The 144,179-nt window shown below is 33.6% G+C and overlaps 6 protein-coding genes and 1 long non-coding RNA gene across 7 annotated transcripts; 2 read left to right on the top strand and 5 right to left on the bottom strand.

Moving 5' to 3' along the window:
- Positions 1 to 25,395: 25,395 nt before the first annotated feature.
- LOC146746033 (uncharacterized) lies at positions 25,396 to 25,862 on the bottom strand. The gene is made up of 2 exons (XR_014929559.1): positions 25,774 to 25,862; positions 25,396 to 25,626 (listed from the first exon to the last, which is right to left on the bottom strand). It is a non-coding gene; the product is annotated as an uncharacterized LOC146746033 (long non-coding RNA).
- A 67,269-nt stretch (positions 25,863 to 93,131) lies between these two features.
- On the bottom strand, positions 93,132 to 95,168 carry LOC146746032 (uncharacterized). Its single transcript, XM_085498907.1, has one exon. The coding sequence runs from the start codon at positions 95,166 to 95,168 to the stop codon at positions 93,132 to 93,134; it is 2,037 nt and encodes a 678-aa protein (XP_085355033.1).
- Positions 95,169 to 95,656: 488 nt separating this feature from the next.
- LOC102804841 (uncharacterized) lies at positions 95,657 to 105,853 on the bottom strand. Its single transcript, XM_085498906.1, has 8 exons — positions 105,790 to 105,853; positions 104,347 to 104,688; positions 103,018 to 103,197; positions 102,425 to 102,742; positions 101,279 to 101,434; positions 100,381 to 100,707; positions 96,211 to 96,528; positions 95,657 to 95,973 (listed from the first exon to the last, which is right to left on the bottom strand). Exons 1-8 carry the CDS (start codon positions 105,851 to 105,853, stop codon positions 95,657 to 95,659), a joined length of 2,022 nt encoding a protein of 673 aa, XP_085355032.1.
- A 5,972-nt stretch (positions 105,854 to 111,825) lies between these two features.
- On the bottom strand, positions 111,826 to 114,549 carry LOC146746031 (uncharacterized). The gene is made up of 6 exons (XM_085499664.1): positions 114,292 to 114,549; positions 113,768 to 114,031; positions 113,045 to 113,175; positions 112,817 to 112,909; positions 112,611 to 112,709; positions 111,826 to 112,413 (listed from the first exon to the last, which is right to left on the bottom strand). Exons 2-6 carry the CDS (start codon positions 113,967 to 113,969, stop codon positions 112,399 to 112,401), a joined length of 540 nt encoding a protein of 179 aa, XP_085355790.1. The 5' UTR covers positions 113,970 to 114,031; positions 114,292 to 114,549; the 3' UTR covers positions 111,826 to 112,398.
- Positions 114,550 to 115,489: 940 nt separating this feature from the next.
- Positions 115,490 to 121,770, bottom strand: LOC146746030 (cell adhesion molecule 2-like). Its single transcript, XM_085498905.1, has 6 exons — positions 121,689 to 121,770; positions 121,232 to 121,582; positions 120,243 to 120,554; positions 116,193 to 116,519; positions 115,785 to 116,054; positions 115,490 to 115,620 (listed from the first exon to the last, which is right to left on the bottom strand). The coding sequence occupies exons 1-6, from the start codon at positions 121,768 to 121,770 to the stop codon at positions 115,490 to 115,492; spliced, it is 1,473 nt and encodes a 490-aa protein (XP_085355031.1).
- Positions 121,771 to 129,147: 7,377 nt separating this feature from the next.
- Positions 129,148 to 130,313, top strand: LOC146746029 (uncharacterized). Its single transcript, XM_085498904.1, has 2 exons — positions 129,148 to 129,178; positions 129,628 to 130,313. Exons 1-2 carry the CDS (start codon positions 129,148 to 129,150, stop codon positions 130,311 to 130,313), a joined length of 717 nt encoding a protein of 238 aa, XP_085355030.1.
- A 117-nt stretch (positions 130,314 to 130,430) lies between these two features.
- On the top strand, positions 130,431 to 131,195 carry LOC146746028 (uncharacterized). Its single transcript, XM_085498903.1, has one exon. The coding sequence runs from the start codon at positions 130,431 to 130,433 to the stop codon at positions 131,193 to 131,195; it is 765 nt and encodes a 254-aa protein (XP_085355029.1).
- Positions 131,196 to 144,179: the final 12,984 nt, after the last annotated feature.

Below are 144,179 nucleotides of genomic sequence, written 5' to 3'. Positions count from 1 at the left end.
TTATTTTACACCATTACAAGTTGTTAAATTGAGAGAATAAGTGTGCCGACAAATATTTTAGACTTATTTTGGTGTAGACAGCTCTCGTTTGATTAATTCCCACAATTACAAGTTGTTAAATTGAGAGAATAAATGTGCGGACAAATATTTTAGACTTATTTTTGTGTAGACATCTCTCATTTGATTAATTCCCACAATTACATGTTGTTAAATTGAGAGAATAAATGTATGGACAAATATTTTAGACTTATTTTGTTGTAGACGGCTCTCGTTTAATTATTTTACACCATTACAAGTTGTTAAATTGAGAGAATAAGTGTGCGGACAAATATTTTAGACTTATTTTGGTGTAGACAGCTCTCGTTTGATTAATTCTCACAATTACAAGTTGTTAAATTGAGAGAATAAATGTGCGGACAAATATTTTAGACTTATTTTGGTGTAGACAGCTCTTGTTTTATTATTTTACAATATTACAAGTTGTTAAATTGAGAGAATAAATGTCTTAACAAATATTTAATACTTAGTTTGATGTAAACAACTCACGTTTGATTAATTCCCACAATTACAGGTTGTTAAATTGAAAGAATAAATGTGCGGACAAATATTTTAGACTTATTTTGGTGTAGACAGCTCTCGTTTAATTATTTTACACCATTACAAGTTGTTAAATTGAAAGAATAAATGTATGGACAAATATTTTAGACTTATTTTGGTGTAGACAGCTCTCGTTTGATTAATTCCCACAATTACAAGTTGTTAAATTGAGAGAATAAATGTGCGGACAAATATTTTAGACTTATTTTTGTGTAGACATCTCTCATTTGATTAATTCCCACAATTACATGTTGTTAAATTGAGAGAATAAATGTATGGACAAATATTTTAGACTTATTTTGTTGTAGACGGCTCTCGTTTAATTATTTTACACCATTACAAGTTGTTAAATTGAGAGAATAAGTGTGCGGACAAATATTTTAGACTTATTTTGGTGTAGACAGCTCTCGTTTGATTAATTCTCACAATTACAAGTTGTTAAATTGAGAGAATAAATGTGCGGACAAATATTTTAGACTTATTTTGGTGTAGACAGCTCTTGTTTTATTATTTTACAATATTACAAGTTGTTAAATTGAGAGAATAAGTGTGCGGACAAGAATTTTAGACTTATTTTGGTGTAGACAGCTCTCGTTTGATTAATTCCCACAATTACAAGTTGTTAAATTGAGAGAATAAATGTCTCAACAAATATTTAATACTTAGTTTGATGTAAACAACTCATGTTTTATTAATTCCCACAATTACAGGTTGTTAAATTGAAAGAATAAATGTGCGGACAAATATTTTAGACTTATTTTGGTGTAGACAGTTCCCGTTTAATTATTTTACAGCATTACAAGTTGTTAAATTGAGAGAATAAATGTATGGACAAATATTTTAGACTTATTTTGGTGTAGACAGCTCTCGTTTGATTAATTCCCACAATTACAAGTTGTTAAATCGAGAGAATAAATGTATGGACAAATATTTTAGACTTATTTTGGTGTAGACAGCTCTCGTTTGATTAATTCTCACAATTACAAGTTGTTAAATTGAGAGAATAAATGTGCGGACAAATATTTTAGACTTATTTTGGTGTAGACAGCTCTCGTTTAATTATTTTACAATATTACAAGTTGTTAAATTGAGAGAATAAGTGTGCGGACAAGAATTTTAGACTTATTTTGGTGTAGACAGCTCTTGTTTGATTAATTCCCACAATTACAAGTTGTTAAATTGAGAGAATAAATGTCTCAACAAATATTTAATACTTAGTTTGATGTAAACAACTCATGTTTTATTAATTCCCACAATTACAGGTTGTTAAATTTAAAGAATAAATGTGCGGACAAATATTTTAGACTTATTTTGGTGTAGACAGCTCTCGTTTGATTATTTCCCACAATTACAAGTTGTTAAATTGAGAGAATAAATGTGCGGACAAATATTTTAGACTTATTTTTGTGTAGACATCTCTCATTTGATTAATTCCCACAATTACATGTTGTTAAATTGAGAGAATAAATGTGCGGACAAATATTTTAGACTTATTTTGGTGTAGACAGCTCTCGTTTAATTATTTTACACCATTAGAAGTTGTTAAATTGAGAAAATAAATGTATGGACAAATATTTTAGACTTATTTTGGTGTAGACAGCTCTCGTTTAATTATTTTACACCATTACAGGTTGTTAAATTGAAAGAATAAATGAATGTACGGACAAATATTTTAGACTTATTTTGGTGTAGGCAGCTCTCGTTTAATTATTTTACACCATTACAAGTTGTTAAATTGAGAGAATAAATGTATGGACAAATATTTTAGACTTATTTTGGTGTAGACAGCTCTCGTTTAATTATTTTACACCATTACAAGTTGTTAAATTGAGAGAATAAGTGTGCCGACAAATATTTTAGACTTATTTTGGTGTAGACAGCTCTCGTTTGATTAATTCCCACAATTACAAGTTGTTAAATTGAGAGAATAAATGTCTTAACAAATATTTTAGACTTATTTTTGTGTAGACATCTCTCATTTGATTAATTCCCACAATTACATGTTGTTAAATTGAGAGAATAAATGTATGGACAAATATTTTAGACTTATTTTGTTGTAGACGGCTCTCGTTTAATTATTTTACACCATTACAAGTTGTTAAATTGAGAGAATAAGTGTGCGGACAAATATTTTAGACTTATTTTGGTGTAGACAGCTCTCGTTTGATTAATTCTCACAATTACAAGTTGTTAAATTGAGAGAATAAATGTGCGGACAAATATTTTAGACTTATTTTGGTGTAGACAGCTCTCGTTATATTATTTTACAATATTACAAGTTGTTAAATTGAGAGAATAAGTGTGCGGACAAGAATTTTAGACTTATTTTGGTGTAGACAGCTCTCGTTTGATTAATTCCCACAATTACAAGTTGTTAAATTGAGAGAATAAATGTCTCAACAAATATTTAATACTTAGTTTGATGTAAACAACTCATGTTTTATTAATTCCCACAATTACAGGTTGTTAAATTGAAAGAATAAATGTGCGGACAAATATTTTAGACTTATTTTGGTGTAGACAGTTCCCGTTTAATTATTTTACACCATTACAAGTTGTTAAATTGAGAGAATAAATGTATGGACAAATATTTTAGACTTATTTTGGTGTAGACAGCTATCGTTTGATTAATTCCCACAATTACAAGTTGTTAAATTGAGAGAATAAATGTGCGGACAAATATTTTAGACTTATTTTTGTGTAGACATCTATCATTTGATTAATTCCCACAATTACATGTTGTTAAATTGAGAGAATAAATGTGCGGACAAATATTTTAGACTTATTTTGGTGTAGACAGCTCTCGTTTAATTATTTTACAATATTACAAGTTGTTAAATTGAGAGAATAAGTGTGCGGACAAGAATTTTAGACTTATTTTGGTGTAGACAGCTCTCGTTTGATTAATTCCCACAATTACTAGTTGTTAAATAGAGAGAATAAATGTCTCAACAAATATTTTAGACTTATTTTTGTGTAGACATCTCTCATTTGATTAATTCCCACAATTACAAGTTGTTAAATTGAGAGAATAAATGTATGGACAAATATTTTAGACTTATTTTGGTGTAGACAGCTCTCGTTTCATTAATTCTCACAATTACAAGTTGTTAAATTGAGAGAATAAATGTGCGGACAAATATTTTAGACTTATTTTGGTGTAGACAGCTCTCGTTTGATTAATTCCCACAATTACAAGTTGTTAAATTGAGAGAATAAATGTGCGGACAAATATTTTAGACTTATTTTTGTGTAGACATCTCTCATTTGATTAATTCCCACAATTACATGTTGTTAAATTGAGAGAATAAATGTGCGGACAAATATTTTAGACTTATTTTGGTGTAGGCAGCTCTCGTTTAATTATTTTACACCATTACAAGTTGTTAAATTGAGAGAATAAATGTATGGACAAATTTTTTAGACTTATTTTGGTGTAGACAGCTCTCGTTTAATTATTTTACACCATTACAAGTTGTTAAATTGAGAGAATAAGTGTGCCGACAAATATTTTAGACTTATTTTGGTGTAGACAGCTCTCGTTTGATTAATTCCCACAATTACAAGTTGTTAAATTGAGAGAATAAATGTCTTAACAAATATTTAATACTTAGTTTGATGTAAACAACTCACGTTTGATTAATTCCCACAATTACAGGTTGTTAAATTGAAAGAATAAATGTGCGGACAAATATTTTAGACTTATTTTGGTGTAGACAGCTCTCGTTTAATTATTTTACACCATTACAAGTTGTTAAATTGAGAGAATAAATGTATGGACAAATATTTTAGACTTATTTTGGTGTAGACAGCTCTCGTTTAATTATTTTACACCATTACAAGTTGTTAAATTGAGAAGATAAGTGTGCGGACAAATATTTTAGACTTATTTTGGTGTAGACAGCTCTCCTTTGATTAATTCCCACAATTACAAGTTGTTAAATTGAGAGAATAAATGTGCGGACAAATATTTTAGACTTATTTTTGTGTAGACATCTCTCATTTGATTAATTCCCACAATTACATGTTGTTAAATTGAGAGAATAAATGTATGGACAAATATTTTAGACTTATTTTGTTGTAGACGGCTCTCGTTTAATTATTTTACACCATTACAAGTTGTTTAATTGAGAGAATAAGTGTGCGGACAAATATTTTAGACTTATTTTGGTGTAGACAGCTCTCGTTTGATTAATTCTCACAATTACAAGTTGTTAAATTGAGAGAATAAATGTGCGGACAAATATTTTAGACTTATTTTGGTGTAGACAGCTCTCGTTTTATTATTTTACAATATTACAAGTTGTTAAATTGAGAGAATAAGTGTGCGGACAAGAATTTTAGACTTATTTTGGTGTAGACAGCTCTCGTTTGATTAATTCCCACAATTACAAGTTGTTAAATTGAGAGAATAAGTGTGCGGACAAGAATTTTAGACTTATTTTGGTGTAGACAGCTCTCGTTTGATTAATTCCCACAATTACTAGTTGTTAAATAGAGAGAATAAATGTCTCAACAAATATTTTAGACTTATTTTTGTGTAGACATCTCTCATTTGATTAATTCCCACAATTACAAGTTGTTAAATTGAGAGAATAAATGTATGGACAAATATTTTAGACTTATTTTGGTGTAGACAGCTCTCGTTTCATTAATTCTCACAATTACAAGTTGTTAAATTGAGAGAATAAATGTGCGGACAAATATTTTAGACTTATTTTGGTGTAGACAGCTCTCGTTTGATTAATTCCCACAATTACAAGTTGTTAAATTGAGAGAATAAATGTGCGGACAAATATTTTAGACTTATTTTTGTGTAGACATCTCTCATTTGATTAATTCCCACAATTACATGTTGTTAAACTGAGAGAATAAATGTGCGGACAAATATTTTAGACTTATTTTGGTGTAGACAGCTCTCGTTTAATTATTTTACACCATTACAAGTTGTTAAATTGAGAAAATAAATGTATGGACAAATATTTTAGACTTATTTTGGTGTAGACAGCTCTCGTTTAATTATTTTACACCATTACAAGTTGTTAAATTGAGAGAATAAGTGTGCGGACAAGTATTTTAGACTTATTTTGGTGTAGACAGCTCTCGTTTGATTAATTCCCACAATTACAAGTTGTTAAATTGAGAGAATAAATGTGCGGACAAATATTTTAGACTTATTTTTGTGTAGACATCTCTCATTTGATTAATTCCCACATTTACATGTTGTTAAATTGAGAGAATAAATGTGCGGACAAATATTTTAGACTTATTTTGGTGTAGACAGCTCTTGTTTAATTATTTTACACCATTACAAGTTGTTAAATTGAGAGAATAAATGTGCGGACAAATATTTTAGACTTATATTGGTGTAGACAGTTCTCATTTAATTATTTTACACCATTACAAGTTGTTAAATTGAGAGAATAAATGTAAGGACAAATATTTTAGACTTATTTTAGTGTAGACAACTCTCGTTTAATTATTTTACAATAATACAAGTTGTTAAATTGAGAGAATAAGTGTGCGGACAAGAATTTTAGACTTATTTTGGTGTAGACAGCTCTCGTTTGATTAATTCCCACAATTACAAGTTGTTAAATTGAGAGAATAAATGTCTCAACAAATATTTAATACTTAGTTTGATGTAAACAACTCATGTTTTATTAATTCCCACAATTACAGGTTGTTGAATTGAAAGAATAAATGTGCGGACAAATATTTTAGACTTATTTTTGTGTAGACATCTCTCATTTGATTAATTCCCACAATTACATGTTGTTAAATTGAGAGAATAAATGTGTGGACAAATATTTTAGACTTATTTTGGTGTAGACAGCTCTCGTTTAATTATTTTACACCATTACAAGTTGTTAAATTGAGAGAATAAATGTATGGACAAATATTTTAGACTTATTTTGGTGTAGACAGCTCTCGTTTAATTATTTTACATCATTACAAGTTGTTAAATTGAGAGAATAAGTGTGCGGACAAGTATTTTAGACTTATTTTGGTGTAGACAGCTCTCGTTTGATTAATTCCCACAATTACAAGTTGTTAAATTGAGAGAATAAATGTGCGGACAAATATTTAGGCTTTCGATGGTTTTCCGCATCGAAAGCCTTTTGTAATTGTAAAGTTTATTATTATTATTCTTATTCTTATTCTGCCGTTTTTTAAAACTCTTCTGCTCGAAGACAGGTTATCCACTTGACCTGATACTTTACAGAAATAGTCTATATGCAATTCTCTAAAACGTCAAAGTTTCCGATTTTCGATATGTGACGTCATTCGGCCGCCATCTTGGATTAAAGGCGAAATTTACAATGCCGTATTGCGCACCTTTCTGAGGGTCTGAGTGCTCCCAGTTTTTTATGGTAGCGGCAGTGGAAAAAGGACTACAAATATCATCAAAAAAAACTTTAGCGGTCACGTGACTTTTTTTACTAGAATTTTCAAAATTTTTGTTTTGCATCTCATTTGCATATTTTTTGACTAATTCACTAACCCATCATATATTTTGAAAGATCAAGTGCCATAGTATTTATTTTTCCAAACGGCTTCTCCAGGCGATGAGCCGTTTTTTAGAAAATGATTTTAGAATGTTTTTTCACATTTTTTTATTGTACCATGCAAAGCATCATGGGAAAGGGGGGAGGGCCCTGTACATTCTATTTGAAATATCTCAAGTACTATCACAGATAGGCCCATGCACTCAGTGCAATATAGAAGCTATGGGATAAGAGATGTGACTAACACATTAAATGAACATATATGGTCATATGACCTCATTAAATATGCAAGTCTCTAATATCTCAAGTACTATTCCATGCACAAACATGGAACTAAAGTTATATTGAAGACAATGGACAAGAGAATTGACCAAAATATTTGTTGACCATATATGGTAATAGAACTCATTAAATATGCATATCCCGAATATGTTAGGCGCTATTGCAAGTACAAACATAGAACCATTGCTATATTGAAGGCATTGGACAAGAGAAATAGCTAAAATGTTCAATGACCATATATGGTCATATAACTCATTAAATATGCATATCCCTAATATCTTAGGCACTATTGCAAGTACAAACATGGAACCAATGCTATATTAATGGCATTGGACAATAGAAATGGGTAAAATGTTCACTGACCATATATGGTCATAGAACTCATTAAATATGCATATCCCTAATATCTTAGGCACTATTGCAAGTACAAACATGGAACCAATGCTATATTGAAGGCATTGGAAATAAGAAATGGCTAAAATGTTCGATGACTATATATGGTCATAGAACTCATTAAATATGCATATCTATAATATCTCGATCACTATTGAAGTTAGAGATATGAAAATAACGCCACATTGAAGGCATTGTACACACGAAATGGCTAAAATGTTCAATGACCATATATGGTCATAGAACTCATTAAATATGCATATTACTAATATCTCATGCAGTATTGCAAGTACAAACATGGAGACAATGCTATATTGAAGGCATTGAGCAAGATAAATTGCTAACATGTTCAATGACCATATATGGTCATATAATTCATATAGTGTAATCAGTTCACCATGCTGTGACTAAATCAACATACATTGTGATCAATATGCCTACAGTATATAGTAAAATAATCACCGTACATGTCTCCATTACCCTAGATATTACAGAAGTGTAATGTCATAACACTGTTGCATGAATGCAATTCAGCGCTAACTCAGGCATAGCATCGAAAGCCGGTAATCGCTGCTTGCAGCTATATTTCAGACTTATTTTTGTGTAGACATCTCTCATTTGATTAATTCCCACAATTACATGTTGTTAAATTGAGAGAATAAATGTGCGGACAAATATTTTAGACTTATTTTTGTGTAGACAGCTCTTGTTTAATTATTTTACACCATTACAAGTTGTTAAATTGAGAGAATAAATGTGCGGACAAATATTTTAGACTTATTTTGGTGTAGACAGCTCTCGTTTAATTATTTTACACCATTACAGGTTGTTAAATTGAAAGAATAAATGAATGTACGGACAAATATTTTAGACTTATTTTGGTGTAGACAGCTCTCGTTTAATTATTTTACACCATTACAAGTTGTTAAATTGAGAGAATAAATGTATGGACAAATATTTTAGACTTATTTTGGTGTAGACAGCTCTCGTTTAATTATTTTACACCATTACAAGTTGTTAAATTGAGAGAATAAGTGTGCCGACAAATATTTTAGACTTATTTTGGTGTAGACAGCTCTTGTTTGATTAATTCCCACAATTACAAGTTGTTAAATTGAGAGAATAAATGTCTTAACAAATATTTAATACTTAGTTTGATGTAAACAACTCACGTTTGATTAATTCCCACAATTACAGGTTGTTAAATTGAAAGAATAAATGTGCGGACAAATATTTTAGACTTATTTTGGTGTAGACAGCTCTCGTTTAATTATTTTACACCATTACAAGTTGTTAAATTGAGAGAATAAATGTATGGACAAATATTTTAGACTTATTTTGGTGTAGACAGCTCTCGTTTAATTATTTTACACCATTACAAGTTGTTAAATTGAGAAGATAAGTGTGCGGACAAATATTTTAGACTTATTTTGGTGTAGACAGCTCTCGTTTGATTAATTCCCACAATTACATGTTGTTAAATTGAGAGAATAAATGTATGGACAAATATTTTAGACTTATTTTGTTGTAGACGGCTCTCGTTTAATTATTTTACACCATTACAAGTTGTTAAATTGAGAGAATAAGTGTGCGGACAAATATTTTAGACTCATTTTGGTGTAGACAGCTCTCGTTTGATTAATTCTCACAATTACAAGTTGTTAAATTGAGAGAATAAATGTGCGGACAAATATTTTAGACTTATTTTGGTGTAGACAGCTCTCGTTTTATTATTTTACAATATTACAAGTTGTTAAATTGAGAGAATAAGTGTGCGGACAAGAATTTTAGACTTATTTTGGTGTAGACAGCTCTCGTTTGATTAATTCCCACAATTACAAGTTGTTAAATTGAGAGAATAAATGTCTCAACAAATATTTAATACTTAGTTTGATGTAAACAACTCATGTTTTATTAATTCCCACAATTACAGGTTGTTAAATTGAAAGAATAAATGTGCGGACAAATATTTTAGACTTATTTTGGTGTAGACAGTTCCCGTTTAATTATTTTACACAATTACAAGTTGTTAAATTGAGAGAATAAATGTATGGACAAATATTTTAGACTTATTTTGGTGTAGACAGCTATCGTTTGATTAATTCCCACAATTACAAGTTGTTAAATTGAGAGAATAAATGTGCGGACAAATATTTTAGACTTATTTTTGTGTAGACATCTCTCATTTGATTAATTCCCACAATTACATGTTGTTAAATTGAGAGAATAAATGTGCGGACAAATATTTTAGACTTATTTTGGTGTAGACAGCTCTCGTTTAATTATTTTACAATATTACAAGTTGTTAAATTGAGAGAATAAGTGTGCGGACAAGAATTTTAGACTTATTTTGGTGTAGACAGCTCTCGTTTGATTAACTCCCACAATTACTAGTTGTTAAATAGAGAGAATAAATGTCTCAACAAATATTTTAGACTTATTTTTGTGTAGACATCTCTCATTTGATTAATTCCCACAATTACAAGTTGTTAAATTGAGAGAATAAATGTATGGACAAATATTTTAGACTTATTTTGGTGTAGACAGCTCTCGTTTGATTAATTCTCACAATTACAAGTTGTTAAATTGAGAGAATAAATGTGCGGACAAATATTTTAGACTTATTTTGGTGTAGACAGCTCTCGTTTGATTAATTCCCACAATTACAAGTTGTTAAATTGAGAGAATAAGTGTGCGGACAAGAATTTTAGACTTATTTTGGTGTAGACAGCTCTCGTTTGATTAATTCCCACAATTACTAGTTGTTAAATAGAGAGAATAAATGTCTCAACAAATATTTTAGACTTATTTTTGTGTAGACATCTCTCATTTGATTAATTCCCACAATTACAAGTTGTTAAATTGAGAGAATAAATGTATGGACAAATATTTTAGACTTATTTTGGTGTAGACAGCTCTCGTTTGATTAATTCTCACAATTACAAGTTGTTAAATTGAGAGAATAAATGTGCGGACAAATATTTTAGACTTATTTTGGTGTAGACAGCTCTCGTTTGATTAATTCCCACAATTACAAGTTGTTAAATTGAGAGAATAAATGTGCGGACAAATATTTTAGACTTATTTTTGTGTAGACATCTCTCATTTGATTAATTCCCACAATTACATGTTGTTAAATTGAGAGAATAAATGTGCGGACAAATATTTTAGACTTATTTTGGTGTAGACAGCTCTCGTTTAATTATTTTACACCATTACAAGTTGTTAAATTGAGAAAATAAATGTATGGACAAATATTTTAGACTTATTTTGGTGTAGACAGCTCTCGTTTAATTATTTTACACCATTACAAGTTGTTAAATTGAGAGAATAAGTGTGCGGACAAGTATTTTAGACTTATTTTGGTGTAGACAGCTCTCGTTTGATTAATTCCCACAATTACAAGTTGTTAAATTGAGAGAATAAATGTGCGGACAAATATTTTAGACTTATTTTTGTGTAGACATCTCTCGTTTGATTAATTCCCACAATTACATGTTGTTAAATTGAGAGAATAAATGTGCGGACAAATATTTTAGACTTATTTTGGTGTAGACAGCTCTCGTTTAATTATTTTACACCATTACAAGTTGTTAAATAGAGAGAATAAATGTGTGGACAAATATTTCAGACTTATTTTGGTGTAGACAGCTCTCGTTTAATTATTTTACACCATTACAAGTTGTTAAATTGAGAGAATAAATGTACGGGCAAATATTTTAGACTTATTTTGGTGTAGACAGCTCTTGTTTAATTATTTTACACCATTACAAGTTGTTAAACTGAGAGAATAAATGTGCAGACAAATATTTTAGACTTATTTTGGTGTAGACAACTCTCGTTTAATTATTTTACACCATTGCAAGTTGTTAAATTGAGAGAATAAATGTATGGACTAATATTTGAGACTTATTTTGGTGTAAACAACTCACGTTTGATTAATTCCCACAATTACAAGTTGTTAGATTGAGAGACTAAATGTGTGGATAAATATTTTAGACTTATTTTGGTGTAGACAACTCTCATTTAATAATTTTACACCATTACAAGTTGTTTTAATTGAGAGAATAAATGTATGGACAAGTATTTGAAACTTATTTTGGTGTAGACAACTCTCATTTGATTAATTCCAACAATTAGAAGTTCTTAAATTGACAGAATGAATGTATGGACAAATATTGACCATTATATTTGTGAATAAATACCTGTTGTTTAATTAATTTCCACCTCTACAAGGTTGAGAGAGTAAATGTGTCGACAAATATTTGATACTTATTTAGGTGTAAGAACTCGTGTTTGACCAACTTCCACCATTGCAAGTTGTTAAAATAATGAAATAAATATACTGGTATCATTGGATATTTGATTTAATTGTGAAACTTTCTAACAAAATGTTAACTGTTGGCTTCGAACCCTCAATCAACAATTCCGCAGACACAGTATACATTCAACAACACCACAGAAGATATTCGTCTGTTGCCTGAATTGTTTTCGTAATATAGGGAACGCCATCGACACTTTAACAAAACTTACCTTGACTTGGGTCTTGTTTATCTCTTGTCACAATCTGGAAACTGTTGAACAAATTGCGCGTCGTCCAGTTTAAGAAGTTAGTTATTTTATTATTTATTCATTCACTGCCTTTTCAAGCTAATTTTGTTTTATTTTGATGGCACGCTTGTGTACCACGCCACGACGTTGGTCGTTAAGTGGTGTTCATTTTTCTAACTACTCCAGTGTTCCGATGAGTTGAACGGAAAAGCCAATACGACTGCTGGTTTCTGATTGCTTCGGTTCTGGTGAGTGTGTATCTAGTGTGATTCGAACCCATGTCGTTTGTATTGGGCGTTTTTTTATTTCCCATGTTAGCTACGCCGTAATATGCAACCACTTCCCCGTTTTATTGTAATTTTGAGTGTTTAATGGTGTCTTCTCAACCGTCACGCCATGACCCAGTTTCAACCACACGGCCATTTTGCAACACAGTTTGTGACCCTCGGCGTCACCCGACTGACTATATGAGCGTTCTGTTCAACTGTTAAGCTAGGATTTATTACCGTTATTATCATTATATTGTCACGTGATTTTTTTTACCTTATGTGTAATGTCTCAAGTATCTTTATTGTAATTTGTATATACCAATTCGTATATACCGAGGAAACGACCCCGATTGAAGGTCATGTATTTTATGACGTCACCAATTCGTGTGTAGGTACTGCTTCTAGATCTGTGCCAATATGCCTTTGAACATATTTTGGGAGTTGGGACATCGTCAAAACAATTTAGTGTCGAACAGACATGTTTTGTGAGCCTGGTTAAGTGTGTCACGAATCTAGGTTATTGTGCTCTGTTAACTGTCAACTACTTGCATATTTATGAGCACACGATGACGTCGACCAGTAACCAGATTGTCGACAACTATGCTGCAGCACAATTTATAAACATGTTCACGTGATTCCTAATCATGCTGGATAATTTCACCTTGGCTTGTACTTCCGGTAGACAATGTCAGCACTTCGTACAGACTCCGACATAAATATTATTTCTGTCAGTCAGCATGCGATATTTATTTTAAACCTATTAAAATATTCATATGGTAAGCTTTTGGACACATTTTGTGAGTTATTGTTAAAAATACGTGTGACGAATAGACGAGTTTTGTACACCTGGTTGGATGTTTCACTAGGTCACTATGCTCCATAAACTGGCAACTTTCTCTGGGGATCGAGCAGTGCTTTGCGAACAGCGAGCTTTCGGAGTCAAGTTATTTTGTCAATCACTTGGTAATCCTCAAATGACGATAGTTTGGAAGGTATTGAATTCATGGTTGGAAGTGATGACAAAAAATTGCAAATCATTGCCAACAATTTAGTAGATTTTTTTAGAGATCGCTATCCTGTGCACCCGGTGTCATGAAAACATGCTTAGAAGCTTCCGTACACTATCAAACACACCTCTATCAAATTAGCATGCTAAGTTTTACGCAGATAAATTAATACAAAAATCTACATTAAAAATGTTCGCATTATATTATATACTAGTATATTATATTCTCTCGTTAACTGTGCAAAAACTTCAAAATAACGAGTGGCTAAGCCTTCCATCGACCATTCAGCATGAACTTTTACTATGTTATATTTTGGGTGTATTTGAGAAAGAATTTTATTTTTCTATCACTATTAAAATTTCACATTTTGCTCTGTTTGGGAGTAACTGTTTTATGTGAAATTTTTGCCTGCTACATATCCATGAACATATCATCTTGCCCGTACGTGTATACAATTTTGTGTTCTTTAGTGTAAAGTCAGTTGATGAGCGAGATGGATGGGGGATGTGCTCCAAATTATCAGCTGCTGACAACTATGCTGCAGCGCTAGTCCTAATCTAGACTGGCAAAGTCGGTCAGGTTAGTTTTCGCGATCACGTTAAAAAGGAATAAAAGAACAATTAATTATTTCTTTTTGTAAAACAAAAAAGATGTCCTGACTTTGCCAGTCTAGTCATAATAATACTCAGCGCGATTCATTATCAAGCTGGAATTCCCCCATGATATGCAAATGTACCCTTGGTTTATACTTCAGCACTGAGTACAGACTCCGACTTTTTTTGTCATTCGACATGGTATGCTTTTTTCAACCTTTTAAGGTAGAGATGCAATTTACCTGACAGGTATTTTAATTAGTTAATTAGGAAACCAAGATGACCTCCCTTGTCCACAAAACTATATATTTTCGGAAAGCTTATTGTATGAATTTAAAAATTTTGTTAGTAATTTTTTATGGACACTGTAGTTTGAAATATGCACAAAAATGTGCTTTTTTTGTCAAAAGTGATTTAAAAAAAATTAGCTCCTAAACAATGCTTCTGTTTCCTGTCAAAATTGGTTTGTGGGCACATATGTTTACTATGGAGAAAGCGCCGTCTTGAAAACTGTCTACAGTTGTCAATTTTGCAGGGCAGCAGCCCAAATTTCACTACTTCAAGTTTATGCATAAATTAACACCCAGGCTAGTTGTCTGTACGATTGTCGTAACATTGTTCAACCAAAAACAATGCTCTGACGGCGTTTTGAAGATAAACACATTGTCAGTCATTTGTGAAAATTTCAAAACAAAAGGTCAAAGCGTCTAGGAGCTATTTTTTTACCTTACCCGTACCATCAAAGATGGAAGGAAAAGGTATATTAAGGGAAAAATTTTGTCCGGCGTCGTCGTCGTCGTCGTCGTCGTTGTTGTTGTTGTTGTTGTCGTCGTTAATAATTGTTATTGTGTGCATAATAACTTTACTAATTCTATTCCAAACTTTATCAAACTTGGTCACCTTATTCATCAGTATAAAGTCTTCCCTGAGTTTGAACAACAGATGTCCTGTATAAAAATATCATGCAAAAATTGAGAAAATCTGATAAAATATTTTGACTGTTTCTACTTGACTGATCACTGGTGATACACATCAAAGGTCACTGATCTCAGTGGAAATATGCATTGTTGTATGTGTTCAATGAAGCAAATGATTTATCTTGTAATAATATCCTTGGTAATGTATCTCAGAATCCCATACTGGGTTTCAAAACCAACTCATGGAGAGATTGCACAGTCTGATACACATTTGCAAATCTACCAATAAAATCTTTACAGAAAACAAGATGTCAAAAAATCAATATAAGCACTCCTATGAACTGGGTGCCTAACTTTGATCAAGATCTGAAACTAATAAAAAATCTGTTTAGTTCAAAGTTATCAAATCAAAAACAATACATAAAAAATACATTAAAAGCAAAACATTTCATCCACATTTTAAAAAGAAAATTATTCTAAAATATATGTATTCTGTATTTGACAAACAGTTCATTCGACAAATGAAAACTCACAGGAATATGTTTTAGCTATTAGAACAGAATGATAGAGTTTTTATAATACTAGTTTAAAAACGCACTTCAAAGACTGCAGTGTTTGAAGATGTAGATTCTCAGGAGGCACCAGTACTGTTGACTTCTCCCTCCACTGGACACCAACTAACTATTTAAGTTGATTTGCATACAACTCAGAGCTTGCAACATGATAGCTATTCATAAAGGGTGTTTTTTTTTTACTTTTCATATAATACAGTAGTCACACAATGAGGCAGTTCATATTTGTCTCAGTGAATCATTCATTTTTGACAGAAACCTGTACAAAATACTTGGACTAAAGCCAGCTAAAATTTTCTGTTATCTTGCATGTTTTATGAATCTATTCACATCTAAATGCAGCACTTTTTTTTCAATGAGACATTTGTTTTTTTATACTAAAATATCTGAATTACTTTGAAGAAAGCTGGAAATTATGTCCCTTAAAATAATTAAACAAATAAGGCACCAATGTTTTTGTAAGATATTTACATCTTTTAAGGATTTTCGGTAGACTAATTCCTCACTGTTGGTTCAACCCCAAAACTTGTTTGTATTCAAAATTAATTATGACAATGCATATTTATATTGAAACAAACTATGATAAAGGGAATTATATTATATAACAAAGGGCAAGGTCACCAGAGTTCAACTATGTTTAAAGTTCTGGGATGTGTACTAAAAAGAAGCTGAGATAATTGCTAATTTGCATAACAATTCACTCATTAAGAAGTTTGCTAATGCTCATAATTAATATGGCTGAAACAGTTCCAAATTTAAATGCATTATCGTTGTGTTAAAAATAAAATATAGTGCATAATATGGAGATCCCGTCATTTCTTTTTTTCACCATGTTTCTTTTGTATTATTTATGTACAGCCTTGCTAAATCTTGCTAAGCATTCAAAAGATAGAATGTTTGCACCTGTTATCTATATTTTAAAATCGTTTTTTTGAGTATGTTTCACTATTCACAATTCCACGAATTGTTAGCAGTATATAGCCAAGACTGTTTGGATAATAAAAAGCAAAAAAAAAAATGTCACTCCCAAGTGCCCACAAACATGCATCTCTACCTTAAAATATTAAAATATTTTGAGTGTTGTGACATCGTTAAGATACATATTTAGTATCGAACGGACGTGTTTTGTACACCTGGTTGGGCGTTTTACGAATCTAGGATATTGTACTCCGTAATCAGTCAACAACTTGCATATTCATGAATACGATGACGTCACACAGTAAGCACAACGCATAGTATTTCTATAGACTACTTACAGTGTACACTAACATTGAGCAAATATGAACTCATATAAACACGTTCTCGTAATATATTAGTTTGGCTATGAAACATATCTCGTACAACCATTACATAGCGACGTGCTGAGTGGCTGCGGCACGGGGCGGTAGAGGTGGCGGTTGCAGCCTCGAAAAGAATGCTTAGAGGGCGTCGCCCCTCCAAAATCAAGCTGAAACCCTTTGTGTCAGAAAAATTGGTCCCTCAAAATACTGGAAATACCGTTTCAGAGGGTCCAGATTTCAACATTTCAAGGTCGAACCAAAAACAGAAACAGTTTATTACTTCTATGATACTTTGCTGTACATACATGAGATTCTAAACTTTTAGAGTACATGCAATTATTTTAAATGTTTATTAATTAAACCGGAATGTTATTCGTCGAAAAAATTAGGTGATTTTGCGGATGTCGATGACTAAGACATAATACCTAATTCAGGAAAGCACTGTCGTTTTAAATAACATAAAAAACAAACAACAACAACAACTGAAGTCAGTTGCCAGCCCAACTTTCTAGACCAGAGTTTTAGAATATTTCAACGTCAAAAACCTACAAGTAGCGTATGACACGGTGGGAGTGTGTACCAATTTCCTGCTGAGTAGTCGCTGGGTTGGTAGCGTCGCTTATGTTTGGGGATTGAGGTCACATAAAAAGTAAGTTGCAATTTACCTCACTGTGTAGATGCATGCCTTGTGGAATACGGAAACAGTCCCAATATGCTAATAACGAGGTTATGACGTAGACATATGTTGGACACAATGAAAGAAGATGTTAATATTATTTTTGTTGTATAATTTCAGAATAAAATAGAAACATCTGGTCATTATAATATTAAATAGTAAATTCTGTCCGCATTAATTATACAGACATAGCCTGAATGGAGATACATAACGCACTTAATTATTAAAGTGTCAGTGAAAATACATATACAAGTGAAAAAGTGAAATGATATCTTTTTCTGATACGCATAATATCTCACACTCGACTGACAGGTTAGAGCACTAGTTTTTCTGAGACATATAGAAATAAGAAAACTATCAGTTTTTAATTCCAGTCAATCATAATAAAATTAATACTCATTATAACCTTGATTTAATAGTTTTATAGAATTCAAACTTTGTATGAAATATTACAAAAACATTTCTCTCATCAAAATAATCATTCTTAAAACATAGGATATGGACAATACAATTATTTCTGATGAAATTCAGATGTGTCATAGCAAAATATGACATGGTAACCATGATTGTTACAAACACAGACATGAAACACAGTCTCTCCACACCAGACTGTGCACAAAACCACTTGACTGCGTTCATACAAATACAACGAAATACGAAATATCATGTCACTGTTTGCTTTCTTATACAGGCGGGGCGAGGTTCAGGTATTGTACCTGGTTATCTGAGGTCATCACTGAGGTCAAATTTCCCATTCAATGTATTCATATTTAAATTATGTAGACAGATCATATTAAATACCTTGGTAAATAGCATTCTATGTACAGTTCGAAACGCTCCGAATACAGACAGGTCGTTAATTTTACTCTGTCACCCACACACTCACGCTCTAGTACTATTGATACACACATGAATTGTGTCTTTGTTGTTTGGTATCTGACACTCATTACCATAGCCACAATGTGTTCAGTATGGATGATTTATAAGACTGAACCAGTTTATTTATAGCATCACCTGAAAAGAGGCAAATGGAAAAGATGTGTGTGAGGGCGCACTCACTTACGTTCTCCAACAAATTAGCTTTTGCTATAGATAGCAATTTCGGTAAATGTCTTATGATTTAAAGACAAAGTGCAAAAATATTTTGCTGCAGGAAATGAATCCGATAATTCACCGTGTTTGACGTTAAATTCCTTTCTAAACTTCCACCGAATAATTTAGATCATGTCAATCTCACATTTTGGCCATTTTGGCCATTTTCAAACTACACGAAGAGTCATTCAGAATATTAAGAGTGAAATCTGCATCTCAGTCAGTAATGACTGGGATACACTGGGATTTATTGTCACAATGATTTAAATTCAAATTATACTTGTCCGACATTAGTCTCTAGTTACGTGTGCTTAAAGTCAAAATTGGTGCACAGGAAATAAAGATACATTTATGTCAAGTGCGGTACAAGATGTGGACATGGAGGATTTCAAACCATACCATAATCGTCATCAACGCAACATGCAAAGTAATTATTCGAATCTGATACCAACATAAACGTACACATATTTTAAGTAACCAATATGTCAATGAACATAATTTATACAATACGATCAAAATGAAACTGACGAATTTTCGTATTGACATTTTCCAACCACGTTCCCTTTTGAAATACATTTAATTACTAAATTTAACTGTTTAAAACTTGGGATACCATTAGCTGAAATCTATTGTTTTGTTTTCACTATCCCAATGGTAAATGTGTTCTATCTCTTTGCACACATTTAGTCGGTATATGCTCCTGCCGTCGATTTAGTTCCGTCTGGTTGCATTAGTGCCTCGTAGTTTCACGGGTGACTATCTGACGAAACCGGTTTAATGTCAATGCTTCCTATTTGTATTCTGGCCGAGACTGAACCTACTTGCGGTAACGCGTGGTGAGTACGTACTTTTGTAACGTTGCTGTGCGTTTTATTTCCATTTGGCACTAATTGGTGAATCAAAACCCTTGCGGCGATAACCACTGCGACTAGTTTACTTGTGGGGTCCAAAAGTTTAAATTTATCGTTTCAGTGATTTAATTTTTACGTTATTTGTTCAAATAAAATATGCTCTTATGGTTAGTGTCTCCCATGTAACTGTCTCTTAGATAAATATGCATTCATCTGTTCACCTATGTATTCTGTAAATGTAGCAGTGACAACTCAAAATACAATTACACATTACATGATTCTCATATCATTCATCTTTCACTTGCCTATGTGATACGTCACCTTTTATGTTAAATGAATGAATGATAATCATAGTATTCAAAATATATCCATACAGTACAATGTTGATTTTTTCTCATGATTCTAGACGTAATGTCTAATATTTGTGTTGCAAAACTTCAGATTATCTTGTTTAATTTAATCACAGTAAATCTACTTATTTATTTGTTGAATCGGTCACTTTGAATGCGATACAATACCAACAATACAATACAATACAATACAATACAATACCATACAATACCAACAATACGTACATCAAGGTTCTATTGTGTTCAAAGTTTGAACAAAATCCATTCATACATGATCAACATATAGTCCCGGAAGAAGCAGAAATTAATTAATGTTTTTTAGCTCTAATATCGCCACCAGTGATGTTTTTGGTGTTCAAAGAACTGTGTTACTATGACGGGAACTATCGTTAGAAACATTTAATGGTATTACACTGTGTAAAATATAATGCAATACATTAAAATATGACACCTGTTTCAACAAATGCAGGTAAAGACTGTGCCGATGCCCCGGAGTCCTGGAATCAGGATTACTGTTTGTAACGGGACTAATAAACCTGAATTTTGTTAGTATATAAACATTTTCATGACCCGTTTTTTAGATATCCTTTAATTCTCCATACCTTCACGTCACAGTTATGTCACTATAAAGTGTAGTTTCCAGTGTAGTGTCCATACAAAGTTATATTGATAGAAATGTACGAGCTGCTGTTTAAAGGAAATATCATCAACACAAAACAGTATCAATAAGCGGACTTCCTCTCAAAACATTTGCAAGCAATAAGAGAGCATACCTTTTAGCACTTCAATGACGTAATCTTGGATTTACACGAAGAATTGACATTGTTTTCATCTGTGACTGTACATAAATAAAGATTATATATTTAAGAGATTTTACAATATTTTAGATGACGACACAACCACAACATTCCGAACGAAATTGCTTTAACACTATGCCGCTTTCATCATACGGAAGCACTCTGTCACTAGAGGGCGCGTTTTCTAGGAATACTGTAATACAGTAGTTTACTATATTTCACGACATTTGAACCTAAGTTTCTGAACCAGCTCGTTACAGACTGATCCCTGAACCAACACATGGAAACCCCAAAGTTTTTCCTTTCCGATGCTCCACGAATCACTTCAGTCCTGCCTACACTATGTCAAAAACAAACGTTAATATAAACATAATTAATACATTATGAATTAGTTGTTGTTTTATTTGTGAACACTTCTTAGACTAATTAAATGCAAATATTTGTATCAGTAATTCATCGGTTCAAATCATATGGTTCACAGATAACAGACATACCCCAGCGTATTTGATAATGACATATGTCGTGTCGTCGTTAATAGTCTATAATGTTATTGTTATCACCCGAGTTATAAATATAAGCTTAATTTGTGAAGATTGATGAATTATTGTCACGACTACAATGAATATCTCAACAATTATTCTAAATATACGATGAAAAAATGTTGTGTAGACTTTATAACGCCTTTCACAACCCTATATTTTAGGATAACAGTGAATGCACTTCTTAACATCATTAACTCCCTAGACACAACTTGCATACATTAGCAACAATATAATTGTTACAGTCATAATGTGGACAAGATTTGAATATGAATGAATGTTTACTGTACCCGTAATTATTGCTTCAACACTATTACTATCATATAGTTATAACTTGTCCATTGTTTGACTTTGTGAAGCTACCCAGTGCATACGATCATCGAACCAAAATTATATCAATCATTAACAATTAACAATTCCAAGTTGTAAATTGAACAACACATATGAATGATGAGTGTTCTGGGGTCAAACTGCGTCTATTATACCCATACTAGTGTCAACCATGCTCAAATAATCATCCCTCCAGTGCGTCGGTTTAGGTCAGATTTATTTAAAACACGGTGGTTGAAATGTTCGGTAGACGCTGCGTAGAAATGTGCTCGTAGCTTTTCATCATGGCTGCCTATCATAAACAAGCGTTTTAGCGCGATTCGAACATGCCCTGTGATGGCGCACTCCACATGCGTAGGTGGTGCTATTAGCAGCCTTTCTGATTCGACGAATCACGAAATAACGATAACAATTGAAATTCTAAATAAACTTGTGTACAGCACAATGAGTGTGACTTCTAAACATTCCATTAGTGAGAAGTAGCAAATATCGCACACAAATTTAACGACCGCTCGTTAAGCTGGTATGTATTTTGTGAAACAATGCGTAGTTGAATACAGGTTACTGTCAAACACAAAACACGTGTTGTAAGATAACATCATAGTTTAAGTTTGTCAGATTTCCAGTTAAATAAATTTTGTAATATATGCATACATACATTGTGAAGAATACAAATGCGCGCACGGTGTTAGACACAATGTCTGAATTAAGCTACTTTGATCTGATCGTATGTTTTGAGTGCTATTTCACCCGCTTAAACTTACGTATGTGAAAAATATCACCTTTACGGTTTTACAAAATCACATGTCGAATGAGAGCACGTGTTATGTGTTTGGTTCTGTTTATCCAGTCACGCAGAAATGATAATTAAAACAATCGTGGGTCCTGGATAAAATGTGAACACTGTTTTTCCCACACTTCGCAATATGTCATGTACCCCATACATAGCGCCACCATGAGAATACAACTCGACATACATCCACTTCCCTTCGACTGATACCACTGCAGTGTAGTATGTACATGTCAATTCACCAATTCATTACTGTCAACTGATAGGACCCTGGTGGACCTACGCTCAATATAGCAAGTCATATTGATAGAATCTGAATAGGGGAACTCCTTGTATGTGGGGAGAATGTATAGTTAATGGTAAGACATTAAAATCACATTGCATAAAGATATTTCGTTTGATACCTCACAAGTTTATCTTAATCACCTAATGTGAAGCTTTCCGTAATGTAGAGAGCATTATGGGAGATGTATTTAATAGCAATGCATTCTAGGTAAGTGAAGTGCGTGTCGTCATTCTAAAGTTGTATTTCTTCATTACTTATATGTCGGTAAGCTATCATGAGTGTAATGTTATGGATGAAACGTTTTGAAATTGTCCCTTGATTACTGATATCAAAGCCTTAAACGCTACAATATTACACTGGAAGCCATCGCAACTTAATCACAGCATTCACACATTCTCGCCCACAGAATTAAGCCTCAGCACTTGGTTAGCACTCAGTGAGCGACGAATGAGCATGTGTTGACACACGTATTTATGATTCTAGTTTCGCATATTTAATTTAAAATTGTGCACAATTGCAAGAGTTAATGTTGTTGTAAAATTAAAATGGCACAATATATATTGTTCACATATGCATTGAATTAAGTATTAGAAACACGACGTAAATGTGTGGTTTCACGGATATAACGGCATTGTTTTGGTAAGAATTGGCGACAAGACTCGTTGGATTTTTAAAAACGATAAAATTGAAAGATTCAGGAATCTATTACATTGCCAGTGCCCAACCAGTGGCGGATCCAGCAAAATGTGTTTTTTTTTTTGTTTTTTTTTTGGGGGGGGGGTCCAAGCTTTGCTTAATATTAACGTAGCGTAAATAGCAGAGAAGCTATGCGTAATCCAGACGACATGAATCATCGTTTGGGGGGGGGGCATGGCCCCATGCCCCCCTCTGGATTCGCCATGTGCCCAGCGCTGAACGCATTTAGAAACTACGTGAACAAAATTGTCAATACTGCCACCACAGTGTGTTTGATTTGTGTATAGGTTTTTTTTCACGTTGACCTCAATTCATGTCGTCAGCTGCTGGTATTTATTACTGTTTAACTTTTTCCTTTATTCGTATCGCTGAAAGTGTATGTATCCAACATATCAGCACCTCATGTTTACTTCTCATAAATAATTTCACGCGTAAGTGTAATTTTCCGTAAATTAAAAACCGATATTATGACATCAACAAGTAACTTTCACAGAGCACAAGATTAAAAGACGGTTGATCCGGTTGTCTGTAGATAGCGCAGCTCATTAACATTAACCAATCAAAATCGATTCCCGAGCCGTTGCAGATATAAATATAACAGGATATAAATGTGTAAATATTTATTTTATTTTATTGTATCTGTGTGTCATTTATTTTAATGAGAACGCTTGTGTGAAGTTTATACCAACCGCACAGCAACCATTAAATACCATGGAATGCACTATACAATACCGGTCAACACGGGGGTCAATTGTGTTTGAAGTAAAGACTGGCAACTTAGGTTCATGTCCTCAATACATTTGATATGCAGATTAGGTTTCCACAATTCAGACACGGTGTGAGCAAAATTGTCAATACTGCCACCGCAATGTGCTTGAGTTGTGTATAGGTTTCATTGCACTTTGACCTCAATTCATAATTTATATAATTATAATTTGAAAACAATCATTGGAGAATAAATCTAGAAAAAAAAATAAAACTAACAAGTATTTGCCAAGGAAAAAAATAGTTCAGCAATATTATCTTGAGAAAATTAAAAAGAATCAGCTGAAAACTGAAGGAAACAATAAAAAACACCGTTTATATCATCTCAGAATTGATAATGGCACCGCCAATTCACAAGTAAATAGTATCAGTCACAGCGTCATTAAATGTGAATCACATCAGCGTGCATATGTGGTGTGCATCCAGTATCCATGTAGTGAGTGATATTATTTATTTCTGCATTGCAATCATTCTTTGTACTGCCTAATCTTGTTTCACGGTGTTTGCTTTTGCAAATGTGGGTTTTGTGACTATGAAATATACTACGTTGTCTCTTCAAAATCGAAAGTCCAACAACACTCGGCAATTTATATTTACTACACGATTTCTCTATTACAATTTTCACTATTTCATTTTATATTCTCTTGTTTTATTATTATACTAGAATGAGCGGCGACCTTTGAAAAAACGCATTTACTAACACGTCACCGTTATTACAATGAATAAGTGGGAGGAAGAAGAAAGTAGACGTGTCCTAACGAGTCAATCTCACCTATAGTACTAATAGCAACATTTTAATTCGTTTACGTTTAACAATTTAACTTCCCTACAATATTCACTAATTGATCATCACAAGTTTCTCTGATGCGATGACAATAAATGCAGGACAAAGAAAGTATGTGGTAGAACTGTCAAAAACTATTGAGTCGTGTCTCGTGAAAGAAATATCGTGTTATTGCTGTTTTCCTACTAATCTGTGCTATACAGTGTTATATAACAGTTTTAAATTTGTCCATTTACTCTATGTATGTGGTAATGCACAGTGATTATTTATTCCGATCAGATCACAGGAGAATGAATATGTAAATTTTCCACATGGTTTATACCAAGAGATTCAAATGCAACACGGATCATGGCTTCTATATAAAATTAGCATAATGTGGACTGGAAATCGTCAGATTTGCATAATGATTGGAAATCAGTGAAGTATGGGAATATATCTTTATATTAGTCAAGCACGATTCAATACAAAATATGATTGCTGTCGTTTATCATATTATTATATTTGTTATATAACACGACCATTTTTTTATCACTGTAGTCCGACCCGCTGATCAATCAATAACATGTCAAAGTCCTTCAGATGAAACAATATAGCAGATATATAGGCTGAATTGAAACTCTATTTACATGAATATTGTTGAATTTATCTCAGGTGTGTCACTGGTTCATGTGATTTTCTATCAGTCGTTTCCAGAAGTTCCCTGTAAATTAACAATTTGATTGGTCAATCGTTGAAATTATATGCATAGTGTATAGGGGGTAATGTGTCTCTACTTGAAAATACAGCTTCAGTATGGAACATTGTACTTAATACGTTTCTTTACAAATCTGTATTCTGATACTAATACCTTATTTAGTCTTGGTAGTGGAATCTCATATTCCGATTCTTTTTCTCTGGTAGCAGGATTGAGTGATGTATAACCGTCATCTTTGTCAAAATCCTGTCAATATACAAGTGCATAAACGACGATATAAGATTAACAATAATTTAATGCAATAAGGTAATACAATATAATATCTTGGCAATATAAGGTGTTCAACACGTCATGGTAGCGGCGGTAATCTAATTTTTTTGCCTCGTTTCCCGGTATTTCGTAGGTGTGGTCCTTTTCCATTTTGATGGCTGAGAGTCCTATATACTGGCGATCATCCTTGGCAGCCTGATTAAAATAGTATAATTTTATATATTGACATCATATTGCTTAGTATTAAAGATCATGTTTTATAATGCACATGTTACTCACTGACTATGTTGTTTCTTGGCTCCATCGACGTCTCTGTAATACATAACTAATCACGACAGTAGTTGAAGTAGTTACCGGAAACGTTGTGAGTATACCAACTATAATACCTACACTAGATGAGGCGCAGATACTATCTGAAATATCATAATTATTGTAATTACATCAGTGTTTTATGTAATTACATCAATGTTTTTCAGAGCGAATGCACAGCTGGAAAATGCGTTTTTTAACATTTGTGTTGATATTCGTTATTTTTTGCTTTTAGCTTTTCCAGAATTACCTCAAACAGTCTGTCAAATAATCAAGTCACGCCTTACATCAATGATTGACTTATAGTAGTAAAACAATTTCAAGACAGGTAACAGATCCATTAAAATAATTGGCATTATTGTGTATACACCCACTACACTTAAAACGGTATTTACAACATTTATTAACGTGCGCTGAATGCCACAATGCAAATCGGTTATAGTATATTACCATTGTTTGTACTCTTTGTTAATGCAATGAATTCATAATTTTCGCAGCTCCCATTTTTAGTGCAATATGTTATTCTATAATCACTAGTTGTATAATTTACTTTGTATTCGAGTACATCTGGGTTGACACAGTTTGTTACAACGTCCCACGTGACATCTATGCCACGTGTTTCTATTTTCACACATGAATATTCCTTGTTCTCGTGACGTGTCCAGCTCAATTTACCAGTAACATGATCCATTTTGACGACTGGTTCATCTAAAAATAGATATATTAAATTAAAATTAAATTATAAAAAAAAACATTATGTACATGACTCTTGATTATATCTTGCTTGTATGCTTTAATATTGACACAATAGTAATATCGATGAAATATTTACTGGGTAAAAACAATAATCAAAGTGGAGTTGTTAGTTGGTATACGTTGTTCTTTAACACAACAACAATATTTTCATTTACGGTTTCAACTTACCCAATGTTCTGATTATAATACTATTACTGTATGGTCCTATACCAATTGCGTTGGCAGCATATGCTCTACATTCATAAGAAGTTGACGGTTCTAATTTAAGTATTTCTGTTGTGGTATTTTTTGCCACTGAGCTACCAGCGATCAATTATATGAACGTTTCGTTTATCCATGAACGATATTGTATAAAATATGTTGTATTCGTATCCCCACCATTGTATCCCGGAATTATAGCGACAACCATACTGTCATAGAATCGTGTGATTGGTACAATGGACTTTGGTGCATCTGGAACACCTATATGTAAATTGTTTCGTGTATTTGTCAGTTCAAGTGGTAGACAAGACATGCTCCATGTGTTAATATTAACACCGTGATATTTACACTGTTTTTATTTAATTAATCATTCAATTATAACGATTGCTGTTTTATATTTGCATAAGATAGCAGTTACTCTTGATCAAAATAAAAAATGACAGTAATTACTTTTATCGTTGAACGTGACAATAAATGTTATGTTGCCAATATCGTTTTCTGCAAAACAGGAATAACTACCATAGTCACTTAGCATTGTGTTATGTATTGTCAATATGCTTTCATGCAAGGTTCCACGTGACACTGTTTTGATACTGACTCTACTGTCAATATGTATAGGTTGATTATTCGGACCATACCATATTATCCAGGAAAGTGGGTTGCTTTTAATCTCACATCGTAGTTCTGATACAGTTCCTCGACTGGCAACCGACCGCTGATTGTTTGATACATTCACAACAAATGGTTTATCTGAAAAATAGTATAGTGTATGGCTGGTAATCAATTAAGCTGTCAATCATGTATAAACATATCAAAAGTCAGTAAGGGTATCATCATATTGTTCAGTACAATATTTGCAGAATTCAATGTTTACAAAGTAATACTTAATAAGGAGGTATATACAATGTTACCCTTAGTTGCTGTGGTAAGTATTCAAGCAAAAGTTGGTTTATAGATCTTCCGAAAAAGTGGCAGAAGTTTTCCTTTTTGAAAGCGAACTCAGTTAATTCAATTATACTTTTGATTAACACCACTTGAATATTCATTACTGGCTACTGATACCTGTTAATATTTTTATTATGTAAAACTTTTGATAGATAGTCCAATTCAGAGAACCGTCATTATTCCGTCTTTACCGTTCAACTGTGATATTGTATACTAGTACACTCAACACACGCACTGATTATTATTAATACAGTTTTTGCTTCCACAGTGATAAACAAAATAAACCATTCATGTTTCACTGAAAATGTCAAATATTGCTCGCGGGATCAGATTTTACTGTAGAATAATGGGAGAGTGTGAATATTTTTGTGATCCTTATTTGTGTTAATAAAAGCTATCAAATTGTTCTAAAATAACATGTCAAATTACTTACAATACACAGTAAGATGAATGGTATTAGAGGTCACGTGACCAGTAATATCTGTATGACTTGATTGACATTGATATGATTTACTGTTATGTTCTGCTTGTATGAATATTGTCATCTGTTGTTCACTTATTTTACCATTATACTCTCCATCTCTTGTAACATTAGATGTAATAGATTCATATGTATTAGCAGTCCATACATTGTTATCTTTTAACCATGATATCTGAGATGCTGGATTACTGGTTGATGTGGTACAAGTCAGTATTTTAGTTTCACCTTCTTTCACAGGATTGGTTATGCCAGATAATGTCACACTCTCTGCTGGAACTGCAAAAGAAATGCGATCTTAATGATTGCGCACATCTACCGATCTTGAACAGAATCATCATACACGATTTACTTATAGTAGACATTGAATGGTTGAAGTTGACATGTCAATGATGTAGTTTGTACCACATTAGTAGCTTTACCTGTATACATTACTTGATTATCATTTCTATTTAGATTCCATATATAAGATATACTTACAGTAGACATTAAATGGACCAAGTTGACATGTTAATGGTGTAGTTTGTACATTAGTAGCTTTACATGTATATATTACTTTTTTATCATTTCTATTTAGATTCCATATATAATATGTACTTGTAGTAGACATTGAATGGTACAAGTTGACATGTCAATGATGTAGTTTGTACAACATTAGTAGCTTTACCTGTATACATTACTTGATTATCATTTCTATTTAGATTCCATATATAAGATATACTTACAGTAGACATTGAATGGTCCAAGTTGACATGTTAATGGTGTAGTTTGTACAACATTAGTAGCTTTACATGTATACATTACTTTTTTATCATTTCTATTTAGATTCCATATATAATATATACTTACAGTAGACATTAAATGGACCAAGTTGACATGTTAATGGTGTAGTTTGTACAACATTAGTAGCTTTACATGTATACATTACTTGATTATCATTTCTATTTAGATTCCATATATAAGATATACTTACAGTAGACATTAAATGGACCAAGTTGACAAGTTAATGGTGTAGTTTGTACAACATTAGTAGCTTTACATGTATATATTACTTTTTTATCATTTCTATTTAGATTCCATATATAATATATACTTACAGTAGACGTTAAATGGACCAAGTTGACATGTTAATGGTGTAGTTTGTACAACATTAGTAGCTTTACATGTATACATTACTTGATTATCATTTCTATTTAGATTCCATATATAAGATATACTTACAGTAGACATTGAATGGTTCAAGTTGACATGTTATTGATGTAGTTTGTACAACATTAGTAGCTTTACATGTATACATTAATTTTTTATCATTTCTATTTAGATTCCGTATATAATATATACTTACAGTAGACATTAAATGGGCCAAGTTGACATGTTAATGGTGTAGTTTGTACAACATTAGTAGCTTTACATATATATATATGTTCTCATTATCATTCCTATTTCCATATATAAGATATACTTACAGTAGACATTAAATGGACCAAGTTGACAAGTTAATGGTGTAGTTTGTACAACATTAGTAGCTTTACATGTATATATTACTTTTTTATCATTTCTATTTAGATTCCATATATAATATATACTTACAGTAGACGTTAAATGGACCAAGTTGACATGTTAATGGTGTAGTTTGTACAACATTAGTAGCTTTACATGTATACATTACTTGATTATCATTTCTATTTAGATTCCATATATAAGATATACTTACAGTAGACATTGAATGGTTCAAGTTGACATGTTATTGATGTAGTTTGTACAACATTAGTAGCTTTACATGTATACATTAATTTTTTATCATTTCTATTTAGATTCCGTATATAATATATACTTACAGTAGACATTAAATGGGCCAAGTTGACATGTTAATGGTGTAGTTTGTACAACATTAGTAGCTTTACATATATATATATGTTCTCATTATCATTCCTATCCAGATCCCATGTGTAATCCTTAGTCACTGTGTTGACATTTGTAGATAGTGATAGATCTTGAATCTGCTTGTTGCCAAGATACCAGTGTAATGTCGCTAATGGGTTTCCATCAGTAGATTGACATGTTATTTTCATTTCGTCATTGAGTAGGTAAGATATTGATGTTATAATCTGGTACGTGCAGGATGGCTGCTCCGGGGCATCTAAATGTTAATAATGACACGGTGAATTAATACAATAATTATACCAAGCAATATTTACTTTCTAATAGTCTGATTATTTGAGGTAGGGATGTAGGTTGCGAGAGCTAAATTGTCGTTTTTCATATTTTTATTATTTACAAATTTACATATTCTAGTACTACTACAAGAGGAACATATCAAAAATGGGTAGACATTATTCAAAACAAACGCACATGCGTGTCTTATTGTTATTATTTTATGGGTTAATTTGCATACAGCGCTATTTACGTCAACGTTGATTGACAGTTCAACGTTCACCCGTAAATAAGTCCTAGAACTATTCCCCGACACAAACATTTCCAGCATTTCCTGAAAAACTATTATATCAGACCTGTCAAAAATTGTCAATAAAGAACGCATGTTAAAAAACGTGTACATGATTTTTCTTATTATTATCCTCTTTATCGTATTTGCAAGTACATCGAATCAAATCACAGTAGTGTGTTAATGTGGATGTAACAGTCACTCTCACCAATACATGGTAATCATATATAAAGTCATGAAACATTGCGTCAATACTTCTTGAAATTAAGAATATATTTTAATGTGTATACTGTCATTATATGTTACATGATATGTATTTCGAAGCGGTGAACGTGCAATCACTAAACATATATAAACAATATATTTTTGCGGATATTTTAGGATTATACGTAGCAGAAATTACAATTGACGTCAAGGATGGCGACACAGGTATTGAGAGCTCCCCTCTAACTGCGTAATAGCATGATTCGAGCAATAATAATTAGTTCTAATAATTGTTCTATCCCAAAAACCTGGTGTAGATTTTATAAGTAAACACTGAACGGGATTAGTCCTGGCATATCTCCCTGACCCCGGACAGCATTATTTAATACAAAATGACGGCCGAAGTTAAATGTAATATCTGTCCAGGCATGTCTGAGATAAAAGTATGAATATACGCACAGAAATGACTTTGTCCAAATAGAACAGTGTAAATATTCACACCTTTTCAGTTAGCACTCGTTTGTGGAGAAAATATATATTGAGAAATTAGAATGTTGTTTACTAAATCACTTACATTGTATAATAAGTATTATGTCTTCATCTTTACTTCCTTTACCGTTAGTCACTTGACATGTAAATGTCATCTTTGTCAGTAGGGTCAATATTTAATATACTGTTGTCACTATTGAGTTGATATATATCTAATCAGAGCTGGTAGGGGCAGGTTGTCTCTCAGCCAGGTGTAAATCGGTGTGGGAGTACCATTTGATGTACATTTCAATCTGACTAAACTTCCCACATTGGATGGATTACCACCTGTGACAGCTATTGTAGGCTCAGATGGTGGTGTTGCAGCTGTTTAGAAAGTACACAAACAACATACACGCAGTTCAATTATATTTTACCGACTACATTTTAATTCCTATACATTGATAAAGAAAGATCATTCCCGTAAATTGACAAGTTCAAGGACACAATACAGATGACTGACAACTGACGCTGGTTTTCCCGTATATCACAGGGAATACTGTTGCTGTTTGAGCATACAAACAATTTCAATTAATTTTCTATACAATTCACGTGAAAACTGACAAGTCAAAAATGCCAAATTTAGCTCCCTGAAACATATGGCAAGGTTATAGAATGACGATCGAAAAGTAAAATTATTCGCTTGATTGTGCTCCTTACATTTGTAATAATTTGGAGTCTGAAATATTTGTGATGACATATTTATCCGCCCAAACAGCATATTCAAATCTAGATGTATTACATCGTTCTATTTACGTCGTTATCTTTAAAATAATCGAGACAAATAACCGCATAAATGGACTGCCATTTAATATTATGTCGATTAGTATATAAATGTGGGAAAATTTGGGTAACCGTTCAAGTTACTCGACGTGATTTTGTCACACATCTATATCGCTATATAACGTACATGACGTGAATTGTAGACTTAGACAGCCCGCACCAGTGTTTTAAGGGGTTAGCATACGTTTAATGTGTTTTTTTTTCAATATTCTTTTTTATTTTAAATTATTGATGGTTATGACAGTATCTATGACTGTGCTTTTAGTCTAAAAAAAACTCCATTTTATAAGGCATATTTCGACGTTTTTTCTATTTCAAAACATTGCCACGTGTGATTGTTTATAAACACCACCAACATAAGCACTACACTCGCATGAAAGTAATGCTAATTGACACTTGATGAAAAATCCGATTTGCATATCAATACTACAAAGTTTATGTAATTACGGTACTAATTTCGCCCAGCCTTCCGCTTTTACACCCACAGCTTATTGCTTGATTTTCGACCGCGCGGTCTTGTCCGACCGGAAACCCACAGCATTTTAATCGCTCTTTTTTTCGCTCGCTCATTGAAAACATTGACTGCTCGCCAAAACACTGATCACACATGAGTAGTCGAAATGGTGGTTTTTCAAATCTAATAGTTGCATGACACTCAATCGTCAAAGCATAGACGTACTAGTTACGTCCCTGGTCAAAGCAACTTAACTGGGACCTCTTGTTACGTGTTTTCGATGCTTGTTCTAAATGTAATATTTTATTTTAATGAGACAGTTACGTGAAAAGGGCACAGGTAACTTCTTTCGACAGAGCAGAGAAACGAGGAAAATGTTAATGATTAATTCCAAAAATAACGATACCAAAACCACTTCGGTCCACAGCGGTCGGTCTGGTATAATTTTACATTAAATTTTCAAAATTAAGTCACGATCAGTGAATGAGCTCGATTTATACGTGTACCGTAAAAGTGTTCTCACAAAAAATATTTTGACTAAAACGGCCACATGCTCTGAAAAAATAGAACAGAGCTTGACATAAATGAATAATTCAGAAAAAAAAAAAACGTGTCAAATTTAGTTATAGCCATAAATATTTGGTGGCCAGACGATGAACAATTCGAAAATCAGGATTCACGCGGAAGTCCTTCAGGGCTGAAAATCATCGACCCTACTCTGGGTTACCTTATTTCACGACTAGCAAAGAAAACTGATTCGCCGTGGACTCAGCTTAGTTTTTCTTCTTTCTGAACTGAGGTCAAATCCCCTCCGTTAATAAAAATATACCAATGTTTTTCAGTGAATAATTTTGAAGCCTGTCACAGAACAAAAAAAACTATGTGAATCGAAGCCGGAGATTGGACGGTACGACGACCCTTCAATTAGCGTCAAATATGCTTTGTTACAACATCATTGATTTGCTGAAAGTCACCTGATCGGAGCACGACCTGGGTCACAGAACCATATTTGTCCGTATTATCAACAGGATTTTGCGAGAGAACCACACCCACATTTTCAACCATTTTCAGCGCGGAAGTTGCCAATAAATGTCGAAAATCTCGTGCATTTCATGTATTCGGATAAAATAAATCTAGCGATTGCTACAAATGGTTATTAATATATTCCCTGATGCTCTTGGAATCTTTATTTTTTTGATTTCAAGGTAAGAAATGGCTAGTTGAAGTTATATCGACTTCAAGACGGCTGTTTCACCGCGAACAACCAAGCTCTGTTGTAGTTTCGCGATGTAAAATGAAATATATATAATAATACTTGTTTAATTATTTGGGTTTTCAGCCCACAAAATACGGGGCATGATCCCCATGAATTACGGTCAATGTTTTGTCTCGGCTGCTTGTGATGAATGCCGGATGTCGGGACCGACGCCCGTCCTAAACTCAGTATGGAGAAACCAACGGGGATCGATTTCCCGAACAAATTATTGGGGCACGGTCGACAGACATTCCAAACAATGGAAATTATCAACGAAAGAGGAGATTTTTCTAGATATACTGTCATAACAAACATGTAAAATTAACAAATACACAAAGAAGTGTAATATTAGGTTTTATTTTAGGCTTAGATTAAATAGTTTCTTTCACTCAGCCCATGCATGGAACTGCCATTTAGCTTCATGGTCCTTCAGCTTGTCTTCGCCTTGAGGAAAACAACAATAATTATACAAACCGTAAACACATTGCGAAGACTCAATGGTCGGGCAAGAAAACCCAGACAACCATGTCGTACTTGTGTTGAAATACATTTTGTATTTCACGTCAGAATAATGTTTAAAATTAAATATTCAATCCAAGCCAAATCAAAGTCAAAGGGTCAGATTGCGTGCATATAATTATAGGTAGTTAAAACGAAAAGTATTTGAATTTGTGTCGGCTGTTCAACATTTATAAAAAACAGTAAGACAATTATAAGACCATGTGAACCTCGGAAATTTTCTGCGAGCGAGCGGGCGGTGTTATTTCGGGGTTTTCGCGATCGAAAATAAAGCGGAAATTGTCCAGTCGATTTCAAAAGCGGTCAAAAAAACGAACGAAAAAAGGCGAAGTCATTGCTCTTGTTCGCACAACGGTTACTAAAAAAGAAACCGTGTTCACACGCTTGCTACTACGTGCCACCGGCTATCAGTTTTATAGTGAACAGTAATCAAAACAAACTTGAAAATATCTTGTGCACACGGCTGAAACCATTTTCTTTATTTGGAATAACTCCGCCTCCACACCATATTAGTAATATGCAAATCATTACGTCACTTTCGCGGGAAGTCATCACGTTGTCGGTTGACACACGGTAGGGCCGTTCTGAGATTTCAAAATATATTTCATCCTGTCTTTAACGCATATAACATTTAGCCCCGACATTAAAAGGCATTATTTAGTAGCTGGTCGCTAGGCAGACATGTTTCAATAATTATAACTCCATATTTTTCAAAATTTTTAGGCCTAGTTTGAGATTCATTGACCTTGGACGTTTTTTGCGTTTATCTTGAAATTGATTTCTACGTAGTTCTACAGATTCAGTACGCAATTTCTAACAAACGAAAGGTCAGATCGTCGCCATTTTTGGTCAACTTTACCGCTATATAGAGTACTGGAGGAATGTTCCTGGATTTTTTTCTGTCTGCCTTCGTTTTGATTTTTTGCTTATTTTTATATAGAGACATGTTGTTTTTACTCAGGTATTAACGTCCAAACATTTGAAATAAGGCTACATAAAAACAAATTATAGTTGCCAAAAAACGAAGAACATTGTACATGAAGCACCCTTCTATAATATTTACATAAAAAAATATATTCAGTCGTGCTGCAAATTAATTATTAATTGCGTCATTAACCGTTTTACTCCATTTTCGCGTATTCTTGTGATCACGTGACTTGGTATTTGCATAATTTAAAAAAAATGCCATATTTTCAAAGTTTGAAACAAGATCTTTATTATGGTATATAACATGTATGGGTAAAATGTATGTTTCAGTCTGTAAATTGAGGCCAAAAAATTGAACCAGCGAACGTATGCTAACCCCTTAAAAAGCAATTTTAAAATTGTCCACTGTCAACATCGGGTCAGTAAATAACAAAAAAAACCTTCATATTTGTATATTTTACATTTTGATAGAAACATTTACAGCGAGAATAACAACATACATAGTAGACACATTTTTTGCCGACAAAGCTTCATGACTAATAGTTACTATATACATTCATACCTAATAACTCATTAAAACGAAGTAGTATCTCATTATTGCGACTTGTCTCGTTATTACTGCTTAGCAAGTACGTTGTCATAACGAAGTAGTGTATCTTTGCTTTAGCTTTAGTGCACAGCGATCAAACACCAATTATCGTTTTCGTGAGACAAGAACATGACACGAAATACACTGCAAAGTCAGTTTGAACACGTATCAACGATGACTTTGTCTTGTATTGCTTCTACAATGTTCAATTTAACATTTATAAACTCACCTGTTACTGTCAGTGTAATTGATTCCTCTTCACTGCCACCTATTGCAGTTATCCGACACCAATACTTGTCAGCATCACTCAACTGTGTATTATTTATAACTAGACTAGCTTGGTCTTGAATACCATGTCTTGTGAATCTAGGCTGATAGTAAACTATTCCACTCTCTTTTAGTATAACTGCAACACTATCACTTATAGTACTTCCTTTAAACCATGTAGTAGATATATACATACCAGTTGTAGTATATGTACATTCCAATATTGTTGTTGTGGTCTCGATATAAGTGATAGGTGAACCAGGTACAGTAATAGCAGTTTCAGCTAGAGTTGCTGTAAGTTTGTTATAGACAAAAACAGTACATTTCCATATAATTCAACATTGGTACACAATTGGGCTTTCCAACACGTGATTTTGTTTGTTTAGATCAGAAAAAAAATAACATATATACAGTATCCTGGAAGTATGCACTAGTATTATAGTTATTTATCAGTCACTTATTCATAGTTATCGCGAAATTCGGTGTGATATTGATATTTAATAATAAAACCGCGGAAACAGGAATTTGAACTCACGAAGTTATCATGATTTATATTTCAGTCAGTTTGACAGTGGTTGCCATGACATATGCTGATAAAGGTTAATGACAAGACCAGATGGCGAGCTGGTCGAAATCAACCAAAAATATCTTATGACTCTGCAGTGTTTAAGATACAAGACAGTAGCTGTAATTCTAAACCAATGTTGTTTGCGATTTTAACTAAGGTGGTATCTTTGTGGAATGTTAGTGCGAGATTATTACCCCATCAATATTAGTTGGCGTTGACAATGTATAGAAATGTTTTCTCTAGACAGCTTGACGAGTAATTAATTGATTATGATGTGTAAAACTTTCATTTGATTGGTTGTTTGTTGGAAGGCAAGGCCTTGGAGTCTCTTATACTGATTGTAATTGGTAAAGGGGTGACAAGAAATAAAGATTGATTTAATGCTGTCTCGGGTGGAAACCAGGGACTTGGCAGAGAATCGTTTTGGGAACATGAACGAAGCTTGTGTGTGTCTTTTGTCAGCCTGGCGTGGAAACGACCGAATCCCGGTTACCTAAGTGAAAGGTTTTTAACCATCAAAAATACCTATCACAAAGTCGTCGGTGTTTGCGCAGTAAAAACCGTTGCCTTTCAAAGCAAATATTTCAAGGAGTAATTGCTCCACAGGCTGTGCTCTGGTATTGCACAAATGGGAATCAAACTGCAAAGCAGAAAATCCCTGGTGAAATACTAAATATTCTGATTATGTTATTAGCGTTTAGTTAGCCAGTATGTATCTCATACTATCATTTCTTGTAATCAGGAGCAGGGCGCATTTACAGAATAAGAAATAGGGGATTACACAACTCAAACACACAAACATTCGCTACTCATTGCGACATGAACAACTGGATCCCTCACGTGAACTGGAAAGAGGAACAGTGCACATACCGACAATTTTACGTCCCAGTCCGAAATACGATCCTGGCACATTGCCGAATGTGAAACCAATCAATGGTTATGTGAATATATTTACTCCTTTATTGTGGACTTGCTTGTTATTAGTTCAATATAATATTTAACACAATTATATTAAAGCTACGAATTCAATAAATGTATACTTACTTGTAAGGACAGCTAGTAGAATAACACATGTAATAAACATGGTGGTTTGTCTGCTGTTATTACAATTTCCGGGTTCATGAACTTTGACATTTACACGATGGTAGTATAGCTCACTTGACTTTCTATAGTTTCGGACAAAGATATTCGAAATTGTCCATTACAATTTACAATCTAGTTTATGCCAAATAGTATATTTATAGGTATATCCGAAAACAATGAGGGCACTCACCGAATTGTATTGTTACAGTAGATTCATCTGTCAGATGGTAAAACGGATATTTGCCAACAATCGTTCGAATTATTCTCAGAGGCACATGCACAAAATGCTGATTTTCATTACCAATTATGCGCTTCGTCAAGTGGCTTTCCCAAGATAATGCATCTAAGCAAAAACTTACACTGTCTGAGCAAAATTCTCAATATTGCAACTGCAGTGTGCTAGAGTTGTCTGTGCCATTTTTTGCCCATTCAATTATTTTTATTTTTTTCGCCGAATAGGTCGATGAATCCAACATGTCGGTATTTTATACATACAAAACTATGTGTAGGTTTCACTCGTAAGTATACATTTTTGTACATTTTTAAACGTAGAATTATCCGCTTTAATTAATACGTCAATTAAATTTGTACTTTATTGTTATTTAAGATTTAAAAGTTAAAAACTTAAAAGTTTATCAATTTACTCATATGTATGGGATGCGATGAGAAACACGACAATGTGAATCCTTAGGCAGTACTCATCGGTTATTTCTCCCCAGATTTGATTATTTAATCGCATTGCCCAGCTTCGTGCTTGTCAGATTGTCGTATTGAATCTTGAAGTTACTTTACCGGCATATTATATATATATATAATAATTATTGAAAAGTGTAATATATATATATATATATATATATATATATATATATATATATATATATATATATATACTTTTCAGTAATTATTGTTACTACCTTGAAACATTTCAAATTTAGTTGGCCACAAATCCTGAAATAGAACACAAGAGCTGGCCGAAACCTAAGGTCGCTACTGTAGTCAGTTATGGTCACTTCATTTTATGTTATTTTAAGAGTGATTTTCAAACTCATTTTCAGGAACATGTTTAATAAGAACCGTACACATCCATTATGATGCGAACAGGTGTCAGTGAGATGTTTTCTGCAGATCATATAAAGTGGGAATGCAACTTAAACTTACATGAGAAATCCAATGATATAGATATAAGGCGATGCTGATAACAACAATTCCACTTCAACAAAAATTGTACGATTATGACTCAAACTGCCTAATTTTTGGGTATCTCAGTGTGTTATCTAGCTTCTTGAACTGACGTCATACCAACGTCAATTACGTACTCCACGAATAAATTCTGAACCGACTAGACATTATAAAACTATATAAATAGATTGTTAAAGCAATATGCCAGACTATTAGTTTGTTGTACACATATTCACATAATTGTTTACATTAACACTAAACCATAGCCCTGAAATGTGTACAAAATATTTTTTGCAGAAATATTTTAGGTATTTTTCTTAATGTTATAAACATTTTCTGAACGTCTTTATTTTGAAAATAAGTGCTACTATACCAAGTGCGTTAACAATTGAACAAACACTACGGAATGTGATATACAATACAGGTCACAAAGGTCATTTATGCATGGAGTAGAGACTGGTTGCAACCATTGTCAACGTCCTCAATACCTTTGATATGCAAATTGTTGCAACAAATGGGACTGTGTGAGCAAAATCGTTAATAGCGCCCCCATTGTGTGATTTGTGTAAACAATTGTTTCGAATTTGCATACAGGGATAATTCCCTTACTCTCCCCAGACTTATTTATATTCAGACGCATTGTTAGCATGGAATCTACTTTCAATGGTTCTAACTTGACCTCAATTCCCGACAACTCTTTAGCTGCAGTTACTTATGGTTGTAATGGATCTTAAGGTTGTTGTTTTCCACAATTCGTACTCTGCAAAGACAGTATGAATTCAAAATGGTGGCATACATTTGTCACTTTGACAATTCGGTGTGTTAATGTCATTTCTGTTCTGAATCCCACAATATGTACACGTGTTATTTCGTTGTTTAACCTATTGTAAATGTGTTATTTGTTGATTTAACTGCATTGATTTACCGTGATTATGATTGGTGTATATCGTGCAATTATCCCTTTGGTCTATCTCTACTGCGTTGGCCATGTAGCTAATGAACCTGTTGAAATTCAATTGCCATGGCGCCTGGCTCAGGTATTTTTAGCTCATCACGTATAAATGGTTCCTCACCTATTCCATAAAATCGTAGATTTTCACGCCTAATATAGTTATCAAGTTCGTCATTACGATAATTGACTTTTCTTTACTCGTGTGTTGTTTCGTCGAGTTTATTTTGTAACACCTGGATATCATTCTGACTAAATTCCAACGAAGCCGCCACGTCATCCATTCATTTGTCAAGTTTTACTAAAGCGTTGGCAATACGTTTTACCTCAATGCTATATTGTCCAGTTTATCAAGCTTGTGCACTTTAGTCAATATTGTATCCAATTTAGGTTCTTGTTGAGTTCAGTCTGAGTTGCTTCAGTCTGAGTAGTTACGTAATCATTGTCTTCTCCTTTACCAGCACGGCCATTGTCTGCACGTGGTCGAAGACCATCGCCTTAGCTTTGCTTGCCTTGTCCTGGCATGGTCATAACGAATGGTTTCCAGTCAAATTTTGTCAAAATAACTGCATTACTTATAGAATAAGAATATTACTTATAGGCGGTAAATAAGTGATGTTCAATATCACGTATATATTATTGAAACGTTTCTCTGTACTTTGTTAAGCGAAATTAATCATTTATTATATGTTATAGAAACATGACGCTATTAGCTCGACAACTGTTAAAAAATATGGAATACAATACAAAAATAGACAACTCTAAGGTCACTCGATGGCAGACAACAAATCGTGATATTGAACAGACTAATCGTGATATCGAGCAGACATTCACCATGCACAGTTGCACCTAACATACATCTCTCATATCCGCTCTCCCATAAAATAAAAACACTATATTTATGCAGTATTTTATATTATAACAAGTGACGTAAAAGCATACATTCATACATACATTGTTTACTGAAAAATGCACAGCAAATGTTACTTTCATTCATTCATATATACGTAATTCAGTAACCATGTTTCAGTAGTGTGAATTTGTTAGGCATAACATCAAAAATACAAATATCAGATAGCCGTGAAAGTGAATGCAATGACTTTCTTATGAACGTACCACACCTTCTATTCACACGTCACTCCGCTCAGAGCGTTCTCGGTGAACATGGACGCGGCACTTGTAGAAATGCTCGCAGACTGGAATGGCGCTGCCATGATCTTCATTTTAAATTATTGAAAAAAGAAAGGACGCCAAGCAAAAAAGGGTGTCTGTGTGATATGGAACGCGTATCTGGGCCTTACAACAGAGACAGCTCAACAACCGCTGAGTCCACGGAATGCGGTACACAGAACAGGTCAACACAGGGGTTAATCGTGTTTGAAGTAAAGATTGGCAACTTAGGGACATGTCCTCAATACCTTTGATATGCAAATTAGATTTCTACAATTAAGACATTGTGAGAGCAAATTGTTGACTACTGCCACCATAGTGTGCTTAAACTTAAATGTGTACACTTTTTTGACCATTCACTTCAATTTTGTCCACAATTTGTCATCACTAAAGGTCTATGATTCCAACATAGCGGTACCTCATGGGTACACAATTATGTGTAGGTTTCATTAGATAGTATAAATTTGTTTCTTTCCAAATGCGAAATTATCCACTATAATTTATTTGAGTTTAGAAATGTACTCAGTCTAAGATTATTATTTTAGTATTTAACATGTGAGTCGGCGGTATAATGTGTCGCCAATATAAGAAAATGTTGCATTTGTAGTTATCTATCTGGTACTTGGAAAACATTGAATATGGTCAGCTGATTTTTCGAATATACGTTCCTGGTGACATGAAGGTGTATAATTTATAGTGAACTGCGAGGCAATAAGTCAATGTCAAAGTGAGGTGTGGTATCTCATTGTTCCGTTTTATTATTTAAAGTATTGACATGATAGAATCAGAGCTAATAGACCAACACTGGTGTCACGAATGTTTGCAATGATAAAAATAAATGACATTATAATTGAAATTAGAAATATGATTTAATAAGTTATCACATCCAGCATATCAAATTTATACACTTTGTGTAATGTTTTGTCAGTAATTGCGTTGTATTTGAACCAATTTCCGACGGGGAAACACGACAATGTAATCATTAGGCAGTAGTGATACATGTATGTCTGGTTATTTCTTCACAGATTTGACTATCTAATCATATTGTCCAGCTTCATACTCATCTATGATCAACTAAGGAAACTGTGTCATTGAATCTCGAAGTTGCTTTTTCACATTGTATTCCATTTCAATGATTATTGTTATTACCATGTTACTAACATTTAAAAATCAGTTAAACACGAATCCTGAAATAGTGCAGAAATAGAGCTGTCCGGCACTAAAAATCCTAGTGTCTAATCACCAAATCAAACATAATTGTCGTTGCTGTAATCACTCTTGATCACTTTATTTTATTTTAGGAGAGATGAGATGCGAACAGGTGTCAGTGAGATATTTCTTGCAGTTTGAATGCAACTTAAACCCACAGACGACGAGAGCTACTTAGTAAAATCCATCAACTTACTAGCATGGTTATAGAAACAAGACGATCCTAATAACTACAAGACCACTTCAAACACAAAAGTATACTATTATGACTATTACGACTTGACAAGGGTCAATGTCCTCAATACCTTTGATATGCAAATTCTATAACAGCAACTCAAACTGTGTGAACATAATCATTAATACAAGTGTCCTTAGCTTCTGGTCGTGATAATCTGAAGTGCTGCTGAAAGTGAAAACGTATCACAACGTCATAATACAACTCCATCATATAGTAACCTCCTGACAGACCACCTCGTGTCTGCATTCAGAGAACAAACTTGTATTCGAATACAACATCAGGTACATGGTTATTGAAGGATGATTCTATCATTTGATGTCGACAGCCATTTTCTTAAACAGACATATTGCCACTAAGAATTGTATGTGTCTGTAAGCGCATTTATTATTCTTTATCAATACATGGCGCTATTCAAATGCCCCTTTATTAACACACTTAATATTTTAAGTAACGCATATATTTGATAGGTGTTATCCGTATAATTATATCTGAATAAAACTACTGAACATTTGCCAAGAATTACGCTAAGTTTAACGGATTTTAAAGAATGTAGAAACAAACACCATTCAGCATGAGGATACAACGCTTGCTCTACCAGCTCAATAACTGTTAAAATACATAGAATACGATACAAAAAAGGGCAATACGAAGGTCACCCAATATTGAATTAGCGACTGGCAACCAAGGTACTTGTTGTGACACCTTTTATTTGTAAATTAGGTGTATAAAACTCGGACCCTATGTGAGTATAATCAATACCGCCACCAAGTTAATATAATGCAATTTTAGGAATACTCGTAGAAAAAACTTGCATGTTTAAATTGTCAAAAAAAAAACTGTTTGAGTCGCGTGTTACCAGCCTTGGATACACTCGAATGATCTCAAACCATATATTAAGCTACCGTGAAGTTCCGGTCTCGTTTATTTTGAAAAGGTTACCAAGCGTTACCTAACATTCAATTGTCTTGATGTTTTATTACTTTGGTATTGATTGTGAGTTGTTCCAATAATAAACGTTCAATACAACTACTATACTCACAGTACGCCAAGTAGTTATATTTACATATCGGCGAGTCTGTTTGCCCAGTGTAACTACATTACGAATACCACGTGGCCCATGAATCCTTCCCCATAAAAAGACGGGAGTGATTTCATTCTCGATCGTCGCCGTCGGTCTTCGTCGTCGGTCGATCATCTTAGTCAGTCGTGGTTTACCAACAACATGTATCTTCAGGCGTAGCCGTGAGACTGTCGCGTAGCAAACAACTTATGTCAACATAAGTACTGTATCTACCTGATTGAATTCTTCATAATAAATGACGTGTGTTATAACTACAACTATACCGTGTATCCTGAATGATTCCGACAACAAGCACAAACAGGAAAAAGGCTTACAACAATTGAATTGTAGGCTGGTCATTCACGGGATTTATATTCACAGTTGATGAAGATTAAGTATAGCACTACTTGATATAATATTTAGATATATATTTAAACCTTATTTGGTCTTGGTAGTGGCATTTCATACTCGGATTCTTTTTCTCTGGTAGCAGGGTTGAGTGATGTATAACTGCCATCTTTGTCAGCAACCTGGCAATATATAATTAAATGACATTACAAGGATACAATATAAGTAATAAAGTAGTACAGTATAATGTTATTCTGAATAGCCAATCAGATTCGAGCATTTGATGGACGATATATTTTCATATTTGTCAGACGTCAAAAACATCAAATTAGGCTACTGCGCATGCATAGACGTAATGATTGAACTACAAAATGCTGATTCACCGTTATGGTTTGTCGGCGTATTCTCGGAACACGAAATTTGTCAACAGGTCGAACAACTGTAACCAGATATATTGCATTACTTAAGTTATGGTTATGCGAATATGTGTCACCGGTAGATAGTTATCGAATAACGTATATTGGTCGTTCGTTTCGACCGTAGTCGTCACACAGTGTACGCAGCTAGCGCAGATTACCAATTTTGTCCAGCATTTCAGGATTTGTTGACATCGTGTACCGATGTGTAGTGCTCATTTCATAAAGGTGAATCATTTGGTTTTGTATCGTACATACACGTGGGTTTCATTGAACTGAACTGTTCATTAAAAGGGAAATGTGCTATATTGCGTTTTATTTAGGTATGAATGGCCCCAGAGCAGTGTGCTATTGTTGTGTGCGCGCATGTCATGTGTAAATATCGCGATCTCTGAAATGAAACAGTCGCCCGTAGCTAGTTGATGCCTTCACAAATGTAATTTATGGAGGAATTATGCAATAAAATTATATAAATACATACAAACAATTGCAAGTGTGATGAAACAGATAAATGGGAATGGAGAAAATTAATACAGTGTTAAAATATGTGTCTTATATTCACTATAATATAGATATTGACACCATCCTCGGTAAATATTCATATTTGCCACGGCTTCGCCTTGGTCGACAATGCTTTATTTGGGTCGACAAATATGTATCAACAATGGCCGGATCAATATTTCTATATCTCAGCATTATAAAGTAATAAGGTGTTCAACTCGTCATGACAGTAATTTAATTTACTTTACCTTTTTCTCTGGTATTTCATAGGTGTGGTCTTTGTCCCTCGTGATTTCGGAAAGTCCAGTGTAATCGCGATCATCTACGACATCCTGTTGAAAATAAAAATTAAAAATTATATCAATCAGGAATAATGCCGAGAAGAATGATTTTCAACGTTCCATATTGAAAACGAAATATTTATATTACTCACAGATCGTCTTTTTTCTTCGTTCAATCGACGTTTATGTAATACATAACTAATCACAACAGATATTATAGTAGTAACCAGCAAAGTTGTGAGTATCCCAACAATAATACCTACACTACATGAACCACAGACAGAACCTGAAATGTCATACAATGTTTATACTGTTCAAATGCGTTTTTGTCAAAGAATTCTCGATGTCGCTTATACAGAGACAGTAAATAATATTTTCAATGGTATTTCACACGTGTGTGACGTCATCGCGGACGGCGGATTTCGGAATAGCGGCCGTGCTGCTCGGGAAGATACTGCGGAACGGGCAGTCACGAGACCACGATGACGTCATAAGAGTGAGGAATACCGCAGATTAAATTATCATTATGTTCGTAGACACATTTTCTCAGTAGGAAATATACTTTTTCTATCGTATTATTCTATGCCAGTTAGATACAAGGAGAGAACAAATAAAGAAGCAAACAAGATCTTTCGCAATACGATGGATTTAACCGGTACATGCATCTTTTATGTTGTATACCAAACATTTTGTGAATATTAAACAAATGTCTAACTTGTGTACAGGAGCGGAAAATTTGACAGTGTAAACACTGAGTATACTTGTGTAACAAATATCACACATATCCTAATAAGTAATGAAAAGTACATCGCCATAGTGTGACGTCACACGTGAGTGATAATGTATCTATGCATTCTTTAATAGTCTGCAATCTATGCAGATTATAACAATAGTAAATCATTTCTTAAGGTAAGTCAGGCCCACGTTACATTTTAATTAATAATTACCATGAAGTCAAATGACTCGAAAAATAAGGACGAGCTCACACTATCTCCGTTTATAGTGATGACAGGGTACATAATATCACTCATACTTCTGTGTGTCGCATATTCGGTCTCGTGTTACCAACACTCACTGCACTGAAAAGGGTTATTAATTTAGTGAATGAAAGCCATCATTAAATAATTTTGCTGAACGTTGGGTTATGTGGGTGCAATTCGATAGATTATATTGATGCATATATAATTTAGCTGAATTGGAAAATATTACCATTACTGGTTCTTCTTGTTAACGCAAAGAAATCTCGACTTTCACAAAAACCGTCTGCAGTGCAATATGTAATTCTGTATTCCCTATTTGTATCATTTACTTGGTATTCGAGTATATTTCTATCGATGCATTTCACTATAACATCCCATGTGACATCCACGTGACGTGTTTCTATTTTCACACATGTGTATGTCTCGTTCTCGTGACGTGTCCAGCTCAATGTAGTAGTATCATGATCCAGTTCTACGATTGGCTCATCTAAAAATAATAACAGTTGCGATATTATTTTGATGTAAATACAAGGCTTGTACATACAATGTTAATACGTAACAATCATTTTATTATTTCTGTAGTTATTATGGTTTACGTCATTCAAAGCAAAGGTTTAAATCGTTGCCGCTCAGTGTATCTCAATGGAATAATGCGAGTTACATGGTCTGTTTTATGATACCCTTACGCTCTCTGAACGTAACGTTGCAGTTTTTCATATTGATACAATCCCTAAAAACTGCATATATAGAAGATAATATTTGGTAATCGTAGTCCTAAATAACTATTAAAAATAGCTAAAACTGCATAGGATAATGATAGCGTTAAATAATATTAATATTACCCATCCAAACCTTGCCCAATACATTAAGATTCTCAACTGTTTTAAGATTATATGTCGATCATTTTCTACGCCGATTTCCACAATTCAGGGTTAGCATTACACTGTTTACGTCAAACTTACCCAATGTTCTTATTATAATAGCATTACTGTATGGTCCTAAACCAATTGCGTTCGCAGCATATGCTCTACATTCATATAGTGTTGACGGATATAATTCAAGTATTTCTATCGTGATATTTGTTGTCTCTGAGTTATCAGCGTTCAATTCGATGAAGGTTGCATTTCTCCGGGTACGATATTGAATAAAATATGTTGTATCTGCATCTCCACCGTCATATCCGGGAATTATAGTGACAACCAGACTGTCATAGAATCGTGTTATTGGTACAACGGACTTTGGTGCATCTGGAACACCTATATGTAAATTGCCAGTTTTATTTGTGAGTTCAAATTATAAACACAAAGGAATTAGCGAATAGTAAATATGGAGTTATCTACATAGATTAATCCAGTAATATTATCATTAATGTGAACAAACCCAAACGGTAAATAACACATGCTGCATAGTTTAATATTAACACTGTAACATTTACATTGTTTTTATTTGATTAGCAATTATAACGATTGCTGTTTCCACATAGGTTGGCAGGTATTTTTAGTCTAAATGTAAATGACAATACTTACTTTTATCTTTGAACGTGACAATAAATGTTGTGTTGCCAATATCGTTTTCTGCAAAACAGGAATAATTACCATAGTCACTTAGCATTGTATTCTGTATTGTCAATATGCTTTCATATAAGGTTCCACGTGACACTGTGTTGATGCTGATTCTATTGTCAATATTTATTGGTTGATTATTCGGACCATACCATATTACCGAAGAAAGTGGGTTGCTTTCAATCTCACATCGTAGTTCTGCTACGCTCCCTTTGCTTGCATAGGATCGCTGATTCTTTGATGCGTTCACAAAGTATGGTTTATCTGGAAAATAGCATTCAACTATTGCTATCAATTTCAACTTCATTTTGACGACATCACGAACAATTAAGTAAGATAACATATGTTAAAAACGTATTACCAAACTCCTATGATATAATGTATAAATATCCAATAACCAGCAAGTAATTCTTTTTAACGAAAAAAAACGCATTACTTGTGATTGTATAAAATTGTGATCTTATTTCAGCACAATTACAGTGCAATTATACTAAGCCGTAGTTGATTTATAATTAATAATCGCGATAGTTTGTTTGCTTAGAAACCACACTCAGTTTAATCTATTTTCCACTAACTAGCATAACGTAACATATAATGGCTTTGATAACTGTTATTTGTGGCTAGCATATATACATTCAAGTATATAAACACGTGTAACATAAAACTTGGTCCCAAAGGCCGTTCGTATATACATCTTCTGAATTCGTAAATGCGAGTACAAATGCGTCTTTAAATAACTATGTAATAAACATTTAACATTTTCATCCAATATATTTCCAAAATTACATTTGTATTATTTGTAGGTTCTGCAACACAATATTCGTAACGATGAAAATATAGTTCCACAATTGTACATAAAAAGGCAATATTGTAAATGTAACCATTATGAGTAAATTACTTACAATACACAGTAAGATGAATGACAGTAGAAATCACGTGACCAGTAAAGTCTATATGACTTGATTGACATTGATATGATTTACTGTTATGTTCTGCTTGTATGGATATTGTCATCTGTTGTTCACTTATTTTACCATTATAATCTCCATCTCTTGTAACATCAGATGTAATAGATTCATATGTATTAGCAGTCCATACATTGTTATCTTTTAACCATGATATCTGAGATGCTGGATTACTGGTTGATGTGATACAATTCAGTATTTTAGTTTCACCTTCCTTCACAGGATTGGTTATGCCAGATAATGTCACAGACTCAGCTGGAACTGTAAAATAAAATTTGGATTTAATTGTGCACGTCTATCAAAGTTAAAATTTGCAAAGCTTCCTTGTGAATATAGAATATATGCCATCATTTTTGTTTCATAAAAATACTTTGGAAATGAAATTAGTTCTGAAATTATGCGAAATAATCATATACTTAATATGTATATGTAAAAATATGTATTATAATATGCATACATTACTTGACTATCATTATTATTTTGATTTCATATATATATAATATACTTACAGTAGACATTGAATTGTCCAAGTTGACATGTTAATGGTGTAGTTTGTACAACATTAGTAGCTTTACATGTATACATTACCTAATTATCATTTCTATTTAGATTCCATATATAAGATATACTAACAGTAGACATTGAATTGTCCAAATTGACATGTTAATGGTGTAGTTTGTACAATATTAGTAGCTTTTCATGTATACATTACTTGATTATCATTTCTATTTAGATTATATATATAAGATATACTTACAGTAGACATTGAATGGTCCAAGTTGACATGTTAATGGTGTAGTTTGTACAATATTAGTAGCTTTACATGTATACATTACCTAATTATCATTTCTATTTAGATACTATATGTAAAATATACTTACATTATACATTAAATGGTCCAAGTTGACATGTTAATGGTGTAGTTTGTACAACATTAGTAGCTTTACATGCATACGTTATTTGATTATCATTTCTATTTAGATTCCATATATAAGATATACTTACAGTAGACATTGAACGGTTCAAGTTGACATGTCAATGGAGTAGTTTGTACAACATTAGTAGCTTTACATGTATACATTACTTGATTATCATTTCTATTTAGATTCCATATATAAGATATACATACAGTAGACATTGAATGGTCCAAGTTGACATGTTAATGGTGTAGTTTGTACAACATTAGTAGCTTTACATGTATACACAGCACCATTATCATTTCTATTCAGATTCCATGTGTAATCCTTCGTAACTGTGTCATCAGTTGTGGATGATGATAAACCGTTTATCTTACTGTTACCACGATACCAATTTAATGTTGCTAACGGATTGCCATCAGATGATTGACATCTTATTTTCATTTCGTCATCAAGTAGATAAGATGGTAATGGTGCACCAGTGGATTGGTAAGTGCAGACTGGGTCATCGGGGGGATCTACAGTTGAAAATAAATTTAAAACATCCACAGTTAATTATGAATAGGAAACATGTTCGTGGCGAAGTGAAAGATTCGAACAAATGCTACTACTGTAAACATTTTGTTATTATTTAGGTATCCAGTGTCAAATTTTGACAATAACAGTGAAGGTTCAATTTTTTTCGAAATGGTAGTTGGGTGTGTGTAAATGTTGATAGGTGCTTGCAATTTTGTACGTTAGACATTTTTTTCTAAATGGCGCCATTTATCAAGTCCTTTTCCTGTATTAAAGAACAAAAGGAACCAGAAAAGTTTTATTTCAAATGTGACAAATTACCTCGCATATTATTTTTTTTTCATATCGTTAAATGAATCCTAAGTTTAATTTATAGCACTAATCACGTTGTAAATGCCGCCATTTGTTGTGCCCATTTTATAATTGTTTGAATAAAACTATATAAACTGCTGTTGCAGTAAAAACATATTTTCGATATATCAAAAAATACAAATCTATATGTTGATTGATATTTAAAACATAGCACAACTATCAACCCTTTGTCCGATATATACTGAGTAATGTGTAATAGTAATAATTTATCTGAATAATAGATATCCTAAGTGACACAATCACAAGTGTGGCCCCTTCAATGTATGAAGAAAACATTATGCATTACACATTGCTTATTTTTATTTATGACTGAACGAACAAATGTTAGGGTTTTATAGACTTTATAAATAAAAAGTGGCCACAAGCTTGTTTTTATCTTAAAGGGGAACCGATATTATAAATAGAGCCAAGATTGCCATCGCAATTAGTATGCCAATTCAAACCAATCCGTTCACATCGTGGTGGGAGCTCCGGGCAATTTTCCATTTACGATGTTTGTAGGTTTGTGATTCCAAATACATTTCTTCCGGCATGAACATGTACGCTAGCAATTACACTAATCTGATTGGTTTTTGATATATAAATGTTGTTTTCGGTCGAAACGTGCTGCGACAAGCAAAAATCACGAGTTTAAAATGACGACTGAGATATGCATAAGGCCTGTCAATCAATCAAAAGTAGTAAACGGAAATGTAAATCTAGATGTTTATTGAATCTACAAAGCTTGTTGGTTTACAAATAGAATTATCGTTACGTAGTTTGTCTTATCATCAGTAACATTGGCACATGACGATGTAAGACAGCGATGTTTGAAACCAAAGACCTGTCATTGGAAAGATGGGGTTTGGGCCAGACTCGTATCTCATCTATATGCTACTTAAAATTACAATGCATATGAATAAGCTTTACATACATGTAATATCTATAGTCCGAGAAACATTTTCAAGTTTCCGAAAAATGCGCATTTTGCTTTATTTTATTTATGACAAATTAGCAACTCTTAATTCCTAGCACTCTATATACAAAAAGCTGGATCACGTCAACCACTTCTGTTTCCTGTATGAGCACAGTCCAATCAAGAAAACTTCATGTGCTTTAAACAGTGGCACAAATGCACATAATCATTCAATTTTCTGAGGTTGTCTTGCATTCTAATCATGTATGCATTATTTGCATAACATGTTTCCAAAATATTTGTTAAAAGGAAGAACTGCCACTACAAAAAAAAACATTAATTGCTTTGAAATTTGGAGAAAAAAAAAACGTTTTTAAGAGTAAATCAGAATGCTTTCAGTTTTCCTACTACATTGTATTATGTTCGTAAAACATGTAAATATCAAGAAATTTAAAGCAAGTGTTTTTGAATGACCTATTACAAAGCTTAAGCATGTTTAGCCAGCTTCAATATTACTAATATTCTATAAGAAAAGATTTTTCTGATATTATGGAAATATGACAGGAAGTTTGACAGTAGTGACAATGGCTAATGTGTGTTAAAATATACCCACAACTAATAGCAAGTCAAAATGCTGGTATACCAGAGTTTCAAACTTTAACTGAATACCACTCTGTGTGATCTAAATTGAAAACACACACTTGTTGTATTGTAGTAAATGTTTAAATCTTCATTTGATGTGGCCCACTTTTATACAGTGTCACGACTGCCGACTGTAATGTTCTTGCTAATGACAAATTTCATTATCATTTTCTGTACGTTGGGTAGAGATATAAGATTTTATTTTAAGTTGCTACAAGTAGAAAGCATGTATTTGTCCCCGGTAATTGAACGAACTAATGTTTCATTGCATCTTGTGTTTAATTGACCGTAAATGGGCTGGAGGAGACAACTTAACAATTACTGTCTGTCAAATACTGAGATACGAAGGGTGACAGCCGCGTGACTCAAAGTGTTGACGGGGTGTCAAATCGCGACTTTACGTACTTCTTGGCTGGTCTGCTTTTGATATAGATTATAAAATTCACTACAATAAGTTGAATGCATGTGGGCATGGAAGATGTGATGTTTTTCAATAAAGAAAACTTACTACGAACACATGTTTGTATAAGTGCCATTTGTCCATTTTTGTTTTTTGTTTGGATCCCGACACCCACGATTTAGCGAGGGTCACCTTATCACTAATGTGTTGCAATACAACAAAATAAAATTAAGAAATTTCAATATAAAAGTTTCCATCAGTGACAATGATGGGTGTATTTGACGGTTAGTGTTTGTTACGAAAACTATTTATAAAATGGCTTGTTAATTCCCACCAACAATTATATTTAATGTCACACCATGTTGGCAACATTTTAACTAACAGTAATCTAAAATCACTCTGAATAATTGTGTTTACTCTGTATGTGTACTACGGTTGCATTTGAAGTTTTTATTATTTTAATGGTGTGCATGTTTTACCGGTAATACATAAAGGTACACTTTACAAAAATACCCATGATATATTACTCATAGAATCCATTATAAAACCTGGACAAAAGAAATTCTTATTTTTTTCTGCTCAATCTTTGCTCAAACTATTAGAAACATCTGTTACCTCCTTTTGTTAATTTAAAATGTGTTTGAACGAAATATACCTATATTGGGCTTCACACCTAATTATTAAAGCGGGGGAGTCGTCACCTAAGCATGCGTCAGGTTGCCATAGCGTGTCATTGTCTACAAACAAGCGTCTACCCATGGGCATTTGAGTTCGTGGGGTGTGTTGTTTGATTTTTTCAACAATAAAATAATAAAACTATTGTTTTCTTTTAAGATGTTCATCGGCAAAATAAATGGTTGTGGAGTTTAACATATACTAAATTATGCATGGTATATGTTGGGCAAATTTTCAAACTCGTATTTCACAATTGGAGTGTGTGTTATGAACTTCGATTGACTATGTAATTGTGTGGTCGACTTTAAAAAGAAAACTTTGTTCAGATGTGATGAATAAAGCTGCTCAAACAAACCCATTCAAGAAATGTCTGATTGCAGTGTATCTAGATACAAAATGACACAATCCTTAAATTACAGCAGTCACGTGGTAGTACAATCACTAAAATTGGAATCGCCCTTTCATAAACTTGAAATTAACAAACATATATATTGTGATCACAGTGACCTGTTGCTTGGTGCAGGAAAACACGGATAGAATTGCTACACTTGGAATGAATAATATGGAATTGCAACTAACAAATTTCATTCTGTGTATTGCTACCAAGAGCCAGTTTCTAACTAATAACAGCATTGTTCATCAATACGAATATGGCAGTAATTTACCTATTACCTATTTACCTATTATCAAAAACAGAATAAGAATTGAATGATTCAAAGTTTATTTTAGTAAGTAAGACGGAGTTTTTGCAAATTCATTAACAATTTGATATCGTTTCACCCTCAGCCCGTAGCATTATAGATGGTCCAGTGGTTATTACATGTAAATACGCTGAAAACATGTTTGACTACACACTTTCTTGTGCAAATATAATAAGTTACTTTACGTTAATTCTCGACTACAAAAATCGATGTCTACAATTCACCCATCCATGTAACAAATAATAATTTCAAAATTATGATCATATAATAAGTGGCGACATTCTAGCATCACACAAAAATCAGTATGCCTCTCACTACTAGTTGCCAATGATCAATCGTAGTGACATGTACATTTGTTGAAAAATATTTTATAGGCCAAATTATGGGCGAGGCTAATTTGACATATAAAAAAAAAATAATGTCAGAAGATTGTATACAATATTCAATCAATAGTGTCATTATTTATCATTTGACAAATAATATTACTTGTTTCTGATAATAAATAGGATTTGTCATCTTCACATGCCTACAAGCGTAAAAAATAAAATCGCAATAGTACGTATATTTGACATGAAAATGTTATGTATCTAATTGTGTAGTCTTCTATTGCAGATACACATTAGACACAATGATATCATTAATTATATACATATCTAATACCATGAGATGTATTCTAGATATGCATTTCTGACAGTAATATTCACGATTGAGGCAATGGCTTCAATGACCTGATAGTTGAGTGGACGATTTTCAGTTGTTAAACACTTATACATTATACACTTATCATACTTGGATCACAAGCTCGCTGTATAAACTTTATATATATAATTGGACTCAATTAACTTTAGTGAAGAAGGGGCATGAAAAATACTACCCGTTCCACGATTGTTTCATACTTATTCTTCAGTAATAATACAACCAAGTCCTTCTCAATCATTCTTTCAACATACACTATTGTGAGACATTTGTTGAATACTAACAAGTATTCTAGTATTCTCAAGCACCTTCTCTGATATGGATGGAGTCACTAAAATTGTGATTATCAAATATCTATGATTTCTTGCAGAATATTGTTGTAGGTTGGTTGTTGGTATGGCGTCATTGTAATCAAAATGCGTAATTAAATTGATTTCGCTGTAATTCTTAAGCCGTTTGTAATAACTTTGGCGAATTTGTTTGTGGTTTGTGTACATAGATTGTAGATTCCCCGTAGTGCACAAGGTCAGGGGTATAAGGTTCATATCACAATGTTGTTCATAATTACAAATCACATGTCATTACAAATCTTGTTGATTGTTATTACAAAACGGGTTGGTACAAATATTGTTACTCATTAATACAAATAGTGTTGATCGTTATTACAAATAGGTTTATCATTATTACATTTGCGGTTGGTATTATTCATATAACTGGGCGTTATTGCAAACAGTGTTGATAAATATTATTTTACGCATTGATTTAATAAAAAAAAACGTGTCTGTGAAAGAAATATAGCGTATACGTTCCAAAATGTTTGGCCATCTCTTCCTCAAATTACACAGGTAGCAAACATTTGTTTGAGCTGGAGTTGCAAGAGTATTCCATTAGACTTCAAAATAGATTTAGTTTTTGGGGAGCACTGTTTGGTATATCCATGAAATCTGAAGATGATATATTGATGTTTATGTGAGACTCAAACCATTTTACATTCTCTGCATTCAGTAACTTCAATTTATCTTTTAAATAACAGTGTGGTCTACACTATCGACTACCATTTGTAGTTCCAGTACAAATTTATAAAATTGCCTTACCTTCGAAACGACCCCTAGTAGATTTGGATTTGATTAAATAAGTTAGATGTATAAGATATGTTTTCGTAGTAAACCCCTCCCCCAACAAAAGCCTGATTGAAATTCATAAAATAAATCGTTTTGATTCAAATATTGCTCAATGAATTTACAAAAAAAAAACTTTCTCGAGATGTTTTTTTATAGATTACAAGTGAAGAGAACTAAAATAAGAGCATGGTACTATTAACACATATTACAACTGAAAAGTTAAAATAAGTTAGTATGAAAAGCAAAAACTAGATTCAAACATATTATGACATATCACAAGTCATAAATCGATGTCAGATTTATCACATAAACATTGTGTTTATGATGATAAAACTAGAAAAATACATAGTCAACATCATATATATATATGATTTAAACTTATATTATTTGTGTGAGTGTAATGCAGTAAGTTATTGTTTGGTTCCGTAACAGGTCTTTTAATAAGGGCTAATTATTAGGCCGGGTTCCGTCTGCCATTTAGTCAGTGTGCAATAAAGAGTTAACCGTGTGGTTAAAACATATGTGCGCAAATATCAGTATGTAAGTAATGTTTTTTAACAAGACACAACTATCAGTTCAACTAAGTGAATTGTCCGACCATTATCCAGATGTAAATAGCGCAAACACGAACAAATATAATTCAGATTTTTATTTTTGTTTAATATGACAGTAAATAACCTGCAACTTGGCAAATTCATAGGTTGTTATCATACTAAACATTACGGTTTTGTTTTAGTGAGATTGTTGATGCCATGAGCTTGATGACTGGAACTGTATTTAATGACTGAATAACGTTTGAAAAAAAATAACTATTAATTATTGTATTCATTGTACTGTTGAAGTGTAAATAGTTCATTGACAGATAACCAGTTATCAGCAGTACGTTCATCAATACATTTATCTTACGTGTTATAAAAAAGTTTTAATAAGGTTGAATAGATAATAACTCGTGTTGATGGTGACTCATAGTTGTGTAGATATTGTTTACACACGGATATATTGAAGCAGTTTTTATTTTCATAATTTTATGGATCTTCTTAGCATATTATATTCTTGTAATGAATGATTTTTATACTTCGATAATAATCTGACTAACATTTTAGTTAAACGTTTCCAAATTAAACTTTATTTTTTTTAGTTTTGTTATGTGTTTGTATTACAAAGTAAGCAAAATCATGTGACTATATATTTTAAACATTGTTATGATTGTTTATTCCCGAACATCGTTTGATGATATATAATTTACGAATGCATGAAAGCTTTTGGAAAGCAAACAGGTGATCCTATTTGAATGGGGAAATATCTGAGATTACGTAAACTTGAATAATTATTGTCTGTATGGTATTCAGAGAACTTATATCACGAATGAGTGTGCATGGTATGCATTATGTTGCAAGTGTAGTGGCAAAGCATGTTTCCCTTCTAAAACACCCTAAAATAGAATCTACTACGTACGATAAGAGGATATATCACGTATTTTTTTGATACTGTTTATATTTGGATTCTAGGTGAGCGCGACAAGCAGATCGCAAGGGTTATTGACTGTTGCACCGTATCTGGTATCACAATGAACTATACGCTATGTACACTATATTTTATGTGGCTTCAATAACGGACTATGCGAAAAGTATAACAAACAACGGCGTTGGTAACATTTTCTAAAAATCTAATTGGATTTTTCTTTCGCCTGTTTTTTATAACACAGGTTAGGCGTGCAGTTTGTTATATTTCCCAGACTCCCTGTGGTTCTGGTTCCTCTCTCGTGATTTTGACTGATATTAACTGGCAAAGGTATTAAAACACTTAACCTAAAATCATGTCAATATTACTAATCTAATAAATAAATATTGTAAAATAAATAACGAACAACGGCGTTAGTATGTCTCAGTGAAACATTCCTTTTGTCTGTTTTAAGACGTAAGAGAATATTTTACAATGTAGCGCATGGGTTGCATCACTTCAATGTGTTTATTTTATCACTCTAGCACATCCATTGTGGCTGTATAAGAAATCTATTTTTGGAAAATGACATTTTAGCAGTAAAAGTAATAGATACACAATCGCAAAATTGTAATATTAGGAATGTTACCAAACTAACATATTTGCGCTTATGTATCACCAGAAAGACGAATGATAATACTTCAATATATTTATTTATTATCTGCAGTTAGTCTAGTGAGATACATCACACTGATAATAAATACCACGTTGAATTGGATCTTGCATAGTGTTAAATTCAAAGGTTCCAACTAAAAATCGCCATGTTTTTGACAGAATGTCGCATTACTAGGTTTGAAAGTTAAGAGAAAACAAATCAAAACGTACTTAATTTGTCTCAAAAATTCCCTTATATTCAAATGGCGTATATACCGAATGCCTGCAGAATTTTTTATTGCAATATAAATTTCACTTACGTGATTTTTCTGTCGGTAATTTAATGAGTTGAGATTTACTACGTGACATGATGTCAAGCAATGGCAAATGTAAATTTGTGTATATAGAGCGCAACCAAACTGCATTTATGGAAATGTTGTTTCCTATATTGCGTATTATTCTACAATCTACAAGCTTCTTTTTATATTCATAGAAACCACATGCTAATAGTTTAACATAGATAAATGATCCAAGTTAAATCTGGTATACGTTCAGCTAAATTATATTACATAAATTATATTATTTTAACATGACATCCGAGTAAATTATCATTGGTGGTTTCCAAATTTTAAAGTGACAAATCGACGGTTTGAATCCCTTTGCCTATTCAATCAAACTTTGCTTGAGATATTTTCAATTTATAATATTTGTATAAAAGCTGATAATATAATAATTAAAGTAAACTAATCTTCATATAGTCTCTGATTTCTGTCACAAAAATATATTCGATTGGATGCTAAGTTGTTATTTTAATGACAAAAGTAATATTCATCTCTAGATTCGACAAGTAACCTGTTGCTTGCATGATATAATAATTATTGTGATTTGGCTTCATATTTGATTAAAATTGGCCGACAGTCGGTTACAAGTCATTGCAATTAAAGAAAATCAATACACATATGTAAACCATTAAGTTTTGGTACAACAGCTTCGGAAATATATACATATTTCTTTTGAGCAATGTATTCACGTTAAATCTATTATTCAAATTAGACAGTCAATATGCCATTTTTTTTCGCTACGTATAAAATGTTTGGTTGTTACTCAAGGTATTCTATTTTCTTCTGAGCAACTGCAGTCAATGCAAACTTCTAATTAACGTATTTTCTTTTGTAATTGTCTTTGCAACTACATTATGTGACTGCTCTGGTGATCTGTATGATTATGTTAAGCACTTAGCTAAAAAAAGCAGCTTAAAAACTATAAAAAGTTTACTTACATCTAATGATCAGTGTTTTATCTTCTGTTTTACTTCCTTTAAAATTCATCACTTGACATGTAAATGTTCCACCGTTATCACCTCTGTTACTGGGATTGATTGTTAATTCACTGTTATCTATATTGAGTTGATATCTATTCATTGTTGGTAGTGGTGAACCATCTCTCAACCAACTGTAAATTGGTGAAGGATTACCAGATGATGTACATTGCATAGTAATTTTACTGCCTGCATTGGATATAACACTACCATCAATGAACGTTATACTAGGTTGAGATGGTTCTGTTGCAACTGTGGATAATACAAACATGAATGTATTTGATAATTAGATACACAACAGCAATGAGAGGCTTGTGTAAACCGCTTTTTTTACTACAAATAAACTGTAATTTATTTGTTTCATATGTTGTAGCGTGTCATTCTGAACGTTAATTTAAAAACACATAATGTGACACTGATCGCAATTTCGATATAGATAGCAAAACCGGTGATACTCGTGGTTCAGCCACGTTTAGTCGGACGGCAGAAGTCAACACTTCAAGCGCACACGTTCCCACAAAACCGCACTAGAATAAATATACATAAAACATATCATGACCATAACAGATAATCAAATTCCGCAAATACAATAACTGGTTAGGTTACTATTTATGTAATTATTGTTTTGTAAGAACTTTGACTACAACTTCCTCTCATTGTGTATAGAGATTTGAATACTGCCTGCGTACTTCTAGCACTTTGCTAGTTTCTTAGATTAGATCTGCACTAATGCACATTAATAATTCTTGTTTAAATGATTTATACGCTTCCAATCGTACTTGGATGATAGGCAGGCGGAAAAGCAGTTATTGTATATTCTCGGGGATAGAGCAGCATGGATGTGCACCACTGTACCATTTCTATGGGCAATGCACGACATTCTGTGGAACGCCGGTCGAGAACCAAGTGAAAACGACTGATCGATAAAAACATCAACTGTGAGTAAATATTGCGTAACCACATTTATAAATATAGTATATGTAGGGGTTGTCTTGTAACACTGTTTGGGAAAGTCTTAACAACTTCTTGTGTCATTTCCCCGATGATTTCGTTATTACAATATTTAATCGAATTTAAGTTACGTTTGCGTAGCTCAGATTTAATTAAGGGGGAGGGATGGTTCACTAAACCTAAGCTGATATTCAACATCTATTTGATTAAACTTGAATTAAAATGTAATTATATGTTGAATTCCATTGAATTGAGTTTAATTAAACTCCAATTAAAACCCAACCCTATATAGGAACGCGTTCTAATCGAGTTCATATCACAACATCATTAATAGTTAATTCAACTATATTAAAAGTTAATTCAATGTGTGTCGTCACAACGATTGTACGACGTGAAGGTGTGTGTCTTGAGGTGCGTGCGTGCGTTTAAGGCCTTATATACAAACACATACCTTCTTTCGAGGTCCATAAATTACATGGAATTTGTGCTGGATGATAAAGGTATATTTCTACCATATGTAATATTAGTCAGCTTACCTTCCACAGTGAGTGTGACTGAGTCCTGGTCACTACCATCTGGAAAAGCTGAGACATAACACCAATAAATTCCGGCATCACTAAACTGTGTGTCAGTTATAAGTAAACTAGCTTGGTCTTCAATATCATGTCTGGTGAATCCAGGCTCTGGGTAGTTTACTCCACCAACTGATTGTATAACTAGAGTACCTGTAGCGGTACTACTCCCTTTATACCAATAAACTAGTGGATTTCCACTAGTAGTAATATATGTACATTCCAATAATGTTGTGTCAGTCTGAAACCCAATGATTGATTCAGGTACAGTAACATCGACTGATTTACATGCTGGAAATAACAAACAAGGATTGCATTTTACAATATATTTCTGGGCTTGTCTTTGTTTCTATTGAATCGTGAATTATTTTGTTTTGTTTTCTTTGAAAGTCTACAAATTCTGATTTACCCTTTGTCAGATATTTTTAAAGCATGATCTCGATGCATCATTTTTAAAAATATTGATAATTGTGTAATAGTTTTATTATTGTTAATGTTGGAAATCAAACATTTTTGGCACTCCAAGGTGAGTGGCCATACATCACATCACATTTTGCAAATTATGTCACACGTTCGAGTGGTTGACAAACCATGTTATTAATATTTATATTCATACAGTAAACATATTTGTGGTCTTCAAAGTGGGCGTATTCAAGTTCTTTTATGTTCTGTCAATTAATGATGGGAATGGACAACATCAGTCATTAAGTGCTTTTAAAATTGCAATGCCTTGATACTTAGGGTGATACAATACTTCCCTACATCAACGAGAGAGCTTTTCAAAGGTTAATATTTCTAATTATTCAACTGCTGATAAGTAGCTTCTGACAATGGGTCTTCTAGCTTAGGTTGTTCAAAATACACAACAACAGGGTAAATGTTGACAAATAAAGTGTATTGATGTTTCAAATAATTAGTTTACAGTGGGGCAGCTAGCTTACACAATATTTCTAAACCATGTAGGCAAGTATCTGTATTTTTTTCAGTCAGGCTTTATTGTTCAAAGCAGTCGTGTATTCAATTAGATAACGTTTCTTGTGATTGTTTACAGTGGCTGCTTATTTCCGCTCACCCTTCTCAATTTCAATTCTGTATTGTAATTAATTAATTAATTAATTGATTATAAATTACCAACTATTTCTGGCTCATTGCAATTAAATTCAAATGTACCCTGTCACAGAAAAACTACAAACATCGACACAACACACAACATTTTACCTCAATTAAAGGGGGCATCTAAAAATAGAAAAAAGAAACATAGCAGCTGTCATTATTAATGACAAAGTTTGCTATGAGCCGCTAAAGACTACTGCCCTCTCACTGTCACAGTATGTATTGAAATGAAAGCAGGTGATAAATAACAACATTGCCCACAATAAAGAGGGCGTCAGACATATATTAGGAGTTCCTTCAACAAAGATATAGCAGAATATATAGAGAGGAAGCGACTAAACCATACCGTTTACATATGAAAAAGCATTCATTCACTTGAAATAATGAAGATAATACACGTATTATGTATCGTTTAAATAGGTCAACATCGCCACATTGACAACTCACTCATGTGATACAGAAGTGTAAATTAGTTATTACTACATAGTTAGCAGAGGTGTAAACGTTCCATAAACGAATAGTTTTGCCCCTAGCTAACATCTGGTTAAACAGTACTCCCATGGTACTTAAACAAATCATGATGTACTGACGGTCATAATGTTAATTGGTCCGATAAAACTGAAAGTCACTTCCTATCAGATCATGTTCATGTGTGATTGTAAACCGTACAGAGCTTATAGTAAATATTTACACACTTTTTCGGATTTACTACAGATAGGTCACATATAATAAATGTGTATATTGTAATATAGAATTATACTTACATGCAATGACAGTCAGCAGAACAACACTGACAGTAAACATAGTTGTTCTTTAATAACGAGGCCTTTCCGGGTGCATGAACTTTGACATTTCCACTTGAATAACTACCTGCTGATATGCTGCAGCAAAGCTACACGTTCACTATCCGTGACCAAGGGATAAGTGTTCGGTCAATAACATTGGGTAATAATGAACTTTAACCAAAATTTAATCTGACAAAAGTAGATTGATATATGACCCCTGACCTAAAATGAGGGAATGCCCCTACTGGGTGTTTGCTAAATGAAAACTCCTGGAAATCTGCAGACATGTTTTTTTTTCTGTTTTCTGTCGCATGGTGTGTCTACATATCTCCTAGTCTAATGCATATCAGTCATTTGTATGGCACTGGGATGTAAGTAAGAGTGGATGGTATGACGTCGATGTCTAGACATAAGTTTTTGCAACAATAATCAGATAAAAAGATCAGCTTCAGCATTTCAAAAGTGGGCTATTCGTTACCACTGTGACTTAAAACAATTTCGTATTGCACATACAGTCTCAAAACATTGTTTGGAATAAGTTTGATCATAGGCATAATTTAATGTACAAAATACTGGCTTTGGGTTGCGACCTAGGTCACGAACGAAAGTTTCTCAAAAAGACTGCTTATTCTCGACTTCTATCAGCACCAAAACAAGTGTGTGTGGGGGGGGGGGGGGGTGCGCGTGTGGGTGTGTATGTGTGTGTATGTGCGTGTTACCAGTGAAGATGTGGAGGAGTTGGGCAGCTTCAATCATATTCTACTACTTCTAATTGTATGACATCAACATATAATTCAATCAGATGGATTTAAATAGATATCGTTTTACATTTTTATTCAATTTTGTTTTGGTTTATTTCATGCACAAACATTTGATGAGTTTCGTTTCATTCGATAGCACCACAACGTGGTTCCATTTATTTGCACAAAGTTACTCTGTTTTTGACGTCACAAGTTTTATTTAATGGTGATTTGTCTTAGGGACTATATTTTTGGGGGTAATTGGAAAAGATCCTGATTTCGTACATCTTAAAATTGTTGGCGTTAGGACAACTACTACAATATATTTCACTTGTTGTTATCATTTTTATGATTTTAATGATATGTGGACATTTGTATTATTACACCGAATAAATCTTAAAACGGAAATTGTGGCACTCAATTTTGGAAGTCTTCCAGGCCATCCTCATAGAGATGGATGCATGTATGAACACAAATATACAAGTTGAAAGATTATTTTAATTTGAAATTTATGGTTGTATTAATAAACCTAATTTTAGCAGCTTCAGCCTGACAAAGAATTGATTTTCACAAATACATTCGGCGCCATTCTGTGCGCATGTATACGCTACACTGCCTTCCAGTTTGCATTAGAATACTGAAACTAGCTTACACGGGGCTACAACTGCTTGAGTATAGGTTTATGTCAACACCATTCTCTTTCAACAAATACACTGTGCATATAATGTGATATACAATCAAAACCCACGCAATATGAAACAAAGTCCAACATAAAGGTGCCGTCACAAATAAGTCCACGACACTCATGATTTGTAGGTACACGAACTGCGCAATCGCAGATCGAATGTCTCAAAGCGCGAAGCTGAGCGCGCAGGCAAAACAAACGGCAATGGTGACTAAAAATCGCACGAAATCGCTACAAAATCCTAGTTTTTCTTCAATGAGGTAGTCAAATAGTGAACGCAAACCCGGACAACTAATCAGTTCATGAATATTGCCGTGTATCGTGTTCCTTTGACACGTAAATCGGATAAATTCAGGAGAAAGGTACCTTCGGCTCTGGCATCATCTATATATTAAGGTCATGACCACCATCCCTTAGGCAGGCAACAAATCATGATATTACCCTCACAAACATGTGTTATTATTTAAATGCATGCTGGTATATTTTATCACATCTCACCGTTGTTACGCATGCTGTGATTGGTTGCGACTCGGTCACATGACATTGAATAAAAATGGATATTACATGGTATACACGTCTAAGACATGAAGTTATTGCTGAAATATTCACTTAGTAAGTACTTTAACATTGAATGCACGCACACACACAAACACGCAACTCAGTTCAAATTTACTACAAATTTTTTTATTCCTCCTGCAAACGAAACGTATCCACAGTGAATAGAGCAGCGTAAACACAAAAATTAGCATAACAAAAGATGACATTTCTGACCTTTTACGCGGTTTGAAATACAGGATCATTAAAACAACGCATTTTCCACGTTTTCATTCCTGTTTTTGTACAATTTGGATTGTAATTTGCCCATTGAAAGTACAGTTGTGAATTAAACCAGTTTTGTGACTCATCATACTACTTGTAACTGTGAATATTTGAAGTTCAGCGGTACTTGGTTATACATGATAAACTGAGTGATTCACACTGCTTAAGCATGGTTATTTACAAGGGTATTCGTGGCTAAAATAACATTTACTGTGTTTATTTTTTTTCATCAAACAATGTATATATGCTATTGAGTAATGTGAAACTTATAATAAAATAAAATATTGCATACTTCAAATATAAGTGTTGTTATTTTGTGGGAGAGCGGGTTTGAGAGATGTATGGTACGGTAATTGTGCGTAATGATGTATGTCTGTTCGATGTGATAAAATAAATAACACATGGTCATTTGGGTAATATCACAATTTGTTGTTAAATCGTGATATCACCCTCACAAACATGTGCTATTATTTAAATAACAAGCAGCACAATTTGTATATTAACAATTTCAGAGACCCTCAATTCTAATTTAGAAAACGAATAAAATTGCTGCACACACAATCGATCCACGTTAGATGTAATTTGCTAGTGAAACTTCTTTTAATTAGTGTTTTGTCTTACCCAAACAATTATATTTTGATAAAGTTACTTAACAGTTGCCAAGAATTACGCTAAGATTAACGGAATTTGTAGAGAATGTGCAAACAAACAAAGCACGTGACCATTCGGGATATACGTCCACAGCTTGATTGATCCACACAGCAACCATAGAAAGCGATATACAAAACAGTCAACACAAAAGTTAGACTTGCACTTCGACCCTAACCACAGCAGCATTTAACGACTGGGCTATTAGATCACTCATTGTCTTTTTATAACACGACACATATACATGTGAGTAAATTTGTGTTTAATTGTGAACATTACATAAATAAGACTGTATGTCATTCTTTTGAATTGAAACGCTAGGAAAATATATAGACTTTACAGCCCAGACAGCTCAACAACCGTTATGTACCATGGAATGGGGTACACAATACAGGTCAACACAAAGGTCAATTGTGTTTGAAGTAAATACTAACAACTTAGGTTAATGTCTTCAATACCTTTGATATGCAAATTAGATTTCTACAATTCAGACACTTAGTGAGCAAAATTGTTAATACTGCCGCTACAGTTGTCTTTAGTATATGCTTTATTGAACTTTGACCTCAATTTATGACTTCAGCTGCTAGAATTTATGAAACGCTAGCCAACACATTACAACTTTGACAGCTCAACAACCGTAGAGTACCACGGAATGCGATACACAATGGAGGTCAACACAGAGGTCAAATTGTAAATATTATAACAGTACAACAGTATTCTTAAGTAAATTTTTCATTCCACTTTGACCCAAATTTGTGTCTTCAGTTGCTGGTATTTATGTTGTTTTTTTTATAATTGTTGACTTGACTTGTCGTGTTTACCTTGCATATATAATTTCGTGTAGGTTTCACTCGTAAGTGTTAAACACTGTTCTATTTAAACTAATGTCCGAAAATTCAAATTCAAAAATAAGACATGCAACACTGATTTGATATGTTTTTACTGGTGTTTTACGAGTAGCATGAGAACGAAGAAATGTGTGTGGAGTTAAAAAAACAAATCAACGACCAGAGCCAAAAGTGAAATATAATGTATTCATGGCTATACCTATTTATTTAAAGCGGGAATTGAGTCCCAACCAACAATAAAACCCACGCTAGAAAGCAAAGGCACATGGGTAGACGCTTGTTTGTAAACAATGGCACGCTATGGTCATCTGTTGCATGCGCAGGTGACGACTCCTCCGCTTTCAGTACTGCCTTATTGTTGTGCATAGTAAATAACGACATTTCACCATAATTACGACATATGAAAAAGAGCTGATATATTTATTTTATCTGTGAATAATACGTAACGAAGATTGTTTATGAATGTGTGTCATTCTTTAGAATAAAACGCTAAAATACACCTCACACTAACCTTTTAACAACCGCTGTATACCATGGAATGCACAGGTCAATAAAGGGGTCAAGTGTGTTTGAAGTAAAGACTGGCAACTTAGGTTCATGTCCTCAATACCTTTGATATGCCAATTAAATTTCCACAATTCAGACCCTGTGTGAGTAAAATCTTCAATACTGCCCCCAGAGTGTGCTTGGCCCCAATTAATTTCATATGTCTTTAGCTGTTTGTATTTAGGAATGTTTTAAATTTCTGACGAATGACTCCAACGTGGTAATCCTCATAATATTTTACTTGAATACTTGAAAAACACTGTTTCATTTCATTTTAAGTTATTTTACCAAAAATAAAACCCGAGATTATGACATACACCGATTTTATCCGGTGATAGGTTCAGCTTATCAATATTTAAACTTGAAACTTTGAAATTTAAGAATAAAAAAATAAAAAAATATAAAAGAACAGAAACAATAAAACTAACATATATTTGACAGGGAAAAAACTATGTATTTATGTACGAGTATGAAATATATCATGTTGTCCCTGTAAAACTCAAGTTATTCACCCTTATGCGATGTCAAGATATGCGTTCGAAAACTGTGTACAATCTGTGCTATACAATATTACATTTATTCATTTACTCCATGTATCCTATAATATTGTAATATATAATGATTATATATTTTGATCCTGTCACAGGAGTATGAATCATGAACTTTCCACATGGATTATATCAAGAGATTCAAATATAACTCAGATCATGCTTCTATATAAAATTAGCATAATGTGGTTTGGAAATTTGCAGATTTGCATAATGTTTGAAAATCAGTGAAATTTGAGTATATATATATATATCAGTTCTTTTTATTTAGATAATGGCACTTTTTTGTTCAGAGCGCCCTCTAGTATTGTGGAGAATCATGTTCATTTGGAATGCTCTGATTGGATGGAAGTTCAAGCCTAGCAAGGTGTGATAGAATTGGCCTGTTATGTTCAGATTCAAATAAGCATGAACCACTAACTTGACAGGGAAGTGATACTTATACTTCTATTTTCCTGTCAAATGCATTTATTGGTCCACTGAAAAATGAAAATAATGTTCCCTGTAACTTAGACTCTTATTGATCAAGGCATTTTAAAAATCATGGGTGTTAACTCCCCTCAAGTTATGACCCGTTGTCCCCTACAGAATAATGGTTGCATCTAATATTAAAATAAAGATGGCGGAGTATAGCGTTCATTCATCTCGTTCTACTCTGGATTACTTGGAGTCAATAAATATCCTAGAAAGTTAGTATTTATATGCCTGTGTGTGTTTTTTTTTTTTTTTTTTTTCACTGTCTTTGACTTTCCCAGTATGTTTGTTGCTGTTGACAACAATTCAGTCCTCTGCCAGGCTTCAGTCAATATTTGTCTTCACTACCTACCCAACTCCTCGTCGGGCACTATGTAGCTGGTGTGGTATATTTATCACAGACAGTAGGGCAATTGTCACATTTAGTGCTCCAAGAAAATATTCTCTGTCCATGTGTGTTTATATAAATAGATGCAGTTTCTTTGGCTTGAATAACATTCACTGGCTTCGTACATACAGGTATACTGGTTTACCTGTTTCTAGTTGAAATATAGCCAATCTTATTAACCAAGTCAGTTGGACATTTGCCAAATGTCACAACACTCATTTCCAAGTGCCATAGCTTGAAACAAGTAGTCAAATCTGATATTGGCTGGAGCTTTAGTTTATATGGACATGGTAAATGGCAAACTAGATGGTCAGAAAGTAATAAAAACAATCACAGCTTTACTCCACCCACCCCACTATGAAGTAAAAGGCTGTTTATAAGGCCATGTACGATGGTTTCATGTTTCTTATGGAAAACAATTTTCAATTATAAACTTATATGCTCCTGTACCCACCCGTGGGGGTCCATCACACTAAACAACACGTGTCACACGGCATGAAATCGCGTGTTTCCGGTACGGTTACACAACGGTTACATGGCGGTTATGCAGTAAATCCGCCGCGTAACCGTCGCGTAACCGTCGGACTATGGGGGTGGCATATCCATCGCGTAACCGTCAGCCGGAAATGCTACGTTTGTCGTCCATTCAGTCCAATGTAAATCAACGGTAATTTCTGAAAAACCGCAGATTTCCGTTCAACGTTTATAACGTATACGTTTAAATAACCGCTGATTAGGTTGGACGGAAGAAACGTAAATGCAAAAATATACGCCAATTTACGTTGAAACTGAAACAACATATACAGCTGGGTAACCGATCATAACGTGAACGGTTTCCGGCGTATTCTTGTGTTCTTCCACGTCAAGTACGCAGAGTACGCCCATTGTAAATTACATTTATATTGACGTATTCCGAGAACTGCCTTATAATATTTATCCTTACATGGTGTTTATAACCGTTTACAATTTAAATGTGCTTTAGCAAATATAATAAAATTATTCCATATTCGTATATATCGCCCTCGTACGGCTTGTTTTTAAATTGCTTGATAAGTACAATTACTCCCTCTCATACTCCAGCGTCATGATCCCGCCATCAACGACAAACACAGTGGTGGCTTGAAGATTGATGTACCCCCAGACGTGCTTAGCTCTTATACATCACGTTTCTTGTATGTCTTTATCAGTTCAATTTCATGACATTTCAAAAATCTAAAGAAAAGTCTATTATGATAGAACGAAGTTCCGTCATATTTTACGTTTTGGAAAAAAAAACGTGTAAGGAGCTGCACTTGAACTCAGCCAAGACAGCTCACACTTGTTTGTTAATACATTGTTTATAATCACGTGTGTTACTTCTACAACAAAAGAGGTGTTACCACTGTGGCATCAAGTGATATCTGTTTTGTCTGATGTGACTGAACCACGGTTACTAAAACCGTGACTGAACTTGTAAACATACTGTTGATTAACCTATGATTAAAACACACAATGAATGTTTCTTAAACCCATTATTTTCGAAAGTTAGAAAAAGAGTGTCAGTGTTAGTATATTGTAGTACGTAATCATTTCTCAGCCAAGTCACTTTCGAGTACACATTAGTGGCATTCACGTTAGAGATCTACTTGAACGCTCGGCACGAACCGAAATCAGTGGTGAATTTTCAGAGAACACATAACTATATATACGATCGGATACAGTAGTAATGAATGAAATGAATGTAAACTGTCGTCGGCGACGAATATTCATGTGCTGCAACCAGTATTTTCTTGCAATGCTACATTGACGTAAACAAAAAAATCGAATCTTCTAAGCCGTTCATTGCATGATGACTCGTAATAAATACTATAATAACAAAAGGAATTAAGTTCAATATGTCAATTATTGTTTTCATCATATGTGTATTACTTTCCATGTTTGGGTCAACTAACAGATCGACGAATGATAGCGTGATTTCTGCACTAGCCGAGTGGGTCCCGATGTGGGTCCGGACAAACGTAAACCCAGTGCTGTAATTCTCTCCAAACATGAAGGCTTAACATATCGGCACGTGCCGAGATCCTAACATGTGCACGTAACGGATGCTGATGTTGAAAAGGCTATAGACTTGTAGCTGTACAATTCGTAAATAAAATACGTTGGTCGTTACGTCCCTGGAATAAATTATATTCGAAGTTCATATCTAGTGCACTACTCTAGTGAAGAGGGACTTTGATTAAGGTAGAGATGCACTTTATTTGTGAATTTCAATCAAAAATAGTTTTTTTCGTTTTTTATATAGATTTTTATCTAAAGAACATTCTGTGAAAATTTGACCAATGAATTCTTATTGGAACACCGTTAAAATTGCTGTTTATTTTCTGGTTAAAAATAAAAAACACTCACACGTGGCAATGTTTATGTCCAATTGCCTAATTTGCATGAGTAACCAAATAACAAGACCTTTGATTGACAATATGCAAATCGGGATTGTACGGGTCATAGTTCATTCAATTCACACGCATGTGCAATTATTCTCAAATCAGTTCTCGCTCGCTAGCAAACCAAACATTATATTTCCTCAGCGTTTTTTCTTAATTTTTATCATTACATTATGCGTGGTGTGAAAAGAAAGAGAGGTAGAAAGAAGATTCAGATGATTTCTATGTCGGAAGATGCAAAAGCTACACCGAAGGCATCAGCCCACCGAACGAAAAACAAATCGATGTGAGCGTCCAAACATGACTTTCCCTGAAGGCATGAATCCGAGTTTCTGATTGACTGAGAGATTTTATTTTTAAATAATTGTTCTCAAAAAATAAACTGAGCATGTGAAGAATAATTTAACATTGTTTACAGTGATAACTGCTCATAGTCGAAACGGAGCTTACCCATTCACGCTAGTCACAATAAACATCATACTCTTGAATAGGCGTCAATGACTACGGTAAAACTTAGACTTTATTTTAGGCATTAGGAATGATTGAAATGACGCCAAAATACACCTTAAAAGTCCCATTTTATTTTTTTTCTAAATCCCATCCCGAATGTACGGCAGAATCTGGTCCCTCAAATAAGGGACACGTGAGCTTTGATTCTAACCGGATATATTGCACTGGGTCGGGGAGATACAAACTTTTGTGTATCTTTTGTCCAATGGGTACCTGTACTTCGATCATTCGCAAGTTTTGCTCGGTGGTGCGAGACAGCTTTGTTTGCAACCGGACGAACTCCGTTTAATTCAATGAAGCAAACAACTGACAATGCTAAAATAAATTGCAAAGGTACGCTAAAATTAATTGAAAACAACCAAATAATTTCAATGAAAAATAAATCACAGGGAGAGGTAACTTGATACATTACGGTAACAACCCTTTCGACGCGCTGACCGCTTCTCCGCGTCTGATGTTTTGCTTTCCTTGTCGTAATACTTACTGATTGATGATTTTGTTTTGATTTTTGAGTTTTTTAGCCTGCAACACGGCCACGACCTTTGCTTTTTCCGTGAAAAATGGGGAAGTTTACGTAAATTTGACGGACATTCCATTTTTTTAAACTACCGAAGCACACTGTTTAGCACTCCTGTTTTTTTCATTTGCCGATTTCTATTCAGAAAAATTCGACCGCTCGAAAATGCACCTTAATTTTGCACTCTTAAAACATGTCAGATTTCCAACACTAATTATTTAAAACCGGTCGAAATTTTAAAACTTTTACGTTAGGAGCTGGAGCTCTCTTCTTGCAGGCGACCGTCGCCGGTAGTACAACAGCATGTTTTGTACGTACATCCGTGCGCTGATTGTCTGCGACTGTCTTAGAAAATCCCTGAATAAGGCGTTGCCAAAATCGGAAAAATAAAAAAATGCCTCCTTAAAAAACGAACATAATTCAAATATTTCTTTTAACAAATATGTTGCAGTGGGAAAAATGGGATTGGAAACGATGAACAAAACTTCTGTGCCTCGCGTTTCGATTCTAGGATTACGTGATTATTCATTATTGTGCGTTCGCTTCCTGGAGTTTGTTCTCAATACTACATGAAAATCATCAAGGATAAATAATTTAATATCCCACTTTGTACTCTTCACGGTAAACCATAGGCTCTGAAATACTCGTAGATTTTTTATTGAAAATACATCGAAGAGAAGCCATGTTTTGATCGTGATAAAAGGTCACCTTCCTAGGACCGCCCCCTGTTTAATAAGTCATGAGATGACGTCATATTTACTGGACATTGCCACGTGTTTTTACCGACCCCATCAAAACACTGGTATGAATGACGTGTTTCTGATTTATATATTCAAGAGCAGTTGTTCTGGTCCAACGATTTTACATAAAATGTCTATGTCTATACGTCAACTTTCAATTTCAATAGTCTAGAAAGTATGACAAAGTATGACAAAGCAGTAAATCCCGGTTTAACGCACAAATATGCAAATTAGCCTTTTTCTCGTCTTCTATTTTTGGTGAATTCTTGGGTTTTAAATTAAAATAGCTGATAGACGCTTTGGCCATTTGCCTCGAAATTTTCACACATTATTGACAAGGTGTTCCCCCTTCAAAATGCGTCCGGACAGTTTATTACGGCGAGTGGAACAAAAATAACAAGTCCGCAATTAACATGGATATATAAATTATGCAAAAATAGAAAAGAGTGAACTTTGAGGTCATGCTGTGCGACTTTGAAAGTCGTTAGAGAGATGAGTGGACGCATTTGAATTAGTAGTATACCAAGGTATCCAGTGATGTAATTTTACCCACAAATGGACTTGAAGTTTTTAAGCTATTTTTTTTTAAACCACTTTTGTCCAAAAAAGCATATTTTTGACCCAAAATCAAAAACGCATTCTGGATATTTAAAATAAAGACAAGTTTTACAAAGTTTGTATAATAAGCTTTCAGAAAATATATAACATGTTGGATATATAATACCATCTTCATTGTCTAATTACTCAATTAAAAAGCAAGCCAAATAAACTGCATCTCTACCTTAAATGCACAATGAATGTGTAGCGGCACTGGTTTTTATACTTGCCTTGGCACAGCTATGCTCGTGTGAGAGACATTATGGAACTCTTAATAATATAATAAAATATTTAAATTTAAAATGTGTATTTGTTGTAATGTCAATGCAATGTGCCTGCTCAAAATCATCCGATACCTTGATAAAAACTATAATGGTCCATTAGAGCTCGGACTAGTAATACTATTGTATTACTAGTCTGAGATTAGAGGATGTGGATCTACATGCAAGTGTCAACTACGTTTGTTGCTATGAAATATGTGTGGTCTAACCAAGATCTGATTGGCCTAGAACAGTATACTACACCAAATTATAACCGAAAGAAAGCGACCATTCCACTTCCGTCTGAGGATAAAAACGAATGGAAAAATTGTAATTAAAATGTTCGTTGGTAGAAACTACATACAGAATGTTTTATCCTGATGCATATTTCGTCGAGAGAACATTTCATCAAAAGTATGATGTGAATTGGCAGTGCTGAGCACCCTCTCCATAATAATATCATTGTTTGCTCCGCATTCATTGTAATATTACAAATTAAGAAATTCGTTGCAATTAATAGTTGGTGGTTTGTTGATGTTAAATGGATAAGACTCAATTCACACACCAAGAGATGTCATTCTTCAGTTAAGCAATACAATGTGACAGACTTCAGTCGAATACTGGTGGAAGTTTTGACCTGCTCTTAAAACAAGTCTTTTATTCCAAATAAGCGATACGAAGACAGAATTGGTTCGGTGACAGTCGTAATGAGCTGATAATAGTTAGTATTGTGAGCACGTCGACGCGTTTTATACATCGTACGTTTAACCATGGAGCTCCATGGTTTAACATACAGCCTTACAGGCCTGCTTGAGCCAAATAGTGGGGTATTACTGAATCCAAGTCGCCACATCATCGTACGCCATGGCCCGGCCTCTTTTACGCCAAGCCTACATAGATTTATTCCGTCGAGTCTCGAAGCGGAAATAAACTCTGGCGGCGAGAATGAGTCTCGGACAATAGTCTACAGTAGCTAGCGTTAAGTTTACCGCATATCATAGTTGGACAACCAGAATGCATTGTTCCACACAGTTACAACATAGCAACCGGTTTGACATCGAGAAAAAAATCGTGTTTTTTTTCAACTTTATATGCAGTCTGCTATTCTTTTTTTGTAAATTCTTAAACCTGTTAAACGATTAGACGGGCATAACTTGGCATATGCCAAGAAGCGGACCCAAACGTTTAAAGGTTGTCAAACTCATTTCGACGAAGCAACTCTGACATTGCTTCCAGCGTCTCTTTCGTTACACTATTCAATCAGGAGAATGTAAAGTTACACCTCGTCCAAAAAACGTCCACGCACAATATATATATAATTATATATATGTATATCAAGTATAAATGGGAAAGGATGTTTTGTCTTAACGTATATATTGAATAATTACGACACCACAATTATCTGGACTACTACATTTATTTTTTTATATCGGTCTTAGCAAATAACCACAAAATGCCAGTACCGAGGATTGATTACGATATTCTGATTAGTCCACCGTCCACCACTGTTCTATCTCCCTTTGTTCTATGTCAAAAATTAACGCTGTTTCGTTTGTCATTACTTTGCGCAAAATAACGACAAATGTGCAACCATATCAAGTACGAAGTCTAGGCAGGTAGTGTGAATAGATCTGGTGTCGTGGCTCGGGTGCGAAAACGAAAGGGGCGTTTTATGTTTGAGAATATTACTCAAACACCTTTTTACCTATCGATTTCTTCGTTCGCTATTTTTTCAAAAATCTGCCCACGCTCGCTGCTAGAAACCGCCGTTCAGAATTTCCGACCAGAATAAAAATGTGCCGACCGGCGCTATGCTATTTGTTTGAAATACACACAGGATGTCGGCCACTGGACCGTTATGCATCAGACTCGTAATATTACTAGTCTGGGGTTATGCTATTATCACGACATGGAAGGAGTACCTTCCATGGTCACGTTAGGTAGTGAGAAGGGTTTGACGACGTTTTTGAATAAAGTGTTCTCTGCCTGTTGTTTTATTCAGAACCATACTTTAGAATTTATGATTCAAAAGCCTAAATATAGAGGGACAAGTTCGCACTAACCGGACAGGCATTGTTACCAGGTGACAAAAAAATTGCGAACCTTGTAAAAATGACGCGATTGCGAGAGCTCACAGCGGAATTTCCGCTTGAAATTTGCGCCATGCATTTCCCGTGATCAAGTTCATTGAAATGTGACCCAAAGCAGGTTTGTTGTTTTTGTCCCATAACTATTTCATACTATTCAACAGACTATTATTCTGTGACAAAGCATTTTCTAAAAAAAAAACAGACATATTTCACACCGTTATTATCTTGTGAGTGTGTGAGTTTAAACGTCCGAACGCACCTAATTTTACAGCGGTGCCAATGAGTTCATTAATACCTGGGGTTACTCAACACTAGGGAGTTGATTTGTAAATTGTGTTATGTCAAGTGGACTCATATAGTTATAACAATTTAAAATTAAAATATAACACTTGAACGCATATGCAACATATAACCTGTTATTTTATTGTAACCAGGCGTGACGTTTTGAAAACAACGTTTTACCCGCATCTGGCAAGATTATGAAATGGTCCCAATTGTGGGCGTGCCAACACAACGGCGCCACCAAGACTAGATTGGAAAAGACTCAAGTGTTTTTCAATGTTCAAGATATATTGTTAAATGACTGTCCGAATAATTCTCAGAACAGCTGCGATTGCTTTATGAAATATTTATAAACAGATCGGAACTCTAAAACAACCCCTGGCACTGCGACAATGAGCGATAAAAACTGAAAAAAGTTGTGACGTCGCTCGAGTGAAATTATTAATAAAATGCACTCCTTTTTCTCTCTACATAGTTCCACTCTAAAGAGACTGTACTTATTTCTACCACAGTCCCTCAACACCCGGTTGGGAAACGCCTTTGTTCTAAGATGTTAATCCCCCCGATCGCTGGTAACAGTGTGCGTTATGCTTGTGGAGTGAAACCGGTGACTAGATTTACACTGTCTTCCGCTCTGCGCCTGTGAATCTTTGTCATTTTATACAGCTTATTTCGAAATTATTCCGAGTTGCCTGTGTAATTTGTGTCCGTAAAAGCTTCCTGATAATTTAAAAGATATGTTCATTTAATTGACATAACAAAAATCCAGAATTTCAGACCACCACAGCCAGCACTGTTCATTGCAGGGTGCCTTGTTACGGTGACGCTGTACAAAAAGTTTTCACCCTATGGAAATGCGTCCCTACATCTAAAACGATCACAGTCGTCATATTTTTGTTTAATATTTTAATTATTTCCCAACATAGATTATTTTGTGTAGAAGCAGTATTAAAGGGTTCATTTCAGTCGATCATTTTACCGTTAGTTTTGTCCCCGTAGATACTTGTATCCGCCCACGAACCAAGATGGTCGTCGAGTATCGTTCGAAGAAAACGACTGTTCGAAGTTTTTTTTTTTTATATTGATGCCTAAAGTTTTGAAGAACCGTTGATTTATATCTTAGCAATATCCGAATCATGTTGGTGTAGTCAGATTCCGATATTCTTCTCAGAAAATCACTGAATTAAACAGCTCCCTGATTTAGAGTGTACAACATTTGTTCATGTTATATCATTTATCTCCATGGTTATATCATGGAGCTATGGTTATATCAAGATGGCGATTCGAATGACCAAATTCGATGTTATAGTGACAGTATCTGATTTTAACAAACCTCACAAACACACTTTTCCGACTTGAGCTATTATTTTATTAATATTGAGGTGGAAGTTAAAAAAAGTGCCCAATGCTGTTTTAATGGCTGTTCTGTTTGTTCCGATCAAACTTAGATCGTGTTTTAACACATAAACTACGTTCGATACGTTTTTTGCGGCCCTGACAGAAAGTGGATGGCTGCGTCGATGTCTCTGTTTCCGTAGCCTTCTTTCATGCATTCAGCAGCAACATTCTCTGGGCCCTCTTGCAATATATCATTCCAATTGATATCGAAATCGACAAAATCCTCGTAGTTTCCCCACATTTCGGTAAATAATGTACCGTCTCTCGCGTTGTGACAAAAATCGAAACGAAGTGTATACACATGCGTAGATGTGATTCAAGAAGGCTTCTGTTGTCATATGTCATACCATATGCTAATTTTATGGTAATAGAAAAGTAGGCTTGCGTTCACTTGGGTTAACCATGGAGGTAAAAAAAAGACCTCCATGGGTTAACGAATAAACAATTTGACGAACGTGTAACACGCATTGAGACAAAAGAAGTATTATCGTTTCCCAACCAGGGATTGAGAGACTGCGTTTCTACCCACCCCTTATAACGGAGGTCTTACCATGGATCTTACATAACCAAAGCTCTTTATTAACAGTTTATTTGTTCACAACTCCCGACTTCGGGCAAATTTATATTCTTGATTATCAAAATAAAAATAACATTCCAAAGATTTGCTAAATTAAGAGTTGTAGTACTATCAGATTAAATACCACATCACAGTTGAGAGAATAAGACAAAACTATATACAGTATACAATGTATTTCAGCAAAAACAGTTAGACGAAACTCTGTAACTTTGCAAACGAAACCCAAAAATGTTTAGCTAACGACTACCAAACACGCATATGAAAATTTCAGCTTACAACTGAATTCGTGCCGAAAACATGCACAGCACGTTGTGGACACTGATTACCGGTCACCCTAAGTACAAATCCAGGATAAACAGCCATTGTCAATAGAGTAGCCAAGGTGTTAAAATGGATTATGTACTGGCAAACCAAATTCTGCATAGGCATATTTCTCCAACGCGTTCTTTTTGGATCATTTAGTCTTTTTTTTGACTCAGCAGCTCTCAAAACCTAATATTAAATATAAGAACGAAACAAATCTGTCGCGATTTCACGCTTTCACGGTAAAGGGGTGGTGGCTGCTCCCCCGCTGTAAACCCCTGCTCTTTCTACCGTGTCCTTACTTGGTGACGTTTCTCAATTTATAAACTTGCCACGCTACTAATTTCGCCCAATCACCCGCTTTTATCGGTTTTAAGCCACCAATTATCAGATAATATCCGACCACGGGATCTTTTCCGACCGAAAAAACTACCACATTTATATCACTTTCTTTTCTCGCTCGCTTATTTAAAACACCAAACTATGATACTTTGTATGGAGGGGGCAAAGGCGGTAGCTGGTACAGTTTTACGGGAAATAAAAAGGGTCTTTTACAATTTACAAGGGAAAAAAGACGTTTTTACAATTTACAGTGATAATTGAATTTTGTAATGAATTGTGTCATCTAGTCATTTCACAGTTTCGAAAATGTAATTTCGCTGGATTATTCTTTACTTTTTTAATTTGGATGTAAATTCTTGTACGTACCGAGAAAAATGACACATTTTTACAGTGTGCGATAAAAATATTTGATTGATTACGTCGTACGTCTAGCCTGTGATTACACAATTACGGAATTTATTTTTCCAACTTCCGTTGTACGAACAAAAAAATATTGCAATTACGTTGAACGAAAATAACCCTCCTTGCCCCCTTGTATCATTCGCGCACGCAACTTGAACTAAGACCTTTTGTTTAACATGCTGAAGGAGCCGAACTGTGTTCCGTTTGAATCCAGGACTGCTCTCTCCTTTCATCAATGATTATCGAGACAGTTACTTGATAAGGACAACGCTAACTCCCTAAGGCAAAGAAACGAAGAAAATATTGATGTGTTTTCCCAAAAATAACGATGCCAAAACCACGAATTGAAATGCGCGCAGCGGGCGATATTTTCAAAATAAAGCGGAAATTAGACAGGTTGGGTGAAATTAATACTGTGCACTCGATTGGTATAAACAGATCCTTAAATACGTAAAAATACGACCGGACAATATCTATCATTCTGAAATATGCCAAAGACAGAAACAAATGCAGCCCTTTTTTTTATGAGCCAAAATAAACAAAACAAAAAATCTACGAACGAAACAGACCCTGTTTGCAATGTTTATTTACACCGCGGCATCTCTTAAACACATTCTCAAAATTTGCGATGTTAATTTTACAAACGTTTAAAATATTGTTATTCTGATATTTTTTGGTCAGCATATAAAATAAAAAATCTTTTGTTCAAAGGGCGGTGGACATCGCGTCCTGTTGGATAGGGGACTTATAGCGACGTATACAACACGTGTAAACATTGCTTCATTACATGAAGTACGAAAACGCGCTGCGCAACGACCAGCGCCCTTCAAATTTGTACCTGTATCATAATATTTTAAAGGACGTTGGCGTTTTTTAGTTTGGAAAATAACTTTTCAAAAAAGTGGTTATACACTAAATATTTATGTAAACAACTAAACATGTACGCCGAAATAACGGAATAGACTACTAGTATGTTTTACTATTTGTGTAAACTGAATGACGACATCATTTCTGTGAACAACTGATCACCGATGTCACGTAATTGACTATGTATTAAATATTTCTGTGAACAACTGATCACTTATATCGTGTAATAGACAACAACTGTAACAACCAGTCTTCTCGGTCATTATTATGTTCAGTATTATGTAAATTAGATAATGAAAAGTTCTTATTTGTATTGTTGTTTTATTTGCGAAGAATAATTAGAATTTACTGTATACACGTAATTTCTATTGCATGTTCAAGGGTACCGAATATCCCGCCGTTTAGCGCTCCATCCACAGCTTTACCCTAATGTGATACCATGGAGGTTACCTCCATGGTGATACCAAGTGAAACGCATATTTTTACTATCGCATTTTACAAAAGTCGAAACTGGGTGTATCATGGTACAACACACGCTGCGACAACTGAGTGATCAGCGACATCTTTGTTGGGCGATGTTTCAATGGTGAATTAGTTTATTTGAAATGGAGTGAATATGAATATGAACTCTATTACAACGTGTTTGAATTATGTGCAGCAATGGGCAATGACCTCCAGAGTTCACGCATTAATATCTAATTAAATTCGCTTAACTCTGTTTTTTAATAAACGTGTCGCATGTGAAAAGCAGGAGATATTTCAGATTAGTTTTATGTTTACCGATCTTCAACTTTTAAGAATAAATGATAGCTACCGTTGTCTAATCAATCAAGAGGCTCGAATCCGGAAGGCTTGGCTATTTTAAACTTCGTAAATAGCATTCTTTTCAAGCGGCGACTTCATTCAAATGTAATGAACGTAAGTGAAATGTATGGAAGAGTCACGATACTTGTACCTACGAAAGTTACGACTCTTATTCTTGAAATTGGTCATAAATACATGGACAAAATACAAGCATATACCATTTTTTCAATGGCACAACAATCATACGTATTGTTTGAAATACCAGTAACTGATACAAACACATATGACGATAGGTGCGAATTTCAAATATTGAAACCCTTGGCCGAAACTTCCGTCCACCGGAACGCCCAAACCCAATTTTCTGTCATTTTAAATATAATTACTCAGTAAAGTAACAAAGAAGGTATACATGTTCGATTTATAGTTATAAATCGATGCCAAAGCAAATTCAGAAAATGCAGATAACATTATAACAGGAAGTGGACACGGTGTCTCGACGTCAGTTATTTTTTTCGCTTTCACACATTATTATTTAGGCCGCAGTTTGGTTACGTCAGAAGTGTCCAACACGCCGGACCTCAGCGTGTTGTTTCTCGATGTTTTCCTTTATGTACGTAACACATTTCGACGAAAAGGTAAATTGAAGTCTCTGCTTTATGTTTCTACAATGCTGTCTTTGGAATAACCATTGAGAAATTAGTTTTCCTTTAATATATACCAACCATTGGTTTTGTTTCCTCGGCAGGCTAATTGACATCTCTCACAGCCATCCTGGTTGCAATTGTAAAACCAAATTTCACGAACTTAATTTAGTCAATGCATGGAGGTATCTGTTTATACCTCCATGGTCAATGATAGTTGCGGTTACGCAATCTAGCGCTTGATCATGCTGTAGTTAGACTACCCATGGAGGCTCTTTTTACCTCCATGGGCCACCTAACCTTGGAATTAAAATGCAATGGTTGTCGCGCCGCGTCGTGTTTGATATGGACTCATAGCGACGTATACAACACGTTGTTTACTTACATAAAATTCAAACACGCACTGAGCAAAGACCACCGCCCTTTCATCAAAGGCCTCTTCTAAGCTATGATTTATTCATACCGCCCGAATATTTTGATTCGAAATTGAGTTAAGCCACAGCCCCTCCACAAAAGCCTCCATTATTTTACAATGTGAAACCACCTTATTATCGATATCCAACAACATTTATTATCTTGAATATTACATTTAAGCCCAAATAATAAACGTCAACAATATTAGTAAATGCTAAAACAACCACAATTATGAATTCTAAGTAGGAAGACTGAATATACGTGATGTCACAGCGTCAACCGTAGTGCTTGTCATGATTACAAGATCCTAAAGCGGAAGTGATGCAATCGTAGAACGATTTTTAACCCTTGAAAGAGAAGCAACGTCACAACAGTTATAAATACGCCTGTCGCTGTGTTGGCTGTTGGTTGTTGGCTCACCCGCTTCAAGTTGTCCGAATATAACGCCTCGTTAATTACTACTTAATGCTAAGTGGTGTTGTTTGAAATAACGCTATTTTACAGAGTGGGTTGCATGGAACGAATTGTCGTATGTTTTAAAATTACGTCAATTAGTCGCGTGAATCCGGGCCAGAATCCCAGGGCCGACCTGCCGTTCACAAAAAAACACTCCTGTAGATTCGTGTGCTACAGTAACTCATGAGTAGACATCATCTTCATAAAAAAAGATTATAAAATTTTCCCTGAAAATTACATGGTCATCAAGTATTGCAATACACTACATAGTAATATAACATTTTGTTTAAAAATTGTAATATAAGTGATGATATAGAAAACATTCCCTGTAGACACAATCAGGGTAGAACAAACTCCCAGACAGTACATCGCATGGAGACAATGGCATTTAATGTGAGCGTACCATAATCCGTTAATTGTTAAACCACCTATTTTTTAGCTGTATATTATATATTATGATTTATAAAGCAACAATAGGACTATTTGTATTTTAAAATAAAGATTGAAATTGGTGACCTTTTAGATGTACTGTGAAATACTTGATTTTCGCGAATATACCTTTTTCCTATATGTCACATTCAACTCGTCAGAAATCAACAAAAAAAATCCATGCAAAACACTCAAAAACACTTTTCAGCAAACAATAATTCCAGCTAAAATAAAGTATTTCACAGTACATCAACGTTCATCGTCGACCCTGTTCTATTGTAATGTGTTGGCAGTAACTTAAAAATTACTAAACACTTGTTTTCTGAGATAATGTCCGCCGGGATCTTGCTCTGCCGGAATCCAGTAAATCTCAAATTCAGGTTAATCTCAAAACACATTTTAGGATTATCGATGGTGCGGGTTAAACCCATACATTATCCATGTTAGGTCCAAGGTCACTTCACAAAATGTCAATAGTCGCTAAAGTGTTAATTCCATAGATAAACATACACAATTTACAGAGGGCGCACAACCATCGCATAAGCCATGATAAGGAGCTATTTTGCTTCGCATGAATTGTAAAGTTCAACTGGATTTGAGATCGGCGAGGGCGCAATAACAGAAGTAATATTATTATTAGTCACTACGGATTCGTATGTAATAAATTATTATATGTCGCTATAATAGCATATTTATGTAATGTACAGTTACAGTCGCTAGTTAAGCACATCGCCACAATCGAATCATTGAGTATTAGTTCAAACAATACCATTGTAAAACAAAAAATATATAGTTGACGTTAAATTAGTAAATTATAAACGGATTAGTTAGAAATATATTTCTATAGTCTTTAGACCTGGCCACCTAAGCAGGTTTATATGAAAAGTGAATGATTTCTACATGTCAAGCCAGTAGTGCAGCAGTTCAAGCTGCGTGGTTTCCGCTTAATAAGTTGAACGTAAAACAACGACAAACTCAGAGTTGCCCGTCAATTTACGTTGAAAAAATATAACGGGCAACGTAGTATATCAGTTCTTTAAGTTCAGCGTAAAACGACAGCAAATTTGGGAATTTCCGCTGTTTACATTGGGCGTATCAAACGCGCAATTTCTAAATTTACGTCGTTTCAGTTTCGACGGTTACGCGAGGGAAATTCGAACGTTTACGCACCCAAATATAAACAACGGATTTACTGCAAACACAGTCCCTCTATCACTGTGCTGCAAAACACGTTGCTAATCCGGCAAGCGGCTACGGCGGATATTCGAATTTTCATGCAGTGGCTATGGCGTAGTGTAAAAGTAAACAATTATGTGTATCTTACAGGTGTACTACAAACTATTAGACATGCATATTGTTAACCGTATATAGTTCGTTAATGTCCGGTCGGTTTAGAACTTAATCGTGGATTACGTATTTGACGTTGATATGACGTCAGTTTATGAAGCTTGATAACACACTGAGATACCAAGACATACTCAGATAATTTTATCTTAAAATGGTATTGTTGTTAACAGTATCGTCTTATATCTACATGATCGGATTTGGCTGAGCAGGTATTGTCTCATGTAAGTTTAAAATGCGGTGGTTGTCGCGCCGCATTGCATTTCCACTTTATATGATCTGCAGAAAACATCTCACTGACTCATGTTCCCATCATAATGGATGTGTACGGTTTTATTAAACATGTTCCTGAAAATGAGTTTGGTAGTCACTCTTAAAATAACATAAAGTAAAATGACCTTGACTGATTACAGTAGCGACCTTCTGGTCAGCTCTAGTGCTGCACTATTTCAGGATTTGTGACCAACTGATTATAAAATGTTCAAAGTAATAACAGTAATCATCGAAAGGTGTTATATAAAGAATACACCGGGAAAAGTAACTTCACGATTCGATACGACAATTTCCTAAGCTGACGAGCACAATAAATAAGTAAATCTCGGGAGAAATAACCAGAACCGGACAGATATCTACTGCCCAAGAATTCTCATTGTCAAGTTTCTCCGTCAAAAATTTGTTCAAATAAAACGCAACCACTGACAAAATCATTATACTAAGTGAACCAATTTACTATGCTGGGTCTGACAATGATTTATCGAGTTAAAAATTATATTTCTAATTTTAATTATGTCATCTGATTTTATCATTCAAATTTTCGGGACATCGGAGTTGGCAATGCCTTTATCATGTCAATGAGATACCAGATTTACTTTCTTCCAAATAGATTACTGCAAATGCAACAATTTGTATATTGGCGGCAAAATCATGCATCGCATTATGCATATCTCGTGACTTGTTATACATATACATGAATAGAACTGATCATAATATGTTAAATAGTAATTTTCTGAACTTTAAAAAACAATAAAGTACAGATTTACACGTTTTAAAAAAGTACATGTTTATACTTACGAGTGAAACCTACACATAACTTTGTTTGCATGAGATACCGACATGTTGGATTTATCGACCTTCAGCGGTAAAACTTGTGAAAAAAAATAAAAACAATTAAATAAATACTAGCAGCCTATGACGGTTGCCATGAAATACAGTGAATGGGCAAAAAGGGCACAAACAATTCAAACACACTCTGATGGCGGTAATCAACATTTTGCTCACACAGTGTCTGAATTGTAGAAATCTAATTTGCATCTCAAAGGTGTTGAGGACATGAACCTAAGTTGCCAGTCTTTACTTCAAACACAATTGACCCCTGTGTTGACCTGTACTGTGTAGCGCATTCTGTACTATTCAGCGGTTGTTGAGCTTCTACGTTGTAAGACCCAGATATATTGTTAGCGTTTCAATTGAATTCAATAGAATGACATACAGACACATCCTGTCTTATTATGTAATGTTCACAATTAAACTAAATATTACGCTCATGTATATGTGTCGTGTCGTGTGTTAGAAAGACGGCGAGAAATTTAATAGCTAAGTCGTTAAATGCTGTTAGATGTTGCGAGTTTGAACCACTTCCTTTGCTTCGCTTTCTTTGCTTTTCACAAGTTACAAGTCTGATTTATATTGACAGTTTATAAAATATGACATAGTTCTTGAGCTAAGACATTGCTGGTTCAGGCAATATGCCAAATTAATAGTTACACACATCATACAAATACAACTATAGGATTTATAAATACGTCCGCAGAACACACTTTATCACTCGTTATAATAGCTACAATACCCTACAAACGTCAGGGTGGTGTCATAGTTTGTTACGACATTACGTCATGTTGAAATATTATGACACGATGTAGGTATACTATTACGTGAAGTAGAAACTTATATATGCGATGTTGATATGTTATTACGTCATGTAAATATATCATGACATGAGGTATGTATGTGATGTAGTAAGAATATTATGTAGTGTTTATGCATCATTACGTCGTGTAGATATATGCAGACGGTCAACTGACCGACTCTACACCACATGATATATCGCAGCATGTAATGTCATATATACATCATATAATCAGCATCATACCGATATGCCTACATCAAATAATGTAATATCTACTGTATTACGTTGTGTTGTAAAAAAGGCTCAAACATAAATTAATATGCAAATTGGCAATTATTATGGTTTTATTTACACCCAAAACTAATAAGATTGTCATAGAGTAATCATGTCGGGAGATTTATTGAAAAAAGAAACTAATCATTATGCAAATCAGGTAACCATCTTCACAGATTTTAATGTAAAATTAATTAGTCTTGGGCAATGTCACTAACCATTTATCTAGCAAGTTTCATTGCAATATGATTAGAAATTGAGATATCGATAGAAAAACTAAAAAATATGAAATATTATGCAATTTAGGTAATTAATGTGCACAGATTGTATCCCCCAAAACGTTAAGATCTGTACATAATACGATGGTCATCTGTGTAACAAGTTTTATTGAAATGTAATGATTAGTACTGTAGTAGCAGAAAATGACTAATCAATATGTAAATCGGGTAATTAATATCATGTATTTTTACTGAAAACTAATCAAGTCTATGCATTGTCCCTGGTCATCTATGTACCAAGTTTCATCATAATCTAATGAATTTTTCTTTAGATATCAATGGAACAGTCATGGAACAGCAATTAGCCAGTTATTATGCAAATTAGGTAATTACATTCAATGCTTAAATCCAATCAAATCTACGTATAAGCCCAGGGTATCTATGCACCAAGTTTCATCAACAACTAACATACGGTTCTAGTAATATTAACATCTTCGAGTAAATTTCCAGATTTCGAAACTGTGCCACCAAACGTAAGTGTGCTAATAAAAATCGTGATTTTTTTCGAGACTACTTTAATATAATATATATATCATCTTATTGTATTTACCGCGAACCGCGTACAAAATATTAATGAACAATTGGTCTTCTGGCGGCATTACATTGCACAGTCAGTATCCCAATAAGTAATCACTAACAAACGACCGCCGCTTAAAAATTGCCGTTCGTTGGCGGTTGAGATTGAAAACTGATTACAAAAATAAAGTTTAGTAACGGTTAGTCGTGTTTCTTTCATCAAATCAGCAATCTAATTTAAAATATACTGAAGAGGCCCGCGATATTACACATCGAGTAAGATACAAGGTAAAACGATTAATCAATGAAAAATATGCTTTCACGACTCATGCCATTAAATGCATCCAGATATGGTACCGATGATAGATACCAATAATATAACGTTATTACGACAATACCTTAAAGTATACTCGAAGACAGTACAGTTGGAGTATCGACCGACGAGCAGTGGAGGTCGATGCGCTGCGTACTGTCTGAGTGTACACTTTGAGGTATTCTCGTAATAACCTTCTTATTATACATCTTTTTCGTCCAAGGATACAACATAGGTATGTCGAAATCCAAACTGTTTAGAACAGAATCGGCGAACTTCTTTGTGTGGGGTCCGGTCAAACTCTGGTGGCAGCCATGTTTGTTTTTATTATTAGAGGACGCTTACGCGCGTAATCATTCAATATTTGGAATTCGCATTTTCTAATATGGTAGGATGTATACCGGCTATATGCTAGATGTTCTTTAATTTGCTTACAGAGTTCGTTCAATTCGCCATACAAGAAGTTAATTTGTTTCACTTGTTTTGCCGAACATTTGTTTCAAAGGGTGACAATGAATTACCTGAATTACATTTCCCGTTTCATGAATAGTTATATAGTTGTAAACTGGTGACCTTTGATCAGATCACGTGATTTTGAAGGATCAGACAAAGGAAAGTCCATATCGGCATTATGTTGACTGGAAACCGAGTATTGGTAAAAGGTTATTGTGTTTTGATTATTGGAGTTACAATCTGTGAGTATAATATACAAATGTATCTGTAAATCGTATAAATATAAATTTTGTATACAATCAGATTATTTAAAAATACAAGTTTATCACGAGAAATTGTACAAGGAAGTAAACAAGTCACATTTAAGGTAGCTGTTTATTATATGTAACGCTAAACTTTATAATAGTGTCTCCTGTTTCCCAAATATATCAATTACAGTGGAGAAGAGTCCATTCCAGTTGTCCTACATGACAAATGTGGGCGGAGGTTAACTACAAACGGTTAACTATATAATGGTAATTGTGATCACGATTTTTTTACACATGCAACAATGGAAACAATAAAACTATTTTATTCATAGTATGTAATATTACATCTCATAGACTTCAGTGATATATACATTTTTACTGACTTCATTGTAAAACAAGCTTACACATTGTCACATTTTATATGCTTATGGTTTTTTTTTGTGCGCATAGTAACATTATTTATTGCCATTGGCGTAGTCTAGTCCCGACAAATAAATTGGCTTTACCTCTTTGTAAACTTAAATTGGGTGAATCAAATATAAGTTTTACGTAGTTATGAAGAGATTGTCAATGGACTTTTCTTTCCTTTCTTGGTTATAGTTTGGATGTCGTTGGACCAACAGATGTTGATATCCTACTTGGAGAAGATACTACTCTGGATTGCGTCATCACTGACTTTGCTGGTAACGTAGGAAAGTGGTCTAAAGTTAATGACGCTGATAATATATTTGGTTTATATAACGGTGTAGATTCATATAGAGGCACTGGGTATGACGATACAAAACATTTTGACTGGAGTGTGGATACTACTGGAACAAACCACTATGATTTAAAGATACCCAATGTAGATATCAATGACGATGGATGTTATTTTTGTGGGATTGGAATTCCAGACTCCAACAGTATGTCAAACACATGTGGAAATCTCAGAATAATAGGTGAATAATTCTTAATTATAAACTTCGTGTATCTCGTCAATGATCGGCGTACACTGTGTATTTAACCACATCGTCGTCTACTTAGTCCACTACGAAACAACATAATATAACACGTAATCGTTGAAAGAAAAGAAAATCTGTGGACTACCAGGGAGTATATTTAAGGTATAACCGCCCAGACGCGAGGTTATCACGAGTTTTGGATCAGTTTCGCGACATATACTGTAGATCACTGTAGACGCTAATCAATAGTTTGGCGTTGTTTTTCTAATTATGAAAAACAATTCCAGGCTTCTATTTTAACCGAAAATATAAGATAAGCGCAATGTTGTTCTTTAAAACTGAGAAAGTATGTTAGGCCGTCTTGCATAAATCAAAACTACCTCTCACCTAATTACTATAGTGTACGTGACACGCGTGACACACTTGTTAATATATTAATGACAACTATAATATCATGCAATATGACAGCGTGTTCTAATTGGTCAATCTGATACATGAGCAGTGATTGGGGTCATCACTCGAATGCATAAATGGGAATATTCATTAGCAGATTTTCTCATAAGCGTTATTTTTGTTCGCATGTCCTTAGTTGTGCATATCAATTCGCTAAGCACCCAGTCGATTTTTTCCTCAAGCGTACTGCGACTTTAATTAAAATAAAAGACTGCATATTTTCTATATTGTGTGAAAATAGGGCTCGAACAGAGATGTTCATTTATCTAATTGGCTCAATATTGTCTTAAATATTGCGCCATCCTCATGCTTGCCAACGTAAACTATCATATATATGTAACTACGCACTACAACTTGTTGTTTGGAAAATGTTGCCTCGACAGTTTTAAAAATGAAAACGTATACCTTGAAGGACTGTACCTTGTTGGGGGGCGTGTCAGTCGCATTTAATGTCAGCAGGAGTATGTGACTGATACTTGACACTGGGCCACCATGACATTATGTACGTATTATATGTACATCGAAGTATATCAAAACATTGTCGAATCATGGTATGTAAGGCCAGGTCACGTGATTAGTCTTCTAAAACAACTTAGCCATGTTCGTTATACTCGGACTGAGATAGATGAATGCTCTTCAGGCTTGGTCTTTTAGCCTACGCACGAAGAGTAAAATTAATTGTACCTCATTATTTCCATGCATCGTCTTCCAAATGAAGTTCTATAGTTACAACCAATCCATCGTTAGTCATGATTACTACTCTGGCTGTGTAATGACGGCTGGGAAGAAAAACGTGTCTTTGAAATTAACATTGAATTCTGATTAGCATGTGTATTACAATCGTAATAACTAATGTATTGGCTATAAAGAAGTTTCTCGAAATCTACATTTGTCCCGTATTATCAATGACTCATAGAAATGTTTATAAACACTGCCGACAGCTGGATTTCATCCTCGCCAATGCGTTCTTCATAAAACTCGTGAGCCGTATATTTCAGTATATAAAATGTTTTGACCTTTATTTATCGTATTACAACCAAATAGTATATACACTATCATCTCACTCGAGCCACAGTAAAATACATCAATCACAAGGTGATGATTCAAACAGAACGTTTGACTGTAAATCGACTAGACAAATTACAAACAAATTTGTAACAAATACGGCACACAAGACTACGTGAGTGCCACACTAGCTTGATAATGTCTATATACACAACAAATGGTCGCATAAATTACAGGCTAAAACAAAGTGAAAAGTATTGACAATATTTCATCACAGAAAGCAGGCAGAAACACGCTTCGCTAAATAACATTAGATGAACAATATATAGAAAGTACAGTATGAATGATTGCTTCACTACTAAATAAAGTATTTCTGATCACTTCTATGAATAGCTTCACCGGCACACATAACAAACAAGCACAGAAACGGGGAACTAAACTTAGTTTAGTTATAAAGTCGTTCTTGCGAAATTTATAGATCAACCAAGCGCCTCGCATATATCTAAGTTTCTTGCCTCATTACGCTGGCACGTCACAGCAGCTACGCAGACTCAAGAATTTTACACATGTTTCGTACTTCCGGTTTCTCAACTCCAATAATGACATAGTTAGAACATGTCTATAGATGGTGCTAGATTGTCAAATGCCCAACTGAATCAGATCTCATGCTATTACAATATAAGTGAAAGTTTTCTTAAATTACGTGACACAAATGCTATACTGAAAACATTAACAATTAAATACTAAAAGGTAATATCTCTGGATTTAGGCCGCTACAATAAATAAAACAGTGTCTGTGGTAAATGAAGACACGTTTTTAATATATACACTTATTCGCATTTATACCTTTACACACAAATGGCTTAACAGACATAATAATTGTATTGCGTGGTCGAATATTTGTCAACAATTTCTAAAACAGTCATAAATAAGCTCGCATGGCATTTATGACATGCAATGAAGTTTTTTATTACTTCTGTCTTTTGTCAGTACCGCTATCAAGTCGACCAGTGCAAACCAATTTTAACCATGGTGACACAGCAACGGTGACCAGAAATGTCATGACTACGTTTATCTGCACTACTTCAGGAACTAACCCAGCAGCGACTACAGAATGGTGTATTGGTAGTACACAGATAACAAATAATATAACAACATTTGACACACAGAGTAATGGTTTATATGACATTACAAGTACATTACAGTACATACCAGTATGGAATAGTGACCAAGATAAAGATATTAAATGTGAAGCCTATGTATTTACCACACACATATGTGTGGCTGTGGGTATTAGGTTCGAATAAATCGCTACGTTTATTAAATCTCTACAAAACATACAACAGATTCAAGAGATCGAGAGCAGGAATCATGGGTAATACTTGCATAATTAGCATGTTTGAGGTCGATTCCTTTGCTCATAGGGGTAACTCTCAATATACGAACACATGTTGACCTGTGGTCCGACATACTGCCCGGCAAAAAATGCGAAGCAGACATGAAACATTGGGTGTGTTATTATATCATAGAATGAAGACAGATGTTTGAGGCACAATACTACATTCAGCTGACTAACACAGTAATCATACACTAAGCTAAAGATTGCCCTGCAAAATTTACATTTGAGTGTAAATACTACTAGAGTACTTATGGTTTCTATAGTTCATCAGCAAAGTTCTGAAATGAAACAATAATATGCAGTAGACCAGCTGATTGCTAGCCTGAACAAGTTTGTTTCAATGGTGAAGTCTTATCAGGGTATCCATGGATACCGGATGTGATTGACACTGCTTGACCCAAAGGTCACGAATGTTATTGTTAGAACACGTGTCAACTCTCGGATTTCTTCATAGAACAAATTTGAAACAACATTGTAAGAGTTAATACTTGTTATGAAAGATTACTTTGTATCAAAAGTTTGGGTAATATTCTAACAGTTCTGAAACATATTGAGTTTGTTTGCTTACACAAGATTTGATTCATACTGCCGGTAAGTCCTTTGTTCAGCAATTTCCGCAGATCGTCTCTTGGATCGTCTTCTTTGCGTTGAATAATCAGTTTGCGTTGTGTATTGAGTTTCATCCACGTCGCTCGCAGTTGGTTGTGAATCAACGTCGATCGGCGTAGAATCTTCCGTTGACGGTGATTCTGAATTGGGGCGTGAAACCAACTCAGTTTTGGATGAAAGTTCAAGTGGATACAAACGAGAGATGTCGCGGTTAGTTTTACCGTGTTTGGTTCTGATTTCCACCACTCGCACTATTCCATCAGATCCCGGAAGTAACTTGGTGACGCGTGCTAAGCTCCAAAACACACGTTTCTTGATATTGTCGTGAACTATAACTATATCCCCGACTTTCACCGTGTTTCCCATGACCCCACGGTGCTGATTGATGTGTCTCTCGCGTAATGATGTGATGTACTCGCTTGTCCACCGTTGCCAAAATGCGTTTTGTAGCGTGATCATGTATTGATAGCGACGGTTTGCAGTGTTGTGATTTGAGATGACGCTGGTGTCCGAGTCGTTCTGTTGAATTATCGGGAGACAGTGTATTTCACGTCCACTTATCAATTGCGAGGGAGTCAGTAGGTTCAAATCCGAAATATCTGACGCAACATGAGTCAGAGGACGTGCATTAATTGCGCACTCGATTTATGTGATAATTGTCGCTAATTCAGTATATGACACACAAGCTCTGCCCAGTATTTTCTTGAGGGAAGTTTTTGTGATCGATATCATGCGTTCGAATAGCCCTTCATACCACGGACTGTGTTTCGGTGTGAAGCGCCAAGTGATACGATTCTCGGAAAAGTACTGTAATGCCATGGGATCAGTGCTGATTTTCCGAAGTTCGTTCGCGGCGGAGACAAAATGTCGATGCATTGTCTGACACGATGAGAGTGGGCGTTGATCTACGTGCCGCGAATCGACGCAAGGCTTGAAGAAATGACTCTGTAGAAAGATCTCTGACCAGTTCTAAATGGACAGCCCGTGACACCGTGCAGGTAAACAAACAAATGTACACCTTTACTATTGACTGTGTAATGGTGTCTTTGACAAGCAAATGTCCGGTGTAGTCAATCCCAATCGTAGAGAATGGCACGGTTTGTTGTACTCTAAATTTGGGTAAAGGCGACGGTATTGGTTTTGAGTATGCTGACCCGTCCACACGTTTACAAACCACGTAGCGATGAATGACAGCTTTCACGAAGCGTCGCATTGATGTAATCCAGTAGTTTTCGCGTAGTCTTGAAGTTGTAGCGTTGGTTCCGGCATGCTGAAGTCGGACGTGTGCGTCGCGGATAACTAAAGTAGTATATTGATGTTTACCGGGTAGGAGTAGTGGATGTATCGTGTTCATTCGTAAATTCGCGTTTTGTATGCGAACACCGGCTCTGATCAGTTGATTGTCATCCACAAATAACTTGAGTTGTTTACGGAGAGCGCCGAGATGCGAGTTATTTTTGACAAGACTGTCAATGAGTTCCCCGTAATATTGACGTTGAATGGATTTAATCCACAGTTGTTTGGCTGTTATCATCTCGTTGGCGTCAGGCGTTGATTTTTGGGCGCTGTTCTCTGTATCAGAGACGATTGGCGCGTTCAAGTTGAGTCGAGTTTTAAGAACTTTGATAAATCTCAAAACATAAGCTGTTACACGCAATAAATGTGACAAATTGCGGTAAGAGTCAATATGAAATACTGCGTCGGCGTTGAAACTTGCTACTTCGGGTCTCACTTTGGGTTCGGCAGAGTTAACTTTGAAATGTTCGCTCATTGTGGGCGACTCGAAGTGAGCGGTGATTTCATCTTGATCAAAATTGGATGAAGTCGTAGCCGCGTGTAGTACATTTGATTCAGACGAGGTGATTTCTGATGTAGTATTATGTTTCACATGGCGATTAGATTTCTGTTTAGCGGGTTCAAATAAATCGCATATTGGCCAGTTGTATTTATTTGTCAACCATTTGGGTCCTTGCCACCAGTACTTGGAATTAATCAGTTCTGTCGGTGACACGCCTCTAGTGATTAGATCGGCCAGGTTTTCTGTGGTGTTGACATAACGATGTTCTTGGGGAAAGGCGTTGATTTCGGTGACTCTATTTCGCGTGAAAGTATCTTGTTTGCTTCGTCCGTTGAGCCAATGAAGAGTTATCTGGCTGTCACACCATAATACATATTTCAATATAGAATATTTCTGAGCGAGTGTCTCACCAACAAATTGAGCAAGTCGGGTACCAATTAGAACTCCCATCAGTTCCAAACGTGGAAGTGTCAACTTTTGTTTGCTTATAGGCAATATGCGTGCCTTTGCGATGGCTAAGGCGGATTCCTTATCGAACACCAAATACACGGCGGCTCCGTAGGCTTTTGCTGACGCGTCGGTGAAAGTGTGTATTTCGACGTTGGTTGGGTTATCAGCAAAATACTTGCAGTTCATTTTGTAGTCGGTTATTGTCCGTAGATCTTCGGCAGTGTTTTGCCATATCGGTAATAATTCTGACTCGATCGGTTTGTCCCAACTATGATTAGTCAACCATAACTGTTGAATTATAAGTTTTGCACGGACTTGAATTGGTGAGTAATATCCCAGGGGGTCGTATAAGCTAGCACAGTTGGCTACGATATCTCGCTTAGAAGTTAACGGTCCAAATGATGGAGCGCGTAGTTGTTTGGCTTGTAGGACGTCGTCCGCGGAATTCCATTTGATTCCTAGAATTGAAACGTCGTCTTTGGGGTTTGCTCGACCGTCTGTTTCGATGATTTGATTCAGTAATGGATCGCTCGTATTCCATTGTATGAGATTGAATTTCTTGGTAGAGAGAATACGTTGAGATTCATCGTAGAATTGCATCGCCTCTTGCATGGTTGAACTGCCCGTGACGAAATTATCTACATAAATGTCCCGTTGTAAAACTTGAGCGGCAGTTTTCGAAATGTGCTCTGTAGTTAGATGTCTAAGTGCGACGTTCAAAATAAAAGGCGAGCATGTAGCGCCGAATAAAACCGATCTAAATTAATAAGTTGCGAATGAACTGTTGATATCGGCTGGGTCTGTTAACCACAGAAATTTGGTTTAACAGCGGTCAGATTCGTGTAGCTTGATTTGCAAAAACGCCTTCTCAATATCAGCCGTTACTGCAATGGGATTTGACCGAAATCTAAGTAAAATCGATGTCAATGAATTGAGTAGCGGCGGTCCAGTGTCCAAACATTGGTTGAGGCTTGGTTGGTTTTTACTTGCCGCGGAACAGTCATATACTATTCGAATGGGTGTCGACACGCTGTCCTTTTTGACTGATCGATGTGGCAGGTAATATGTTCAGATTGACAGTAGTAGAGTGTTTAATAACACTACTTACTTTTCCCAGACAGTGTAATATTGAAGTAATCACTACCAATAATATTACTAGCATGACATGTATATACCCCATGGTCTACTTCAGGATTCACGTTTAGTACATACAGTGTGCTTTGTATTGTTCTATTAACTGCATGTGGTTCATGTTTTATCACAATTCTGCTCATATCACTCATGAGTTCTACTGTACTACCATCAGACCATGTATACCACTTTATATATGGTATTGGATGTCCCATAGATGTACACATGATGGTAGCATTCTGATCTTGATCCGCTGAATTTTTGTCATTAAAAATTACAGCAGAATCTGTAATTAAGGCACATAAATGAATAAATAAAAACACAAGATTCATCGAAAAACCAAAAAGCGGAGCTCGAGGAAAATGGAAATAAATATGAACCTCCGCTGGGTTTCATGTTTTATTCTAGTCATTAATTTAGAATCTATGCAACAACTATTACATGTATGCTCTGTGAAGTAGGATTTTCTGGGGAAAAATTCATTTTCTAAAGAAAACATGAACATTATTGTTTTTACACTTACATTGTACAATTATATTGACAAATATAGTCTGTGGATTATTCTGGACATCATGATTACTTTCACATTTTAATTTCTTTCCAAAGTCATTTCTATTTGGTATCATTGATAATACAATAACTGTGTCTTTTCTACCATCGCTATCCCATAATATTCTACTGTTGACATTGCTGGTAATTATATCATCATCTATATACCACTGTATACTGGCAGCAGGGTGGGCTTTAGTAGTTCTGCAGGTGATGTCAAATGATTCTCCTGATGTCATGGTAACATCACTGCTGCCAGGGTAACCATCAATATAGAAACTGTCTGGAGATACTGTAAAGTATATATAGATCTCATCATGTCATTTCATGTTTTATGAATTCGTCATATTCAACACATGTATTTATGGTATTATATTTGCTGTGCATAGCTTACCATACAAGTAGATACAACTATTTATTGAATTAATAATAATACTATATCTTAGGCAAACCCTGTGTAACCCAACCCCTTCACTATAGACTTCCTGATGTAAACTTAAGAAAACTGCAATCCAAATATCTAATATGCCTATACGAAAATTGTCCTTGTGTTTCTTGTATAGTCAGGTTTCATTTCACATAGTCAAAGAATAATGTTGTTGTAGTACTAAGAGATGTTGGAGGGAAACTCTGAGTATACAATACCCATTCGGAATGCGTATATTCATATACTAATATACGTTTCAAAGGCCTGGGTCAATATGAACCGCCGGTACGCAGCGGCGATCTGAGTACACACACTAGCGTAGCGTAGTGACAAGCACCAGATACGGCCTGCACGGACGATCACTACAATGTTACTTCATGTAAGTCAATCGTTCACTCAAAGTATTTAAATTACAATAATAATTGATGAATTAAAACTAGTTTCGTTCTTATTTTATTTTTCTCAATACACAATGTGAAATCGAATTTCATGAATGATGTTTCAAATTATGCAGATTCAGTGACTAGGAAACATTTTCGTACACTCTGGATTATTCTTCAAGTAACGTTAAAAATAAATGATGAAAAATACGCCGTTTGCAACACATGAGTTATTAGTAAATACACAATTAACAATAATTACTAGTACTATTTATTTATTTACTAATAACTCACAAAACAGCAGATATGTGGCACTTGTTATTAAACATGCAACATCTAGTTTGTGGATGTAAGAGATGTATTTATTTATACGAAAAAAATACTGTGGAGTAAAATACGCAATACAAATAACCGGAATGGGTCGTGCGGTTGTTTTATCTCAGAACGTCTCCGGTTAACCAATAAATGGCAGTTTTACACAAACAAAGCTGAACGAACAACTGCAACGTAAAAATAAAACAACAAAACAGTAATTTACTTAGCATGCGCTCCTGAGCAGTATACTATTGTGTTTCGTTATGCCTGTCAATCTTACTTTTGGGATTTAAATCTCGATTCGATGTACCGTTTGTTCTGACAGTGTTTTGAAGAAACAGAGTAACTAAGCGGCATCAACACCCATTTGTGAATTAAAATTTATAACATCAAAATATATTTAACTAGTTATCGCAATACCGTAGTCGGTAGAGGCAAGTACTATATTTTCCAAATGAAAACGAACGTTAGTGGATCGAACTGAAATAAAAACTCACACTTTGACGACAAAACGGAACTATGCGTCTCTGCTAAATCTAGGTCAGAAATTCAAATACCTGTCAACGACTTTCTCTAAGTCACGTAATAATTACCACATTTCTATGACCACATTTGTCGATTTCAAGTCATTACCGGGTGTGCAAGTTCGTTATACATACACATATGAAAGAACAGACAACTAGATTTGCAGACAACTAGAAACTGTATGCAAAAATAAGTTTGTTTATGTGTCAAAAATGAATGCGATGTAGCCATTAATATCAGCACAGGCCCTCTATCCCCGGTCTGGAAAGACTTGACAGTCTATTGTCCCAGGGCTGGTTTTGGATAAATTAACCGTTCACACCTTCGACAATTGGCCAGGAAGCTGGGCGTACACTAACTTAAGTACTGCAATCACAAACTGCTTACAGAACAAAACATATTACCGCGATTCATCAAAATACGAACTATCCACATCACCAAAAAGTAAATGTACATATATATTCACATGAAAAACAAATATTATGGTTGAATGCTGTTTTCTTACTATAAAAGGGTAAACCCTCTGACAACGCGTCGAGTAAGTTCAGTAAATCAAAAACAAAATGGCGCCCGTAAATAAATTCTCATCGGGGCAATAAAAGGTCTCCCTACTCAATTCCTGGCATTGCTACTACAGGATGTTATTCTGAGAGACATGGTGTCACAAGCATCACAAACTACATTCAAAATATATGCTTGAAAACAAAAATAATGGCACGAAAATTCGCATGGCGATGAATCGGCGAGAGGCCATCTTTATTTTGAACGGAAAAAGTGAATGCCTAAATATGATACGTATACTGTATATAATATAATAAAAAAAAACACAATAAACCGATCCACGAACTACAACTAGGTTTAAGCTGTCCAATAACTGAAAAACAAACATCAATCTTTCAAAAACATATGACGAATAGAAGGGACCTGCTTATTAATAGACTATGCTTCGCGGGAAGCCATACCCCGATCTGTCCGAGCACTGGTGGTAATTCACACCTTAGACAAAAGCCGTTTTCAGACCGGAAATAGAGGGACTGTGATATCAGTAATGCTTCACTGATAGTAAGTTCAATAATTCTAAATATTTACCGATATTTCGTTCATATTAATCTCACTTTTTACTTACACACTTTAGCAGACTATCAAACATTAACCGGAATAATAATATTATTAATAACACCGTGACTACGCAACTTTAATAAAACGCTGGATCGGCGGTACGCGGTTCCCAAAGCAAAATACCATTATTCTACAAATATTGACAGCTATAATTATAGTGGATTACAATGGGATTATATAACGCCGTAATACATAAAATCGTAACTACGCAACTTTGATAAAACGCTAGATCGGCGGTACACAGTCTCAAAAGTATAAAATATACCATTACGCCCGCATTCCACAAATATTCTCAGGTATAATTATAGTAACAATGGGATCATATAGCGCGTAATTCATAACATCATGACTACGCAATGATTCATTTTTCTGGAGATACCCGTCAAACCATTGAGGCGTAATTGCGTGAATATATAGTAATTAAGACGCTTTCGATGACTTGGACGCACTGGCACTAACACAGGACTGAAATTTCGGCTCCCTGAACTTTGAATCAATTTTAATAATTTTTTTTCAAACACAGACGTTTGGCATTTACAAAATGACGTTTCCGGGTGACCTAATTAAAAGCTAATTAGTGAAATCGGCGGCGCTCCTCTGATACCGGGCCGGAAAACGCTGGTTTGAATATGATCACATACCTCAGTCGGAATGCGAACACTTATATCGATGGTATTTTGTACATTGATTCAGACTAGGGTGATTGGAGTTTACATGCGATTACAATTTTGGTGTCGACTCGAGACCATCCGAATGATGACACCAGTACTCTTTGACTCCAGTGAAATCTCAGGACATTCAGCAGTTATAAGAGAACGGGGGTCTAGCGAGTGTTGAGGATTTTTTTGAATTATTTGCAGGTATGTTGTATTTTGGAAGACAATGAGCACAGTATTTTCATATTATCTGTCAAGAGGACTAAGAATATTCCCAAAGTATATTAAGTAAGTGATGAACACAATTCCCAGTATAACTAGTACATTCTTACAACATGCAAACAACAATATTGTACATTTCAGATACATATGCAAAACACTAAGCAGTAACTAAGACACATGATATCTCTTCATTGAGTTATATCATGGAAGGGGTGACACATCACCATAACATATACTTGCTAAGATAGAGCAAAGCATAGTAAAACAGTATTCAACACTTCCAGTCACGCAAATTCCAATGGGCGTGCCTGAGGCTGTACGATTGTGTTATTGTAAGTACAACATATGAAAATAAAACATACACGATCGTGATTCGTAACTCGAATGATAAAGATATCTTTGATTTTGCTAAATTAAAATATGTTTACATCTAATATAATCTCTTGAGAGTACAACTTTAATATCAGTGAAATAAATGCAGTCATAATATATTTGCTTACCCCATACATCAAGTGAAAGTTCATGAATAACAGGTTGACCTTTAGCAATAGTTGCACCATTTGTAGCTTTACATGTCAACGTTGTATTCTGATGGTCTAGATAAGTTGTTGTGAATGTCATGGTACTTGTTGTGTCTTTCAGATCACTATCTTGTGTATTGTCTGATATTATCTCATCGTCATCTAGATTATCATCATCAACAGTCCACTGTATGTCAGATGCAGGACGTGCTCCCATAGCAACACATGCTAATGTTGTTATGTGACCAGAAGTAATTACAACAACACCTGATGACTCTTCTGAAATGGTAATACTGTTAGGAGATACTGAAATCAAAATAACATCCATATTTAATGTAGTATATTTACTATGGTATGTCCACAATGGCGTAAATTCCATTGTAGAAATTTTATCTGAGAATCCGTTATCTACACAAAAACACCAGTAGATAATAGATTGTGTGAGCTGTGTAATATGAATGAGGTTGAACATTAACATCGTTTTTACCAATATGTCCCTTCTATTATATTTTTTGTATTATTATTTCAAGCAGTATTGCATTGCGTAATCTTTGTTGTCTGTTTTTTAGTTGAAAGTGAATTTTGTGGGAACTTTTTTCTTTTTTTTTATTGTTTTTTATTAGTGTTATGTAATCATTTTAATTCCTCCATGTAAGTTCAATATAGTTGTGCACAAAATATTATATTATTGTTTACTTGCCTTGTACATCTAGTTTAATATTTGTGATAACTGGTTGTATATTTGCTGAATTACTTCCTTTACATGTAATAGTTTTACTATGATATGACCACAATGGTGTAAATTCAATAGTAGATGTTGTATCAAATAATCCACTGTTTGGACTGTCAGACATGTATGACTGTACAACTGTTATACCATTAGTATCCCAATCTATATTAGAAGCTGCGGGTTTGGATCCAATGGTTTCACACGTCAGTGTATGTGATAGACCATCTGTAACTATGACATCATCACCTGATGTATATCCACTAGTATTAACATCATCTGATATTAAAATTGTATTGACAGCAACTGTAGAGAACAATAATCGAATTGAAAGGTATGATATAACCGAATTGTCATGAATGTGATAAAAGGAACAAGAGTACAATTATTTTTTTCAATTTAACACAATTTTATTGTTATTTTGTCATGATTTGTGCCAATGGTATATTTATGTGGGTACGTGACTATTGAAGCACAACAGACAAGTCGTGAGGCGAATTCAAAGAACGATTTTCCAGTACGTATGACTTTACAAACCATTAACATATTCAAGAATTGATGATAGGATGAAAATTGTCATATTTCAGTCGAAACGTGTTAATGGTGACGACAGACAGACAGTGTAACCTCGTAACTTGCAACCTTCCTAAGGGTAGTTAATATATAAATACAAAAACACACTACTTCGGCATTCCGGGTGCGACCACTAAAGCTAAAGGATGATTGTAGCATGCGAGCGAAAATTTAAATCTCTTACGTCATAGTGCTGCAGAATTGAGACCATCGTAATCGACATATTTTTTTACAGTGGTGAAATTGTAACTATAACGTATCACTAAACGAGAATGTTATTTATTTTATAACTGTACCGAACAAAAAAAGATGTAAGAGAGTTGATAATAACGTGGTTGGGAGACTTTGGATTGATTGAAATTCAAAATAGTAATGTAAAATCTTCAGCGACTAGGTGACAACGACACAGTGTGTGACACGTTACCGAATCTATTCATTGTGTATGATGTTGACGGACAATGCGTCGTGTACCGAGCCAGTTGTGTTTGTCTACGGCTAATATTAGTGTGAAATTGACGTGCATTATCGATGTAGTGACTTCGATCCAAATTCATCGAGCGAGTGAGACTGGAATTTGTTTTTTTGGCCCTATTTCAAAATATGTGACTCGTTAACCCAAACAGTGTCCAATTACAAAATGGTCGTGGAACGATTTACAAATACCGGATATTATATGATATTATCTTTTGTTATTGGGATGGAGCATATCAATAATCTACTCACCATTCACGTCAAGTTTAACTTTCGTTGTTACAGCATTTCCAATAGCTTCATTATCAGCTTTGCATTTGATGTATTGTTGATGGTAATACCAATGTGGTGTAAATGTAAATGTACTGGATACATCAAATAATTCACTGTCCTCTGAATTAGGAGTAGGTGACGTCATTGTAGTTGAATGTAGTGTATTACCAATATACCAATCTATAGTAGATGCAGGCTTTGCCGTAGCTGTACAAGTCAGGGTGGAAGACCTTCCAGCATTTACAGTGAAGACGTCATTATTGTTATACCCATCTATCACTGGTGATGATGGCGGAACTGAATAAAACAATTTTAAGAAGTGATTTGTAGAACCAGAGCAGAAATATTGCCAGACCTGCTACAAGTTAATTGCTATTCCATACTAGTATGTACTGTAATGTACTTGTAGTGTCATATAAACCATTACTTACCTAATACATCCAATATCACATATGTACTGTAGTGTGTATGTGTGGTAAATACATAGGCGTCACATTTAATATCTTTATCTTGGTCACTATTCCATACTGGTATGTACTGTAATGTACTTGTAGTGTCATATAAACCATTACTCGATGTGTCACTTGTTGTTATACCATTTGTTATCTGTGTACTACCAATATACCAGTCTATAGTCGATGCTGGTTTAGTTCCTGAAGTAGTGCAGATAAACGTGGTCATGGCATTCCTAGTCACCATTACTGTATCCCTATGGTTATAGTTAGTGAACACTGGCCGACTTGACAGTGGCACTGAAAGCATACAAAAATCATAAAATACTGTTTATATTGTAATGATTACATTTTACTGATAGAAAACACACAAATTCCATTCTCATTTGTATATGACTGTAGTATGATGTGAATGTAGTTGATTTAAATACCACCTTGTTTTCCATGACACGATTACAAAGTATATGCTATATGCAAATGGTTTGAAGAGATTTCGTTATTACCAAGTGTAAACATCTTAATTTAAAGCTCTCATTACACTGTAAGAATTGGTAATACAAACTAACAGTAGAATGGTTGTAATGATTGTAGCGTTCATATGGTGCGTCCTATAAGTTTTTTTTATAAAGTTAATCAAGTGACTCGACTTCACATACCATGACTAGACAATGTTTTTGAATTCCCGTGTAGATTCACATCAAATAAATTAAATTAATATACATTAAATAGTCACTGGTATCAGCGACAGCCATTTACTGTCATTTCTCATTTCGATAAAATATGTAAGCATACATACATTCCAAAATAATGTATTATACTGTATAGTTGCAGATATTAGATAGCTTACGTTGTCGTTTGTTTTACAAAAAAGGACGATGAGTTACCCATTATGTTGTGACAACAGGACAGGAACGTGCGCAATAATGGGCGGGAGGCAATCCAGTCAATTATTTAACCGAGAATCTTCGTACAGTTATTATTATCCCGCAATAATGGACTCATTATACTACCACGAAATTTCCAAAAAGAAATATAGTGCAGTGCTACGCTTTAGAAGAATTAAATTGACGCATTGAGCGTGCACAACAAAACACACGTAAAAACACGGCTATAGGTAACCAATGACCAGGACCTCAACGTGAACGAATAATAATGGGAATGTTTAAATGATTCCTACAAATGTGGCAAATATCAGCTATTGCTGGTACATATGCCGTCGTGTTCTTTCTTTCGACTCCAGGAACTGCCCAGTTATTTGTCTCATGACTGGGTAGCACGTGCCACAAATTGAACAATAAGAACTTGCCGTTATATTACAAGAGTTTATCTTTACTACATTTTGAGATGTATTTTTTAATATTTATATTTAATTATTTATAATAACGCTGTTTCTCTTTGTGCACATAACATTAAAGAGGTACATATCATTTATAACAAGGAATTATTTACCTATCATTCTAACATTACCACATGTGTTTGACATACTGCTGGCGTCAGCAGTTCCAATCCCACAAAAATAACATCCATCATCATTGATATCTACATTGGGTATCTTTAAATCATAGTTGTTTGTACCAGTAGTAGCCACACTCCAGTCAGAGTGTTTTGTAGAGTCGTGACCAGTGCCTATGTACCCTCCAGAGCTGAGTGCAGTAAATATCTCATCAGCGTCATTAACTTTAGACCACTTTCCCACGCTACCAGCAAAGTCTGTGATGACACAATTCAGAGTAGCATCTTCTCCTAGTAGAATATCAATATCTGTCGGTCCAACAACATCGAAACTATAACCTAGAATAAAGAGCACATTACCATTCAACCACGTCTTCAGGTTTATATATTTGGTTCAAGCAGATTATTATTAAAGTTGAAGTTCAACTTCATAAGCAGACGAACCCATTTTAGAGGACTACGCCATTGGTAATTTATTATGCGAGCAATAAATATTACCAAATGCAATATGACAGTGAGTAAGATAATTTTTACAGTGGAATTAGAATGGCATTATATTTAAATAAAAATAAATAAAACTTAAACTAAATTCGGAACGTTTTTACTCATGATCATACAACATGCGGGTTGTATCTTGTCAAAATGTTGTCCAATCTAGCATGTATCTCACAATTGACACAACCCGATACTTTTTTTCTTAAATCACACTCGATATTTTATGCGCTATTGACGAACTGATTAATCGTTGTACGCAAATATGTGTGTTCATATTGTTGGGGCCGCCTCCGTTCGACTAATGGAACAGTTTCCTCAATTGTTTCAGAATCAATATATTTGTAATTTTTGAGATTCTATTTTGAATTGAATCTAGGTGACAACAATTCCTTAATATTTATGTCTTTCGATGACTATTCCAATTATTGGGTTTTCTGTCATGGCAGACAAAAGGTACGCCTGGAGAATATAAGTAAGAATGTAGTAAACGAGTTGAGTCATTTCCCCCGCCAACGCTTATTTTGCGATCGATGGTTGAAGCTCGTAATGAGATGTCATTATTTGAATGGAACGTAACAATAAGAAGGCGATAGAGGGTGCAACCTCGTTACGTTATCGGAACCGAACTCGGCTCGAGCTGGCTCCGTTAAACGCTATCACGTAAAGATGTCGAACAGCTCGACGAGTGGCTTCGGTTCACTACTCAAATACACCACGTTCATAATTTTACTGGATCAAAAGAAGCAAACAATAAACAATTAATTGTATGATTTAGCTATGTTTAGTATTATAATTGTGGAAGGTAAGCTACCTGAAATGTAATTTGTTTTACTTCCTTGTACGGTTTTGCGTGAAAAACTTGTGTTCCCTCAATAATCCGAATCAAATGATAAAGTTCATTTCATATATGATTATGTCATTATGCTATGTGTATATTATACTCACAGATTGTAGCACCAATAATTAACACACAATAACCATATGCCAATGCTCGATTTCCAGTCAACATAATGCCGATATAGATTTTCCTTTGTCTGAACTTAAATCACGTGTCCTATTCAAAGGTCACCCAGTTCAAACCTATATAACTATTCAAAAATACTGTTTTGTATAATCGTTGTAATTTTGTTAATGTAATTCTTTGCCACTGTTTGAAGCAAGTGTTCAGCTGTTAGTAAAATATTATTTTCTGAAAACGCAATACTCTAATATTAAAAAGTTACCAATTTATTTATTTATTTATTTATTTATTTATTTATTTATTTATTTATTTATTTATTTATTTATTTATTTATTTATTTATTTATTTATTTATTTATTTATTTATTTATTTATTTTGTCTTTCTCAGAATCCAATCGAGTACAAAAAGAATGCTCAGCGTAGTGCGTGCCTGTGGCGTGTTTGATAATAGCCTAGCCCATTATAATAATAGGGTCGTTAACAAAATAAGATAATTAACGTAATCATAATAAATTAATATAACATTGTACTCTGAATATGCCGCCCACCATTCGTCATTTGTCTTGGCAAGACCTTGTCTAAATGATGTTATACTTATGTTATAGAAGTGCTATACAAATACGACCTCAATTCACGACAAGCGTCTTTAGCTGCTTGTATGTATGGCTTTTATAGATCTCAAAGTTGTTTCCACTATTCGCGCCGCGAGATTTGCAATTTTGTTTGACAGTGATGACCTGTATAATCTAAAGTGATAGAACAATAGTGTCACTCTAGCGAGTAAGTAATAAAACGTTTCACATTAGCACCGTAGTTTAGGTCTATATAGTGTAAATGATATCTCGGAAGCCACAACTATAATGCACTCGTGTCCTAGGAGTGGGTATACCTCATAATCTACAGTTGGCTAAAAACACGAGCGAGATTAAAGCACTCTCGGTTGATGCATGTGATTGTATTCGATTGTGTGAGGCTAATCTCGGAATATGGCATCGAACCGCCGTCTTGTTTGATGTAAGCAAACCGTAAAACTATAAAATGAAAAAAAAATATTGTTTAACATGAGTTTTTGTTGTAAAATTGAAATACGGTGCTTTATATTCAATTAAGGCAATCATAAAGACGTGGCATGCCAGACATGTGATAAACAATGCACACTATTTCCATTATAATTATGGGTATATTACTACCAATGTCACGACAACGTGAAATCAACGTAAACTCAACCGAACATCAAACAAAGTAATAGATATGATGGCTTAAAACGTAATATAATCAGTATAGAGCAAAAGAATAGCACGTTAACAAATTAGCTCACAGCAATACAATACGTTACCAAGAACCGCCTTGAACTTTTATATGTGTGTGGTTGTGCAATGTTATGTAATGTTACTTGATGTTCTTAAGACACGCAATGACTCACTGTGTTGACAACTGCACAGCATGATTGATCCCCGACGCAATTGTGTACTGATTGATTGTTTCTCGATGCCTCCACAGCCGCACGCAAACACGTGTGTAGAAATATACAATTTGCCGACGAAATACAAGTAGCTTTCCCGGAGCTTAGTTAGCAACCACATGTGACGCTAACAATCACATGGAATATCAACCACATGTAACATAACGCAACGACCCATATAATCGCAAGCACCCTCCCATAAGATGATCCAAATAACATTAATGTTATTTAGATATATTTATATGCAGTCAGGAGGTTAGCATGGAATTCATATATATATATAAAATATTATGTCGTCTATGGAGTTTTGTCTGCGAAGTTAACTCAAAATTCATGGTGACTTATTGAATTGGACTTTCCGAGTTCATAAACTTTGACATTCACACAACAACCTGCTTGTAGGGTAGGATATTCGCGATCCGCTCCGTTATGGTTGTATGTCGAACAATGTACACGTATTTGAAGATCCGATGAACTTATATAGACTTCAACTTTAGCATATTTGATATGATTTAAAATTGTGTCTAACTGCAAATATTAGTATTCATTATGGACTGGATACGAGGGCGCGTAAGCCGTACGATCGAGGGCAGCAAAAGCCGTATCCAGTCCATAAAGGTTTTATCATATATATATATAACACGTCTTTAGTTATGTTATTATTCAGCTGGCATCGGTGTTGCTGGGTGTATCCAGCAACACCAATGCCAGCTGAATGTGAGTATCGTAGTGCTGTAAACTTGACACATCTTTGTGACCAGTTATATGTATGATTGTTTGTGTTGGAATACCGGCTTTCGTAAAGGTAATAATGAGTCCAACTGGTCTTTTGGTATATTTCCCATCCACAGAATAATAGCGTTAGCCATTATCGGAGCGCAGACTCAAAGACGCGCGTTGTTTGTAAACAGAAAGTTCCAGGTAATAGACGAGTTTACCAAATATGGTAAACGGGGCCCGGGCGTGATATGGAAAATTATTGCACGGCTCGCGCATCGGGATTCCCATATCGTTACGAGGCCAGGCAATACGAGGTATATGATAATGTTAGTTACACATATGGACAGATTTATATTTCATTTATGAATGTGAGTTACACATGCCTTCTGTATTTAGGCACTAGCCTATCATACGATAAAGTAACATATAGAACACATAATTACGACATATATAAATGAGCGTAAATATTTATTTTATTGGGGAACATGTCATAACAAAGAATGTTTGTGTCTTTCATTTTTATGAAAACGCTAGGTTGAACTTTACACCAGCCAACAACCATTAAATACCATGGAATGCGTACACAATACATGTCAACACAGGGGTCAATTGTGTTTGAAGTAAAGACTGTCAACCTAGGTTCATATTGTCAACACATTTGATATGCAGATGGGATTTCCACAGGACAAACACTGCGTTAGTAAAATCGTCACTACATTCACCACGCTGCAAATTCTATGTACACTTTGACGCCAATTCATGGCAACCTCCTTAACATGATAGTATATATGGTTGTTTTACATTCACTTAGTTTCTTTTCACAACCATACCATCATAGTCTGTAAATCTAACATACCGTAATCTCATGTTTAACTTGTATAAATAAATGCATACACTGTTTTATATAAACCTGTGTAATTTATATTAAAACCTGAAAATATGACATACAACACTGATTTGACAAGATGCTATATCCAACTTAAAAAACGCTTATGTTATGAATATTATTTCAGTCAACAACCAATGATTTTTAAAATCTTTGTTTGGAATATAAAAGGATGCACAATGTAACATCGCTTCCTCTCAAATTTCATTTCATGCGAACTGTCTATCATGCATTCACATATATTACTATAACAAAAAGTGATTAAGTAAGATTTATGTATATGTAATCCGAGTCATGATGCTCTGGAATAAAACAAAACATACAAAATATGACGCAAATACATGAATATTTACAGAGTGACGCCAAAAGATGAAGACTGAGAAAGCGATTCTGGTTAGCCGATTTTGTGAGTTCACGTTTCTGAAGACATAAATGTGTATAATCTATATAAGTGACCTTGAAGCTCATCAATATATTTTAGTAGACAAACATTGTATTTATTTGCGATTTGCATTTTCATTGCAAAATACAAATGAGATATTTATTCATATATCAGGGGCTAATAATTTATTCTATGGTTGCTGTCCAATGCTTGAAATAATTAATTGTAAATCTAAATTGTTTTTTGGTAATTACCCACTGATATTTCATTCAGTTATGATTCGTTTAAATCGACAAAACGTATATCGTTTCGTATTCACATTGACGCGTAACGTCTATAATCGACCTTATATCTGAGATCATCTCAATATATGTTGCGAATACGATAAACGATGGAAATGCACGAGTGACGGAAATTCGTTAACTGCACAATGTGAATTCAATGCATGTTTGTGACAGATTGGGCGAACGTTATACAATTGAATTTACAACGATCTCGATTAATTATATTGATAATAATCGTGAGCAATTTAAGTTATGGTTTAAGTATTTTACTAAGATGATGTCAATATAACAGCATTTTCAACCATTGTATTATTAGTTGCATTTGATCTCGTCACGTGACATTACGTGATTCACACTATATGACTTGAAATGTGTAGGCAGGTTTTGTTAGACCCATGCATAGCAGTAAATTAGAAACGTCACTTCCGCTATGTAGTTACCTGGCGTTGATTTAAAATCAATACAGATAACAACATAATCTTCTGGATTCGAATACAAATTATTCTCAACGGATTAGTACTACAAAGTAAGATTTGCTCGTAACACTAGGATTAGATGTCAATTTTTACTAATTTACATCAATGCAAAAAAGTACACATAACACAATACTCTTCTCCGAAATTACATCCTCGCTGTTTGATATGTTGGTGTGCAATAAACAAAAGAGTGTCACATGACCCCCCTGAATTGTTGGGTGTGGAAGATATCTTCACGAGTGATGTCGAACATCATGTTATCACAGATTTTTATAGTTTTTGTTTGTAATCATCAACTGTTTTACTGTTTACCTACTACGTTTTTAACAATTTTCCACATTGTATACTGTATATAAAACTTATTATTGTAGTTATTACCATGAAATATTTTAAATCAAGTTGGGCATAAATTATGAATTAGTGCAGCATTAGAGCAGGCCGGAACTCAAGGTCGTGGTTTCTGATCACCAAATCAAGCCTAATTATCATTACTATATTCATTCGTGGTCACTTTATTTAATTTTAGGGGAGACTTCTAAACTCGTTTTCAAACTCGTTGAATAAGAACCGTAAAAATCCTGTATGATTCAAACAGGAATCAGTGAGAAGTTTTTTACATATCATAGAAAGTGAGAATGCAATTTTAACTCACATATAACGATATCTGGTCAGCAAAATCCATCGACTCACAATCATGATAAATATAAGACTTCGCCGATAACAACAATACTACTTCAACCACAAACTAATACGATTATGGCTCAAACCGCCCATTTTGTTGGCACTCCGGTGCTTTATCAAGTGTATGTGCTGACGTCATATCAACACCGATAACGTACTCCACGATTTAAGTTCTGAACAGACTTGGCATTAACAAACTATATAAACATATGGTAAACAGTATGCCAGTCTATTGTGTTTGCGCTACACATGTAAGATGCATATAGACGTCTCATACCCAAATTAGCCTATCAAATCTTATGATTGTTGTTTTAGCCAATGAATTTCCTTATACCGCGTTTTTTTCTGACACGCGATGTATTAGGACGTACTTCAATTACATCAGCTGTTATACATGTGTGTTTATTGACAAGTACCGGTGTCCTGCGGATTGGGGCACCTATCGGTTTGACACTTCTAACATGGCCGAATTTCTGATAATATTGAAGGTAGAACGACTGACAAATCTGTGTGTGTTGTTAAATCTATTTTAAGAGTCTGAGCTGCCTGAAATGTGTTTTACTGGCCAGAAATATATCACATACATTCAACACATGAATTCGGCAATTTAAAACAATAAATTGATATTTGTAACAATTTTTTTCGAATGAAAATTTCACGGAAACGCTAACATCTATTCTAATTAGTGCTATGAGTCAGTAATAACATGACACAATGGTCCTCAAGTGATTACCACAATACTGCAGAAATATTTGAGGTATTTATCTTAAGGATATAAACTTGTTCTAAGTGTCTTATTTTGAAAATAAACACACTATGTGATTTGATATGCGATACAGTTCAGAAAGGTCATTAATGCATGACGTGAAGACGGAAAACCAGGGTCTATGTCTTCAATACCTGATATGTAAATTGAAATTCCACAACGTGTCCAGTGTCTCTACAATCGAATGATTTGTATTAATATAAACATAAGAGGAGTATTACCAAAGATATATTTGTATGCCGTCACGATGCATAGAATCTAAATGTGATGATTCCAATTATCTCTGCATTTTGACAATTTAATTGGTGTTTCTGTGGTGGGAAGCAAGGTGTTACTCAAGTTTAATGATAGAAAAGTCAATACTCGTCATGTAATTACGCTTTTATTTAAAATGCGTATCGGACATACTGTTGCTGGCGTTACATTTAACTGTTATCTCAATTTGTCACTCAGTAATCTGAATATGTTATTAACCGTTGTTCTCCCAACAATTTAAAAACGCCAAAACAGCATTTGCTTGGGAAAAACATGTAAACAAATGATTAGAATGGCGCCCTTTGTATTCATCATTTCAGATGATACAGAATACACTTTTTTTAAATTGTGGTTTTAATTTAAGTAAATAAATCAGATTTTGAACAGCGGGTAAACACATAAATATAGGTCTGTAACTCAATTATACAATATATAAGATGTGTATGAATATACTTATAATAAAAACACAGCTAGAAGTTAATAATTAAACGAACATTTAGAAATGTGATATACACCTTGCAATATTAGTCACGATTAATATACTGTACAATGTAAGCACTTTATCATTGACACGACAGGCATAATATTGTACAACCATATTTTTGTTAAGAGATTCTTTATGTAATTTTCTAGTATTTATATTATAATTTTTCCCTTCTTGAAACAACTTCCTCGCTGTTGCTAGTTATGAATATTCTATAAGAAAAAAAATATTGTAAATATGAAATATAAATTAGACATATTATGTCGAATATACACACAGTTTGAATATAAAATAAACAAAATCATATTGAAGTCTGCGAAATTCAAATACACTATTATGTCACATGATTGTGATATTTTAATATAATAATTATTTTACTTTATGAATGTATATGAGTTATAAAACATACCGTATTTATATTCCTTAGATTTGGTAACTCGTATTCTGAAGCAGGTTCCATTGTCTCTGGTGAAAGGGTCGTATACGTATGGTCAACTTCAACACGTGGCTGTGAAATTCAAAAGGAATATATATAAAATGGAATACATTGAATATGTCTATATTCAAATACTATTCGATACGTGGAAATTTACCAGATTAACATTACATTAGTACCTTAGATGGCACTGACATCGATATATCGTGTGTATTTCCAGTTTCACTTCCGAATGCTGGATTCGTGGTGTACTCTCTATGATTTGTTGGGGACTGAAGAAGAATATAAATATGATGATACATATCTTATTTAATTATAAACATACAAAGAGTAATACATATGTTGGAGCTTATACGTGGAATAAGAATGTCGATACTGAGTATCGTTAATAAATGAACTTGCTTTACCTGTTTTGGCGTTTTCCCTGTAACCCTTTTAATCAGAATAAAGCCAATTAAGAAACCAATCACGCAACCAGCAAGTAGAGATACCAATACACCAATAACAATAGCAGCAGGGTTAGAACTTTCTACACAATCTACAATACATGTATGTATTGAATAATAATTGAAACATTGGACACAGATAATCCAGGCACATTGCAATAGTTAAGAATTAACCAGTACAAAATTATGAATATACTGATCTCATTGAAATGGATTCGACTAAATTCTACCCAATGTCATTATATGCATATTTAAATGAAGCGAATCGTGTGCATGGTTATATTAACGTGCTCAGAAGTTAATTAATACCTAAATTATTGCTTTTTCAAACTAATACACGTGTTCACTATTACGAGTGTGTAACAAAATACAACAACATCCATCATTACGGCCTGGTCGTTTTTTTGTACGTTTTGTAAATATAAGTATTTACAACTATCATTAAAATGAAACATAATCGGTACCTAAACGCTTATTACATTGCCACACACTTCCTATTTCACAGCACATTGTACGCGTCTTGATGTTTTTTTTTTAATACAAATAGAATATAAATATATATTTTGCACTGAATATTATAACATAACTAACATCCATGTATTTCTAAAGATGATTTCTCAATAACAGTTTCTATTCATAATAAATATGATATAATATGGCCGTGAAATATCTTTTTTTTCGTACCTGTATTTTGATAGTCATTGTTTTTAGTTGCATTAAAATGATGTCCCTCGCATGTATTATCACGTGTACAATACGTCACTCTATATTCCGCGTTGCTGTCTTTCACTGTATACTCCACGACATCCCTGTCTAAACAATTCTCTTCTATACTCCAATTGGCATTTCGTTCCAGTTTTTCTATATTCACACATTGATATTTCATATCTTCGTGACGTGTCCATTTTATGATACCAGTCTGGTCATTTAAATTAACTATTGGTTCACCTGTGTCAGTTTGTAAATAATGAGAAGTAGTGATGATGGGCAAATATATATTTTTTTCAGATTTCATTAATGGACAGTTTACACTACTTACATATTACAAATGCGACATATTTGTATATAGCAGACACGCATAATATATAAATACATTATATAAATATATTGGTTAATTCGTTCAACACCGACGGTATTACCCCTACGAATGCAGTATCTTATTTGAAGTAAACATAATATGAATGAATTCATTGGGAAATTGTACTTACGATAAGTGAAAAACACATATGTAGTAGAAAACTGCCCGATTCCATATATGTTGCCTGTCCTTGCTTTTATTTCATAAGCCGTGTTTGGCTGTAACTGCACAATCCATACAGTGGTATTTCTTGTACCCGTTCCGTCAGATGGCCAAGACAGGAATGACGCTTCTGACGCTGAACGATATTCAATGTAATGTACTATGTCTCTACCATCTCCTCCATCATGACCAGGTGACAGTGATATTGATAAGCGGTCATAAGATCGATCAATTATATTCACAAAAGTAGGGGCTTCAGGTACACCTGTTAATAAAAAAGCCGTAGCTATACCAATAAAAAAACATCGTACCATCGAACTTTGGCATTATATTTGTTTCATTGTTACTATAAATGTTGAAATATCAATTATTTTGTACACATGTCATAATGATGCTATATATGAGGAATTTCAGTCAGGACATGTTGGTGATCCGTTATATTGATTGATATATCTTCCTTACCTGCACGATGTAATTCAACTTGGATTAGAACACTTCCGATGTCATTGTGTGCGGTTATATTATATACACCAAAATTGATTTCTTTGACATCGTTAATAGTTACAGTACTCGTGGAGAAAGTGTCAACTTTGTCCAATAACACTACGCCGTTATTTATCCAATCACCAAATGCCACACGCAGTGGATTGGCATCAACATATACTATCATTGATACTGATTGGCCAATCCTACTATAGTAGTTTGTAGTACCATTGACCACAGGTGAATCTATTGGAGGAATTAAACATAGTGATAATGAATTGTTTGTTTATTGGAATATCTGATTGTTCTATACAATTACTAGCATAACATGTATATATACCATCATCTTCTCCTACAGTATTACTAACACTAAATAACTCTCAATACACCACACATACAACAGTACTTACAATATACAGTAACTGTAGCTGATGCACTATCTGGTTGTTCTATACAATTACTAGCATAACATGTATATATACCATCATCTTCTCCTACAATATTACTAACACTAAATAACTCTCAATACACTACACATAGAACAGTACTTACAATATACAGTAACTGTAGCTGATGCACTATCTGGTTGTTCTATACAATTATTAGCATAACATGTATATATACCATCATCTTCTCTTACTATATTACTAACACTAAATAACTCGTAATACACTACACATGCATCAGTACTTACAATATACAGTAACTGTAGCTGATGCACTATCTGGTTGTCCTATACCATTACTAGAATAACATGTATATATACCATCATCTTCTCTTACAATATTACTAACACTAAATAACTCGTAATACACTACACATACATCAGTACTTGCAATATACAGTAACTGTAGCTGATGCACTATCTGGTTGTCCTACACCATTACTAGAATAACATGTATATATACCATCATCTTCTCTTACAATATTACTAACACTAAATAACTATTAATACATTACACATACAACAGTACTTACAATATACAGTAACTGTAGCTGATGCACTATCTGGTTGTCCTACACCATTACTGGCATAACATGTATATATACCATCATCTTCTCTTACAATATTATTAATAGTTAGTGATCCACCACTCAGACTGTATCTACCACGTATATTTATGTCACTATTGCCTATTCTCCATGTATAAGTAACAATATCTGGCACCCCGGTAGCGTCACAATACAATATTAATGTACAGGATCCTTCTGTCACCATTTCGTCAGACGGGAATGTGATTATGTAAGCTGAAACTTAGGATTATTTGACAAATTTCGGTCAATCATACGAGAAATTTAGGTATGGTTGTGTTCAGTACATGTCATTTTTCTTTAAAATTCAATTAAAAAAAAGAAACTAACATCGTACAAAAACAAAATGCTTACCGTACACATCAAGTAAAATATAGGATTGCTTATATGCATTTGTGGCGTCATTGTCAGCTCTGCATTGCAGCCGTTCATTGTGATGAATCCTTTCAGGGGTAAATGCCAATGACCTTGTTGTAGTCTTCAATTTCCCATTGGTTGTTGTAGTAGGTATATTCCCATTCAATGGCGTACTTCCTAGATACCATGTTATAGTTGGTTCAGGTCTAGATTCACCAGCAGTACATGTAAATGTATATGATTTACCAGAAGTAACAATAACAGTAGAACCAGTACCATAGACGTGCGTAGCGTCCGCGATTCGAGGATTATCGGGCACAGAAACTGTAATAAAATACATATGCTACTAAAGGCAGTAATAAATTCAATTAATGAAAGTGGTTGAGATCCTTACATACATCTAAGGAAATGTGTTATTGATATCACATGTTATTTTTTACATGATCTCAGCGTTCGAAAGAAGACAAAGAAGCAATCTCACCAATGATGCATATCTCTGTGAAACAAATAACGTTTTCTAGTATAGGGTTGACCCGATACCTTTTGGTCGTATCCAGTTGCCTAAAATGATAGTGATGCTATTTGTTGTTTTTATTATTAGATTATAGAAAGTTTTCGATAATTTATAACTTCAATACCGTCTTAAAATTAAACAATTAGTCACACGATATAGGTTTATTTATTAGGTGGCCAATTCATACATATTTCAATACATTTAGCGACTGTTCACAATATTAAATTATTACCACATGGCCATTATGTACATCATACTCAGTAGTGTGAAATACCACTAACTAATATTTCCCAGTAATTATATGTTTTGTTCGACTACATTGTCATAACCCTGCGGAAATCTTCAAGACTTATCATTTTTTGATAATTACTCTTTCTGTGTTCAACACATTACCCGTGTACTAGGAAAGGTCTGTTTTTATAGATTTAAGCGTATTACTTAAGAGTTTTACTTTCTTCTCACTATTTAAAAATAGGACATTTTTAGCATCAAAATGTTTTTGAACCAAGGATTTCCAGATTGACAAGCTGTATTGATACATGTATTTTTTGGTTGAATGAAACGTGTTGTTCACTATGATCCGTACATGAATCAGTTGTAATTTGTACATGTCATTGGCCCATTTACGATGTGACAACACACAACCTGTCTACAGAAAAAAAATACCTAAAACTCACAAAATTCGCAGTATAACTTCGTTAAAATACGGTAGCTAACGGACTGCTTAGAATCTAGGTCCTACCATGGGCGGTACTAACGGAAGGAGCCACGACGCCTCTGAAGTGGCCACTTAAGCTTCTTAACAGGCTTATTTTCTTCTGTTTCAACCCAAGTTATTCCTGATGAGAACATTGTTTAGCTCATCTGTGATGTCGATGATAGCTTGCGATTGTTTACAAGTAGCGAGTTAGCGGAATATGTTACAAACCCGCCGATTTTTAAATGTGACCATAAATAATATGCGCATTATGACACTACGGTCATCACACATGCGCACTGAATTTGTTTAGGTGTGAACGCTTAAAATACGTATTTCACAACCGGAAATTCAACAGATGAACGTTTGACTTCACAGATTTTACATGTTTTAATTATTAGTAACTGTAAGAAGAACAAGATTTCGAGTGTCTACAACAAAAATGCCTATGGGCTCCTAAAACATATTATTACAGAGAAAGTATCTAGTGTCTTGCCTTTCTTCCGATACTGTCTTTTCTGGTGGTGTTCGCCGATGCCCGGTGGTCAAAAATTTCGATAGTTTCGGACGTCAAACACACGCAATGACGATGGTACCACTGAATAATGCAATCGTTATTGTCACAGGCAATCATTTATTACGTCTCATCACCATTACAATTTTTCATTAAAGTTCGCCGAGATCTCCGGAAACAGTAGCATTCAAACTAGAAGCCATTTTCAGTATTGTACATACGAGGTTCGTCTATCGCTTCCGAACATGCTCCGAATATTACCGAATGCTAGAGATTAGCGTAACCCATTGTACGAAGGTGCTAAGAGCTATCAAGAACCAATGTTTGTGAACAAACATTGACAAACGATCATAGTGTAAAGCTAAAACAATAGCCTCGTGGCTCATTCCGTTAGTACCTTACATTGTTCTACTAAACGTCCGAGACCTGTTATGACTTTATTTAATCGATCAGTGATATACAAGGTCAATGCTAACAGCCTGTTTGTGCTCGAAAAATACAAATCATGCATATGAGAATTGGTACAATGATAATAAATCAAATCATTTACGACTAAAAGTTTATTTTGAAAACAATATCGCTACAAATTCATCGACAGTCTTAACTCAAAATGCGCTCAGACGTCTAAATAATATAAAGTAACATATGATATGTAAGCCTAGCTCCGTTAAATTACTATTTCGTTTTGACGCGTGGAGTGGATAATACTAGCCCATGCTGTCACTACAAACAAGAAATTTCATATGAAAAAAAATACTTTGAACTGAACTAAATATACACTGGATGAAGATATCGTTTACAAAGAAATAACCTCGAACATATATGCCAATATGCTATTGAACCCACGTTGCTATGAACATTGTTCCGGGAGAAATCCGCACCAACAGTTTTCAAGAAAACAATAGAATACTCTAATAATAATAGTTGCTACGAGTCAAAATATTTTTTTTAAATATATTGGAAATTAATGTCTATTTTCAGCGAACTTTCTATTTTGTTGTTAGTTTCCATGGACGTTGCTCTGATTGACGCACCCAACCACTGTTTTGATGAATGTTGATCTTATCCTTCTAGTAGTGTTCCTGTATCTAAAATACTTAGCTTGTAGTAAATTGTATACAAACGAATGAGGTTATGTGACCACCCTGTCATTTACAACTTACTTACTAGAAAATAGAACATCGATTCAGCGATATGCAATTCTGTGATATGCTTTTCCTAGCATTATGTTGTGGAAAAGACACTATAAGCGTAATGTCGTGGACATGGTTGCTAATGTATGATGGCATGCAAAAGAAAATATTTCGAAACATGTACACAAGTTTTGTTTTTTTGAAATTCGGACAAATTTTAGCTAATATTTTAGAAGATATGACATTTTCTATGTATCTAAAGGATAAGAAACTGACGGAACATTTGTATTACGAATGCAAACTTTATATACATGCGAATCTATATAGGCAAGCGACCAGGAGGACAAAAGAGTTCTGTTGCCATGTAAAAACATACACGTGTCGAAGCAATCGTGCTGATAGAAAATAGGAAATCAATGACAGTGTAATGAACATCTAATAAAGTCCAAGTAACCCATCAAGTATCAAGTCTATTGGGCTTCATCGGACAGTTTTTAGAAAAAAGTCTATCACCAAGAATAACAAAAATATTCGCCAAAAAAAACAGAGAATTAATAATATCGTCATTGCTACAAATCTACAAAGTATCAAAATAATTGAGCCAGCAATTTTAATGAAAAGTCGAAAATGTTCGCCAAAATGAGAGAGTGGATCAAATAATCACGAATGCCATGCTACCAAAATAATAACTAGCTATGTATAAAGTTGTAGTTCGTACAAATCAATTATTTAAAAAAGAAAAATTCTTTGCTGATTTTCATAACTTCTGAACCAAATAATCATAGCAGATTTCATGGTGACATTATAACTGAATATTACTATACGCCACACAACATATTCGCCACAGATATGCAAATCGGATCTGGATTTCTATGAAAAACAAATGGGCAATTTATGACATTGTTTATGTACATGCAATGAATGGTAATATGACCCAGAAATGCCATGGAGTGCTCAAATTTATCACAATCTCAACATTTGAACTAACACCTACTCAATTGAAATTTCGCTGGAATAAAGAATACTGTGTTAAACACACAACCTCCTTTAAACATACGCCCTCTGACCTGTCGAAAAATTTGAAAGGAAAGTCGACTAAGCAGACTTTGTGATTCACCATTTTCCCTAAATTTAATAAGAGTAATAAGAAGAAGAACAACCAGAGCAAAAGGAATTAACACTACCTTACCTTTTACATATAACTTGACAAATGTCGTTACTGGTGACCTTTCGTCGGTATTACTAGCTTTACACTGTAGTTGTTTATCATCATCACTGTCAAGATTTGGTGTAAATGTAAACACACTTGTTGTATCACGTAGTTTACCGTCATTCTCTACACTTAGTGTGCCCTGATATAATTGTGTTCCTATAAACCAGTCTATATCAGCTGATGGTTTGGTGCCTATAACTCTACATGTAAATGTGGACTCAGATCCATGTATGATATAAACTGTGGTCCCATTAGAATATCCCTCAATACTCACTGATGTCACTGGCACTGTAATAATTACACATATTGGAGTTTGGATGATTTGAATAAATGGTTCATTCTTATTCAGGTTTAGACCCTTTATTGTTGGGATCAGTTTCTTAACTTCTATTTTGAATTAGACACAGTGGGCGCTATTATAAATATATTGACAGCTTTCTCATGTATGATGCTACATCAAAATTGTCATATGACTAATTTTTACAAAGCTACTTGCTGTGTGGTTCAACGGCCACTGTGTGGTTTTGGGTTCTGCTCTGTGTCACATTGTGCGGAAAAAAAAGATTACTGTTCTACTGTTTGAATATGCAAATTATTTTTTGATCTCTGGTCATTGCTGTATGGTTTAAATGAGCCCACATCGTGGGTGAAGAGATTCACAATAATAAAACTATTTCAGGCATTTCGGTAAGATGCGTTACATATGTGGATGTATTGAAACGTCTCAGGGGACTTCGTCTGTTCATAATGTATATAGCGCACCTTAGAGCCACTGTCACATTGACCGAGGGTTAATTTTAATGACTTAAATTGTTGTCTCATTGGAAAGAGCAATATTTTGTAATCTTATAGGCCTTCTACGATAATATGCACAACATTTGTCTTGTCTACCAGAACCTTATAGTTGGGATGTGTAATTGCTTCATTATATCATATTATTGAAAATAACATGATATAATTCTCACCTGTAACTGACAATGTTCCATAGTGGCTTGATATTGTTCCTGGCGTGTCTGTAGCTAAACCACAATCATATACACCATCATCATTAATATTGACATCTGGTATTATCAGATCATAGTGATTAGTAACTGAATGGTCTATACTCCAATCAGAATGTTTATTTGCATCATAATCCAGAGCAGGTGCTCCAACCCCACTGGGATATACTGTAAATATCCTCAGATTAGGACTGCCGACTATTGACCAAGATGCAGAATTAGGAGATGAGAATCCAGTGATAACACATTTCAATGTAGCGTCATTTCCTTCTAAGATATCGATATCGGAAGGCCCTGTAATCTGAATGGCAATACCTGTAGATAATTTAAAATAGAATAAACACAATGTTAATTTCGTGGTGTAGTTTATGAGCAAACTCTATGATCAACACAAATATCCATATATTATATTTTAGTTTACCTTGGGATACGTAATAGTCTAGCAACGCATATTCGAAATTGTCGAATTCGTCGCCCAACATGGCGTTGAATCTTGGACACATTATGTTTTTATGAAAAATAGGCTGTTTTACATATTGTATTTTATAAATTTTAATCATCATTTCAGATTTAAATTATATAGAAAAGCGTGGCAAACAAGTAAACTTAATATCCACATCCGTAATTCAAAACTGTGTCATTAAAATCTTGGGCTACCAAATGCAGCACGCAATAGTTGTTCATTCTCGGATAGGAACACTCCATACACAGCACGCATTTTTAGTTGATACTCATTATTCATCATTTAAATAAAATAACTAGTTCGGGTCTACGACATATAGCATGGACATACTGGTAACACTATACTGGGAGAAGCGAGGCGACCAGCGAACAGAGAAGTTTATGAAAAGCTAAGTTAAAGGGGAGCAGAGGTGTGGCTTTTGACACTGTGTACATGAAATCTGAGATCTATGAATGAATTCCGTCGATAAAAATAACTTATATGTGCTGCGAAATGCCCTGAATATCGGGTATAAAACGGGCTGTGAAGCAAACGACAACGTCCGCTTTTCCTGGCGTCATTTCGCCTCTAGAGGGCCAGTCAAATGACGTCATCAGTGAACACTGATAATTGAACCCATTCATGCTAGTACGTCAATCCCATAGAAATGTTACTATGAAAGACCTTGTTAACTGACTACTTAAAAGTTTAAACATGGCGAGGTGTTGTGTTATGTATGCCATAACGCTTCATGTTATGTTTCTCGAAATCCCAAATAAAAAATCACGTTGTTGGTTGCGAGAAATCGGCGAAGAACTAACCTGAAAGTAAAGACAGTACAGCGTTCTGGTTATAGTAAACAGTGAGTGAATAAATATTGTACGAGTTAAAACTAAATGAGAAATATGCAAATATCACTTGAACCACAGTACTCATTTTGCCCAACTTCACACTTTTTAAACGATCGCTTAATTTCCGACCGCACTGTATTTTCCGACCGGAAAACTACCACATTTTTACCGTTTTTTTCTCTCGCTCGCTTATTGAAAACACCGACCGCTCGCCCGGCACAGGAGTAGTCAAAATGTTTGAGTATATACAAAGAAAATTCTGAACGGCTCTTCAAATCTATACCACTCTGTATCGTTCGCGAACAACTTCATCTGTGTCCAATACTAGAGCCAGTACGATATTGTAAACAAATGCCATGATATCTCAGTCATATCGCTATTGTATACACTACCTTTTTTATTCTGGTTTGCACAAACGTTGAATAGCCGTCAAACATTCAAATATATTTAGTTTTTAACTATAATTATATGCACGCAATTTGACCCTTTAATCTAGATTTGATTGGGATGGAATATTTTATTTTAAACAATATTCTGACGTTACTTACCGCCCCCAAAATGTTTCAACACAATTGCGGTATGACTGTCCGATTTACAAGTGCATCGGGTAATATATTAATAACCATTCTCACCAATCGCTAGCTTAGGAGAGAGTAGGAAATCAAACAGCCGCAGATCGCCCGCTTTTATGCATAGATTTCATGACGCCGTCTGACAGCGGTCGGGTACGAAAAGCTCGCACAGCAATTCACATATATTGTCAAGACAATGAAAGAACAGAAAGGACTGGGAAATTAAAAAGATTATATTTCCACAAAGTTAAATAAATCTGGCTGCATCAAAAGCTTGGAAACTAGTTATAATATTTTGCAAAAGACTGAGTGATGAACGACATCATTTTGGAATGCAATTGAACTTTAAGTACTTCATTGCGTAACTTACTGTGCGGCGATGCTGACATCAAGTGTGTGTTGACCGAAGTTTGACCCCCAAGTCACGCACTGAACAGGCGCGTTACCTTAGCAATCTTTTTCTTTCATGCTCCGCGCGAACTTGTATATTTTGAGGTCGTTTATTTAGTGCGCTGCTTTTCTAATTACGCACATTTGTTCACAATGTTGTACCGGCTCTAACAATTTCAACATTGTAATATATCGCTTTCATAATAATTAAGCAAAGTCAGTTATTTAATATTGGACACAGGTGATGTTTCGTCTGCGAACGATACAATGCGGTATAGATTTGAAGAGTAGTTTGGAATTTAAAATAGTTAGTACCCGTTGTATCCCCAAACTGTATCACTCAAAACCACTATTTCGATCACTCCTGTGCCAGTGACCAGTGTTTGGGCCATAAAAATGCGGTCGTTTTCCGGTCGGAAAACACAGTGCGGTCGGAAATTAAGCGATAAGCGGTCGATTAAAAGTGAGAAGTTGGGCGAAATGATTACTGTAGTTCAAGTGATATTAGCGTATTTCTAATTTAGTTTTTAACTCAGACAATATTTATTTACTCACTGTTTACTATAGCTAGAGCGCTGTACGTATCTTCATTTTCAGGTTAGTTCTTCTGCCGATTTCTCGCAACCAACAATGTGATTTTTTATTTGGGATTTCGAGAAACTTAACATGAATCGTTATGGCATTCATAAGCACAACATTTCGCCATGTTTCAACTTTTAAGTAGTCAGTTAACAAGGTCTTTCATAGTAGCATTTCTATGGGATTGACACGCTAGTACTAGCATGAATGGGTTCAATTATCAGTGTTCACTGATGACGTCGTTTGACTGGCCCTCTAGAGGCGAAATGACGCCAGGAAAAGCGGACGTTTGTCGTCTGCTTCACAGCCCGTTTTATACCCGATATTTAGGGCACTTCCCAGCACATACAAGTTGTTTTTATCGACAGAATTCATTCATAGATCTCAAATTTCATGTACTAGGTTGTCAAAAGCCACACCTCTGCTCCCCTTTAAGAAACAATGTGCATGCAATGTATTTAGTCCGACATCGATAATGCTCTCATTATTCCGCCATATCGTATCGATAAAAGATTGCCCACGTGCAAATTTAGACACAAGGTGAAACACGTTTCTGAGATAATCATTACAGGCACTTTAATGTTTCCCTGGCAATTAGTTCAATAACCCACGTATATAAACTTATAATTTTATATTTACTAATTAATATCTGCTTGTATTTCACACTATTGAAAATTATATTTACTATATAGGATATTCACCGAACAATGTGAGTAAAAATGTTGATCAGTGTTTCACTTATTATTAAATGAAATAATATATTATATATTTCAAATATAAGTATTTTGTTATTTTGAGTGAGTGTACTTTGTGTGTTTGGTCGTTATCAGTATGTGTTGTCGTTCCTTGGGCTGGTATTTATGACCATAAATAATATCGACGACGCTCTCACTTTCGATATAAATTATGAGCTTGATGACTATCCTTTTGGTTTAGAATAAATCGTGTTGGTGCGTCGGTTAGTGGAAGGTGCGTCTTCATACACTGAAATTAACAAAATAAATTACACCATCTTCCAATCTCTTCACGTTACCGCCATTGTTTACAAAATAACTATACAATTACACAATTATATACCCATATCATTGTCACCCGACACATGCTTAATTTGTTCAAAAATAAAATATTAGACAGAGGCAGGCATACTAAAAATAAAATAATGCATACTTACTGTCGGCAGTTTGTATACAAAGCATCTTGAAACTAATAATTATATATTATTTCATAAAATTTTTGACAGGCAGACATGCTAACAATCTTTTCAAACTGAACAGAATTTATTGAACAAATGTTACAGAATATCCCAATATGGCGTAGTCCCCTTTCAAAACAGGACAGAATCAATGAGTAAATTATTAAACAGGTAGCCATATTGAAATTAGAGTTTTCCAAAACAAATCATTCAAATATGTATATCATTTGCCTATCCCGCATTGTTACTGCTGATCACAACTAAACGAAAAAATTCTTCAAAAGTATACAGACACGATAGGTCGCTAAGGTTAGTAAATAAACAAAAAAATATAATATTTTTACAAATTGAGGGTGTAACATTCACGGTCACGTGATTTATTGTAGAGGGCGCTGTTACGTTTATCAAGACATGATTTATTGACGTTGATTGACATCACATATATGACGTGACGTTATTTGGTGTTCAACTCATTAACATATGTTTACTGTTATTCGATTATAATAGCTTATTAACATACGCTGACGCATTGTTATTCGATTATCTGGTCATTAACATATGCTGACGTATTGCAGACAATCTTCAAAAGAATATTTTGACTTCTCTAGGCTCGTACGACCAATCAATCCTGACCCAAAGTCGATGTAAATCGCTAACATTCATATACAAAATAAAGCTAACTTTACAATGCATTCACGACAAAATCAAAGGACTACTGCATTGTTCGTGTGAAAACAGTCGCGAAATAACGTCCTTACAAACATAACACAGTAAGGTGACATTATATTATCTTGCTACTTGTTTGACCTTGTTTACAATGGCAACTGATTGATAACAATAAATTAGTAAACTCAAATCCACGAAATAGTACAGCAATGTACGACCTAAATTTTTGTTTAGTTTGAGCATGCACCAATGACTACAAACAATACATTTATTCACAGTATTGAGGTCACTAAATCTCTAGGCTATACACATGGAAGTAAGGGAACTGTTACTGGTTAAACTCTGATAACATGGATATTGTATCAAAGTTAACTATTTATAATCAAATCACTAGGTATAACCAATAATATGTGTGTTAATAGTCAATAATATTACAACTTACCAGTAGAAATAAGTGAAATATTAACGACAACACTAAACCAGGACGCGGTATGCGATAGTGCAGGCATTTTTGTATGGTATTTCCTGGTTCATGACCTCGTACAGGTGTTGAGCTGTGTAGCTAGGAAACAACGGATAGACGTACTTAATGACGTGATTACTGACCACTTCATTCGGCAGTATAGATCATTATATATAATGACCTTTAAAAATGTTCACGGATCATAGTTTCTGTTTTACTATTAATAACTGATTTGTTTTTTTTAAAGTCAGAATATATATCAATATTTGGGTACACTAATGACGTAATTCTGCATATCGCTTCCTCGCAAATTGCAGTCCATGCGAACTGTCTATCATACGTCCACAGTATTACTAAAACAATTGAATTGACAATGACATTGATTTAGTTACTCATTATATTGATAATAAACGTGATCCTGCTAGACAGTATTTGCAACCATTTGAGCTCGCCACGTTGCATTGCGTGATTCACACTATATGCATTGAAATGTGTCGATCTTATGTAGTTGAGATTGTATACAGCTTGTGTAAGACCTTTGTACAACAGTAAATTAGTAACGTCACTTCAGATATGTAGTTATGGTGCGTTGATTTAAAATCAATACGAATAACAAAATAATCTTTCTGATTCGAATACAAAAATTATTCTTCATGAATTTGTAATATATAGTCAAACTCTATAATTAGATGCCATTTTCACTAACTGGGATCAATGTCAACGGATTACCCATAACTCTCTATTGATATCAGGGATTGATAACGTGAAATCGTTCATACAACGAAATTACAATTACACTATTCCTGGGGGACATATTATGATTAATACAAATGTTTCATTTAAGTTGAGATAAACAATGACCAATAATGTGAAATTCAAGTGTATCTGGATTGATTCATACAACTAAAATATATTTGACAATTTCTAGTATGGCCCGTGATTATATTCGCAATACGATAAGTGTATCATTACTATCATATACGCGTATCATATATTAATGCTGATTAATGTGATGTTATATAGATTCCATGTAAAAAGTAAGCATTTAGATTCATTTAACACATGCTGTTAACCAATGCAATTGCCACTTATTGGTATTTTTCTGTAATCATCAAATGTTTATATGTTTCTAGACATACAATAACTTCAGAATAAGTTTGATACATACCACATACCATAAAAGGCTGTAGTAAGGCTGATAAAGTGTATTTGTTCCATATCCACACATCATATGGCCTAATTAATTATGGTTTGTCCATACGTGTTTTGCAGTGACTGTCGGACAATGCGCTGTTGTTCAATGTGCTGCTGAATCAATGTGCTTGTCTGCTTGTTTTTAAAACGCTTTGTATGTCAGCAATTGAGCTGACCAAGTATCAATAAAATAATTATTATATTCAATGAAACACCATGTAATCATTGGTATGTGCAATTTGACAAGTTGTCATTATTTTTTTGTTTGTTAAATCCTGAGAAAATTGTAAGTATGATCGTGCGAATCATACCAAGTAACCCGTTCAGGGGAACTGGCGGATCACGCCGGGGAAGGAAATGGGGTAAATTATCTGCGTACATAAATGCACAAAACAATACAAATTGTGTACATATATCAATAGTAGTGTACATATATCAATAGTAGTGTACATATATCAATAGTAGTGTACATATATCAATAGTAGTGTACATATATCAATAGTAGTGTAACTATATCAATAGTAGTGTACATATATCAATAGTAGTGTAACTATATCAATAGTAGTGTACATATATCAATAGTAGTGTACATATATCAATAGTAGTGTACATATATCAATAGTAGTGTACATATATCAATAGTAGTGTACATATATCAATAGTAGTGTAACTATATCAATAGTAGTGTACATATATCAATAGTAGTGTATCTATATCAATAGTAGTGTAAATATATCAATAGTAGTGTACATATATCAATAGTAGTGTAACTATATCAATAGTAGTGTACATATATCAATAGTAGTGTGTCGGAACCACAATCGAACTGCGGAAACCACAAAGAGATACGTTATGTACTTAAGTTAATTATTATTGAGTTAGTTGATTGGGTACTCAGTAACAAGTTACGTAAGCCCAAACTTCCGGCCACACTGTATGTATACTTTCAATACACGCTTTATTCGGCAGTAGCTGTATAGTATTCGTGTAGTCTATATCGCATAATAAAGTCTCTTTCCTTGACTTAATCAATCGTCTCCTTTATCCTGTAATTTCGATTCCCACATTTTTTGGTGCCGAGACCAGGATTTAAGGAAACGATCATGTCTGCCAGAGGAACTCGCCCAGCCTACCGAGGAAAGATGACCCAGCTACTCAAGAAAGCCGAAGATACGATTGTGAAATTCAACAATGAAGAACGATCTGGCTGTCCGACCATATTATGTGTTTCGTAATGTTCACCGTATCTTTTAGTGCGTGGGATACAAATTGAATCAGTCTGGTGCCAATAACTGCTCCCATGAGCTCCAGGCGTGGTAATGTCTGTTTCTTTAATGGTGCTGCTCTGGTTTTCGACATAACAAGAGATGTTTGTTCTGTGTTGTTATTACGTAAATAAACAGCGGCACCATATGCCCTCGTACTTGCGTCTACAAAGACATGTAATTCGTGGTCGTCTTTACGGTCATAAACGTCCGAGAAATATTCTCTATTCATTGTAATGTTCGTAGCCGTTTTCAAATCCGTCAATATGGCGTTCCATTCATTTGTCAAATCGGAAGGTAAAGGTGGAGTGACTGATTCAATTTGTATCCGACGCACTAAAAGATACGATGAACATTACGAAACACATAATATGGTCGGACAGCCAGATCGTTCTTCATTGGCTAAAGAGTGACAAGAAGTTGCCTTTGTTCGTCACTAACCGCGTTAACGAAATAAAGACCTTCCCCATGACAATGAAGTATTGTCCAACAAAGGACAATCCGGCAGATCTGGTTACACGCGGGATCTCGTCACACCGGCTACAACACTCAGAACTATGGTGGTGCGGTCCTACTTGGCTAAAGCAAGGCGATTGGCCAATATGTCCTGTATTTGATAGTACGGTCCTGCATACCTTTGTGGAAACCGATACCGCTCAAGATACTACCACTGTGAACGAGACAACTAACGTTGACAACTAACGCCGACAGATTTAGCAGTTTAAACAAGCTATTACGTACAACAGCTCTTGTGCTAAGATTTGTATCTAATCTTCGAAATGACAAACATACATCTAGTACAGTATCCGCTGACGAATTACGCAAAGCCGAAACCAAGTGGATAAGAGATATTCAACGTGAAGCGTTTAGCGCTGACGTCACCACTCATCGCCGAAAGCCAACCCTCACCAGACAACTTGGTTTATTCTTCGACAATGATACATTACTCCGCTGTGGGGGGAGGTTACATAATGCCCCTCTCGACTACAACACGAAATTTCCAATACTCCTACCATATGGACATCGATATACGATCCTCGTTGTGTTGGAATCCCACTCGCGCATGCTCCACTCAGGATTATTATCCACGGTCACAGATCTACGACAAACATACTGGATACCAAAGATCCGCCAACTCGTGAAAAGAATTATACGACAATGCGTGACTTGTAGAAAAATCACCGGGAAACCATATCAACAGCCCATACAAGCCCCACTACAACACTGTCGTGTAAATGATGCGCCACCGTTCACGGTTACTGGTGTCGATTTTACCGGTGCATTATACGTAAAGGGACAACACGACGGAAAGGACAAGAAAGTTTACATTTGTTTATTTTCTTGTGCTGTTACCAGAGCAATACATTTGGAAGTCGTGTCTGATTTATCTGCTGCAACTTTTTTACGCGCATTTCGACGATTCTCCGCATGACGCTCGTTGCCATCCGTGTTGATCTCCGACAATGCGTCTACGTATCTGTCAGCCGCCGATAAACTACAAGATCTGTTCATTTCTCCTGTAGTCACCAGATATTTAACCAACAAGCGAATGCAATGGAAATTCATTCCCAAACGCGCTCCATGGTATGGCGGTTTTTGGGAGCGTCTGGTAGGTATTACGAAAACCGCTATTAAGAAGGTACTTCAACGTTCATTCGTAACCTGTGATGAACTTAGCACAATTGTAGCGGAAATAGAAGCCGTCCTGAACAATAGGCCGATTACTTATGTTTCTGGAAACGCGGACGACTTGATAGCACTCACACCATCGCATTTAATAAATGGACGCCCGATCACGATGTTACCATGTCAACCAGTCGACCCTGACGAATTACAGGATCCCACCTTCGGTGATAACCAAACCGAAATTCAACGAAGATATTTACGTCTGTCTGAGTTGATTCAGCAGTTTTGGCGTAGATGGATCTCCGAATATCTACCCGCTCTTCGCGAACGCCATATGCTCACTGGTAAATCAACAAATACCGTCAAAATCGGTGACATTGTTCTCGTCCATCATGACAACCAGAAGCGACTGCATGGGAATATGGCAAAAGTTGAGAGATTAAACTACGGAAGAGATGGACTAGTCCGATCTGTGGATATTAAAACACCACACGGACGAACCAATCGACCGATCAGTAAACTCTATCCGTTGGAGTTAAACGCTGCAGATGACATCGAATTACCTAACATTAACGGTATGAACACGGTACCAGACACTAACGGCATTGAAATAACCAGACCCCGTAGAAATGCGGCCGCCGTTGCTCGTTGCAGAATAACAGACTTAAACGAACTGAAATTGTGTTAGTTTTTTTTTTGTGTGTGTGTGACAATTTGCCTATGTAAATGGATATTTATCTTTAGTTGAATTTGTTACATGCTAGTATTTGAAGATATTTTACGTAGAACTTGACATGATTGTAGCTACATCGTTGTATTAGTATAATGTCGTATTTTGTTTATGATCGATTCTTTACCCCAGTGTGTTTTTTTTTTACACTTACGTTTAGTATTTCTGTTTATATTTACTTCGAATTTAATCACTTGCGGGCCGGGAGTAATGTCTGAACCACAATCGAACTGCGGAAACCACAAAGAGATACGTTATGTACTTAAGTTAATTATTATTGAGTTAGTTGATTGGGTACTCAGTAACAAGTTACGTAAGCCCAAACTTCCGGCCACACTGTATGTATACTTTCAACACACGCTTTATTCGGCAGTAGCTGTATAGTATTCGTGTAGTCTATATCGCATAATAAAGTCTCTTTCCTTGACTTAATCGATCGTCTCCTTTATCCTGTAATTTCGATTCCTACATAGTGTAACTATATCAATAGTAGTGTAAATATATCAATAGTAGTGTACATATATCAATAGTAGTGTAACTATATCAATAGTAGTGTAAATATATCAATAGAAGTGTACATATATCAATAGTAGTGTACATATATCAATAGTAGTGTAACTATATCAATAGTAGTGTACATATATCATTAGTAGTGTAAATATATCAATAGTAGTGTAAATATATCAATAGTAGTGTAATATATCAATAGTAGTGTAAATATATCAATAGTAGTGTACATATATCAATAGTAGTGTAATTATATCAATAGTAGTGTACATATATCAACAATAGTAGTGTAATATATCAATAGTAGTGTACATATATCAATAGTAGTGTACATATATCAATAGTAGTGTACATATATCAATAGTAGTGTACATATATCAATAGTAGTGTAACTATATCAATAGTAGTGTACATATATCAATAGTAGTGTAAATATATCAATAGTAGTGTAAATATATCAATAGTAGTGTAATATATCAATAGTAGTGTACATATATCAATAGTAGTGTAAATATATCAATAGTAGTGTACATATATCAATAGTAGTGTACATATATCAATAGTAGTGTACATATATCAATAGTAGTGTAACTATATCAATAGTAGTGTACATATATCAATAGTAGTGTAACTATATCAATAGTAGTGTAAACATATCAATAGTAGTGTACATATATCAATAGTAGTGTAACTATATCAATAGTAGTGTACATATATCAATAGTAGTGTAACTATATCAATAGTAGTGTAAATATATCAATAGTAGTGTACATATATCAATAGTAGTGTAACTATATCAATAGTAGTGTACATATATCAATAGTAGTGTAAATATATCAATAGTAGTGTAAATATATCAATACTAGTGTAAATATATCAATAGTAGTGTACATATATCAATAGTAGTGTACATATATCAATAGTAGTGTACATATATCAATAGTAGTGTAACTATATCAATAGTAGTGTACATATATCAATAGTAGTGTAAATATATCAATAGTAGTGTAAATATATCAATAGTAGTGTAATATATCAATAGTAGTGTAAATTTATCAATAGTAGTGTAAATATATCAATAGTAGTGTACATATATCAATAGTAGTGTACATATATCAATAGTAGTGTACATATATCAATAGTAGTGTACATATATCAATAGTAGTGTACATATATCAATAGTAGTGTAAATATATCAATAGTAGTGTACATATATCAATAGTAGTGTAACTATGTCAATAGTAGTGTACATATATCAATAGTAGTGTAACTATATCAATAGTAGTGTAACTATATCAATAGTAGTGTAATATATCAATAGTAGTGTACATATATCAATAGTAGTGTAAATTTATCAATAGTAGTGTAAATATATCAATAGTAGTGTACATATATCAATAGTAGTGTAAATATATCAATAGTAGTGTACATATATCAATAGTAGTGTAAATTTATCAATAGTAGTGTAAATATATCAATAGTAGTGTACATATATCAATAGTAGTGTACATATATCAATAGTAGTGTACATATATCAATAGTAGTGTAAATATATCATAGTAGTGTAACTATATCAATAGTAGTGTACATATATCAATAGTAGTGTACATATATCAATAGTAGTGTAACTATATCAATAGTAGTGTAACTATATCAATAGTAGTGTACATATATCAATAGTAGTGTAATATATCAATAGTAGTGTGATATATGTACACTACTATTGATATATGTACACTACTATTGATATATTTACACTACTATTGATATATGTACACTACTATTGATAAATGTACACTACTATTGATATATTTACACTACTATTGATATATGTACTATTTATCAATAGTAGAGTAAATATATCAATAGTAGTGTACATATATCAATAGTAGTGTACATATATTAATAGTAGTGTAACTATATCAATAGTAGTGTACATATATCAATAGTAGTGAACATATATCAATAGTAGTGTACATATATCAATAGTAGTGTACATATATCTATAGTAGTGTAAGTATATCAATAGTAGTGTACATATATCAATAGTAGTGTAACTAAATCAATAGTAGTGTACATATATCAATAGTAGTGTAACTATATCAATAGTAGTGTAACTATATCAATAGTAGTGTAATATATCAATAGTAGTGTACATATATCAATAGTAGTGTACATATATCAATAGTAGTGTAAATTTATCAATAGTAGTGTAAATATATCAATAGTAGTGTACATATATCAATAGTAGTGTACATATATCAATAGTAGTGTACATATATCAATAGTAGTGTAAATATATCATAGTAGTGTAACTATATCAATAGTAGTGTAAATATATCAATAGTAGTGTAAATATATCAATACTAGTGTAAATATATCAATAGTAGTGTACATATATCAATAGTAGTGTACATATATCAATAGTAGTGTACATATATCAATAGTAGTGTAACTATATCAATAGTAGTGTACATATATCAATAGTAGTGTAAATATATCAATAGTAGTGTAAATATATCAATAGTAGTGTAATATATCAATAGTAGTGTAAATGTATCAATAGTAGTGTAAATATATCAATAGTAGTGTACATATATCAATAGTAGTGTACATATATCAATAGTAGTGTACATATATCAATAGTAGTGTACATATATCAATAGTAGTGTACATATATCAATAGTAGTGTAAATATATCAATAGTAGTGTACATATATCAATAGTAGTGTAACTATATCAATAGTAGTGTACATATATCAATAGTAGTGTAACTATATCAATAGTAGTGTAACTATATCAATAGTAGTGTAATATATCAATAGTAGTGTACATATATCAATAGTAGTGTACATATATCAATAGTAGTGTAACTATATCAATAGTAGTGTACATATATCAACAATAGTAGTGTAATATATCAATAGTAGTGTACATATATCAATAGTAGTGTACATATATCAATAGTAGTGTACATATATCAATAGTAGTGTACATATATCAACAGTAGTGTAACTACATCAATAGTAGTGTACATATATCAATAGTAGTGTAAATATATCAATAGTAGTGTAAATATATCAATAGTAGTGTAATATATCAATAGTAGTGTACATATATCAATAGTAGTGTAAATATATCAATAGTAGTGTACATATATCAATAGTAGTGTACATATATCAATAGTAGTGTACATATATCAATAGTAGTGTAACTATATCAATAGTAGTGTACATATATCAATAGTAGTGTAACTATATCAATAGTAGTGTAAACATATCAATAGTAGTGTACATATATCAATAGTAGTGTAACTATATCAATAGTAGTGTACATATATCAATAGTAGTGTAACTATATCAATAGTAGTGTAAATATATCAATAGTAGTGTACATATATCAATAGTAGTGTAACTATATCAATAGTAGTGTACATATATCAATAGTAGTGTAAATATATCAATAGTAGTGTAAATATATCAATACTAGTGTAAATATATCAATAGTAGTGTACATATATCAATAGTAGTGTACATATATCAATAGTAGTGTACATATATCAATAGTAGTGTAACTATATCAATAGTAGTGTACATATATCAATAGTAGTGTAAATATATCAATAGTAGTGTAAATATATCAATAGTAGTGTAATATATCAATAGTAGTGTAAATTTATCAATAGTAGTGTAAATATATCAATAGTAGTGTACATATATCAATAGTAGTGTACATATATCAATAGTAGTGTACATATATCAATAGTAGTGTACATATATCAATAGTAGTGTACATATATCAATAGTAGTGTAAATATATCAATAGTAGTGTACATATATCAATAGTAGTGTAACTATGTCAATAGTAGTGTACATATATCAATAGTAGTGTAACTATATCAATAGTAGTGTAACTATATCAATAGTAGTGTAATATATCAATAGTAGTGTACATATATCAATAGTAGTGTAAATTTATCAATAGTAGTGTAAATATATCAATAGTAGTGTACATATATCAATAGTAGTGTAAATATATCAATAGTAGTGTACATATATCAATAGTAGTGTAAATTTATCAATAGTAGTGTAAATATATCAATAGTAGTGTACATATATCAATAGTAGTGTACATATATCAATAGTAGTGTACATATATCAATAGTAGTGTAAATATATCATAGTAGTGTAACTATATCAATAGTAGTGTACATATATCAATAGTAGTGTACATATATCAATAGTAGTGTAACTATATCAATAGTAGTGTAACTATATCAATAGTAGTGTACATATATCAATAGTAGTGTAATATATCAATAGTAGTGTGATATATGTACACTACTATTGATATATGTACACTACTATTGATATATTTACACTACTATTGATATATGTACACTACTATTGATAAATGTACACTACTATTGATATATTTACACTACTATTGATATATGTACTATTTATCAATAGTAGTGTAAATATATCAATAGTAGTGTACATATATCAATAGTAGTGTACATATATTAATAGTAGTGTAACTATATCAATAGTAGTGTACATATATCAATAGTAGTGAACATATATCAATAGTAGTGTACATATATCAATAGTAGTGTACATATATCAATAGTAGTGTAAGTATATCAATAGTAGTGTACATATATCAATAGTAGTGTAACTAAATCAATAGTAGTGTACATATATCAATAGTAGTGTAACTATATCAATAGTAGTGTAACTATATCAATAGTAGTGTAATATATCAATATAGTGTACATATATCAATAGTAGTGTACATATATCAATAGTAGTGTAAATTTATCAATAGTAGTGTAAATATATCAATAGTAGTGTACATATATCAATAGTAGTGTACATATATCAATAGTAGTGTACATATATCAATAGTAGTGTAAATATATCATAGTAGTGTAACTATATCAATAGTAGTGTAAATATATCAATAGTAGTGTAAATATATCAATACTAGTGTAAATATATCAATAGTAGTGTACATATATCAATAGTAGTGTACATATATCAATAGTAGTGTACATATATCAATAGTAGTGTAACTATATCAATAGTAGTGTACATATATCAATAGTAGTGTAAATATATCAATAGTAGTGTAAATATATCAATAGTAGTGTAATATATCAATAGTAGTGTAAATGTATCAATAGTAGTGTAAATATATCAATAGTAGTGTACATATATCAATAGTAGTGTACATATATCAATAGTAGTGTACATATATCAATAGTAGTGTACATATATCAATAGTAGTGTACATATATCAATAGTAGTGTAAATATATCAATAGTAGTGTACATATATCAATAGTAGTGTAACTATATCAATAGTAGTGTACATATATCAATAGTAGTGTAACTATATCAATAGTAGTGTAACTATATCAATAGTAGTGTAATATATCAATAGTAGTGTACATATATCAATAGTAGTGTACATATATCAATAGTAGTGTAAATTTATCAATAGTAGTGTAAATATATCAATAGTAGTGTACATATATCAATAGTAGTGTAGATATATCAATAGTAGTGTACATATATCAATAGTAGTGTAAATTTATCAATAGTAGTGTAAATATATCAATAGTAGTGTACATATATCAATAGTAGTGTGCATATATCAATAGTAGTGTACATATATCAATAGTAGTGTAAATATATCATAGTAGTGTAACTATATCAATAGTAGTGTACATATATCAATAGTAGTGTACATATATCAATAGTAGTGTAACTATATCAATAGTAGTGTAACTATATCAATAGTAGTGTACATATATCAATAGTAGTGTAATATATCAATAGTAGTGTGATATATGTACACTACTATTGATATATTTACACTATTATTGATATATGTACACTACTATTGATATATGTACACTACTATTGATATATTTACACTACTATTGATAAATACATATATCAATAGTAGTGTACATATATCAATAGTAGTGTAACTATATCAATAGTAGTGTACATATATCAATAGTAGTGTACATATATCAATAGTAGTGTACATATATCAATAGTAGTGTACATATATCAATAGTAGTGTAAGTATATCAATAGTAGTGTACATATATCAATAGTAGTGTAAATATATCATAGTAGTGTAACTATATCAATAGTAGTGTACATTTATCAATAGTAGTGTACATATATCAATAGTAGTGTAACTATATCAATAGTAGTGTAACTATATCAATAGTAGTGTACATATATCAATAGTAGTGTAATATATCAATAGTAGTGTGATATATGTACACTACTATTGATATATGTACACTACTATTGATATATTTACACTACTATTGATATATGTACACTACTATTGATAAATGTACACTACTATTGATATATTTACACTACTATTGATATATGTACTATTTATCAATAGTAGTGTAAATATATCAATAGTAGTGTACATATATCAATAGTAGTGTACATATATTAATAGTAGTGTAACTATATCAATAGTAGTGTACATATATCAATAGTAGTGAACATATATCAATAGTAGTGTACATATATCAATAGTAGTGTACATATATCAATAGTAGTGTAAGTATATCAATAGTAGTGTACATATATCAATAGTAGTGTAACTAAATCAATAGTAGTGTACATATATCAATAGTAGTGTAACTATATCAATAGTAGTGTAACTATATCAATAGTAGTGTAATATATCAATAGTAGTGTACATATATCAATAGTAGTGTACATATATCAATAGTAGTGTAAATTTATCAATAGTAGTGTAAATATATCAATAGTAGTGTACATATATCAATAGTAGTGTACATATATCAATAGTAGTGTACATATATCAATAGTAGTGTAAATATATCATAGTAGTGTAACTATATCAATAGTAGTGTAAATATATCAATAGTAGTGTAAATATATCAATACTAGTGTAAATATATCAATAGTAGTGTACATATATCAATAGTAGTGTACATATATCAATAGTAGTGTACATATATCAATAGTAGTGTAACTATATCAATAGTAGTGTACATATATCAATAGTAGTGTAAATATATCAATAGTAGTGTAAATATATCAATAGTAGTGTAATATATCAATAGTAGTGTAAATGTATCAATAGTAGTGTAAATATATCAATAGTAGTGTACATATATCAATAGTAGTGTACATATATCAATAGTAGTGTACATATATCAATAGTAGTGTACATATATCAATAGTAGTGTACATATATCAATAGTAGTGTAAATATATCAATAGTAGTGTACATATATCAATAGTAGTGTAACTATATCAATAGTAGTGTACATATATCAATAGTAGTGTAACTATATCAATAGTAGTGTAACTATATCAATAGTAGTGTAATATATCAATAGTAGTGTACATATATCAATAGTAGTGTACATATATCAATAGTAGTGTAACTATATCAATAGTAGTGTACATATATCAACAATAGTAGTGTAATATATCAATAGTAGTGTACATATATCAATAGTAGTGTACATATATCAATAGTAGTGTACATATATCAATAGTAGTGTACATATATCAATAGTAGTGTAACTACATCAATAGTAGTGTACATATATCAATAGTAGTGTAAATATATCAATAGTAGTGTAAATATATCAATAGTAGTGTAATATATCAATAGTAGTGTACATATATCAATAGTAGTGTAAATATATCAATAGTAGTGTACATATATCAATAGTAGTGTACATATATCAATAGTAGTGTACATATATCAATAGTAGTGTAACTATATCAATAGTAGTGTACATATATCAATAGTAGTGTAACTATATCAATAGTAGTGTAAACATATCAATAGTAGTGTACATATATCAATAGTAGTGTAACTATATCAATAGTAGTGTACATATATCAATAGTAGTGTAACTATATCAATAGTAGTGTAAATATATCAATAGTAGTGTACATATATCAATAGTAGTGTAACTATATCAATAGTAGTGTACATATATCAATAGTAGTGTAAATATATCAATAGTAGTGTAAATATATCAATACTAGTGTAAATATATCAATAGTAGTGTACATATATCAATAGTAGTGTACATATAGCAATAGTAGTGTACATATATCAATAGTAGTGTAACTATATCAATAGTAGTGTACATATATCAATAGTAGTGTAAATATATCAATAGTAGTGTAAATATATCAATAGTAGTGTAATATATCAATAGTAGTGTAAATTTATCAATAGTAGTGTAAATATATCAATAGTAGTGTACATATATCAATAGTAGTGTACATATATCAATAGTAGTGTACATATATCAATAGTAGTGTACATATATCAATAGTAGTGTACATATATCAATAGTAGTGTAAATATATCAATAGTAGTGTACATATATCAATAGTAGTGTAACTATGTCAATAGTAGTGTACATATATCAATAGTAGTGTAACTATATCAATAGTAGTGTAACTATATCAATAGTAGTGTAATATATCAATAGTAGTGTACATATATCAATAGTAGTGTAAATTTATCAATAGTAGTGTAAATATATCAATAGTAGTGTACATATATCAATAGTAGTGTAAATATATCAATAGTAGTGTACATATATCAATAGTAGTGTAAATTTATCAATAGTAGTGTAAATATATCAATAGTAGTGTACATATATCAATAGTAGTGTACATATATCAATAGTAGTGTACATATATCAATAGTAGTGTAAATATATCATAGTAGTGTAACTATATCAATAGTAGTGTACATATATCAATAGTAGTGTACATATATCAATAGTAGTGTAACTATATCAATAGTAGTGTAACTATATCAATAGTAGTGTACATATATCAATAGTAGTGTAATATATCAATAGTAGTGTGATATATGTACACTACTATTGATATATGTACACTACTATTGATATATTTACACTACTATTGATATATGTACACTACTATTGATAAATGTACACTACTATTGATATATTTACACTACTATTGATATATGTACTATTTATCAATAGTAGTGTAAATATATCAATAGTAGTGTACATATATCAATAGTAGTGTACATATATTAATAGTAGTGTAACTATATCAATAGTAGTGTACATATATCAATAGTAGTGAACATATATCAATAGTAGTGTACATATATCAATAGTAGTGTACATATATCAATAGTAGTGTAAGTATATCAATAGTAGTGTACATATATCAATAGTAGTGTAACTAAATCAATAGTAGTGTACATATATCAATAGTAGTGTAACTATATCAATAGTAGTGTAACTATATCAATAGTAGTGTAATATATCAATAGTAGTGTACATATATCAATAGTAGTGTACATATATCAATAGTAGTGTAAATTTATCAATAGTAGTGTAAATATATCAATAGTAGTGTACATATATCAATAGTAGTGTACATATATCAATAGTAGTGTACATATATCAATAGTAGTGTAAATATATCATAGTAGTGTAACTATATCAATAGTAGTGTAAATATATCAATAGTAGTGTAAATATATCAATACTAGTGTAAATATATCAATAGTAGTGTACATATATCAATAGTAGTGTACATATATCAATAGTAGTGTACATATATCAATAGTAGTGTAACTATATCAATAGTAGTGTACATATATCAATAGTAGTGTAAATATATCAATAGTAGTGTAAATATATCAATAGTAGTGTAATATATCAATAGTAGTGTAAATGTATCAATAGTAGTGTAAATATATCAATAGTAGTGTACATATATCAATAGTAGTGTACATATATCAATAGTAGTGTACATATATCAATAGTAGTGTACATATATCAATAGTAGTGTACATATATCAATAGTAGTGTAAATATATCAATAGTAGTGTACATATATCAATAGTAGTGTAACTATATCAATAGTAGTGTACATATATCAATAGTAGTGTAACTATATCAATAGTAGTGTAACTATATCAATAGTAGTGTAATATATCAATAGTAGTGTACATATATCAATAGTAGTGTACATATATCAATAGTAGTGTAAATTTATCAATAGTAGTGTAAATATATCAATAGTAGTGTACATATATCAATAGTAGTGTAAATATATCAATAGTAGTGTACATATATCAATAGTAGTGTAAATTTATCAATAGTAGTGTAAATATATCAATAGTAGTGTACATATATCAATAGTAGTGTGCATATATCAATAGTAGTGTACATATATCAATAGTAGTGTAAATATATCATAGTAGTGTAACTATATCAATAGTAGTGTACATATATCAATAGTAGTGTACATATATCAATAGTAGTGTAACTATATCAATAGTAGTGTAACTATATCAATAGTAGTGTACATATATCAATAGTAGTGTAATATATCAATAGTAGTGTGATATATGTACACTACTATTGATATATTTACACTATTATTGATATATGTACACTACTATTGATATATGTACACTACTATTGATATATTTACACTACTATTGATAAATACATATATCAATAGTAGTGTACATATATCAATAGTAGTGTAACTATATCAATAGTAGTGTACATATATCAATAGTAGTGTACATATATCAATAGTAGTGTACATATATCAATAGTAGTGTACATATATCAATAGTAGTGTAAGTATATCAATAGTAGTGTACATATATCAATAGTAGTGTAACTAAATCAATAGTAGTGTACATATATCAATAGTAGTGTAACTATATCAATAGTAGTGTAACTATATCAATAGTAGTGTAATATATCAATAGTAGTGTACATATATCAATAGTAGTGTACATATAGCAATAGTAGTGTAAATTTATCAATAGTAGTGTAAATATATCAATAGTAGTGTACATATATCAATAGTAGTGTACATATATCAATAGTAGTGTACATATATCAATAGTAGTGTAAATATATCATAGTAGTGTAACTATATCAATAGTAGTGTACATATATCAATAGTAGTGTACATATATCAATAGTAGTGTAACTATATCAATAGTAGTGTACATATATCAATAGTAGTGTACATATATCAATAGTAGTGTAAATATATCAATAGTAGTGTAATATATCAATAGTAGTGTACATATATCAATAGTAGTGTACATATATCAATAGTAGTGTAACTATATCAATAGTAGTGTACATATATCAATAGTAGTGTAAATATATCAATAGTAGTGTAATATATCAATAGTAGTGTACATATATCAATGGTAGTGTACATATATCAATAGTAGTGTAACTATATCAATAGTAGTGTACATATATCAATAGTAGTGTACATATATCAATAGTAGTGTACATATATCAATAGTAGTGTACATATATCAATAGTAGTGTAACTATATCAATAGTAGTGTACATATATCAATAGTAGTGTGCATATATCAATAGTAGTGTACATATATCAATAGTAGTGTAAATATATCATAGTAGTGTAACTATATCAATAGTAGTGTACATATATCAATAGTAGTGTACATATATCAATAGTAGTGTAACTATATCAATAGTAGTGTAACTATATCAATAGTAGTGTACATATATCAATAGTAGTGTAATATATCAATAGTAGTGTGATATATGTACACTACTATTGATATATTTACACTATTATTGATATATGTACACTACTATTGATATATGTACACTACTATTGATATATTTACACTACTATTGATAAATACATATATCAATAGTAGTGTACATATATCAATAGTAGTGTAACTATATCAATAGTAGTGTACATATATCAATAGTAGTGTACATATATCAATAGTAGTGTACATATATCAATAGTAGTGTACATATATCAATAGTAGTGTAAGTATATCAATAGTAGTGTACATATATCAATAGTAGTGTAAATATATCATAGTAGTGTAACTATATCAATAGTAGTGTACATATATCAATAGTAGTGTACATATATCAATAGTAGTGTAACTATATCAATAGTAGTGTAACTATATCAATAGTAGTGTACATATATCAATAGTAGTGTAATATATCAATAGTAGTGTGATATATGTACACTACTATTGATATATGTACACTACTATTGATATATTTACACTACTATTGATATATGTACACTACTATTGATAAATGTACACTACTATTGATATATTTACACTACTATTGATATATGTACTATTTATCAATAGTAGTGTAAATATATCAATAGTAGTGTACATATATCAATAGTAGTGTACATATATTAATAGTAGTGTAACTATATCAATAGTAGTGTACATATATCAATAGTAGTGAACATATATCAATAGTAGTGTACATATATCAATAGTAGTGTACATATATCAATAGTAGTGTAAGTATATCAATAGTAGTGTACATATATCAATAGTA

The sequence above is a fragment of the Saccoglossus kowalevskii genome, chromosome 5 (assembly GCF_978046115.1).
Source record: "Saccoglossus kowalevskii chromosome 5, keSacKowa6.1, whole genome shotgun sequence".
Lineage (NCBI taxonomy): Eukaryota > Metazoa > Hemichordata > Enteropneusta > Harrimaniidae > Saccoglossus > Saccoglossus kowalevskii.
The sequence above is the reverse complement of the archived record's forward strand: the minus strand, read 5'-3'. Positions and strand labels throughout refer to the sequence as shown.

Excerpts from the sequence above, each read along its gene's own strand:
- LOC146746032 (XM_085498907.1), bottom strand. The coding sequence starts at position 95,168 with ATGCAAGAGGCGATGCAATTCTACGATGAATCTCAACGTATTCTCTCT.
- LOC102804841 (XM_085498906.1), bottom strand. The coding sequence starts at position 105,853 with ATGTTGACTGGAAATCGAGCATTGGCATATGGTTATTGTGTGTTAATT. Across the intron at positions 104,689-105,789 it reads AATTATTGGTGCTACAATCT|GTTATAGTTTCGATGTTGTT; the intron begins GTGAGTATAATA and ends TCTTTATTCTAG. Across the intron at positions 102,743-103,017 it reads AACAACAAGTGACACATCGA|TTCCGCCATCATCACCAGTG; the intron begins GTAATGGTTTAT and ends TGTTTTATTCAG.
- LOC146746031 (XM_085499664.1), bottom strand. The coding sequence starts at position 113,969 with ATGAAATATCAATGTGTGAATATAGAAAAACTGGAACGAAATGCCAAT. Across the intron at positions 112,910-113,044 it reads CAGGGAAAACGCCAAAACAG|TCCCCAACAAATCATAGAGA; the intron begins GTAAAGCAAGTT and ends ATTCTTCTTCAG. Across the intron at positions 112,710-112,816 it reads CGATGTCAGTGCCATCTAAG|CCACGTGTTGAAGTTGACCA; the intron begins GTACTAATGTAA and ends TGAATTTCACAG.
- LOC146746030 (XM_085498905.1), bottom strand. The coding sequence starts at position 121,770 with ATGTGTCCAAGATTCAACGCCATGTTGGGCGACGAATTCGACAATTTC. Across the intron at positions 121,583-121,688 it reads AGACTATTACGTATCCCAAG|GTATTGCCATTCAGATTACA; the intron begins GTAAACTAAAAT and ends AATTATCTACAG. Across the intron at positions 115,621-115,784 it reads AGCTACAGTTACTGTATATT|TGTATTACGAGTTATTTAGT; the intron begins GTAAGTACTGTT and ends ATGTATGTGTAG.
- LOC146746029 (XM_085498904.1), top strand. The coding sequence starts at position 129,148 with ATGGCGTTCCATTCATTTGTCAAATCGGAAG. Across the intron at positions 129,179-129,627 it reads TTCATTTGTCAAATCGGAAG|CTCTTGTGCTAAGATTTGTA; the intron begins GTAAAGGTGGAG and ends TACGTACAACAG.
- LOC146746028 (XM_085498903.1), top strand. The coding sequence starts at position 130,431 with ATGCAATGGAAATTCATTCCCAAACGCGCTCCATGGTATGGCGGTTTT.